Consider the following 144,179-nt stretch of genomic DNA (forward strand, 5'->3'; position numbering starts at 1 on the left):
TATTTCATCCATTCCGTTCATCCATTTTTAAATATCATTTTAGGTTTTAATCCCAAAAATGAGAGGGATATAAATCTCAGGTGGACCACACCACAAGAAAACAATAGTGATTGGAAATCCATCATTTAAGTCCTCCTAAGGCCCACTGTACTGTTTGTTTGACATCCAATATGTTGATTAGGTCATAAATATCCAGATGAAGGGAAAAAAACAAAGGTCAACTTGATCCAATACTTTTATGGCCCCAGAAAGTTTTTAATGGTCGAAGTTCATTTAACATTGTTTCCTGTAATGTGGTCCCCTTGAGACTGATATATATCTCATTTTTTGTTCATTACTATAAATTGATCTTGAAAAATAGATGGACGGAATGGATGAAAAACATACATTATTATGGGGCCCACAGAGCACCGACGCTGGTGGCAGGGGGAGTAGCCAATCCATTTCCATATAAAAGGTGGGGTCCTTACTCTTGCTTGGGTGGTAACCTCTCAGTAGTTTCATCCCGGTCAGGAGTTCGAGTGCCATAGGTGGTGAAATTCCACCGGCGTGAGTGTGCGCGGTGTGTGTGCGGCGTGAGTGTGTGCGGTGTGTGTCTTGTCCGTGTGTAATAATAATAAAATAATATATATATACCTGTCTTGTGGCTTTCTTCACTGGACCCACCATTTCAAGAAGAAAAGATGAAATTGATAAGGGGCCGACAAAAAGGGTGTTTTTGGGTCTTTCTACGGGAAATGCAGTGGGAAAATGGGGGTGACAGCAACGGCAGAGTGACAGCAGAAGGGAGAGGAAAAGCAAAGAGAGGAAACGGAGAGGAAGAGCCGTTACGTGAGAGGAGGGGTATTTTCGTCTCGATATTCCGACTCCGTTACGAGGAGGTCCAAATGCGTATTCTAAGTTTGTATGGCTTAAAAACCGGTGGATAAAAGGTGGGGTCCACAGTCGTAAATTTCTCCTTTGTTTCCTTATTTACTAGGAAATCATCTTCTCCTTACTATAACCAGAAGAGGAATGCTGCTTTGATGCATGTTTCATGGAATCTGTGGAGTGCACGTGATAATATCTTCACCCCACATGGACACTTTTGATCAGTGATATATATACGATGGAATTCACCCCATAATATCTCTTATGACTCCTCTTTTCAACTATAAACGATGGAATTCTCTATTGCGATATATATAAAACGATCACTTTGAGAAAACATTGAGTGGGGCAAATTAGAAATTTGATCGGGGGAAACATGAAATTTAGTAGGGGAAACATGAACACATACCCCCACACACTCACACTAGTGGAATTTCATCACCTATGGATACTCGAACGCTTGACTGGGTGTTGAAAGTCCTAAGAGTCTACCACCAGAGGGGTGCAAACTGAAATATGAGCGGGGCAAATTAGAAAAGCAGCGGGGCAAACTGTCATATGAGCGAGGCAAACTTAAAAAACAGCGGGGCAAATTGAAATATGAGCGATGCAAACTTAAAAAGCAACAGGGCAAACTGAAATATGAGCGGGGCAAACTATAAAACCAGCGGGGCAAACTGAATTATGAGCGAGGCAGACTTAAAAAACAGCGGGGCAAACTGAAATATGAGCGGGGCAAACATGAAAATGAGTGTGGTCCATTTGAACATTGGATATGTTTAGATTTATCGGCTTAAGCCATAAAATTATCTGTTAAGTTTGCCCCGCTGAATTTCATGTTTGCACCGCCGATCTCCTAGTTTGCCCAGGTGATTTTCGGGTTGGGCTATACAAACACCAACCCGAGAAAACTTAGGCTGGGCTTAGGTTGAGGTCCCAGGTTGCTCGACCCAACACAAACCCGATTGTTATATTAGTTACTTATAAATTATAATTGAGTGTGGATTGTTTATGTAGAAGGTACACTAATGATGTCGGGTCTCATTTGTCCACGTCATTTCCAAGAACTCACGTGTGTTCTCCCATCGTCTATTAAATGTTTGCAACTCATCCACCGTGCATGTAATTTAAGTCAATTTAGGCATATGCAGTCATGTGGCCCATTTTGGATGGAGAATCAAAAGTCACTCCTCATTGGATTATCTTAACCATCTAGTTGGTGGCCACTAGAGGCTGGTTTGCAGTCCAAATTCTGCAGCAGATCTCAGGTGGATGTAATTCACCTCATTGGTGTGACTATTTGCATGTGCTCCAATCCTTAGTTGCATAATCCTTCTATTCCCGGTGCCACTTCCACCTCCGATCGTGCTTTGGAACTGTGGTCCAGCCCTACTTTATAGCCATTTAAACTTGAGCGGGCCAAAATAGAAACGCAGTGGGGGAAACATGAAATTGAGGGGGGCAAACTAGGAATTCAGTGAATTTCTCATGAAAATGAGCGGGCCAAGGGGTTTCCCTTCTATGCATGTGAAGTTCTTGTCTATCAGCCATTAGTTTTTGGTTTTGCTCATTCTAGTATCTTGGCAATTGCCTTGCATATACTATTCATGTGCATTTTCCTTTTCGACGAGCTTAGCGGGACAAATTGAAAATACAGTGGGACAAAGTAGAAAGTTCATTCATCATCCACCAAGTTTACAAAGTATGCTATACATCAAAACACTAAAGAATTTATAAAGTTTGCTATTTTTCAGATATGGGAAACTTGCACCTCCGGCGATTATGCCCAGTTTGTTTGCATCGCCCACATTGTGTTGTTTTCGATTCTTCTCCACGCGATGGAATTCTAAGCTTTTTGGGTCTGCCAGCTGACCTCCTTTACCCTGGGGGTTTAATTTGCGCATAATACTCCTTGAAGCCCACCGAAATTTCTTCCCACTCACTCTTGTCACGTACTGGGTACACCGATTCGCTATACGTGGCTTTGTAATTTTGCACCGTGTAGAATGGGGAACAGTATGAGTAATGAGGGAGATTGTAGTTTATACATGCTGACAAGACATGCATACAGGGATACCCCTTCACGCTAAACTCGCGACATGTACACGAAAACTTGCTGAGATTGACTGTATCATTATAATCTCCCATAGCATAGTACTCGTCTCGAGAAATAGGATGACAGCGAACATCTCGCGCTTTCTGCACAAGATCCTTTAACTGCTGCTCCGCCCATGGTGTCAATGGCCCTATAAACGATGCCGCAGATTCTCTTCTCTTATAAAACAATTCCTGTATCTTCAATCTAACCCCTTCTATCAATTTCGTAACGGGGTATTCGCGTGCTTCTTTGAAGAGGGCATTGACACACTCGGAAATGTTTGTAGTAACCAAGTTGAATCTTTTTCCTGGAAAGTGTGAAGATGCCCATCTCTCGTATTCGATTTCTGTCAGCCATGCATGTACTGCGGGGTTGGCCATTTCGATATCATGCATTAATTTTTCGAATTCAGCCACCCTACATGTCTTCACTGCCCGCCAGTAGTACATCTCCAATGACTTGTCTTTAAAGGTGTCCACCAAGTTTCTGTAGATATGATATGCGCAGTAGCCATGAATTGCACGTGGGAAGACATGGGGTACCTCTTTCAGTAAACCTTTATGTCTATCGGATATAATCACAAGATCCTCCAGAGACCCTATCGCATCGCCAAGGTAAGTAAGGAACCAATTTCAACTGCTACCGTTCTCCGATTCCCCGATGCCAAACGCAATTGGAAATATATGATTGTCCCCATCTAAGGCCGTGGCGATGAATAAAACACCCTTGTATTTTCCCTTTAAGTGTGTCCCGTCAATGGCTAATACCCTCTATAATGATTTCTGAAAACTTCTAACGCATTGTCCGAGCGCAACAAAACATCTTTCGAACCTGAAAGTCTCTTTGTTAACATGTAGGGCAGTCACTGTCCCTGGGTTAACCGTCCTCAATTCATGTAAATACAAGGAGAGTTGATTGTAGGAGTCTTCATAAGACCCCATCACCTGATTGATTGCAAGCTCCTTGGCTGCCCATGCCTTCCTATAACTGATAACAATATTATACTTCTCTTGCATGGCGAAGATAATATCACGTGGCCTCAACCCTAGGCGTTGCTCTATGCGGCTAACAACCAAATCACATGCTAACTTACTGCTTGCTTGCCGGTGATCACTCCTCATCCATGACATGCCACACGTGAGATTTGGCGTATAAGTCCGTATCTTGAAAATTCCTGAATCACCCACGCGTGATGCATGAACCCTCCATTCGCATCTTTCTTCGAAGCATACAACCGTAAATCTCCTAGAATTTGAGTACAGTACCCTGTACTGAAATTTATTTTGAAGGGCAAATTGGCTCAAAACATGCTGACACCGACTCTTGTCCTTAAATGTTTGCCCAACGGCTATCTCGATCGATTCACTCAACGAATCCGTATATTCCAGCATTGCTGCATTAGTGAATGCAGCATCATCAAACGGCACAGGAACTTGACGGGTGTTGAAGTTTGTTGTTTCGGGAAGGTTTGGAGGTGGGATGTTGCTTTCAGGACTGATGTATCTTCGGGCTGTAGATGATGATGGCAGATCTGTTGTTGTTGCTAGAGGCGGTGTCATGCAATCACAAATGAGGTCAATGTCATGTGCACCGCAAGCTTGGGTACTCACAAATTTTGATGTTTGGGGCGGCTCGGACAGTTGATCATTTGTTCCTACTACTTGTAATGGATTTGGCTTATATTCAAATTCCACGCCATGCTCTTCTGCCACACTGTCAACGTGTGATGTCATATTAATGTGTTTGATTGTCTCGATGACTAAAGGGATGAACTTTTTCGAATGCTCCAACTGTGTTGCCAGGAACACTTTGACATCATCATCGTCCTCAAGTACGGTTGGAGGGATTGATTTATTGGAGCAGGGATACAAAACTTTCATCTGAATATCACAATCTGTTGGTGTTCTCTTAATAATCCTATACATTCTGGATAGAAGTTCCTCGTACGTAGTATCAACATCTAGTGAAATAGTTTTCGTACTTCCACTCGTGTACGTCCATTGCTTGTTTTCACATTCTAACTCCCCGCCATAATAACAGATGATTCTCGTAGCCATTATCTGCAAGATTCAATACAATGACAAATTATCAATAAATCGTTAAACAACGGAAGCTTCCCATAAGACAAAACTCAATAAAATAATAAAAGACCGAAAACTCGCTTTCCCTTATAGATGAGAATGATACAAAACTTAAGGAAATAAAGAATAAGCAACGCGTTAAATTTTCATGTAAACAACCAGAGCTTATATGGATTAGGCCTTCTACGAATGATTTCGTATCGTATTTTATTAAATTGAGTAAGGCAATCTAACATGACATTGAGCGGGGCAAACTGGAAAAATGGGCAAGACAACGTACAAATTGAGCAGGGCAAATATGAAATTCAGCGGGGGGGTAAGCATGAGATTCAACAGGGCAAATATGAAATTGAGCGAAATGGAATTCAACGAGCATAGCATAGAATTATGTGGGGCAAACTATTAATTAAGCTATGCAAGCAAACATTAAATCGAGTGTATGTAATCCCCATCAACGCATCAAATTCAATAAGCCTAACGCATAAATTTGATTAAGTCTAACACATGCGCATCAACTTGCATTAAATTGACCATAGCTAGCATCAAATAAGTACATCAATAAATTCATTGAGCTAGCATCAAATATACAACCAAAGCTCATACATTGGATATATGAGCGGGGCAAACTAGAAATTGAGCTGGGGAAACATGGAATTGAGCGGGGCCAACATGAAACTCAGCAGGGTAAACTAGATAATCAGCGGGGCAAACTAAAATTGAGCAAAGCAAACATGAAAATTGAGCGGGACAAACTAGAAATGGAGGGGGGCAAACTACAAAATTCAACAGGAAAATCCAAAAAATCAGCCGGGCAAACTAGATATTGATCAGGGCAAATAGAAAATTGAGCGGGACAAACCATAAATTCAGCTATGCAAGCAAACATTAAATCGAGCGAGCGTCGCATGATATTGAGCTGGGCAAATGATATTTCGAGCGAGCATAGCATGATATTGAGCTGGGCAAACATTGAATCGAGTGAGCATAGTATGATATTCAGTGGGGCAAAAATTGAATCGAGCGAGCTTAACATCATATTCAGCGGGGCAAACATTAAATCGAGCCGGCATAGCATGATATTGAGCGGGGCAAAAATTAAATCGAGCGAGCATAGCATGATATTGAGCTAGGCAAACATTAAATTGAGCAATCCTAGCATGAAATTTATCGAGGCAAACATTAAATTGACCTTATCTATCATGAAATTGAGCTGGGCAAATATTAAATTGAGCGATACTAGCATGAAATTTATCGAGGCAAACATTAAATTGAACTTATCTTATCTAGGCATGAAATTAAGCTGGGCAAACATTAAGGGCCCGTTTGACCGGTCGGATTGGAAGGGATTGGATGGCACTGGAAGGGATTGGAAGTTAAATCCCGGGATTGGCCGGGCGTGCCAAACAGGGTCGGTAATCTGATCCCAATCCCATGGATCTTAAGACAATCCACTGACTACACCATCATTACCTTTAAATCCCATCCAATCCACCCTAGTCCGTTCATTGCCCCTGACGTGTTTGGTTGGAGGGATTGGAAGGGATGGGAAGGTTTAATCCGGATTGGTCGGGCGTGCCAAACAGACTGGATATAGCAATCCAGGGATAGAGGAATCCCATGGATCTCAAGACAATCCACTGACAACACCATCATTACCTAGAAATCCATGTCATCCACCTTAGTACCATTCAATCCCTTCCAATCCGCCCGGCCAAACGGGCCCTAAATTGACTGATCCTGGCATGAAATTTATCGAAGCAAACATTAAATTGACCTTATCTTACCTACCATGAAATTATGTTGGGCTAACATTAAATTGAGCGATGCTAGCATGAAATTGAGCAGGATAAACATGAAATTCAGCGAGCATAGCATGAGATCAAGTGACCTCTAACATGGAATTGAGTGAGCTTCAAATGGAATTGAGCGAGTTCCACATGGATTGGACCGATCAACACATAAAATTAACTAAGCCTAACACATGAAATTGAGTAAGCCTAATACATGGAATTGACCGAACTTCGCATGCAATGCAATTGTACGAGCCGATCATTTTTTAAAAATATTTGTACCACCGACTACCGTAGTACAGGTCAAATGTAGGTTGAAGAGAGGTGCTTTAGAGTGAGGGAATATTTTCAACCTTCTCAAGGATTGCAAATGCAACCACTTCATGGGATTTCACGTAACCCCAGCCAAGAAAGAAAATGGCAAATGTAGAATGATGATATCTACATGATTCACTAAGATTCGACGAGGAAAATGAGAAGAATAACCTCCGTGCGTCGGTTTATCGTTGAAAAGGAGTGAAAGACTATTATTTTGAGAAGGGAGTGAAAGCAACAGGGGTTTAAAGGAAAGGAAACGGATTGGCTACTCACCCTGCCACCACCCAATGGCTGTGGTCGGTGGTCTGTGAGCCCCACCATGATGTATGTGTTTCATCCATTCCGTTCATCCATTTTTTCAGTTCATTTTAATCCTTCGTCCAAAAAATGAGAGGGATATAAATCTCAGGTGGACCACACAACAAGAAGATAATATTGATTGGATATTGACAATTAAATTTCTCCTAAGGCCCAATGAACTGTTTAATTGACATCTAATCTGTTGATTAGTTCATACAGGCATAGGTGAAGGGAAAAAACAAAAATCAAGTTCATCCTATATTTTTATGGCCCTCTAATGGTTTCTAGTGGTTGACGCTCATTCAACACTGTTTCCTGTAACGTGGTACACTTGAGATTTGGATGTACCTCATTTTTGGTCTCATACCATAAAATGATGTGGAAAAATGTATGGACGGCATGGATGAAAAGCATACATCATGGTGGGGCTCGCAGAACGCCGACAGTCCGCCATTAGCTGGTGGCAAGGGGAGTACCGAATCCGTTTCCGTCAGGAGGAGGGGTATTTTCGTCCTGAAATTCCGACTCCGTACGAGGAGGTCCAACTGCGTATTCTAAGTTTGTATTGCTTACAAAAAACCGCTGGATAAAAGGTGGGGTCCACAGTCGTAAATTTCTCTCCGAGCATTGCAGCGGCGGAGTGGGTTTGCACGTGGGAGTGAAATTATAGTCCTGATGTGCATCAGAACGTAGATAACGTCTTGATGTATCCATTTTGTTGTGGGGACAATTTTAGTTGATCTAGACCGTTCATCTTGTTGGACCACCTCCGATGGTAGATGAACCAAAAAAATTTAAAACTTAAAAATCCTAACCATCAAATGTTTTGTCCTTTTTATGGAACCTTGCTTTATTTTTCTCATAACCGTCTATTTCGAGAACATTGATCGAAGCTTAGGAACATCTAATCTGGGAGTGTTTTTTTTTAACGAAGCTTCCATCCATGGTGGACCCCACGAAATGACGGTTCGGATCACCAGACTAATGACCCCGTTTGTACAAATCGGTGCCTCAGGACTTTATTCACGTTCCTGTGCATGCACGTACCTATTGTACACCAGAAATGCATGTACCTCAATCCAAGATGTGGGCCCACTTTCAGTTATTTCCAAACCAAGAATCAAGGTGGGCCCAAGATCATGACCGTCTAATCCATGGCTTAACGACCATTGTTAGGCCATAAGATCAACTAAGACCATGAGATGTTTGAGATTTTTTATTTTTTTTTCCATATGATCCATCTTTAGCGGGAACTTCCAGATGAACGGTCTCGATCATCAAATGGTGGAAAGTGAGGGGACAGCCTTGCTATCAAACCTCAGGAATGTTGATCTTGTGGGCCCAACATGATTGCACGCACATGATACATCGTAGTCCTGAAGAGTACAGAATAACTCTATGCGTTTTTAGTGGGATAATATGATTCCTCTTCAAACATTCCACCAGCCAAGGTTTGGTGAGAATCGGAATCTTCTACAAGCAACGCCCGTTGCCCGCAGTGGGATAAAAATACACGAGTTCTGTGGGGCCCACCTTATTCATCATGAAAATCCACTCCGTCCATCAGTTGAGCCTTCTGCCTTTACCATGTACCCAAAAATCGTATCGGATGAAAAACTCAGGTATGCCATAGAACGGTGAATAATGTAAAATCATGGCTAAAACATCTAAGTTCAGGAGGTGTGGTACACCTAAGTTTTGTTATCAGTTTTAATTTTTATTTTATATTAAAAAGAGTGTTTCACACCTGATGAACCGATTGGATGGAATAAAAAACCATGTTGCACTCTATATACAAGGTAAGGTTGTCGGCTCCTGTACATTTTTCCTGATGGTGTGGTCCATTAAATCAGTAGATCAGATTTATTTTTATTAAAAGGTCTAATATAAGTGGGGCTCATCTTATTTACAGAATGGATTTTACAAAAACTACAATAAGATGGACCTATGATGATTGATTGTTACATGCGCGCTGCGTACCGTATATGTTGCTTTGGAACAGGGTGCGTTTGGTGGAGTGTTTTGCTGTCGTGTAGATTGCTTTTGGGTTTTGTTTCAGTGAGGTAGTTCACTACATTGAAATGGTAGTCCTCCAGGTGGGCCATGGGGATCAGTGTAAAACCCACTTAAGAAGGTAAGCCCCACCATTGATAACCGATGGAAGCTACTCTTTGCCTACAAAGATGATCCTCACCGTTCGATCAAATGGACCCGAATGCAAAATGGTGATTATGCTGTGCTTTCATCTGTCCATAGATCAAGTGACTAGGATCATTTATGTCAACCCATTGATGTACTTATGGCCTGATTATAGTGGGACCTACATCTCAAACGGTTTACCTCATCCATGCGCATTGCGCAGCCAGCGGGCAAAGAATTTGCTTCAGTAGTCCGCGGACCACGAGACCGTGCCTCTCTGTTTAAAAATTTCAAGATGGTGGTGACGGCACACGTGGGAGCGGATTAGGTGAGTCGGGTAACAGCTAAGTAGAGCTGTGCATGAACCGAGTTAGCTCGGTTGACCCGCTCTACTCAGAAAAAGCTCAATTTGACTCGAAACTGAGTTCAAGCTGAGTCGAGCTGATTGTTTGAGTTTGAAAAAATTTCGAGTCGAGTTTAAACTTGCCTAAGCTCGACTTGACTCGGATCAAACCTCAACTCGGATCGAATCAGCTCGATGACTCGGTTATGTTGATATTGATGTTGCTCGATGAAATGACTCAATGAAGTATTGTTTCGAGTGCATACATTATCCGCGAGATTAATTAATGGCGAATAATGAATGGATAAAAACAAATTACTAAAAAAAAAAAGTATTTTATATTATAAAACTGCGCTTGAATCATTATTTTGATGTTCTTTACCCAATGTTTGATGAAATACATGTATATTGTTGTTACTATCCTGTATTATGTTAAAATTTGAAGATGTCATCTATGTGCTTGAGAAAATGTCACATAGGCTCGAACTGGCTCGAGCTGTTGATTGAATTGAGCCGAGCTGGCCAGTTAGGCTCGAGGACGAATCCGAGCCGAGTTTAAGCTAAGGTTAGTAGTTGGCCAATCATGATCGAGGACTGAGCCTAGTTCGAGCTGGGGTTAACTACTGGCCTACCTGAGTCGAGTTGGGCCAAGCTCGACTCGATTCGACTCCTATACAGCTCTACAGCTGCACCTGTAAGGCCCATCTAGATATAGTTTTTGCATATCCACACAGTCCATCCATTTGACACATCATTTTAGGGCATCCCCGCGAAAAGAAGCGGATCCAAATCTCAGGTGGACCACACCACAGGAAACATTGGTGATTGACCGTTAAAAACATTTTATGGGCCACATAGTTGTGTTTTCCCTTCATTCAATTTTGTGTGACCTTATCAATAGGTTCGATGGAGACATTACAGTGGACCTTAGGAAGTTTTTCGTAATGGGCGTTCAACAACAACTGTTTCCAGTAGCGTGGTCCACCTAAGATTTTTATCTAATTCATTTTAGGGACCATGCCCTAAAATGATCCGGCAAAAGGGACGGATGGCATGGATATATATAAAACATTCATTAAGGTGGGCCCCACGGTCAGGGACTCACCCACTACTATTACCTCGACTCAGCACCCCCACACAAATGCCATTCTTGCTGTGTCAATGGCCACAAGGCCCTCTTGATCCTAACCGTTCGTGGTTGATATCCCAATATCTGGTTGTTAATCAAGCTTCCAAACTTCTTTAATATTATAATGATTGGTACACACATGGGACGCGCCTTAGATGACTTATACACCATCATGTGCAAGTGGGCCATAATGTACAAAGTAAACTAACGGTTGAAAGGTTTTATTGAAACATTTGTTTGATATGCTGTGTACGGTTTGATGTCATGATTTTTCTCCCAAAGGAGCTAGACAGTGGTAGGTGAATTGCATGTGGGAGCATAAGACAGGCATAGAAAATCAGGCAAATCCAGAACTCGTGGACCACACAATAGGAAACAAAATGGGGATTATTGTAGTTATTCCAATGGTAATAGACCTTTTTTTTAACACTATCATACTTATATAGATATCTGAACCCTTGAGCTCAGTATTGAAACTCGCAGAGTCTACCACCAAAGCATGAGTAAGACCCGGAATAATAATTATAAGAAGGTTTTCGACCATGGATGTTTCTATTCTCACTTTTTCCCAACCAATGTGGGGCATTTTTGTGAGCCCCGCATAGTTTCCGACCACAGAAGCTTCGCCCCGCGTGGTTTCCGACCACAGAAACTTCCCATGATCAGGGGCATAGGCAATTTGCATCCTAAACTAAGTGACGGAACTAATAGAAAACTTAGATCTCATGTATGCATCGTATATTTACTCATGTGCCCTGGAATTAAAGTTTAAAAATACCAGCCAAATATAAAAGGTTGGAATTTCAATTGCTACAAGCAGGCATATATATGAGTTATTAGATAGTTGTCATGGATGAGGAAATCACCTCCATGGAGAAAATTTGTTTAAAAATTTATACATTTATCACTCAATCATGACGTGATAGAAAATAAATAGATATTCAAAATTAAATAAAATACAAATACAAATGATACAGTGGATAAGTAAAGAGCATGATTAGTTGCTAAGAGTCTATTTGGCATATGGTATTAGGTGGGATTAGGTGGTATGGAATTGCATTTGATCCTATACAAATTTCATCTGGCATTTGAAAACGAAGAGAAGGTTTAGATCAATCCCCATATCATATCATCCGGCGCAAATAGTAAATACTGGGGATTTCTAGTGGATTTCTACATCCACTACATCTGTGAACCCCACATTGATTTATGCATTTTATCAAGACCATCTACCCATATATATACCATTTACATGTGACATTTGAGTTGCATATGCATGCAGGTGGCCGATATAAGTTGTGAAAGCTAGTTCTTTGATTGCAATTCTATGTTCACCAAACATAGGCTTCATTAAATATTGTGTTTTCCCCAAAAGAAAGAATTAAATCCTCAACATGGGATCAAACGATCAAAATACCATGGTATTTTCATACATGCAATCATTGTGTAATAATAGTGTTAATTTCATTTAATGCAATTCCATACCATTTAATCATACATATCAAAGAGGCCCTAAGGGCTTGTTTAATTTTATTATTTAGGGTAAATACTCGGTGAATGAGTCATTATTGTAATCCACAATTGTTTGAATTTGGAAGAAAATATGTATTCGAAAATAGTATAAAATTAAATAGAATTGTCTGTGTTTCTATACATGTAAAAATTGCAAGGCCCATCATGATGAATGTGTTATATCCATACGATTCATTCACTGCCTTAAAAACAGCCATGAAGTTGTTTTGAGGCAACTATAAAGCAGTAAGTGGGGCACACCATGAAAAGCAGTGGAGATGCAAACTCATCTATTTGTGACCATCCAAACACCTTGCGGGATATCCCATGGGCTATCCCAAACCCATGGGATCAACCGGCAAACACTGACACTACCATCATTACCTTAAAAACCATTCCAGCCCACCTAATACCATTTAATCATACATATCAAAGAGGCCCTAAGGGCTTGTTTAATTTTCTTATTTAGGGTAAATACTCGGTGAATGAGTCATTATTGTAATCCACAATTGTTTGAATTTGGAAGAAAATATGTATTCGAAAATAGTATAAAATTAAATAGAATTGTCTGTGTTTCTATACATGTAAAAATTGCAAGGCCCATCATGATGAATGTGTTATATCCATACGATTCATTCACTGCCTTAAAAAATGAGACAAATCCACTGCTCAAATGGACCACACTACATGAAATAGTGGTTGGAACGAGCCTTAACCATTGAAAGTTAATGCCTTACTAGGGTCCACATTGATGTTTATTTCTCATCAATAGACAATCATTCCTTTTGTCATGCACTGCGCACTATTTCTTACTAAGGATGTACATTTGTGTTGAGATTTTAGGATATTTTTATTTTTGTTGGCATGCCAATCACCTTCTTGCATAGGTAAACCAACCCTAAATGTACAATTAGACTGATATTTTCAAACATTAAGGCGTGAACCACTATTTATTATTATTTTTTTTTTTTTTAGGGATGAGGATATGAGTCATGAGACATATCTGCCTTGGATTCTTTAAAAAATTGAAGATGAAACTCAAAGTTGAAATAACATATTCACTTAATTATTTTTTAATGCAATTAATATTATGGCCCGATTAAAAAGCTAAGTCGTAAGGATATGAGATGAGTCATATTTGTATGTATATTGTCCAACGTATTATGGATCCAACATATGCCTACTATTATCTACTTTATAATATTTACGTTCGTGACCTATTACCTACATGATGTTTTAATTCAATCAAATCCTTACATTATGTGAGTAACCAGTTCTGTAGGTGACACTTTATATCCTTAGTTATCCTCATCTTATGTATAGGAGGATAAGATCAAGTGTCATTACATTAGTCTATGATGAAGAAAGTCTTTAAATTGGGCACACATTGGTTATACTAAAAAAGTGGCTTGATCCATTCTGAAGTACTTAGCTGCATTAAAAAAAATCCCACAATGACTACATCAAGTTTCTAAAATTATTAGTGCACACTTAAAGACTTGCTCATACGGTAGTATCAAGTTTTGATAAGGTTTTGCCAACAACATTCTTTCAAAAAAGTATATAAAGCATACTAAAAAAAATGTTTTAAATTGATGTTTGCGAAAAAATTAATTTTCTATATAAGCATGATAAGTTGGATAAGTACGTATGTTTGTTGAGTACTCTAAATTGAAAATTAACTCCATTCGATATGGTTATGTGTATAAGGACAAAACATAATAAAGCTTGGGTTAATGAGCACTAGTCAAGTGGTCATTTGATACTTAAACATCCATAAAATAACAATGATGTTCCAGCATGTCCCACGCCTATGATTCTTTTGATCGCATTCTTTTAGTTTTGATTGTTATGAAACAAGCAAGCTGGGCAATCTAAATTGGACCCCTCACATAAAGTGATTGAGTGGGAGATGTTGGATATGGGATTGCAGGCTTACCTGTAGATAACCACTAGTAAAAGGGTAATATATGGTTTTACCTTAGAATATCTCCATATGGATATTCTTTTTTCCACTTCCTTAAAGCTCAAATTTAAATTCAAAATCAAACATATGATAGTGATAAGAAGAGAGTTCAGATGTAATGGGGACAAGCCATGTTATATCTGACATCCTACTAATCCTCTCGGCTCCTCCCTTATGAAAAGGAGGCATTTATTTTATAAAATCACACATATGAGTAATTCTCATAGAGAATCAAGAAAATTAATGAGAAAATATTCATTGTCCATTAGACTGCCTCTAAACAATCTAAATCATTGATCGTGCCCGGTGGCCACCCTAACTATATAATCAAAGGGGTGGTTAGCTCTTTTTGCTCTCATCAGTACTTACGCAATTCGTTGTATGTGGGTTGTCTACTTTGAGCTTGTGTGAAGGTCCCTAAAATCATATAGATATCGTCTATTCCTATGGGCTCACTCAACCAGGCCACTTACCTATGAGGTCCTTTAAACTCACGGATCAACAATGTTAGTTGTCACTAAATCACCTGAAGTGTGATCACATGAGTGATCGCAATGGAAATATGATATGCCATCTAATCTATTTGACTGATGCGCCCCACCAAGATTAAGGGGCATCCAACAAATTAGGGCATTCTAAGACTCATGTCAGCGATGCTTCTCCTTGCTGGAACTCCTATTTGAGCCAAACCCCCTTCTGTCATAAGTATACATCCAAACAGGCCTTTAATGTCTCCAAGATAAAATGCCCTCATAATTTTGGAAACTCTAATCCCTTTCTCATTATCTCTAAAACTCTCTCTCATGAAAAGTATAACCTTCATGTTTTCCTTTCTAAAGGTCTCCTTCAGGTGTTGTATACTTCTCCATTACATCCTAGTGTCATAAACCAATCATTCATATATGGCTAAAATAAGGACTTTGCCATTTTTCGCAATGGTCTTATACTAAGAGCGATGTACAGTGTATGAAATTGCTGTAGAAGCTTTTAAATAGGCAGGTGAAAAATCATAGTGATTTTTAAAGTTACACAGAGTCACATAGATTAGTGTGGAGACCTCAAGAATATTTTGAATTCACTAGGAAAGTCTTGTAGAGAGAGTAGTTTAAAAGAGTTTAGAGAGTTTTTAGAGTCTTCTTGGCCATTGGATGATTGCCACTTTGCACCATCTTAGCCATCTATATAAAGTAGCTAGAACATCCATATATCTATATGGAGAAGGCATCCTCATTTGTAACCAACCTTGAAGAGTTGTCAGCTTGGGATCTTTGGTGTAATAGAAAAATTCCTCCACATCTCGTCTTTCTTGTACTGGTATTTGTACTTAGAGGATAGGCCGACTTGTTCATAACAGGACTTATGAGTCAAGTTCCACAGGATCTATGCTTAGAGGAAGCACGTGGACCACCACGACACTAGTCTCTAATTATAAGGCTCATTTCTTTCACATTTTGAATTGTGTTGCTGCACAAATGAGTTCAAAATTCTGAGAGATTTTACCATTATTGTACTTAGAAAATTTTCTCATTCGCGCGTTGAAATGTGTATTTTTTATATATAAAAGAGGAAATAAGTCATTATATCTTGAAGGTGAATTTCTCAAAAAACCCTCTTGCAAACTGATCAAATAGATTAATATCGAGTGAATAATATAACTAGAATTGCCATGGGCAAAAGTGTCACACACAATCATTTATACCAATTAGATCATGTAATATGGAAGAACATGAGAAGGGGTTTTAAGCAACTGAAAAGGCATTACAGAAATTTAGGATGAAGCTATGTCACAATACTCTTTCCACCAAAAGAGACATACTTTTTACAGCTTTTTTCTCACTGCATGCAAGTGACATGGCACCGAGCTTCTAGAATTCTTTATTCGTTTCATCGAGTTTCAATGGAGATGACCCTACTGAATCATTTTTGAGTCCTCCATTGGCTGTTGAGAGAGGACTGCTAAGGGAAGATGGGCTACAGTAGCTAGCCACAATCACATGGGATGTGTACTGCAGATCAGCCTGCATCGTGTCCCCCATGACCTTAAAACGGTCTTGATCAGATGATCCTAACCATCTGATCAAGAGCCCGACACTTAATGAGTAAGTATGTCACCTTCCACATTGAGTGGCCAAAATCTAGTGATCAGATGAGCAGGTCAGGATGGTTCATGTCAGTAGACCATGGATTTCCTTTGAAAGCAAGGCTGCAACTTGGGTTGGGTCAACCTGAACCCGATTGACCCAACCAGAGTTCATGTCAGATTGTCAAGGTCCTCGGGTTGGGTATGAGTTGGATAACACCAACCTAATTTGGATTCGAATTCGATTCAAGTTGAGCAAATTTGGATCAGGTTGGGTTGGGTTGGGAATAATCACATATATTTGGGTCGGTTTGGTTTTTTTTCTTTTTTCACACACCCGCGCGCCCCACATGGGCACTTGAACACAACCTCAATGTTGAAATGCACTCTGTCTGCCACTGAGCCATGGGTCAAGTTGGGATGAGTTGAGTATAGAGGACTTTGGGTTGGACACCTCAGGTTGGAATTTGAGTCAGGTTGGTTGCGGATTTGGTCTTCTTGATGTCGGGTTGGGCTTGGGTTGACCCTCAACCCAACCCTACATACCCAAGTTGCACCCTTGGAAATAAGCCGCGTCTGCCAATCTCTGCATCCTTCAGTTGAATGAGGACTGTTGCTTCATCACACATCTTAACCATCAATTTAACAGGCCAAAAGCCACATTGCCACATTGAGAACATTTTTGAGTCCAAAAAACAATGATCTAGATGACTAATCAATAGGCCCCACCTGCACAAACTGAAAATCCAAGAAGAATGAGGACTGTTGCTTCATCACACATCTTAACCATCAATTTAACAGGCCAAAAGCCACATTGCCACATTGAGAACATTTTTGAGTCCAAAAAACAATGATCTAGATGACTAATCAATAGGCCCCACCTGCACAAACTGAAAATCCAAGAATACTATCTACAACAACAGGGGAAGAGGATCATATAATTCCTCATGTTGACTATAAAAAAATTTCTACAAAAACAAAGAAATTGAGGAACAATACTAACCAGTGGTATTTTTTTTTACTTCAGCCTGTTAATTCAGCAGAAAAGACAGTCTTTGCTTCTTTATGCATTGTTCTAATTACCGTCGTAACCTGCTCGATCTGATCCTCATTCGAACATGCCGATAGCAGCACTTTAGCAGTTCCACCATCCGGATAACAACCCGCATCGACCATCTCTTCGAATATCTCCAAACATTTTTTGTACTGCTTTTTTCTGGAGTATGCACCAATCCTGGACGTCCATGTCACCACGTCCGGTTCTAGATTTCTGCTGGGGAGCGATCTGAACAGTTCTTCCATTCTGTCCCAGAATCCCGCCCGGCCATATACGTTTATCAAGATGTTGTAGGTGCTGATATCAGCTTCAATTGGGCCATCTTCCATTGTGCTTAAAACCTCTTCCATTTTCTCAAAGTGGCCCATCCGCCCATACATGTTGATCATGCTGTTCAGAACGAATGTGTCCAGTTTAAGCCCTGATTTTTGCATCTGCTTCACGATTTCTTCACATTTTGAAACATTTCTGTTTTTTGAGTAGGCTGACAAGAGTAGCATGTGCGACTTCATTGTCGGAATCAGCCCCTTCCGTTTTTGTTCCTCAAACATGGCCTCAGCATCTGTATAAACTAACAAAAAAGGTGAATATAAGAAATGAAATACATTCCCTTCCATACATCATAATTTAAAAACCAGAAAGCTCTAACAGTACTCAAATGTCCAACTGGGTTGAGTTGGCTCGAAAACTCTATCGAGTTGTTATTTGATGCAACTCGGTATTTAATGATTAAATTAAAGGTGTTTGTAGTAGTACTAAATATTTAAAGGGTTTTGCTGACATCCCCACCTTCATGGGGAGGTTAGCAACATCTCAAAAGAATTTAATTGACAGATGGGACGACATACCGTGGATTTGAACTATACATTCATTCATAAAACTAGGAGCAAGCCAAGGTGCAAAAACAACACTGATCATATGATCCTAAACATCCAGTCAACAGCATGGGAAATGGAAGTTCAAGGTAGAGCAGAGAAACAAAAATAGGTCAAATCATCATCTCGAACCATCTATCTTGTAGATCTCACTTTGTCTTGTTTATGATTCCAAAGTAGAACTTTGGTTGGAAGATTCTAACCATGTAATCTATGGCTCATTAAAATAATAATAATAAATTTTTTTTAAAAAAAAAAAACGGCTGTTACAAATTGGCCTCACTCATAGTGTTTGGATCATCTAATCGATGTTATTCTTGAACCATGGTTTGCTCCCAATGGTACTAATGAATGAACCCTCCCGATTGATGATTCAGAGTCCCGAGTGTCATTCAAACACTTTGGGGATATTGCTAACCTCCCCATGAAGGTGGGGATCACTAGCAAAACCCATATTTAAAAATGTTTATCTAAAATATATCAAGTTGCTAAAACATATAGCTAAACAGCTGGTGATGTGTTTGCTACGGACCTTCACTTCCTTGGCAAAGGTTGTGTGTTTAGAACTCTTTGGACTCTTTTAAATTTTATTTAGAAAAAAAAAAAGAAAAAAAGAGGGTTCCCAAGTGAGTGACTCGGCTCTACTCACTGTGAGTCACGTCGAGTCAACCGAGTCAGCAAGCAGACTCGACAGGTCTTTTCAATTTGGGACCAAGTCAAACACAGAAAAGAGTTCCCATTGACTCGGTGTCCTCAGTTGACTGGATTTGGCCAGGATTTGAGTCGACTCGCCAAGTTATTGAACCATGCCATGCATATCTTTATGATGCACAGACATTCTCAGGGTAAATTTTTAAGATCAAAAGCCTCCCATGTACATAGGGAAAGTGAGGAACTATGCGGTCCTTGAGCCTTAGCAAATGCAAAGTTTTTGTGAGGATCCTCGTTCCATGCATGCGGCCCCATGATGCACTTGATCAGGTAGGCCCACCATGGATGGGGGACACCCCAAAAATCTTCCAAATCGAGTAGATTAACTGCCTTCGCAAAAAATCAATGGTCTAGATCACTACACATTGGCCCCACTTGTATGGACTGAGACCATCACAACATTGTACACATCTTAATATGGCGGACACTATGGGCTTGTTTGGATACCACCAAATAAGTTACTTTTTCTACTTACAGACTTACAGCAGTAGATAAGTAACTTATTTTAGATAAGTTTGGTTTATGATTAGTTATAACTAATTTTTTACTTAAAGTTACTTAATCACTTCAGTTATTTTTTTTTTAGCTTTTCTACTTTTCATAAGTTGCTGAAGAGAAGCATCGGGAAAAACAAAAGAGAGGAGAAGCTGATATGTATGTTGTTTACCAAAAATACTTATTTGCTTAATAAGTAGAAATCAAGATAAGCTACTTGAGGCATAAGTGGCTTATCTTAAGTAACTTAAGATCTAAATGCCACTATAAGGAAGGAAAAATACAAAGTCAACTTGAAATATCTGTGAGGGTTTGTACAATGCTTGACCCGAGATATCTGCAGCACACAAGTTTTCAGTTTGTATGAGTGAGGCCCATTAGTTTGGAGACGTGCCCCACTCTGGATGGACCAAGCAACCAAAATCTGTGAGATGAGAAAACCCTAACCCTTCAATTGGTCGACCACCAAAAAGAGGACTTACATCAACAATCCAGAGGTGAAAATTACAATGTCTAGGATCTCACAATCTAGGAAATTTAGGTGCATGGGGCATCAAAGGTGGACCCAAATCCGTAGGCCCCACTTCTACAAAATGGAAAACTCGAATGTACCAGAGAAGTTTTCAGGTTGATTATTGTAAAATACCTTCAGATTTTATTACCTTCATGAAGACCGGCTCTCCCATACGCGTCGACCATGATGTTATATGAAGCCCTGTCTGGTTCACATCCCATATGCTGCATGAGAGAGAATATCTCAGCAGATCCATTTGGAAAACCTGCACGGCTGTTACGTGCAGAGAATTATAGGACCACAATTTCTACATGGGATAGACTATTAGACACTTTTTCCATCACAGACTAAATGGGAGTGACTCATCTGCTGTACACATGGCATACCCAAACATGAATCCAAAATTAACAATTTGTTGGCGGCCCATTTAATTTGGATTGCTGACCATTTTCTTTCTAACCATCCATTTGATAGTTAAGATCATTGAATTCTATGCTTGATGTACCTGGGTGGACTAGAATTGATGTATGTGTACGCCATGTGTGGAGTAAATCAATCATCACCATTCAAGAAATGATGGAGCCATGGAAAAATAATCACTAGTCTATTCATTTCCTTGTAAAAGTATCAGAGCTTTGCTAGGCCCACACATGTGCAATAAAGCTCTTGTACATGCTACACATGTGACAGTATGGCACGATAGATCCAAGATTCAATCCATCTAAAAAAAAGGCATCCAACCCAAGAATTGATTGATCCATTGGTCAGGTGGGACACAATTTGCAAAAAAAAAAAAGAAAAAAAAAGAGGTACGATTATTGGGGCCCCTATGCTAAGTGGACCAGATAATTTTGGGAAAAAATGTAGAAGATCAGACCAACCTGATGAATGGATTGGATCTCGTACCTATGTCCCATGCTGGCACATGCATAGTGTTTACATGAGCTTTATTTCACATATGTGTGCTTAGCAAAGTTCAAAGTATCATATGGTGAAAGCTCACCTGTAAGCTTCCATGAGAGCATTATAAGCATACACATCAGGCTCGTACCCTGCTTCCTGTAATTCCTCAAAGATTTCCTCAGCTTTCGCACAAAGCCCTCCCCTTGCAAATGCATTGATCAAAGCAGTGTAAGTACAGATATTAGCCTCGCACCTCTCATTCTTCATTTCATTGAATAGCTTCAACGCCATATAAGATTGATTCACCTGCAATGGAGATAGTCAAAAAGGTGAAAAGCAGCACGTTTGACGCAAGGTACTGAACTGTGTCAAGTCATCCACGGCACATGTGGCACACATGCATGAAAATTCATAGCATCAAGATTGTGGGCATGTTGTGGATGGAGCAATGACTCAATTGGATGATCTGCCTGATTGGTGGTTCAAAAGAAAATGATCAGGGGGTCTGAATTCAAATGGTCAAGTATCTTAGATAGTCCAATATGATTTTTGAGCTATGATCCACTCAAAAAGGGGACCATGGTTTTCATTGTCTGAATCAGCATGCACATATACCATGTCCAATGTGGATGAGTTGCCACAGTTTTGTAATGTTGTGAAATCCATATTGGAGCCTTTGCTAAGTCGCTAACATAATAATATTTAAGAACTTCAGTTGGCTGGGATGTAGGAATCAAAACTTGGTTTTACAGTGTGATGTGCCCAGAGCCTGAAATCATTACACTGCTTCCAACTCGATCGAAACCAACAGACATTGTTTCAACACTGAGATCATGGGATGGAGTGCTCATGTGGTGTGTGTGTGTTGGGGGGGGGGGGGGGGGGGGGTTGTGGGTGTGTGTGTAAAATAAAATTAAAGGCAATACCACACCTTCCCATATAAATTGATCAACATTGTATATGTGTCAGCAGATGGCTGGCATTGATCTTTCTTCATCTTCTGAAAAATCTCCACTGCCTTCTGAGTTTTTCCTCCCTTCATTAACCCATCAATGTAAGCATTGTATACAACCACACCTGAGTAAGATTGAGTCTCTTTCTAGATAAATTCATGATTTGATTTGATGAGGCCCATGATATTCTATGTGAAGTAATCGAAATCCTAACCAAAAGGATAGAAATGCTACTATGATACCCATGCTTCATGTATTTCCATAACGTGCAGAACAAAAAATCCACACTGCACAGGCAGCACTTGTGCTCGGTGATCAAGACCATTTATTTTGTGAGGCACGGACCATGGTGGCCATATGATCCCCCAAAAAAAAGAAGTGTGAGCAAGAAAAAGAGGTAGATGTCCACATTCAGCTTGCAAGACTCGCACCAATCAGATGGTCAGAGTCGTTGAATCACTACGATTGTCAATCTATGACCCATCATGTAGTGGCCCACCAGATAAGTGGTCCTAATCACTGGGGACAGCACTTAGGAGAATTTTATATTGTCAGAGCCATAATAGCACTTTGAAGGCCAAATGATCAAGTGCTTCAAACTAAGGACAAGAATTCAATGTGAATCATCAAAAGTCCATGAATTTCATATGATAGTAACAAATAAAGAGACATACTCGGACGAACACCATGTTTTCGCATCTCAGCAAAGATGGCCTCCGCCTTCTGTAGCAACCCAGAAATGCAATAGGCACGCAAGAGAAGTGCGTAAGTATCTTCGGTAGGGACGTAGCGAGTTTCCAAAAGCTTCAAGTAAACCGACTCTGCCTTACTGTGCTGGGACATCTGGCCATAAGCATCTATGAGCAAATTGTAGCAGATGATATCAGGCCGGAAGGAGCTCTTGTACAATATCCACTGACAGACCTGGAGTGATATGTCTAACATGTTACGAGCATTCGGATTTAAGAGTAGAAAACATCATGAAGATATGGATATAGGTAGTAAAGGCATGAATGTCCCCTTGGGAAGGGTGCATTTGTTTATTGGAATGTAATGTAGAAATTCAAGCAAATATTAAGGGTTTGGATGCATTGAGTGACCTGAATTGTGAACATTCAGTCCAATCAAGAGAAGATGACACACATGCACGTGCATGCATGGGTTGGCACACAGATTGTGATGTTTCCTCATATTCATGACAAGGAAGTAATCCTCAAATTGTAGTTATGATCCTGTTAGTTCCCTTTAGCAATTCCAACCCATTTGATTGTGCATCCAAACGCACCCTAGATCAAATTATCAAAATAATGCAGGGGCACTTTCACACCGGGCTCGAGTGGGGTGGCATGTGGGATGCAGGGGCACACTCGGGGTGGGCAGCCCGTGTGAGGCAAGTGGCTCGTGTGAGGCGGGCCCCATCCATGTGAGGCGGGTGGCTCGTGTCAAGTGGAACCCATGTGAAGTGGGGCTCACAAGGGGGGTTCGGCCAAGGTCCTAGCCCATGCGTTGTAGGGCTTGAGCTATGAGATAAAGGGATTGATTCGCCATGATCTATCAGTTCGAGCTTTTAGAGCAAGTGGTTAATTATCCTGCATCAAAGTGGTATCAGAGCGCGAGGTCCCGTGTTTGAGACTCCTCACCTGGTGTAATTAATGCAGGGGCATTTTCCCACCAGGCTCGAGTAGGGTGGCTCATGTGAGGCGGGCCCCATCCATGTGAGGCGGGTGGCTCGTGTGAAACAGAACCCATGTGAAGTGGAGCCCACGAGGGGGGTTTCAGACGAGGTCCTAACCCATGCGATGTGGCACCTGGGCTATGAGATAAAGGGATCAATTCGCCATGATCTATCAGTTCGAGCTTTTAGAGCAGGTGGTTAATTGTCCTACATCACAAAATGGAGGTGGGATGATTTTAATTCACACTGACAATAGATCATCTTGCCCAACGAGGTTTTCTGCCATTACATGCTAGAGACCTTATTTTTTTGCAAATTTCTCTTTCTGGGTAATGGGAAATAGTTAAGTTAAAGTGCAATCTTGGGCATGATTTTGTTGGCATGTGAATGTTGTTTGACGAACATTGTATTGGTGGGCTCCCTGCTATTCTGTGTAGCCAAAAACTTGAGCATGCAATTTCCACTTTTGGTCCGATGTGGTAGATCTGCATGCCTTTGCGGTTAGCAGCTTGCCTAGCCTAGCAATTGGTCCCCAATAACCTCCATTGTTTGCTAACCCTGTGGGTTGGGTGGGGCCGTGCTGGCGTGTGAGTGGTGTTAAAGCTAGTTTCTACCAAGGCCAGTTCCAAGTGTCGGTCAGCCACTTGCTCTAAAAGCTTACATTTTCCATGGAGAATCTCAAGAACAAAGCCTCATACAAGCCTTAGGTTGATGGGTTTCTCTACAACCCTCAAAGAAAATAATCATATAAATATATGAGACCAATTACAAGAATACCCCTTTACAAGAATAACAGCCCAACATAGGCCAGGGACAAAGGGGAAAAAAAGATAAAATAACACAAACATACACATAAGCATACATGAGTTAACACCAAGAGCCCGGGTAAAAGAGGAAGTTTGATATAAAAACTGGTGGGAAGCCAATCTTAAAACTTTTGCACGTCTATCATTTAAAAGCCACCTCCAAATTACTGGAAGAACGTCTAAGATGATGATGACAATGACTGGAAACCAACCCTAATTGCTATTACATGCATTCCAAGTTGGACTTGAAACAGTTCAAATTGCTATTCGGGAGCTATTCCCTCATTCTGAATGAGTGGAGCTGACATCATTTCGACCTTTAGGGCCTGGTTGGATTGAAGGTATACTAGGGGAATCAAGCGAAAGCAAAATACATAAACAAGAGGTATACTGATATGAGCTCTAGGGGAAAGAAACCCTTTGCCGCTGCTTGTTTTGCTAAACAAAAGTCCTAGAAAATGCTTTTCCTTTGCATTTGCAAGTGTTTGGATTGCAATCCTACAAAGGGGAAACCTTTTTCCCTCCAAAATTGTCATTTAAAATATCACATCAGAGGCAAACTCTTTTCTCTCCAGCCGACTTTTTGGCGTGGGGGGGTGGGGGGTGTTGTACCCTCTTGTTTAGGTGGGGAAAGCAATTGCAAACACTCTTCTGCACCATCCATTGCTTACCAAACAGGTGCATGTCTTCTCAATGCAAACTGGTTACATTCCCCAGTTTGCATTCTATCCAAACAGGCCTTTCATGAATTGAGTTATCGCCATTCCATTCAACTGAGCATCTAACACAGCCTAAGTGTGCACTGAACATGGGAGGGAAAAATGAGCCTCTAATTGTTTTTTTTTTTTAAAAAAAAAAAACAGTGTGCTTCTAATCACTCTCATGAGTCACGACATGCTTTCAAGGATGCCAAGAAGTTTTTCAGGTCCACTACTAGCCAGCGAAAAGCTGTACTTTTGGTACAATTACCAAGTGAATAAGAGAGAGCAATGAGTAGCTGTCTAACATATGCATGTAGTTGAGGGGTCAAGCCAGAGAAAAATCAATTAAAAAAATAGCACAAACTAGAATGTAAAGAGAGAGCAATGAGTAGCTGTCTAACATATGCATGTAGTTGAGGGGTCATCCAAGATCCAACACATGCAAAAAACTGATTTCTTTTCCAACACATGCGCTCATCGCTACATAGAGAATGGAGAGTTGCCCTGAAGGCTCACCCAATGAGTTCACAGCCATTGGATGCAACCATCATCATCATCTAAGCCTTTTCCAATTAATTGGGGCCAACTACATGAATCCTGCTCTGCCAACATTGGATGCAACCCATTAAGGCCACTTAGTGATGACCTTCTAGAGCACTTATTATGATGGGTTAACCTCCTTAAAAATCAAATACCCTTTTTTGAGTAAGAATAAGCAAACTCCCCAATTATATGTGAGCATTGACATACAAATGATATTCAATGTTCTAGCATCAAGGTTTCAATCCTCATAGGCACATTGAAATTGTGAGTTATGTTCAAACACCGGTCTAAAGAGCAATTCACTTTGGGCTATGACACCCAGATAGCTCAAAATATGTAACATATTCATATTGTATCATGTCCAATACATCAAATTCATGTGTAAAATGCACACAGAATCCAAATCCATGCTGCATCCAATGGAGGTAAACCACTTGAGCTGTTAGACAGGCCACATGCCTTGCCTTGTATAGCCGATTCCATAGATAGACGATGTATAAAGAGAAGATTTTGTATTTATCATTTTACCTTGTATAGTCGTTTTAGAACTCTATATATAAAACCCTTCAGGGTTGTCTCAAATACACAGAAAAGCAAAGGAGAATCATTTTCCTCAAAGCCTTCATTGTTTTTGCTTTGTTTACATGGTGTCAGAGCAATACCGATCCTAATCCAGCATCTTCTTCATCACCAGCACCACCGTCTGTCAGATCCGACACTCCCCTGTCAGATCCGGCCCTCACGAAGCTCGTCCAATCGTCCCAAGCTCTGTCCGCACTAAGCTCTATCCGATCGTCCCCTGTGCACTAAGCTCATCCGATCGTCCCAGGCCTGTCCGCACACCCCTGCTACACGTCCCCTGCGCACGACCCTGTGCAAGCACCTGCTACGCGTCCCTGCGTACGCACCTGCGCACGCATATCCCTGCTGCATCATCTCCTGCTACATCCGATCCCTACTCCTTCTTCTTCTCCTGCTGCATCTGCATCCAATCCCTGCTACATCTACTCTCTACAGCATCTCCTGCTACACCTACTGTTGCACGTCCTGATCTGTTGGTATGTTGCTCTTTTGCTGGTTGTTGTTCTGATTTGTGGCTGCAATGTACTTTCTTCCTTAGCATCGTTTTTATCTCGTCCTATCTATGGATAAAGACTCTCGTATAGAGGCCCCACGATGTAGTTTCGATGCCACTAACTACAATCTATGGGTCATCCACTTTCAAAGTTTTCTCAAGGGTCGAGGTTTGTGGGGACTAATTGATGGATCTGTTACTATCCCCGCTTCCACCGATGCCGACAAAATGGCTGATTGGGAAATGAAAAATGGATGGATTATTACCTGGATTCTTGATTCGGTTGATCAATCAATAGCTGTAGGCCTCACGCCACATCGCACTGCTAAGGCTATGTAGGATCATCTCCAGACAATATATCAACAGAGTAATGCGGCTTGGTTATACCGCCTGGAACAAGATCTAGTTCACCTTACTCAGGGTGACAAAAGTATTCAAACTTTCTACTCTACAATGGTTACAATTTGGACAGAGATGGCTATGATGGATCCAGAATTCCCAAATGACTTTAAAATATTCCACGCAATGCACGAGAGTGCGCAAGTTAGACATTTTCTTATGAAACTGCGTCTGGAATTTAAGCATTGCAGGGCTGTTCTTCTGAACCGTAGCCCAACTCCTTTAATGAATTCGGTTATTAATGATTTATTAGTCGAGGAACAACGACTACAGGTCCTCTCTCAGGGGATATCTCATGGACCATCTGACCTGGCACTTACTGTATCCACCTCTGCACCAAACCATGGTTCCATTACTTTAACTTGTCGCGGTTGTAACAAAATAGGACATGTCGTTGCTTAGTGCAAAGATTGGTGCGCGTATTATCGAAGGACTGGTCATGGTATTCAGGACTGTTGTTCACGTGCCTATGCATCCTCATTCTGCCGTGGACATGGTGGTCGAGGTCGTGGCCGTGGTCGTGCTCTTTCTGCTACTTTTGCGACTACTTCTTCTGAGCCTTCTGTTAGTGATACTGCATCCACTAGTTCTGTTAAAGGTCTTTCCTCACCTTTGACTCCTGCGATGCTCCAGCAGATCGTGCAGGCCCTTTCTGCGGCCGGTATGTCAGGTATCACCTCATCTTCTCCATGGTTCTTCGATTCCGATGTTTTAAATCATATGACTGGTGATGTATCACATCTCCGCAATACTCGTCCCTACATTAGCAATCAAGCTATTTCTACTGCAGATGGCACTAAACTACCCATACAGTCCGTTGGTTCCTTAACCTTCTCTCCTTTTAACCATCGCCAGTTTACCCTTCGTGATGTGTTTCATAACCCTAAACTCCCCTCAAATTTAATTTCTGTTGGTCAACTTACATCTAATAACTGCTTGGTCATCTTTCTTCCAAATTGTTGTTTTGTGCAGGATCTGGCAACGGGGAAGGCACTTGGGAAGGGTACGCGGCATGGATGTTTGTACGTGCTAGACTTTCACCCATCCGTTACTCCAGCTCGTTGTTTCTTCTCTCCCTCTTCCTCGGATATTTGTTCGGCAAATAAAATGTGGAAACTCTGGCACTTTCGCCTGGGTCATCCACATTCTGATCGTTTGATTCAGCTCTTTTCTTCTGGCATGTTAGGAAATATTTATCTTAATAAAAGTGATTTCGATTATTCTTGTTCTTCCTGTTGCCTTTCAAAAAGTAAGTGTATTCCCTTTCCTCTAAGTACTACAAATTCATCATCTATGTTTGAACCAGTGCATACAGATGTCTGGGGTCCTTCCTCAATAATGTCTCTCTCTGGACTACGATATTATGTTATATTCATTGATGATTTCACCTGTTACACCTAGATTTATTTTTTGCACTCTAAGTCACAAGCGTTTGAAAAATTCAAAATATTTCATTCTATGGTGGACACTCAACTTCGAGTAAAAATTCAAACTATCCGCTCTGACTTAGGGGGGAGAGTATCTCTCCACAAATTTTCGTACATATCTTCAAGGTCATGGGATTACTCATCAGACCACATGTTTGGATACTCCACAACAGAATAGGGTGGCTGAACGAAAAATTCGTCATATTGTTAAAACTGTCAATACTTTAATGACAGCTATGAGTATTCCTCGTTCCTTCTGGGCGGAAGCTATGATACATTCAGTCTACTTGATTAATCGGTTGCCAACCACAGTCCTGAATAGTAAATCTCTCTACTTTGTTCTCACCGGTTCTCTTCCTACATATTCACATTTCGTGTTTTTGGTTGTGTATGTTATGTTCATCTGGCATCACGTGAACGTAACAAACTTTCTCCAAAATCAATAAAATATATGTACTTGGGATTTGAAGAAACTTAGAAGGCTTTTCGTTGCTATGACCCGGTCTCTCGTCGTGTACGAGTATTGCGACATGTTGTTTTTCTTGAGCATATTGTCTTCCATTTATCTGTTTCTCCTTCGCCCACACCAGTCTCTCCTGGTCTTACTATTTTTCCTGACATTCCGGTTACGTCGAGTATACCTCCTTGTCCATTACAGGTTTATTCCCGACGACCACATACAGATCCATCACCTACTACTCTCCCTACTGTACCTATAACCGATCCAGATCCTATCTTGGTACGTCATTCCACTCGTGAACATCGACAGCCTGATCGCTTGATATACTCTATGTTTGCCATGCATATTACCCTACTGTATCTATTCCTACTTCATACCATCAGGCAGTCAGTCATGATTGTTGAAAGAAGGCTATGACAGAAGAACTTGCAGTATTGGATGATAACATACGTGGGACATTGTTACTCAACCTCCTGACCACTAATTGATTGGCAGTAAATGGATTTATTCTGTGAGGCTCAAGTCTGACGGATCATTGGATCGATACAAAGCTCGGCTTGTCGATTAGGGATACAAACAGGAACATGGAATTGATTATGATGAGACCTTCGCTTCTGTGGCTAAGATGAAAACTATTCGCACTCTTCTGGCAGTATCATCAATTCGCTCTTGGCCGCTCACTCAGATGGACGTGAAAAATGCTTTTCTTCATGGAGACCTCCAAGAAACAGTATATTTGAAACCTCCTCCTGGATCTATCCCTACCAATAAAGTCTGTTGCATGATCCATCCTTATTCGTACGCACCTCTGAGTATAGAATTGTCATTGTTCTCGTTTATATTGATGACCTACTTCTAACTGGTAGCGATGATACTGGCATCTCGGCATTAAAAGAAGTTCTAAAGTCATCCTTCAAGATAAAGGACCTGGGTCATCTAACATACTTTTTTGGACTTAAATTTTCGCATTTTATACATGGAATCCTAGTCAGCCAGCATAAATATACCAAGGATCTTCTCGTCTTGGCTTCCTTAATGGATCAAAAGACAGTTCAGACTCCTTGGAACTTAACGTTCAATATGGTCATGACGATAGTGAACTCCTTGCAGATCCCACTTTATACCGCCGTTTAGTTGGGAGTCTAGTTTAATTAACAATGACTCGTCCTGATATTGTCTACGCGGTCCAAGTTGTCAGCCAATTTGTTTCTGCTCCTCAAACTCTTCATATGACTGTAGTATTGCGCATCTTACGGTACCTACGTGGAACACTGGATCAATCTTTGTTCTTCTCCTCCACGGCCTTATCTTCGTGCTTATTCAGATGCTGACTAGGCCGATTGTACTCTCACCCGCAGATCTACCACTAGCTACTATGTTTTTCTTGGCACTTCTCTCATCTCTTGGAAGTGTAAGAAGCAGGCCACTATTTCCAAACCAAGCACGGAAGCGGAGTATAGAGCAATGTCAACAGCTTGTAGTGAGATTATCTGGTTACGTGGACTTCTTTCTAACTTGGGCGTTCATATACAAGATCCTACTCCACTCCATGTAGATAATCTGAGTGTCATTCAGATTGTCTCTAATCCGGTTTTCCATGAACGGACAAAGCATATTGAAGTTGATTGTCACTTCATCCGCGAGAAGTTTCAGTTTTGGCTCATTTCGCTACCACACGTCGCTTCCCATGATCAAATTGCCGACATTCTCACGAAGTCCCTCACTTCTGCACGACACTCATTTCTAGTTAGCAAACTATTACTTGTCAATGATCCGCATTAGTTTGAGGGGGGATGTTAGACAGGCCACATTCCTTGCCTTGTATAGCCGATTCTATAGATAGACGATGTATAAATAGAAGATTTTGTATTTATCATTTTACCTTATATAGTCGTTGTAGAACTCTATATATTCAACCCTTCAGGGTTGTCTCAAATACACAGAAAAGCAAAAGAGAATCATTTTCCTCAAAGCCTTCATTGTTTTTGCTTTGTTTACAGAGCATGCCTTGGGGACAATACCTAACAATCTATGTAAGGACAGACAAATGGGTTGGAAAAACATCTTCCAAGTTCTTTCTCTTCCCCTAAGCAATCACGAAGTGTTTTTCTTAACACTAGTCTATGTTGCCACTTCTAAGCATTTATATGTTCGGAATTTTTAGAAGGGGTATAGACCAGATTTCCTAGGGATTTCTTATTTACACCATTGCACTGTTTCGACGAGCTAACTAGCTTATCTATTTCATTAGACTTTATGAAGAAAAATGATTTGAAATACAGATCAAATTCGCATTTATAGTCAATATGAAGCCTGTTATTTAAAGAAGTTTGTTTCTTAAAGGTAATTGATGTTTTATCATGAGTAAAAGAAATCATACTTTTGTAGGAAGAACTAAATAAAGGTTTCTCAACTGAGATTTGGTATTTTCTAAACATGTTTCTTTCTTAATGTTTGCGGCCATTTTTGTTTGAGGAGAAACTAAGAACAGATAAGGCAGCAGCTGGCTTGTAAAGGGTTTGGATAGATAATGGAATTATATATGACCAATTTAAAATCCTTGGGCCTAGTTGGAAATGATTTTCAATGCTCTATACAGCCTCTGAAAATATAAATTTGAGAAGAAAAAGAGAACTTCTCTTCTGTTTTTCAAAAGAAGGGTCTAATTTTTTATAGAACATTAAGGGTGTGTTTGGTTGCACCAAATTTCATGATGTACCATGAAAATTTTAACCAAATTAAACTGATTAATCATGAAATTTGATGATATTTGGAGCAAACAAACACACCCTAATCCAAAATGACATACCCTTAGCTGTTTGCATAAACAACTGTAGAACTTTGCACAGGCCGTGGTAATCGAGTAAACAGAAAGAACTGCAAACTAAGTCGATAGAAAATTCAACTGTAATGTAAGACCATGCATTTCAACCACAAAATTCTAACACCTATAGAGAATTAGTAAATCAGAATTCCAAACCATAAGCCAAAACTCCATTTAAGAAAAGCTCACTGGAAGAATATCCACCCATGCTGATGCCACATGCATTGAAGATTGCTGTAAACAATCTATTCATGGCCTTCCAATATTGAGGCTAGAGTCTATTTCATTGGTTGCTCGTCCTATTTATTTGAATGATTGTTACAGAATGCCACGACATAATCTTAAGTAGGAGACATGAACTTTCTGAAAGTTAAGGATCAGCTAATCTCAGCAGGGCCCACCAGATGGACAGCTCAGGTTTCGATACAAACATATATGGCAATATTGAGGCTAGCTATCCATTTCCATATGCATTATAACAAGGCTCCTCTGTGGACCACTACATGTGCAAACATGTACGAGAATCTAAGCCATCGATTAGGTGGTTCCGCCTTGCATGCACTAGTTCGAACCAGAAGCGTCCACTCATCAGGTGCAAGTTTACAAAACAAATGGATAGCTTACACTGTTATCCACCGAATAAGAGGACCAGCTAATCTCAGCAGGGCCCACCAGATGGACAGCTCAGGTTTCGACATACACATGTGGCAGAGGCAGATGGAGGGGAGTGATAAACCCATGTGAAACTAAGATGTAGGGCTGCCAATGGGTAGCCAATGGACCCAACCCGATTTTAATGGGTCTAGGTCCAATTTTTTTGACCCATCCAGTAAAAGGGTCAGGTTCAAATCTCAGATTTTGGAAACAGGTTAAATTCGGGGTCTGTCGGGTATGGGTCTGGTCCATCAACTAGGACCCAGTTAAAATCAGGTCGGACCAGGTCTAGTTAATTTAATGGTGAGACACACACACACACTGTTTATTCTAGCCATGGAATAAGGTTTTCCAAGCCAGTTTTCCAAGCCACGGGCACATAAGGGATCCTGTTACACACCAAGCATGTGACAAAGCGGCACATGCATTTGAGATCTAAAGTCATCCATCAAGCAGGATGGGCCATGCAAAAGCTCTTTTTTGGCCCAAACCAACTAGAAAACTAAATCTCAAGACCTAATGGGTACCAACAGGTACCCTCGATCCAGGTCTTCAAGAATGAGACTTGGACCGGAAAGGACCCAGACCTGGTAAGACCCAAAGCCGGTAAGCCTGGGTATGGGTACTCTAGGACCCAGCCCATTGACAGCCCTACTACGACAGCAGAGCATTTCAGCACTAAAAATGAGAAATCCATGACAAAAAAAAATTAAAAAATAGAAGTTGCAAATTCTTCTTACGGACACAATTGGATCCCATTGTTTGTTGAGACGAAGTTGAACGGCTACATTGATGAGGTCATCCCAGATACTGTGAGTGGGTGAAAGAGTGTCAAGCGAATGCCAGATCTTGTTCACATCCCTTTCCTTCTGCAAATATTTCAAAAGTTCCTGAGCCATAGGGCTCATTACAGGAAAGATGCCGTCGACGAATCCAGAGCCATACTTCCATCCCCGTCCCCTTAAAGAACCGCCTATTGCATACATGATGAATAAAACAATTATCAACAAGCTGCTTCAGCAGGTTGGTAATAGACCATTACCTTAACAACCACAACAAAAACACACTGTCAGAAATTATATGAACATCAAATACATGCATCATCATCAAGACTGATTTTGGAGAAGAGGGAGTGGATCGGTGATCCAAACCGTTGGTCTGATGGGTCCCACCACTGAAAGGGGATTCCCACAAAACTAACTACTTGAAGAGTGAAACATGACTATTCATGACCTTAAACAGATGGTTAGGAAGAAAATACATCAATGGTCCACACTCAACCAAAAAAAAAGTAAGTATCAAATATCAGATGGTTAAGTGCGCCCTATCTAGGGGACTTTGCAGTTATCCCCCAGCTGCATTAGTCTCCATCACACCAACGGTCTGGATCACTGATCCAAACTCAACGCTTGATGATATTTTGAATATCCTTGCTTGAGATTCACCTAACAACAAGAAGGGAGCTACATTTGCAAACATCTCATTGATTGGTACACCCTGATGCAGGATAATTAACCAATTGCTCTAAAAGCTTGAACTGTTAGAGTATGGCGAATTAATCCATTTATCTCATAGCCCAGGCGCCACATCTCATGGGATTAGGACCTTGGCCGAACCCCCTTCGTGGGCCCCAAATCGCATGGGTCACCCACCCCGAGTGTGCCCCTGCATCCCACAGGGGACCCCACTCGAGCCCAATATGAAAATGCCCCTGCATTAATCACCCCCGGTGAGGAGTCTCGAACACGAGACCTCCCGCTCTGATACCAGTTTGATGCAAGACAATTAACCAGTTGCTCTAAAAGCTCGAACTATTATAGTACGGCGAATTAATCCATTTATCTCATAGCCCAGGCCCCACATCTCATGGGATTAGGGCCTCGGCCGAACCCCCTTCATGGGCCCCAAATCACATGGGCAGCCCACCCAGAGTGTGTCCCCGCATCCCACGGGCTACCCCACCCGAGCCTAGTGTGAAATGCGCATTAATCACCCCTGGTAAGGAGTCTCGAATACAAGACCTCCCCCGTGGACCCCAAATCGCATGGGTCACCCACCCTGAGTGTGCCCCTGCATCCCACAACCGACCCCATTCGAGCCCAGTGTGAAAATGCCCCTGCATTACACCCATTCTTTCTACTCTTAGCAATATAATAGTACAAAACTCATACTATAGTAATCACAGAAGTAGAAACAAAAAAGCATATTCACATAACCATGTTAACCAGCATGAGAACAAACATACAAAAGAGGAGCTATATTCAGCTATGAATTCTTTGTACCTTATGACAGTGTGGATTCCTACGTGGCGGGTCCAAGCAGGCCCACCTATGATCAACAAAGACCATTAGAGAGGAGGAATCCGCCGTAGATTGCATGAGACTGAAAAATAACCAGGATTGGATCACCACAACCACCTAAATCAGGGCATGCAAAATGGATCTTAAGATTAACAATGGTCTTACCATCCATTTTCAGGCCTTTAATTGAATAGTTGTGGTTACCCAATCAGGATTGGGACCATATGCAATCCATGGTTAGGGCCTCCTACAATGATCATGAACAGGCCCACTTGGGACCCACATACAAATTCACACCTTAATAAGATTTATTTTATTTTTTATTTTAAAAAAAAAAAAGAACATGTACTGTATAATACCGCTAAAAAAGAGTATTCCCTAAATAATCTACTTCCACCCAAAATATTAGGTCAGAAACGCAATGTACAGTGCCATCGATGCTAGAAATAACATGAGATTGAACAATAGAACTTTTCAATAGAGAAAAAAAAATCCATTGGCATGATGGAACATGTGAACAACGTATTACCCTTTTTCCTAGATAGCTTTTTGGGATCAATGCTTCTCAATCTTCCACGTTTGTCAATGAAAATTTTCTCACGGTTGTTCTTCTCAAAAGTCCCATGAGAATTTTTGGCTCTCATGCTCAAACAATTCTCACAACCAGAAAGAGCAAATCTGCATCTTGATTCCACAAAGGGATAATGTAAGGCGGATTCAACCATCAACCTACAAATATCCAATCAAGTTAATATCAATAATTGTTTTCCATCCAAATCATCATCATTATCACCATCACCTTAGCTGTATTCCTAGAAATTTGAAGTTAGCTTTTAAATGGTAGATTAGCAAAAGTTCAATAATCGGCTACCACCAGACAACAACCTTTCCTCATTTGCCGGGCTCTTGGAACCAATGATGGCAGAGGATCTCATGATCCCAAGACCAAGCGTTAAACATAGATACATAGATACATAGATCCATACATATATACATGGGTGTATAGAATATATGTATATCCTGGCAGTTATGGCAGTTATCAACCAATATTTTTGGAAAAAATAACAAATATTTATGAAATATCATTGATGATGATGATGATACATGTAATACCATATTGATTTGTGCAGTAATAATTTCTGAAATATGAGTTCATTAAAATATTTATGTTCTATTGCATGACTCGGCGTTTGCAAAGGTAACATGAACAAATGTAGCGTACTTCACATATTTCTGTCAAATTCATCATTAGTGTATGATATTGTAACTCGATGAATTATAAAGAAACTGAGCAAATGAATAGTTTATTTAGGCGCTGAATTCTTCCCGTATAAGGCCCGTGATTTTCTGATCAGGAGTGCAGATCTAATGTACCCCAGATGGAGGATGCCACCCAGTCTCCCAGATTGGATGGACTTAACCTTTGATCGGAGGACTATGCCTACAGGTAGGTGGTTGAGGAAAATAAATAAATAAAGCAACAGCCCACAATCAATGGAAAATAGGTGCAAGATGAATGAGACATAGGAGAATATCAGCACATCCTGCATTCAAGGTGGCACCGATCAAATCAATTGTCTAGATTGCCAAACCACAGACCTCTGATATTGCAGTTATACAAGATGATCAACGAATTTCAATAGCTAGCATTAGAAAATGGTTTTCATCAGTCGCTCGTCGTGGATCACTAGCAAAACTAGAAGCTTACTAGAATCAGCGTTTGCTGTGAGTTTAACTCCCAACCATAATATTCAAGAGGGATTATAAATGCTAAGCTGGAGAGCTTGGTTTTCAGCTTGTACAAGCAAGGCCCATGGTTCAGCTATCCAAACCATTGATGTGATAGGGCCCATTGTGGGTGCACTGAAGACGAACCAAATTGGAATATCCTAGCCATGGGAATCTGGAATTTTCTGGTTGAATGGGGATTGTTGCTGTATTTTCTTTCTTAGTGGCCTATCCTCTGGCTGCCAATTGACAGACAGGCTAGAATTCTCTCATCTGGGAGTTTTTTGGCGCATGGAACATCCACAGTACAGATAAACTATGAACGATTTTGATCATTGAACCATGGGCCCCACTTTTTCAAACTGAAAAGCCAAGCGTACTGTAGATAAATTCTATACTACAATTTTGAAAAAAAAAATCCACTTCAAATACGATAAATTCTACAAGTTCGATGGAAACACTGCATCCTAAGCCAAATTAATGGGAGGTGATGCTTGGCCCGAAATAATGGTGTGTTAGCTAGTTCCATCATTCTGTTAAAGTGGGGCCCATCTTCTAGTGGTCAATATTGTTCCTCAAATGGGACCCACTTACATCAAATCAGCATAACATAAAATCCGGCACAAATGCACGATAGCAGAAGAAAAGAAAATTACTGGGCTGAATGATTAGGCACGTGCTTGGTAAAGGAATTACATGATCCTTGATCTAAGGATGTGTATTGTGTATAGTATCCTAAAGTCCTTCATTTGTAAATGCAGAGCCCGTGGTTTACTCATCTAGACAAATGATCTAATGGGCCATAGAGTGGATGGCCCATGACCCAAAAATTTTGCCGATGTGGCAATCCTAACCATCGAACTTTGTGCTGCAGATATTCAGCTAAAAAAAGGATTAAACTGATAGTCCACATAAAACTGAAAGAAGGACAAAGATCAGACAGCTAGGATATTCCAATCTAGGAATTTTAGAGGCATTTTCTATCCACATTGGGGACAACTATATACATGGTCCACTCCTCTGAAACTGCCCGCACTTCTACAAATTGAGAAGTAGAAGGTATTATGCATATCATTGAGCTGAGACCAATGTGATTCCTTATCTCCAGTGTTCGAAATATCGGTATCGCATTACATATCGCACCCTTGGGATACAGATACGTATTGGTTATAACACGGGATATATCGTTTGTATCGGTTAATTGATCACACTTTTTGGGAAACATGGGAAAACATTAGGAAAATGGTTGAATTTTAAATGAAAACTTCAGGAATTGTTTAAAAAAAAAACCTTAATACACACTTTTAGATCATAACATCTCAAAAAAGAAGTGTACATTATAGGTTTCTTTTGTATACAGTCTTAAGTTGTGCGTTGTCTAACTAATGCAACTATATTCAAATTGAATACGTAGCATTTAGAGTGTATGTGATTATCATTTCATCAAACATTCCTAAATACTTCAAAATTAGTCTCAATTGACAACTGGTTGAAGGGAAATTTTGAAAAAATAAAATAAAATTTAATAATTTTTAATTAAAAATGATTTTTATGTTTCACAAATTAACGAGGACTTAAAAAATTAGTAGATCAACCATCATACATGCTTGATTTCATGTTTGGAGTGCAACATTGCAAGCAATTTGGGAGAAATTGGGGAAATTTTGAATTTTCTCTATTTTTTCCCAAATCAAACCACCTACACTCCAATTTCGAATTTAGAGTGTATGTGATGATCATTTCATTAAATACTCCTAAATACTTCACAATTAGTCTCAATTGACAACTATTTGAAGGAATTTAAAAAAACAAAAAAACAAAAAAACATGGAGAACATGAAGAACCAATGGATATTGAAATCAAAGCTCCAACTCCATGATTTTTCATTGAAAACATGAAGAACCAATGGATTTGTAACCATTTGACACTTATTTAACATAACTTTAACAAAAATAAAAATAAAAAGATCGAAAATTAAAAATACTCATCGGATCGAACATGTGGGATATGTCGGCACTACTTGTGCATTTCATATCGCACGGGTGGGATACAAGATATATCGTGGGATATATCGGCCGATATCGTTGATATTTAAAACAATACTTAGCTTAATGAAAGAGAAAGATAACAATTAAAAACTAAAATAAAAATAGAAATGCATATCTTGTGTGGAGGGATCTACAGATGAGGAACTATAGGATATTCACACCTAAGGATATGCAAGTAATCAAGTTTGAATTTCTCCAAGTGGGCCCATGTTTCAATGATCCAGACCATCGTTCACCGATCCAGACCATTGGCACGTTGTTCCACGATCATGATCCAAAAATCTCCTCAATACGACCATCGGCCACTTGTGCCAAACTATGCGTGTCCTCAATTCAAGAATCACATCAGTTCCTATCTCCAAAATCCAATTCAAGCATTGAGTTTTTAAGAGTGGATTCCACAGGTTGGTGATCCAAACCATTTCTATAACAGGCCACACCCACACATAGGGGATTCCTCATGAATTCTACTGATGGAACAACCTAACCATTGATTGGTGACCTATAAATAGATGGTTGAGAAGAAAATTCATCAACGGTCCACATTCAACAGGGAGGAAAAGACCATAGATTAATTAGATACTAGGATCATCCGATCTGGGAGGCTTTTTGGGGTATTCTCTATCTACATTGGGTCGAAGCAGATCCACAATCTGCATCACCAATTCATGGACCCCACTTGTACAAACTGGAAAAACTGAGTCTATTGTGCATATCCTCAGCTTTTGAGGATTCTATAATTCCCCTCAGCAAACATACTTCAAATAGAAGAAATGCATTAGTTTTTATGATAACAGACTACCTAAATCGAATCGATGTACTCAAAACAGAGGAATTACGGGATCCATGACCTTAAGCTTTGCACGATGCGCATGGATTTTCAGTTCTATTAAGTGGGATCCATCGTTCGGTAATCCATATCACCATCACGGATGGACCATGCCCAAATAATCTCCATGATAGTACAATTGTAGCTTTTTTATTTGTGGCCCACAAATAGATGGTTAAGGAGAGAACTAAAGTTACTGTCAACATTCGGCGGGGGGAAAACTAAATATAGCATCTAGAATCTTCCAGTCTATGAGATTTACTGAGAGCAGTTGATCCCTGGTGGGACACAACACATCAATGGTATGGATTACTGAATCATCTGCCCTGCCTCATTTCCTACAATTCCTCCAAATCCAATAAATTCCTGTACTTTTGATGATAACCCACTTCCTAAATCCAATCAATCTACCATGCGAACCGACAAATTTTATAGAGAGATTGAGAGGCTAGACTCTTATGATAGTTTACCGCCGTTTTAAAAATGGTAATTTCCTGGCAATCCAGACCGTGCAAATCGATTAACCAATTGGCCATGCATCACAAACCAAAAATTACAGTTAGAAGATGATACGAACCTTGTGATTTTGGACCACTCGCTATTTTACTTTCAACCATCCATTTGATAGCCTTGAATTAGATGGTTAGAAATGATGGGTCAGTGTGAGTTTGGAGGTATGGCCCATCCACAATGTGCATTACAATTTGGATGGTGTGGATAGCCACACATAAGTATGTGTGAAGAGGATGAGTCACCAACATTTTGAAAAATGGTGGTGAGATGGATAGTATTGTAGCCATAGAAGTAGTTGAAGAAACAGCATGGATGCACAGAGAGAGGGATTTACATATTCAGTTGGAGAGAGAGCGAGAGAGAGAGAGAGAGAGAGAGAGAGAGAGAGAGAGAGAGAGAGAGAGACTTACATATTCAGTTGGAGAAGGAATGGAAGAGCAGATGAGGATTTTGAGATTGTGAGGAATGTGGAGAAATGAAAGTATCTTTTTCCATATCTTCTTGAGATTTTAGATTTTTTAGAGAGTGGATGGCGGATACAGCACGACTGCAAATAGGAAACAGACAAACCCGTTTTTTGTTTTTTGTTTTTTTTGTTGTTTGATTTGCAGGGGAACCTTCCCATGCACCTAATTGCATTTTGGATACGTACGTATGGCTTGAATCCACCTACCTATATGGCCCACCTAATAGGTATTTTAAGTGGATGGATCGCTAATTGTGGGGCCCACCGTGATATATATGCCTTATTTCCTGGCCCTTCATCCGTTTTGACAGATCATAGTAAGGCATGATCCAGCCGTTCATCCGTTTTGACAGATATTTTTTAAGGCATAATCCCAAAAATGAAGCAGGTCTAAATCTTAGGGGCATCACGTCACAGGAAACAATGGTGATTGAATCCTAGTCATTAAAACTTCGTTCCGACCCGAATGTTTATTTACCATCCAAACCTATTGATAAGATCACAAAGATTTGGATGAAGGGACCACACAAATATCAGCTTGATCCAAAACTTTTGTGGCCCACTGAAAGTTTTCAAAGGGTGATTACCACTGTTTCCAGTGTTATGGTCCACCTGAGATTTAGATCTTCTTAATTTTTGGGATCATGCCGTACAAATATTTTTCAAAATGGATGGACGGCATGGATGTAAGACCACCTCAATGTATTTTCATTACATCCACGCCATCCATCCGTTTTAAAAGCTCATATTAGGTTATCATACATAAAATAAAGTAGATCTAAGTCTTAGACGGACCACACTTTAGGAAACAGTAGTGATTAAATATTCACCATTAAAAACTTATTGTGGGCCAACAGATTTCTTAATTTCCATCCAATCTGTAGATAAGGTCAAAAATATCTGAATGAATGGATCATATGAATATCAGATTGATCCAAAACTTTTGTGGCCCACAATAAGTTTTTAATGGTCAATCACCACCGTTTCTTGTGGTGTGTTCATCTGAAATTTGGATCTACTTCATTTTTACCATCGTGCTATGAAATATACTTTTGAAACTGATGGACGGCATGGATTTAACACAAATGCATCAAGGTGGGCTCCACTGTAAGGGATCCACATAAGCTTCGCCCATTTGGGACTGTGGACCCCACCTTTTATCCAACTGTTTTTACGAAACAATACAAACTTAGTTTAGGAACTTAGACCTGCACGTGCGGAGACTGCATTTTAGGACGAAAATACCCCTCCATTCCTTTCGAAGACGAGCGCTGACACTCCTCCAACCAGGAATTGTACAAACGGCTCAAAAGAGATCAAAGTTACATGGCCCCATAGCTATGTATTTATTATATCCACAACGTTCATCCATATTTCGAGATCATTTCAGAGCATTATCCAAAAAATAAATATCATATTGAAAGATCAACTGGACTACACCACAAAGAGCAGCGGGAAAATTGATTTTCACCGTTAAAAATTTTTTAAGGCCCACCATAACATTTATTTTCCATCCAATCTATTTATAAGGTCACAAAGGCCTGGATGAAGAAAAAAAAATTTCATAATGATCCAAAACTTCCGTAAACCCTAAAAGGGTTTCAATGGTAGACCTTCAATTCTCCACTGCCTTTTACAGTGTGATCCACTTGATAGTTAGATCTGTCTTATTTTTTGACTCAAGTTTAATATGAGGTCGCCAAATAGATGGACGGTTTGGATATAACACAGACCTCATGATGGGAACCACAAAAGGCGGTGGGGATTACAATAGCAGATAAGAAAGTAAAAAAGTTACGGTGTTCTCTATGGCTACATATATAGCCGTAGCCATAGCCGTAGCCCCTGCTTTTTAGATATGTCCTTTAATGTGTATCGAAGGTCTTTCGATATGTATTTCCATATATCGAAAGTCTTTTGATATGATCGAAAAAGGTCCGGAACTATCCAACGAGTTTGCCGAAAAAAATCTGCAATTTTCGATACATATCAAAGAGTATTCGATATGTATCGAAGATATTTTACCTGTAGCTACGAATTATAATCGTAGCCATAATGGTAGTCCATGCATTTTATTTTTTTTATTTTTTTATTTTTTTACATGGAGAACTTTATTCAACCTACAATTTTTCTCTAATACATAATTATATAAATATTTATATATAAGCATATAAAAATAATTTCTCTCTTTTAATTCAATTCTTTGTCTATTTATTCAACAAACATATCTCCTAAATTAAAATGATTTACTCAACATACCACATGTGATTTTAGGGTAGGAGAAGCTAATTTAGCCAACAAACCTAGTTATTTTCCAAGATTCCATCGGGTCGATGGTCGACAATCCATTTCAGTCACTTCATAGTCAATTTTAATCACTTCACGGTCAAACTGGAAATTAAGCGGGGCAAAAATGAAATTGAGCGGGGCAAACTAGAAATTGAGCAGGGCAAACATGAAATTCAGCAAGGCAAACATTAAATTAAGCGGGGCAAACTACAAATTTAGCGAGGCAAACATGAAATTAAATAGGGCAAACTAGAAATTCAGCGGGGCAAACATGAAATTGAGCAAGACAAACTAGAAATTGAGGGGGCAAATATGAAATTCAACAAGGCAAACATTAAATTGAGCGGGGCAAACTAGAAATGGAGCGGGGCAAACATGAAATTGAGCCGGGCAAATATGAAATTCAACAAGGCAAACATGAAATTGAGCGGGGCAAACATGAAATTGAGCGAGGCAAACATGAGGTCTTACTTACATGATAGCTCTCATTTTAATTTATAGTTCACATTATGACCTATTGTGATTATTATGCTTAGAGCTAGGCAGAAAGGGACCGATCCGGCGGATCCGACCCGATCCACCCCAATCCATCCCAAACAGATCCGAACCGAAGGCCATGATCGGCCCGGATCGAGGTGGGCCAGCAAGATCCGACCGTTAATCGGATCGATTTCGGATCAATGGTCAACCCAGACAGACCCGATCCGAAATTCGATCCGATCATATTCAATTTGATCCGCACAATGTTTGTTTACAATTGTTTCCTGTAATGTTGTCCACTTGAGATTGGGATATACCTCTTATTTTTTAAAAAATACCATCAAATGATTTAGAAAAATAGATGGACAGCATAGATGAAGTAAATACATCATAATGAGGCCCACATAGCACTGACTTACCATCATTTAAGTAGTGTGATGCGGGAGTACCCAATTTACTTCTCTCACACATCTCGAGGTTCCTCGAGCAGAGCTCCTTGACGACGAGGGAGCCCATCACATACTTGCTTAGGATGTTAGGTGGGTCCCACCGTGATGTTTATGATAAATCCATACCGTCCATCCGTTTTGGGAGCTCATTTTAATACATGCTGCCAAAAATGAAGTATAATCCAAGATTCAAGTGGCCCCTATGAGAGGAAACAATGTAGATTCAATGACTACCTTCCTTTGTTTTCTCTCTCGTCCAGCACACTTGAACTTTGGATCCACCTATTTTTTGATATCATGGCCTAAAATGAGCTCTCATAACTAATGGACGGTGTGGATTTCTTACAAATATCACTGTGGGCCCACATAGCATAAAATCCACATCCCAAGGTTGGATCGGCAGGTGTACAACGTAACAGCGGACATGGTTCGGCGGGTTGCCATTAGCAAGTTCTGTGGGTCCCATCATGAGGTATTTGTTATATCTAAACCGTCCATCCACTCGGCAGGCTTGTCTTAAGGCTTGACCTGAAAAATAAGATAGATCTAAAGATCTAGTGGACCACACTGCAAAAAGTAGTGGGATTGAATGTCTACCATTGAAACTTTTAATGTCAAGAATATTTAATCTGAACCTTATATAACCAGATCTGACTCGTTTTTTCAGACCAACTCGAACTCGGTTCAGATCAGGACAACACTACAACAGTTCGGATCGAGTAAATGGACCCGAACTTGGTCTCGGATCGGCTCGAGTCTGGGTAAGGTGTTAAAAACTTCAAACCTGGTCGAGTTGGCCCAATCCGGTCCGACTCGACTCGTTGCCCACCTCTACTCTACGCACTATTTGATAAAACACCTGTAAAACCATTGTAGTTCAGGTGTTTATGAAAATGCCTCATGGTAAGGGCTACATCACTCTGGGTGAGGCTGGGGTGCACCTAATATACTCTTGAAAATTGGGTGGCTTTTCACTTATAGGACAGGACGTAGCAAATCGTTTGCATTCTCTCTGCTTGTGCAATCGTTTGCATTCAGCGGGGCAAACTGCCATTATTAGCAAGGAATGTATGTTTAATTGACCTATAAGTGAGGGAATAGAAACTTTACAGACATCATTTTTCGATCGTCAATAGAAGAACCAATTTTATGAACTAAACATCTCTCTTATGTTAGAAAGTTATCAGATGTGCGACAAACAAATTGTTTCTTTTTAGTGTTCAAATTGAAGGGAAAAAGCGAAATAACATGGAGTTATAAGAAATCAAAACAATAATAAAGAAACCTGAATTAACAAAGAGGAGAGGGAGACCCCCAGGGCCATCTGTAAGGTCTTGACCTCGGCACAGGTTGTCGCAGCCACTTCCGGCTCCGTAGTTTGGGCCTGGATCTCGGCCTTAGCTATCTCGAGCCTCTGACCAGCCTGCTCGACGTGACCCCTCATCTCGAGGAAAGCTTGGGGAGAGGTGAGAACTCCAATGACACCCTACAAAGAGAGAACAACAAGAAGTTAGCTGACCAACAAGAAAAAATGCATACAAGAAAAAAAAAGAGACACACGCCTCTATCTTGATCAACGTCGACACCACCCCACTCAGCAAGGGTTCAGGTTACAGGGCAAGCATGGAGCCGATCTCCTCTTTACTCACATGGTGGCTACTCCATTATTAACAATGAATCTATATTCTTGTATGTGTCTTATTCTTCAATTTTCAGTTTGCCCCGCTCAATTTCCGGTTTGCCCCACTTAATTTCTAGTTTGCCCTGCTCAATTTTCAGTTTGCCCCGCTCAATTTCATGTTTGCCCCGCTCAATTTCGATTTTTCTTAATATGCATTTAATCGGGTTAAATGCGCAGCCTGGAGTTCTTGGAACATGAAGCACAAATGCACCTGTCGACTGAAATGAAAGAGAACTAGCATATGCATATATATATATATATACACATATACATGACCAAAAAAAATAAAGGGTCGCACATGGTGTCACCCAACATAATCACAAAAGAATAATATGTCCAAAAAGAGTAGAGTTGAGCCCTCTGCGCAGCAGTCCAACACGCCATTTATAGGTCCGATGAGGGCCGGTTCATCAGCTGGAAGTAAGAGATCTCGTCCTCCTCCTCGAGACTCGCATCGCTAGGCTCCGCGAAATCTGTATCACCTGCATCTATGAATAGGTTTGGTTGGTGTTTTAAAACACCGTCTCAGAGTGGGAGTGAGTGATCAACTCAGTGGGTGCTATTAGTCTTAAGTTGCAACAAGCATCAATTATAATAAGAATTTAATGAAAAACAATCAATCATAAACATCTATCTAGTCTTGTTAATGTGCATGCATGCAAGATGATATGATGTATGCCCTCGCCATAACACTCCCTCGAGTGACTCCATCTAACGATCGCGTATGACAACACTCCCTTAGTGCGACCTCGACTGCCGAGTCGCCAACCTAGCTAATGCCATGTAATGATGATGTTAACCGGGTTCTTAGTTAAGTCCATTCATCCAGAAGATTTGGAAATCTGATACACCCCACGTATCAAATGCCCTGAACTAGTTACGAGGCCAAGACCCCCCAATGTGTGAGGCCGAGACCCCGCGATCCTTGACCTCGTCGGGTTTCCCCCATCCCCGACTTCAAGCACATAGGGGGTGCTGAATGTGGGGTCGCTCGCAATCACTACGGGGAGGCGCGTCACCCCAGCGTAGGCCGACAGCTCGGACATAGTGTCCTATTCCACCATGCCCGGCTCACGAGACTGTGGATCAATATTCCATCCGGTATCGATGGGCTACAATGGTGGTGGGGTGTTCCAGCTTCCATACATATGTGAGTAAACAAGGTTAACAAACTAGGTGGGTCAGCCAGTGGACTAAACCGCATAAGCTCAGACAAGTATGTGGCGGAACGACATTAGGTACAAGCGACCTATGTAGCCTAACTACTGCCACCCACACGTACTCGTCCAAACCCATGGGTTTAGCCTCCAGGTGGTCCTACCAACGGAACCACCTTCGCTCTCCTCATGTTCCTGACCAACCCAAGGGTAGGAATAGTGATTCATAGCATGCCAACTATCAATTTAACATCAAACATATTCAACACCATATTCTCATATTGCTTAACATACAGTTCAAATTTCTCTAGCAAGCAAACTATTAATATCATGAATAAAGTGTATGTGTGTGGTGTGGGTTGGTGAGGAAATTAAGCACTTCCTACACCTTAAGGGATCAAATACATAAGAGCAAATGAATCATACATAATATGAAGCAACACATATGAGAAAAATAAATCAACCAAACATGAGCATGTAATCATCCATACACTAGATCATAAGAGAGGCAAGATTAACATAAAAAAGAAATGAACATGCAATTCAAACAATTTCAGCAACATATCATCCTCAGGTTTCCTCTAGATTCTTCAATACATCATACATAACAAACAAAATCATTAAACTCCTAATATAATCGGTGTTAGGCCACCTAAGGATAATAGTCCGCACCTTAAGAAGAGATTTCCATTCTTTGAGATCTTAGGGTTTGGGGATTTGGGTAAAACCACCTTTCCTAAATCAAAATCAAGAAAGACAACATTAATGCCTACAAATCTACACTAAGTTGCTCTATTGAAGGGAAATATACCATTCTTACCTCCGCTTCTTGCCATGGGTGGGTTTGGTGGAGGTTTCCTTGGAGAATGGATAGAGAGTTACAAGGTTGAGCTTCATTAGGCCCCACCTCCTACCACATACTCCTTTCCTTTCTTCTTCCTCTCTCTTTCTCCTCCTTTCTCCTCCTTCTCTTCTCCCTTTTCTCTCTTCTCTCCTTCCTTCTCTAGGGCAAATTCGTATGGGGAGAGGGGTGCCCCAAATGAGGCCCTTTTATAATGCCAGATTTGATGCAAATGGCCCCAAGTGCTAGGTTTTTACTATACTAGACCTATGAGAGGGTTTTTCTAAGCTCTAAGGCCCACTATGAGGTGTACAAGTCAATATACACCGTAGGATAGCTAGCCCTAATGATGATCTACGTATGGATATGATCGGCCCGCCATTTGGATGCGCCGATCGACAGATATGATAAGAAGTCTGTTCAACGGTCACCGATAGTCGATCAGGGCCGCGGCTATACGGATATGAGTAGGAAAATATCCTTACTCCATGGGTAAAGTTTGGTCGCAAACCGACGGTCCGAAATCCTCAACTTTGCATAAGAGTGGACGACTCAATTCACTTAAGTTCCAACTCCTTCCTTTAGGGTATTTACACTTCTCATGCACTCGTCCTTCAGCTCAAGTTGACCGGTTCTGGACCGTACCCAGGTTCGATTCCCGCGATGGACGTCAAGCCCAATGAGACGGACATTATTCTATAGTTTTGGAACTAGTGGTCCACCAACGAGCGGTCTAGAGCTTGTTTGGATAATCGGAGCAGTTCTGGTGGCCCTCTGACCATGAAACTTATAGGATAGGTGCTCCATGGCCCGATGAAGGGCCATGCAAAATTTGAGAATGATCAGATATGAGGTTTGGTCGCACGGGTCTGATTTGCGATCAACGGTCACCGTTCCACGATCGGGTCCCAGAGTTTGTGGACGGGCGTAGAAAAATACATTAGACCCTCATTGTAAATTATGAAGAAATCCGACGGCTGAAATATCTTGCATTTTAGTTTTATTTACACGTACCAGATTCCAATTCTGACATTGGTGGGGCGCATCTGGCAAGTGTTAGATTCCACTTCTGGGTGTCCACTAGGTCCATGGTCCGCGATGGTCCCCAAGCCCAGTGAGATCTATGCTCCCCTAAATTTATATAAATTTCTGACCTTCTCGTGTCACGGTATAACCCGCACGGGCTGTCGCTAGGTGTAAACGGCCATCTGGCTTGGAGACCTACACCAGGTTCTATCAGGACCCATCTGGTCTATTCAATTGGGTTAATCTTGGTCTAATTTATTTATGATATCTCACTACGAGTGGCTTAAATGAACAGTCCTATGACAAATCCTACGTGGACGCCCCAGGACACTGTTCTGGGCGAGGTTAAGCCCGATGTTTAAGTGATCGAGCGGATTCATTAGCTTCCTACTACGGATTAATCGTGACCGTGCGCTCTTTCTGGTACCACCCCCGTACACACCGACATTCGAGTGTTAATGGTTATTAAGTAATATTTAGGTTAATTAAATAAAAATTGATGGATTTTTAAAAATCCAAAACATGGACCAAACCTCATGTTTAGCCCGCTCAATTTCTAGTTTGCTCTACTCAATTTTCGGTTTGCCCCGCTCAATTTCATGCTTGCCCGCTCAATTTCTAGTTTGCCCCACTCAATATTCAGTTTGCCCCGCTCAATTTCATGTTTGCCCCGCTCAATTTCTAGTTTGCCTCGCTCAATTTCGAGTTTGCCTGCTCAATTTCATGTTTGCCCTGCTAAATTTCATGTTTGCCTCACTCAAATTCGAGTTTGCCCCCCTCAATATTCAGTTTGTCGCGAGCAATTATAGTTTACCGCCACTTTCGAGCTGGGCTCTGCTCAATTTCTAGTTTTTCCCGCTTAGAATTTTAAGTTTGCCTCGCTTCATTTGCGGTCAAACTAGAAATCGAGCGGGCAAACTAGAAAATGAGTGGGGCAAACTGAAAATTAAGCAGGACAACCATGAAATTGAACGGGACAAACATGAAATTCAACAGTGCAAACTGGAAATTCAGTGGGGCAAACTTGAAATTTAGCGGGGCAAACTAGAAATTGAGCAGGATAAACATGAAATTCAACAAGGGAAACATGAAATTCAGCGGGGTAAGGTATTTGGCTTTTAGGGCCTGTTTAGATACCCTGAAATAAGTTACTTTGTATACCTACAGCAGTAGATAAGTAGCTTATTCGAGATAAGTAAGCTCGGTTTAAGATCAATTATAAGTAAATTTTTTACTTAAAGTTACTTAATCACTTCAGCTTAAGAAGTAGAAACCAAGATAAGCTACTTAATCCATGGGTAGATTTTATTAAGTTACTTACAATCCAAACTACTTCGTATCGACACTATTTTCCCAACTTTTATCTCATATTAAGGCTAAAGTAGTTGACCTGATGGAATATTGGAAAATATATAGGTTGGTTGGCTAAAGTTGCTTCTCCTACCACAAAATCATATATGGTACGTCAAGTAACTAATTTTGGTTTAAAAGATATTCTTGTTAAATGAATAAAGAAAGAAATGAAAAAAAGAGACAAAAAAATTTATATGCTTATATATACATATTTATGTAAATATGGATTAGAGAAAATTGCAGGTAGAATAAACTTCTCCATGTAAATAAATAAATTAAAAAAAATAAATAAATAAATAATTATGGACTTTTATGAACTACAGTTATGGCTACGGCTATAATCCGTAGCTATAGCTTCGATACATATTGAAAACACTTCAATATGTATTAAAAATTGCAGGATTTTTTAGGCAAACTCGCTGGATAGTTATAGACCTTTTTCAATTATATCGAAGTATGTATCGAAAGACCTTCAATACATAGAAAAGGACGTATCGAAAAAGCATGGGCTGCAGTTATGGCTACGGCTATAATCCGTAGCTATAGGTTCCTGGTTTTTTTTTTTCCTATTGTAATCTCCACCACTTTTTATGGGTCCTTTTACGAGGTATTTGTTATATCCAAACCGTCCATCTATTTGGCGAACTCATATTAAGGCTTGAGACGAAAAATGAGATAGATCTAACAATCAAGTGGACCACACTGTAAAAAGGCAGTGGGGAATTGAATGTCTACCATTGAAACCCTTTTAAGGGTTACAAAAGTTTTGGATCGTTATGGAATTTGTTTTTCCTCTTCATCCAGGTCTTTGTGAGCTTATGAATGAACTTAGACAGGGAGGATTTCTCACAAACATCACAATGGGCCCCCAAAAGGTTTTTAATGGTCGACGCTCATTCAACACTGTTTCCTGTAATGTGTTACACTTGAGATTTGGATATACCTCATTTTTGGTCTCATACCATAAAATGATCTGGAAAAATATATGAACGGCATGGATGAAAATCATACATCATGGTGGGGCCCACAGACTACCGACCGTCCACCGTTGGCCAGTGGCAGGGGGAGTACCCAATCCGTTTCCGTGAAAGGAGAGGTATTTTCATCCTCAAATTCGCTGTCCGTACAAGCAGGTCCAAGTTCCCCAACAAAGTTTGTACTTTGTTTGTACTGCTTAATAAAAACTGCTGGATAAAAGGTGGGGTTCACAGTCCCAAATTTCTCCCTGAAATACCGGACGTGACTTGCTGCGAACCGTCAACCAGCCAGGTGCGTGGGAACCCCACAGTTGGGCCGACCTCGATGTATTCATTATGTATCCATACCGTCCATCCGTTTTTCCATCTTACTTAACGGTGTCGCCCCAAAAATAGAGTACATAAAAATCTCAGATGGACCGCACCACAGGAAAACAGTGTTGATTGAATGTTCACAGTTAAAAACTTTCTTCGGTCCATTGCAATGTTTATTTTTCATCCAACCTATTGATAAGGTCACACAAACGTGTTTGAAATGAAACAGATATATCATGAAAGGACCCACAGAGCTTTGACATCAGCTAGGTGGCTGGTGTTGGGGTCATTGGCCAAACTACCCTTCTCTCTCCATGCATATGAACTTAACACAGCCTCATCCTTTCTCTTCCTCTCTCCTTTCTCTGTTCTGGCACGTGGCATTCTTCTCTCTTTAATTCTCCACATGTGACGCCTGAGGGTGGTAGTGGATTATGTATTCAGTCGACTTAGATTCCGACTTGACTTTAGGCCGAGCTTTGGCTTTGCATGCATGGCCTGATCCAACTTATGCCTATGTTATTTTTGTTGGGCGCCAAAAAAGTAAACCCCGAGTTGAATCACATAAATGAATGATAGACGCCAACAAAATAAATTAGAGAACATATAATTTTATGTGGAAAATTTATTGCAGGAAAAAATTACGATACAAACCGACGAACAATGTATTATGAAAACAAAAGTATAAGAGATTAGATAAACTTATAAATACGAAAACTCTAGTTTCCCCCCTTTAAATCATATAAACGATTTAGCTCTCATTTAATCTACCATAATCCACACCAATATATATAGCATTACACCTGGAATAAAAAACAAATCGCGCAATTACGCAAAACCACACGCGTCGTTAATATAAGCATCGATTGATCGAGCCCCCGGGTTTGATTTATCGAACGTGCTCAAAAGTGTTTAGAGAGTTAACATAAATTTTTTTATCACTTAAAATTTCAAGGTCGATCGATCAAACCTGTGCAAAACTATTCAGAGACCAATTTATACAATATGGGGTTCTCTTGATTGATCGAAGAGACTGTTCGGTCGATCAAAACCTCATATTTCTGCACAAATTTAAGACATTCAAATAATAGTCTCCATCATGGCTTTAATCATCATGAACCACATCTCCAAGCTCCGCCTCCAACTATCTGCATCATATTAAATCGTCATCACTTCTCGTGCACACTTCGTCTTTATCAAATCTTTGTCAAGGCCAAAAACGTCGAACATAATTTGAACTTCTCTGTATGAACCACATTTGTAAATATATGTATCGGATTCACGCTCATGTGGATCTTCTTAAAAGTAACACCGCTTTCCTCAAGCATATATCGAATAAAATGATGACAAAACATCAATATATTTAGTACATAAATGATATATCAAATTATTTACTAAATTGATCATACTTTCATTGTCACAATTAACCGGCATAACCTCCTACTGAAAACCCAACTCATTCATCATTCCTCTCAACCGAGAACCTTCTTTGAATGTTCCCATCACCGTCGTATATTCAACTTTCATTTTGTAAAAAGCAATCACAAACTAAAGCTTCGACATCCAATTGATCGATCTAGCCGCTAGCAACAATGAGTAATCAGAAGTCGACTTTTTATTGTTCATGTTTTATGCATGATTAGAATCCACGTAGCATAAAAGTTTTCTCTCTGATTTTTTAAACGTCAATACGTAGTCTGCTATACGTTGTAGATATTGAAGTAGTCATTTCACTGCCTTCCAATACTGTTTGTCAGGGTTTGACATGCATGTGCTTACAACACCCACTGCGTGTAAAATATTCAGTCTCGTATAAACTATGATATACATCAAACCGTCAACAACACTTGAATAAGGCATGGGAGACACAAACTATTTTTCTTCATATGTAGCAGGACATTGCTTTGAGAAAAACCAAAATTGAGTAGCATGGTGTGTGCTAACCGATTTAGTCTTGTCCATTTCAAGCTTAAGCAACACATTCTCAATGTATTATACCTGATACTAAAATTACATAGATTGTCTACCACGACGTGTGTGAAAGCTTGGCAAATGTATAGAATTATGGCTAAGTCCCGAGGGAGGTGATTAGACCTAATTTAAAATTTTTACAACTAAAATACAATTGCCTACTTAAATAATATACCAATTAAGGCAAAATAACACTACGACTTTCAAGCCAAAATAAGTCTAATCACATAAACTACAAATGATGTTTCAACTAAACAACTAATCTATAGAAATTGTGAACTTGGTGTGCTTTGCAAATTAAGTGCCTGGCAAACAATCCAATTCAAGCATCCATATAATGTAACCAATTAACCATATGAGCATGAATAAAATTGTGCTCGAATAATAATCGTAAACACGAGCATATATAGTGACCTGGTTTCCCTACCTTATTATCGGCGGACGCACTCTCCTCAAGTGTACCGATATCCATTGTCTTAGAAATTTTTAATAAGTTCACCTCCAACCTTTACAAGCATATACTCCCTTCAGAGGCCTATACACTCCCGTTAAAAGACTACACAGGGACTTACACATACTCACCTATGTTGGCGGCAATGCGGTCCTACATAAGAATCTATGCGATTTTGGATCATAAACTCTATACTCAATCCTACATAATGAAAGATTATATGAACTTTTATAATTGACAACTTACTTGTCGAATTGAGCCTCTTTTGTAGCTTGATCAATACTCTCCCGTGCTCCAATCAGCTTCTCTTGTGCTCCCCCGATCTTTGATGCAGATGCTTTTACTCCTTCGATCGGCTACCTTGCATACGGTGCTCCAATGTGGCTATTGATGTAATGGAAGTGGTTTGGTTGAATCTCCTACAACTAAAGGTTTAGTTGGTTTCCAAATGTGGATTCACCTAGATGAGTATTCTAAATGTTTGAAAAATAAATGATTTTCTATTGGAATAGTGTTCATCCTGTAAATAATGGAAAGAAACTGATATATTTGATGCCTTAAATCTAATTAGATTCTGCGCTGATTTTTTCGCGAAACTATCAAGGTGCAGGATCTGTTTTTTATTTTGTTTAGGATTCTTTTCGGTTTTATTTTGGATTCTTTTTACAACTATATATATAGGTGTAAACGGGATTGAGAGGTATTATGAGGGATTTTACGGCTTTCTGAAATGGTTATAGGGTTTATAAAAGGGTGGAGCAAGGGAGAGATTTGAAGATTACTCACGTTTGATAAGTCCTTTCTCTTTGTAATATTTGTTTTCATAGTGAAGATTTGTTGCTTTGTGCCGTGGCCTTTTTCTGAAAGGGTTTTCCATGTTAAATAATTGTGTTTTATCGTGTTTGTTTGGTACTCTTGGATTACTATTTTAGATCCATTTGTGTGTGATTCCACAATACAATCCCCAAAAGAAACAATATCATCTTCATGAGGTGCTTGGAATGCTCACGATTATATGAATGTTATTATTTGAATAATTAACGCATGCCATACATATATATATTATCAATTATAGACTAGTTGTATAATTGGCACATCCTTGGTAGTCTATATGTTCTGAGCTCTATTGACTTAGAAGCATTTGAGTTAATCACCTTAGTTTAAATTGGTATATTAGTTTAAGTAAGCTATTGTCTATTAGAATACATAAATTTTATTTGATTTAGGACATGGCTATTCACTATATATCTCTATCAAGCTTCCGCATATACCCGTAGTATCTTATTCCACGCAATATCAATTCGTACCTACATTAGATTTTGTTAAATTTGCCTTCCTTATCACTCTTCTGATTTCTCATCATTTTGGGTTTTAAGGTTCCGACAATCCTTCTCCATGTGTCCCAACCTCCCACAATTCCAACACTTCATCTTCCCATCACCCTTCGACTAAGACCTGATTCATGAATTTCCTTTCTCCCACTCAGAAGCTCTTCCCTTAGGGGGTGTTTGACGCATGGTATTGGGAAGGATTAGGTGGGATGAGATTCAAAAAACGTAATTTTTACATGTGATAGGGATTGTCCTTGTTACCATGGGATAAGCTTAATTCCATGCTATGTTTGTAATATGGTGGTACATTGAATGGATATACCCACCACCTTTTGAAACTATTGAGAGTAACACATATGTGTTATATCCAAACCGTTCATCTGTTTTGTAACCTCAATTTATGGCGTGGGCCTAAAAATGAGGCAGGTCCAAAACTTATGTGGCCTCAAAGAAGTTTTCAACGGTAGGTATTCAATCCCCGCCGCTTTCTATGGTGGGGTCCACTCGAGCTTTGGATCTACCTGATTTTTTGCCCATGCTCTAAAATGATTTGAAAAATGGGTGGGCGGTGTAGACATAGTCCACACATCATGGTGGGACCTACACAACTTGCTAAGATTGAGTGGAATTAGCATGAGACCCAATGCAATTCCATCTAATTTAATTCCAAGCTTTTCCATTCCTCCCAAACACTGAGTGGAATTGGCACGGACTAAATGCAATTCCATCCCACCTAATCCCATCTAGTACCATGCACCAAACCACTCCCCCCCCCCCAAACCAACGAATCCGTGGAGTTGTTAATGTTTGACACACATCATGGCGGGGTCCACGCAGCTAGACCTCATGGGAACTTCCCATGAGGTTGACTGCATGATAGAACCATTTCCCACGCGCGCGCGCGCACACACACATATATATATTAAGTATATTACACCGGTATACATGAAATACGGGCTATTGTCTTAATATGTGACTGGTTAAAGTAGGTCCCATTATAATGTTTTAGTGAAATCCATATCAATCACCAAGTGAATCATTACATTTTAACTGTAATGTATAAAAATCAATTGCATTCATGATTCAGGCAAGCCATTTAGTTGGAAACAATTTAAATGAGACTTTTACCCACAAAATACTTAGAGGAGATCATTCGCTCTTGATTTATTTTAGAGACCACTATGGTAATTATATAAAATGCACGACTCATATTTAGCTGTATTTATAACGTAAACTGTCTACACAAAGAAAAACAATTTAGACAGTAGGACTTACCTTGTACATTGTTTCTAATTTTGTGATCCACGTGAATCAAATTGTCCTGAGTTACTCATAATACTCTTACCGTACTTAGTAAACTTTATTGAGTGCACCAAGAACGAACGTGGTTTATCGATGCTATCCATCTATTTTTCTAGCTCATTTTAAGGGTTGATTCCAAATTTGTAGCATATGTAAAGCTCAAGTGGACCACACCACAGGAAACAGAGGAAATATTAATTTTCATCATTAGGCCCACATTTTTATTTGTCACCTAAATTATTCATAAGATCGGGTAGACATGGATGAAGGGAAAATGCAAATATCAGCTTGATCTAAAACTTTTGTTGCTCTTAAGAAATTTTATACGGTAGGTAGACGTTCAATTCATATTGTTTGCTTGATCTTTGGATGCGATTCATTTTTGTGCTAGAGTCTTAAAATTACTTGGTAAAATGAATGGACATGGTGGATAAAATACATAAATCATGGTGGGCTCCATAGAGTTTAAAGCATACAGTGATGATTTCCTAGCTTCCTGGTGGGCCCCATCTAGCTTCATAATGCAATAACTTCGAGCGAAATGTTTTAGATTTATTTGGAGGAAGATCACATTCTTGTTATTTCAACTTCCGATGAGGAAGATAAGATTTAAAGAAAGTTGGGGAAATGAGTCAGAAATCCCAACTTCTTCCTACAAGAAAGCCTTCTCCTTCTCTTGAAATCGCCGAATTCTCATTTTCCAGACCCATGTACGCCTCTCTCTACACCGTCCATCTAGTGGGATGGACACTAGATCCGTCACAGTTAAAGAGAGCACAAAGGTGCATTTCCCCCCTTCCCTCCTTTTTTTTAAAAATTAGAACGTTAGCCTATAAATCACTTAGGCTACGTTTGGATACCTATAAATTTTTTTAAGTTATAAGTAAGTTATAGATGACCTACTTATGGGTGAAAAAAAGTTACATGTAATTTTATTTGGGTAGCTTGTAATTTACTTATAGGTAATTTAGTTTATGTGTTTGGATAATATGTAAGTTAGTTACAGTTGAGATGTTGTCTGTTCACACAAACTTGAATTTGGAGTTTGAAATTGTGTAAAAATCAAATTGACACATAAAAAATTTAAATAAAAATATGTAAATTTATTGAACCGATTTAGATGAATAGTTGGGCCAATTTTTACGCTAAACTAATCATTAGGTGGGTTTTAAAAGTAGGCCAACGTATTAAAAAACATGTACAAGTGATTCCACTTATATGTAACTTTAAAACTTCTCGAGGGTTAAAGGTTTAAAATCAAATTAATAAATTTTTTTCCTCTTAATTTAGGTCTTTGTTCTAATGTTGAGGTAAGACATCAAATAAACATTATAGTAAGCACTAGGAAGTTTTTAATCATGAACACATAAGATTGATATATGCCTTTGTTTGCTAATTTTGGGATCAAGACCTAAAACGATATAAAAAAATTTAATGAATAACATAGATAAAACACGTATAACATGGCGAGGCCTACAAAGCATCAACTAGTAGTGATTTAGTTATTGACCAACATTGCTAGTCAAATTGGAGTAAATCCATCTAGGTGTGTGAGATATTAAATTATAAAGTCCATTGTGATGTATGTTTCTCACATTCACATTGTTCATCCGTGTTGAAAACTCATTTTAGGACATGATCTAAAAAATAAGAAGATTTGAATCTCGTGTGAACCATAGTATAGGAAACAATAGTAATTAACCGTTAAAAACTTCTAGTGGGCATAATTTGTTTTTGGATATATTTGTTTGGTATATTTGTCTAAGCCCTTGTTACCTTATCAATAGAAGATTGCGTTACGAGTAAACTTTTTAAAGGCTTACCATGATTTATGTATTGTATCCATTCCTTCTATCCATTTTAACATATAATTTCAAGTATTGATCTTAAAATTAAAGAATATCCAAAGATCAAATGGACCACACTATAGGAAACAATGTGAATTGAACTTTTATCGTTGAAAAATTCATGGGGGCCACGTGAGTTTTGGATCAAGCTTATATTTGATTTTTAATTTCATCTATAATTGTATGATCTTATGAACAGGTTTGATGACAAATAAACATTATTGTGGAGCTGAGCAAGGTTTCAATGGTATAAATCATTATTCCCACCGTTTCCTGTGGTATGATACACTTGAGCTCTTTATTCACTTCCATTTTGGTCTCAACCCCTTAAATGAGCTGAAAAAAAAGATGCATGGTGTGGATAAACCATATACATTCAGCGTGGGCCACCGTGGCCCAACTGAATTTACTCGGTAAGATAAGAGCGTGAGTAACTCAGCACGCACTCCGATTTCCTAGTCAACACCGCGGAGAAAACGGATTGCGTACAGTCACTCGGTAATCTCTTATCGGGCCCACTGTGAATTCATGTGGTTTATCCACGCCGTCCATCCATTTTTTTTCTATCATTCCAGGGGTTGATCCCAAAATTTAAGTATATCAAAAACTCAAGTAGACCGTACCAATAGAAACAGTGAAAGTATTGATTTCCATTGTTAAAACCTTTTTAATGCCCCTAGTGACGTTTATTTGTCATCTAAACTGTTTATAAGATCACACGGATATAGATGAATGGAAAAAACAAATATCATCTTAATCTAAAACTTCTGTGAGCCCCAAGAACTTTTCAATGGTATACTTCAATTCACACTGTTTCAGGTGGTGTGGTCCACTTAAGCTCTGGATATGATTAAATTTTTATTTAAAGCTCTAAAATTATATGATAAAATGGATGGACAGAATTGATACAACGGATTAACGACGGTGGGCTCCACAGAGTTTAATTACTCAGTACGCAATCCGCTTCCCAGGATGGATGGCAAATAAATAATTCAGTGGACCCGTGATGTTTTTAATGGTAGGAATTTAGTTAAGATTGTTTCTTGTGGTGTGGCCAACTTGGGATTTAGATCAGCTTCATTTTTTGGATCGTACCTTAAAATGAGCTTTCAATACGGATGGACAGTGTGGATGTAAGGAAAGTACATGACCGTGGGCCCCGCAGTTAGGCATCCGAAACCGCCCCTGCCCAACAGCGCCGTTCCGCACTTACGCTGTTATGCAAAAATAAAAATAAAAAATGAAGGAGACGAAAAAGGAAAAAAGAAAAAAGAAAAAAAGAAAAACGAGTGTGGGTTAGGGCTTACCTTGCCAGAGCAGAGAGAAGGAAGGAGGTGCTGAGAGAGAGAGAGAGAGAGAGAGAGAGAGAGGGAAGGGGACGCTGCGAGAGGGAGAAGGAGACGCTGACAGAGAGAGAGAGAGAGATGGGGGAAGGAGACGCTGGGTCAGAGCAGGTAGGTGCACTTTCAATGCTAGTCATCTTAGAAAACCTGTCAACCACAATGTAAATAGAGTCATAACCACATCGAGTCTTAGGCAATCCCAGGACAAAATCCATGATAATGTCTTTCCATGGAGCATCTGGCACAAGCAACAGAGTATAAAGATCAGTATCTGCTTGCCAACTTTGCCTAATTGCCACACTCAACATTGATGAACAATGACTTCAACATCTTTCTTCAAACTCGATTAATAGAAACGGTCCCGGACCAGGGTTGTTTTTTCGATACCAAAGTGACCACTGAGGCTACCTGAATGAAGCTCTCTCAAGGAGCTTTTAGGAAAGACACAGCCTTGTTTCATACAATAAATACCCATTGTGCAAACTGTATCGTGGATACTCGATGCCCGAGCCGACAGTAAGTGTTGAAAATACCTTCCCAAAATCATTATTTGCTGTATAGCCTCTTTTAAGTTCATCGAACTCAACAATAGAGACTAATAAGGTAGATAATAGATGCAATTTTCAGCTAAGGGCATTTGCTACCTTATTTTCTATGCCGGCCTGATGCTTTAGATTAAATGTGAATTCTTGAATATAAGCATTCCACTTAGCGTGCCGTATGCTCAACTTCTTTTGAGAATTCAAATAACATTATAACACAACGGTTTGTAATAAAGCACAAACTCTTGATGAATGAGTATGAGTTACTAACGCCAATGTTTCAAAGCTTGTACAAAAATGTAAAACTTCATGTCATGTGGAATACTTCTTTCCTGCCTCATTGATTTTTTCGCTGAAGGCCACCAGATGTCCTTCTTGACCGAGGATGCCTCCTACACCTATGTGGGATGCATCACAAGCAACTTTGAATACCTTTTCAAAATCAGAAAGCCTAAGAACTGAAGCTTCCGTCAAGTTCACTTGATTTCTTGAAATGCATTTGTTGCTGCTTTGGTCCACTAAAATGGAATGGCCTTCATATATTTGGTAATAGGCACCATGACGGAAATGAAGTTCTGGATAAATCTTCGATAAGACATCTCTAGCTCGTGAAAACCGTGAATCTCGTGAATATTTGTGGTAGTAGGCTGGTCGACAATACCTCTTATCTTTTCGGAATTAGACTTTAAACCATATGCTGAAACGGCGAATCCAAAAAAGAACACACTGGAACTCATGAAGGTACACTTTTTCAAATTGATGTATAGTTTCTTGTGGCGCACCTTGATCTTCTCATGAATGGCTATAGATGAGGATGTCATCGAAGTACTCAACGACAAACTTGCCTAAGAATGGTTGTAAAATTTGCACCATCATCCACATGAATGTACTTGGTGCGTTTGTCTAACCAAATGTATGAATAGTTACTCATATAATCCATCATTTGTCTTAAAAGTGGTTTTCCATTCATCTCCAAGATGAATTCTTATCTAGTGGTACCCACTTCATAAATCGATCTTTGAAAAGATTGTAGCATCCACCATCATGTCCAACATGTCATCTAGGCATGGAATGGATAAATGGTACTTAATCATTATCTTGTTGATGGTGTGACTGTTAACACGCATCCTCCAATTGCCATCCTTCTTTGGTGTCAACAGTGTTGGCACGACACATGGGTTGAGGCTATCACAAGGAAACCCTTAACTAGCAATTCCTCCACCTATTGACGAAGCTTTGTATGATATATCGAGCTCATTCAGTATGCTGGAAGACTTGGTAATGACGCTCTGGGTATCAAATCAATTGCATGCTGAATGTCACACATGGGTGGAAGCTCACTAAGTAGTTCATCAGGGATGAAATCCTGAAATTGGGACAAAAAGACCCATTTTTGTAGATTAAACACCTAGAGTATATGACACCCATCCTGTACTCATCATAATCAGTTCGGAGAACGATTTGAAATAAGTCCTCATTACACACCCACATCAATACATGCATGCATTGATGCATATATAACAAAAGTAGTTGTGGGTATTGAAAAGAATTGGCTATGAAATGGGTGCATGATGAAACATGATGCATATGGAAATAGGTTCACATTGCATAAGTACATAATACAATTGGAGGTGAAATGGATGCAGTAATGGAAATGGAGTTTGTATTGGTAATTGTTAAGGGCATTTTTGCATAAAATTCTGATTTTGCAAATCATATTATCTTTGGATTTGAAAACCCAACTATGTTTACTCGAAAAACCAATTTCTTAGTTTCAAAGAATGGCCCATTTCTCAGTTTCCACTAAAACCTGTAAGAAAGTTAGCTAATATGCTGTTGGAGCTTAAAAACCCATATAAAATCTCTCTGGAAAAAGACTTTTAAGAGCTTGGAATACTTATGTTAAAACCTCTGCCAAAGTTGGCTAAGACAAACCAATTTAAGAGCTTAAAAAACATTGGCCAAATGCGCTCTCACGTGTTTGACTCAAAAGGTGAAAAAGCTCATGAAAACCAACGAGCTTGCTCTTGTAAAGCTACCAAGTTGAAGGATGGCAAAGCTTTTGCTAAATTCTCTTCCAAAAACCCATCAAACTCTCTGCCACTTCCCATGATTTAAATTGATGCAATGGATGAAATAATTAAACCTTTTTCTTGTGTCCTGTTTGGAATTTGATTAATATAGGTCTATGTCCCATAGTTTGAAAAAAAAGTGGGTCCCATGTGTGTTGATGTGGTGGGACAGGGGGTCCATTATGCAGCCAATTCTCTATTTGTTGGTCATAGGTTGGACAGTTAAGATTTTCATGATCAGTAATATTTTTTTTGCTATCTTGATTGATCCATTGTGGACCTACATAATAAACAAATTGGACGTAGGAATGTTGTACCACGTGTCCAATTTGGGTGTACCCGCCCACTTATCAGATGGAGGCCACTGATAATATGCCCTTAACAAAGGTCAGGCCACCAGGGAAGTTTACTCATCAGTTGGGCCATATTCAATGTATTCGTGATGACGGCTGAAAGGTCCTTATTTGATGTACATGTGATGATGAGTAACCTGATTTTTTGGCCCGAAATGCTCCTGGGATACCCCAACTGAATAATGGCCAATATTGGCCGGGTCTCATACAATTGTGCTGAGAATTACATCTAGAGTCTCTCTCCTCAAACAAATGGATTAGCATTTCTCATATGTAAATCCCAAATCAATGAATGGAAGGCGGATCGTCCACACGAGGGTGATGTTGACAAGTCTGGGTTTTAACGCACAGAGAACAAAAATAGTAGTGTTACATACACTATGACTCAAGTTGGGCATTCTACCTTACGTACTGATGGATCAGGAGTGTCAGTAGGCCACTTTTTTTGCCTCACATGTGTCAACATGTGTGTGTGTGTGTGTGTGTGTGTGTGTAATATCTGAGCCATTCATCAGCTAGAGCCCCTTTGTGTCGATGCCATGTGCAGGGCAATGAAAAGAACGATATCCCGATTGCCCACATCTAAAGCACATGAAATGAGTGTTATTTTGCCCCATCTTGGGCGCACTAGCCCCTTGTCCGTAACCACCTTTCCTTTGTTGGGTTTTGATTTTATTATTGGATGTTGGCCTGTAGTCCCTTGACCTATGGGATGCTCTCTATGGTTTACATAGGAAGTCAGCATGTTGCTCTATCGTTGATGATGGCCTTTGTGGGCACCAAATCGTATCCCAAGTCCCTAATTAATCATCTCCTTGGCTTTTAATGCAAGTATGTATGCATCGGACATCTTAGAAGCTTCTTTGAATGACAATTTATTTTTGATGTCCAATTAAGTCTATTAAAATATGTTGAAATCTTTTGGTCTTGATACTTGAGAAATTTTCCCACCTTGGTGTATTCATTTACTGATTTATTTGTGTGATGTAGATTGTGACATTTTTTATAGAGGTCACAGGCATAAATCGTGGGTCAGAACTTCTTTTTCATCTTTTTCCAAGAATTTACTTTTAATTTTTTCCTAATAATTTACTCTCCTTTAATGGATTCGTTTGGCCTGGAGATTGTTGTACCATACCATGTGTGACCAGAAAACTTCATAGCTTTCCGATTGTTTGCAATTTCCTTATACTTGATGCTTTTTCCGCATTGCTTAGCAAATCGATGAAGTTGTCAATATGCAACCGACAATGGAATTTTGGAATTTTTACCTTAATTTTGAGCTTTCTATCACGTTACAACAATCAACGGATTCGATAATTGGCATTTTCGCAACCTGAGGCTGCCTGCTGTTGGTTACGACCTTGGTGGGACCTTCCTCATACACATGCTCCAACTTCAGTTTCCTGATTCCCTCTATGCTAGAGCTCTCCCACTTGATTAGTAAGATTGCTTACCTTATGCGTGAGTTGATCCACCCGCTTTGAGTGCAGATCAATTGGGTTACTTGCACAAACTCTTCCCGTGTCACCCCCTACGAAGCCATTAGGAGATGATGCTGCCACTTGATTAGTGAGATTGCTTACCTTATGCGTGAGTTGATCTACTCGTCTGTGAGTGCGGATCGATTGGGGTAATTGCACACTGTTCTTGTGTCACCCCTTACAAAGCCATTAGGAGATGATGCTATTACGTAACGATAATAGTGACAATGGTGGTGTCAACTGTTACATGTCACGGGGCTGTAACTGCTGTTATGGGGCCAATAAGAGAGAAAAGAAAAAGAGAAAAAAAGAGAGGCCTTGCAGAGTTGAAAATCCCCCAACAATCACCTGCTCTCATTCCAAAATGGTTCAACTGGTTATCGAGTCATTGAGATCACGACACCCATATTGCAAAGAAATGGACAAGAGTGCACCCACAAGAATATTTTAGCAGAGAGGGAGGAATAACTTTATTATTGTTTACTTTCTTCTTCTTCTTCCATTATCTTTGTTGTTGTTTTTTTTTTTTTTTTTAAATGGTTTAAGTGCTAAATTTTCTTTTTTGTGATTCATTAAAAAGCATGGCAACTTATGCTTGTTGTTTGATTCTCCCTTAGCAGCCAATTACAATAACAATGGAGGACAACGAAGAAATAACAACATTCAAGGGCTTGGGTGTATGTAATGAATTGGTTGAAGCGTGTGAGAGATTGGGATGGAAAAACCCATCAATGATTCAAGCAAAAGCCATTCCTCATGCTTTAGAAGGTTTTTAAATTATATATATATATATAATTCGACATTTTTTAAAAAACCTATTTGCTTTTTCTCTATCTAACTGATTGTTTCTTGTTCCATGGATTCAATGTGTTAGGAAAAGATTTGATTGGGCTTGCACAAACAGGTTCTGGGAAGACTGGAGCATTTGCTCTCCCTATTCTCCAATCTCTTTTACAAACCCCACAGGCATTCTTTGCCTGTATCCTCTCTCCGACGAGGTTTCTTTTCTGCTAAATTATCTGAATTTCCTTAGCAATTTGCTCCCATTAACTTGGTGCCCTCTTTGATGAAATGAATTTGGTTTCATGCTCTTCATTTGATTTATCTTCTTGTTTCAGGGAATTAGCTATTCAAATTGCTGAACAATTTGAAGCTCTGGGATCTGATATTGGCGTGAAATGTGCTGTGGTGAGTATCTAGGATCTCTAGCTTTAATTTCACTTTGCTGCATTAGTACATGTGCGTACAGAATTGGTTGAATAAAGTTTACTTGAGGTTTCTAGTTCTACTATACTAGTCAACCATTTGGCATCTCTTGATGATCCATAGTCTTTACTTTCTTATCAATCGCATAGCTGTATTGACAAAATCCATACTTACAGCTGTATTTGTATCCTTTGTAAATGAATCCTTATTAAATAAAGGAGCCAAGGCTTGAACCATAGTGGTTCTTAACGCAATTTAACTATAGCCTTAGTTGCATAAAAAGTGGTAATAAACAAGGAGAACTAACGGACTGGAGCTATGATCAAAATAAAGAGTATTCAAATCAAAATTGCCCAACTGAAATGCTTTTATTAAGTTGTACAGTTGTTTAAATCCCTAGCATAAGGGGCTATGGTTTGCTCAAGAAAACCCTAAAAGAGTTTGTCATTGTTTGCGCAAGAAAACCCTAGCATGTTTGTCATTGTTTGGCTCCACAGTCCAACCCACTGTCCTGCGTTTTCCTTTCCGGACTGAGCCTTCCAGATAATGGGTCATATCCAATCCAAATCACTATTGCTAGTGACCCGAATTATTGCTCTTTGTTCTCAAGTTAATGCAAATTTATATTTACAATGTAGATACCCTTATTTATTTATAATATGACACTGTAGGGTCTATAACAATATCATTCACCATTTCACGTATAAATTGCAATATGAGTACACATATAAAACTATACTTCATCAATAGTGTATGCATTGGAGTGATGCACATGATCCTACCCTTAGTGTACCACTTATTGGAGGAGGTAGCATACCGCATACCTGTTCCCATACCATGTATTCAAAACAAAACATGATCTGGGTAACCTTGGTCCAACCAGTCACTAGTTTGGGTCATCTGATTGGATATGCATGCCCTACAGTCCATTAAGATTATTGATATGGTTCAGAGTGCCCATTAGGACTGCTGCTAAGGTCTTGATCTTCCTAGCTAAATCTGGACCTTTGATATGGTTGAGATTTGAACCTGGATGGTTGGATGGTCCACATCTTCAATCTTGGTGGTGGATTTTTAACCAGGACCATTGGATGTGCCTAATCTTGAATTGATCAATGATAGGACTGCATGTGCTCTCCCATTGGATGATTAGCCCTTAGTTGCAGGATTCTTCTAACTAGGTGTTACTCCCGCTTTGAATAACGGTTTGGACTCGCCCTCTAGTGCAACCTAGTTATTGAGTCAATGAAATCTCGACTCCCGAATCGCAAAGAAATGGACACGAGCACACCTACAAGAATATTTGAGTAGAGATTAGAGAGGGAGAATATGTTCGCGATATGTGTAGCATATATTGTTCGTGCATGGAATGAAGTGAGCCATTTAAAAAAAAATGGTGGTCCACCATGAAAATTCAATTGACTCCCTCCATAATGAAGTCCACGAAAGTATCCACCCATGGTGCATTTGGAAAGGGAAGTGGTATATAGAAGCCAGTGTTTTGCACACGACCTTTGGAGACTTGGCATTGACGACATCGTGCTACGAACCGTTCAACGTCACGGCGCATAATAGACTATTGGTATTTTTTTCCTCTGGCATGGCCAATATTTTATCTCTTCCAAAGTGTCCACCTAGTCTTCTTCCATGCTGCTTAGATAGGATCTTCTCTCATAATGATCCTTTGGGAATGCATCAGCAAGAACCTTTCAATCTTGAATAAATATACACTGTGTGAGATGAATTCACACTTTGGATCTCGATCATCCACACATCTGTCGAGCACCTTGATAAATTGGCATCCTCCTTGTATTGTTCTTTTAATGCCTCAAATCCCACAACCTTCATGGCCAGTGTTCCTAATAGAACCACCTTCCTACTTACCGTTTGCCGCTTTGTTTTAATTTCCCGCTTTGTAATGCAAAAGAAAAGTATACTCTTGTAGAAATGTCATCCACTTTGCATGACGAGCATTCATCTTCTTCTGGGAGTTAAGATATCTTAATGCCTCAGGGTTTGAGCATAGAATGAATTCTTGAATCAGGTAACTAAATCAAGTAATGCCTCCAATGTCGTAGTGTCTAGACCACTATATAAAACTCGAGATTATATGTGGAGTAGTTCTTTATTGCGTTTTTAACATTCTTGCTAAAGAAAGTGATTAACTTGCCTTCCTAACTTAGCACTACGTCAATGCCAACATTTGAAGCATTGCTTTCCATTTCAAAGACCTCGTTGAAGTTTGGAAGTGCAAGTAATGGTGTCCTTGTCATCTTTTTTATTATTTTAATTTTTTGATGGTACTAAAGTTTCAGTCTGCCACTTTAGTTTGGTCGAACTTCCCTCCATGCAATCGATGACTGGTATGATCATGGCACTGAAATTCTAGATAAATTTTCAGTAAAATGTCACCAATCCATTGAAAAAAGAACCTCCAAAAGGGTTCCAGGGGTGGGTCACTTTGCAGTGGCCATGATTTTCTGATGGTTAACCTTGATCCCTTTTGCAGAACAATATACTCCAAAAACATTACATTATTGACAAGGAAGGAATACTTTTTCAAGATAACTTATAGTGATTCCCTTTATAGTGCATCAAATATTTGTTGTAAGTAGTCAAGGTGAATAGATGAATTGAGACTAAAAATAAGAATATATCAAAATAAACAACTAAGAACTTCCCTATGAAGGAGCAGATTACCTCTGCCATCAACCTCATGAAAGTACTTTGCGCATTTGAAAGGCAGAATGGCATTACAAGTCACTCATACAACACATCTCGATTCTTAAACGTGGTCTTCAACCTATCTTCGTGCCGGATATGAATATGATGATACCCGCTCCTGAGGTTAATCTTCGAAAAGATCATCTCTCTGTGCATCATGTTCATCATATTATCTAGTTGTGGTATAGGAAATTGGTACTTTACAGTAATTCGGTTGATCAGATGATTGTCCACGCATATCCTCCAAGATTCATCTTTCTTAGATGTTAATAATGCAGGAACAACACGTTATGGCATGCTTCCTTGAATTGAACCCTTATATGTAGCAACTCAGTAACTTGCCGATGGAGCTCGACTTGTTCCACTAGACTCTGTAGTGTGCAAGGATTGGGAGGCTCTAACTTGGCACTAAATCAATATGGTGCTGAATGTTCCTCATAGGAGGAAATCTATTTGGTAGTTCTTTGGCACGAAGCTTTCATATTCATGAAGGAGCTCTCATGTCGGAGGCGGAACATCTTGACTATTTTGGGTCTTCTACCAATGCATAAATGATTCCGGACTCCTTGCTTTCCTCTTTAAACTTCTACCAAGTGATTTTTGACCCTCGCCTTCATTAGATTTGGGTGTTTTATTGGGTGCAATGCGATATTAACAGATGACGTTTTATTGGGTGCAATGCGATATTAACACTCTGCTTGAAGAAGGAATATGTGTTAGTCCGAGTCAAATGCACCATATCTTTGTCCCACAATCATAAGTCTCCCCAAAAAATGTGGCATGCATCCATGGGGATCATGTCACATCACACCTCATCCTTGTACTTAAATATAATAGAGAATGAAACTAAGCACTTGGAGTTCACCAAAGCTTCTCTCCCTTTCTTGAACTAATGAATTTGGCATGGACGTGGATGCTTATGTTCTTTAAGTTTTAATTTATTCACCATTTTTTGTGAGGCAATGTTCTTATTGCTCCCATGTCTACCAAAATTGTGTGTATCTTCCCACCATAAGTGCAAGTGGTGCGGAAGCTATTGTGTTGCAACCATCACCCTCCCATTAATCACATGAGGTGTTGATAGCATAGTCTATTAGATAACCAGTGACTTACCCTTATCATCATATGCATTTGTTACATCTTTCCTAACACGCACCCCATCCTCATATGCATGTTCTTCATATTCTGTTTCATCCATGACTTTCATTTGGTTGGGAGTGTCTTCAACATACTTTCCTTCCTCGGCCCATTTCACTTCAATTGTGGATTGATGTTCAAGACATTGAAAAGAGTGAATTGTTTTGCCCTGTCTTGGGTGGACTAACCCCTCGTTCATAAACATGTACCCTTGGTTGGAGTTTAGTTTCATTGTTGGACGTTGGCCCATCCTCCCTAATCTATGGGAGGCCTTGTGATTGCCCTACGTGGGAAGTTAGTATGCTGCCCTGTTGTTGATGTCGTCTCTCAAGTTCCCAATTAATTATCTCTTCAACTTTCAACTTTCAACTTTCAATGCAATTGTATATGCAAGTTTTGATGCAAGTGTACATCTTTGATAAAGGTCACGTGTATAAGTTACGAGTATGAACTTTCTTTTTAACTTCTTTTTCATATTTTTTCAAGAATTTACTTTCTCCTTTCCTTGATTAATATGTTTGGCTTGGAGATCGATCCACCGTACCAACATGTGATCAGAAAATTTCATAGCTACTAACTTACATTTGGATTGTCCACAAGTTTTTGACTGCAGCACCTTTTCCACCTGCTTAGTTAATCGATAAAGTCATCAACATGCAAACGACGAAGGAATTTCAGAATTTCCAGTTTAATTCTAGGCTATCTATCATGTTCCAACGATTGATTCAATTATTTGTGTCTTCACAAGCCTGGGCTGCTTTTTGGTGGTTAGGACCTTGGTGGGGACCTTCCTCAACTTGTCCATGTGCTCTACCTTCAGTCTTTGGATTTGCCACTTGATTAGTAAAATTGCCTATTGCATGTGTGAGTTGATCTACTCGCTCTATGAGTATGTGGATCAATTGGGTTACTTGCACAAGCTCTTCCCATGTTACCCTTTTCGAAGATATTAGCAGATGGTACAAAAATAAATCGAAAATCCCCAATGTTGACTCGCTCTGATACCAAAATTGTGCAATCTGGTTGTTGAGTCGACGAGATCTCAATGCCCAATTCATAAACAAATGGGTAATAATATACCCACAAGAATATTTGAGTAGAGAAGGAGAAACAATTGATATCAAACTTCTTCTCTTACAATACTAAAGAAAACTTGCAACCTCAGAAAATGTGGAATGCCTCTCTCCTACACTGCCCTCTTATAGACCTAAAAGACAATCTCTATGAATCTCTAATGAAAATCCCTCAACTATTACCTTTTTGTTTGGAGCCCCCCCCCCCCCCAAAAAAAAAAAAAAAAAAAAACTATTAGATTGATTTCAAATTAATCTCAAATTTATTTAAGATAATAAATAAATAATTTTATTTATTTAAGATGATAAGAATCCCATCAACAAAGATTTGGCCTAAAATAGCAAAAGAAAATCTATTAAATACTCCCAAAATCTTCAGTCATATTTCCCACATCTGCCCCCTATCTTCAACAAATGGCAAATGTGACCTTTGACATTTAGGCCCCAAAATTTGCAACAATCAGCCCAAAATTAGCACCTGCTCGGCCCTATGGTGGACCATGGGCGTACATCACCTTCCTGCTTTGGCCTCCTAGCCATTTATCCTGCACCAAATCTGTTGTACACTTAATGCATTATATATTAGCCAATGACTGTGACTCGATTCTTTATGGATTGAGGAGATCCCCCCACCCCGGGCCCCTCTCTCTACTCTCTAGTCTCTACAAAGTTTCAACACCATATAATGTGAAAATGTTTTTTAAATGTGTGATCCTTTAGTTGTGTAAACAATCTATGCATAAGTGAATGATTCTTAAAATATGCATGCTGTCCCATTTAACTATTTGAAAACCAGTGTTTATGGTATTTCTATATTTTTGTTTCATTGTTGTCTTTTATTCTGGATAAATAGTATAACTTTGTGCAGGTTGTTGGAGGAGTGGACATGATGCAACAAGCAATCGCCCTGGCAAAGCGACCACATGTTGTGGTAATTTTCTTTCAGGGTACTATGTCTTAGGTCATTCCTTGTCAAAACCGTGTAATATTTTTGTTCTAGCTTGCCTGTTTTGGACTTAAAAAGTTTTTTCTTTGTGGAGGTTGTTTAACTGAGATTATGAAATAGCCTGATACTTGATCTTTTACTTGCGTATCCATATCATGTTTGAAAGAGAACAGTGACATCTTTACTGCCTGGTTGTATTTGTACAGTAATTTGTTGCCGCCTTGGTGTTTTCACTTTCTCTGAGACATCTTAATTGTTGCAATTTTAAGTTTCAAAATTATATGCAATGAAGCAGTATCACTGTGCTGTGTATGTGGTGGGTGTCTTTATTATATTTTCAATAACCATATACCTTTCAATTTTTATTTTTATTTTTTCAATAACCATAAATAGTTGCATATTTTACCATATTAGTCGGAAGAAGGGCTGGTTTTGGATCATGAATTGCTCGGCCCACGTCCCATTTACAGCCAACTGGCATTACCATTATATAAGGACAAGGATTGTTATGAAATGGAAAGAAGGAAATGGCAACATGCTGCCTATGGGAAGTACTGGCCTTTTTTTATACTGCAAAATGGTGTTTGTAATCTATAATATAATGCCACAGTGGTTAAGAAAAATGGTTTTGCTGCTTTTAGTGGTGTTAAACGACTACATGGTGCTAATCTTGAGGGGCTATGAGAAGCTATAATAGAGAGAGAGAGAGAGAGAGAGAGAGAGAGAGAGAGAGAGAGAGAGAGAGAGAGCCATCATCTTTTTATTTATAAATAGTCAAAACATGAGAGAGAGAGAGAGAGAGAGAGAGAGAGAGAGAGAGAGAGAGAGAGAGTAGCCATCTACTTTTATTTATAATAATCAAAACATGAATTGGTCCTATGGGCCTTATTCAATGGACTTGTGAATGGTTCCTATTGGCGTTATTCAACTTTCAACCTTCAATACTCCCTCAAGCTGACAAGGACTAACATAATCAAAACCTAAGTAAGAAATTTTTCTCTAAGATCCCCCCTCAAACTCAAGGTGCTTTGAAAAGAGGAACTTGACTTTGGAGTGGCACATAAATGATTTCTCAAAAGCAGAAAAATAAAAAAAAAACTAGCACGATTGCGGAGATGAGTAGTGCTGGCTGTGACGAGAGGCGGGCAAGCGGATGAGAAGTATAGGCGATGGGATGACCAATGACATGATGTGAGCCACTAGAACAAATAAGAATGGATTGGCCAATATAAATGACTTTGAGGTAACTGCTTAGAGTAAACAAGCCCAGTACAATCATAAGTCTGAGTCAATGTTGGGATAATCACCCAATCCAAACAAGCCCGAACCAACTGTCGGGTACATAAACGGGTCTAGGCTAACTACCTAGTATAAATACTGGTTACATCACACATGTTGACAATGAGAGACTGAAACAAAAAATCTGCTAAGTCATCAAAGGAGGTGGTGGAGAAGAGGCGAGCACACATCACATAGAAAGAGACAATCCAGTCAAATACCTCCAACCTGGACGTCCAGTAATACCTCCAATCATTTAGCAAATAACAACAAATCCCTCCTAAAAATGCTTCAAAAAAGGAATAGAAAAAGAATTTTCAGCAACATCTTCAACTGGAAAGTAGAAAAATCAGCAAGAGCTTCAACCGCATATCAAAGAGGCTCCAAATCCAACAAGACATGATGCAAAACCTTAAAAAAGAAAAAGAAAAAAAAAATCCAGCCATAAGCCACCCCCCTCGCACGAATCACAACGAGTTGGTGAGGTAAAGGCCGCATGACTCTTGAATTGTAAAAAGAATGAAAAAGAAGAATGAGGGTGAAGGAAAAGGGATTAATAAGTTGTGTAGGGAAGGAAGGGAACCACCACTTATTGAAGAATGAAGGGTGAAGGGAATAGGTTTAATAAGAATATGTTGTTAACTTGTTGTGTAGGGAAGGAAAGAGGGAAAGATGAAATAAATGAAAAAAGATTAGGAAGGGAAGGAAGGAACCGTCCAAGATTATAAAGGGAAGGAAGGGAAACACTACTTACTGAGAAAGATTAGAAGAATAAAACTCATAGAGCTAAGAGGAAGAAGATGGAAGGAAAGAAGAAGAAAAAGAAACAAATAAGGAAAATAAGGGAACCACCGAGGAAGGGAAATACAAAAAAAAATAAAAATAAAAATAAAAATAAAAATCTTCCCTAATAGAAAAAATCAGCAAGCCCATATAAAGCAACACAAAAACCTGCATCAACGGGAAAAAACCCAGCAGACCCTAGCCAAGGCAACACAAAAATTTGCTTCAATGGGAAAAACCCACTAAACCCTGGCCAAGGCAACACAAAAATCTGCTTTAAGAAAAAAAATTTCAGCGAATCCTAGCCAAGGCAACAAAAAAATCAATTAGTCCGGAAAAAATCTTCAAAAAAAAGAAGAACAGGAAAAAAAGGTGAAGGGAAAAAGAAGAAAAGAGAGAAAAACAAAAAGAAGTAGAAACCCTATGAGCACTTAGGCTCTGATACCATGTTAAACGCCTACATGGTGCTAATCTTGAGGGCTTATGAGAAGCTACAATGAGAAGAAAAAGAAGTAAAAGAAAGACGGAAGAGAGAAACAATGAGATAGAGAGGAGAGACAGCAAGAACATGAGATGATTAGGATGTATTGAAATCCTAGCCCTCTACTTTTATTTATAATAGTAGAAACGTGAATGGGCTCTATGGGCCTTATTCAATTATCAACCTTTCAAACACCACCCCCCCAACTTGGAGCATCTTAATGAGGCCCAACTTGGAACAAGGGCTAACATGATCAATCCCAAGAAAGAAAAAAAATTATTCTCTAACAAATGGTTTCTTTGAGATAGAATAAACAGACTAGAAGAACTAAATTGTGGACTTTCCACCTAGAAGGTAAGTTTGCAAGCAATTTACAGGGTAACAAGTGGTTTGAACAAATTCAAGCTAGAAATGTTGTATCTTCATCTCTATGAGTAGAATTTCATGATCCGGCATATAAGACATGTACCCCTATTTGTTTTCTTATGAGAATTAGAATGTTTGTTTTGAAACATGTACCCTCATCTGTTTTGTTATGAGAATTAGAATGTTTGTTTTGAACTAATTTGAAGCTAGTTGTGAAAAGTCCTGAAAATGTGAAACACTTTGTCTTAACTCTTCATCAAGTGTATCCATGCGATGTGAGATGCATCAGTGATAAATAGAACAAAATAACCAAAAGCCATAAGATATAATGGGAGCTAGTTCTTCCCTACACCTCATAATGAACTGAAGAGAACATATCATTTCTTATCAACATGACTTGGATAAACAATACGATTAGAGTCGTACACGAGTCGAGTTAGCTCGTTCAGCTCGCCTGACTCGACTCGGAAAAGCTCGATTTGCCTTGGCTTGAAACTGAATTCGGACCGAGTCGAGCTGGTTTTTTGGAGCTTGGAAAAAATTTCGAGCTGAGTTCGAGCTTGCCCGAGCTCGACTCAACTCGGCTCGAACCCCAACTCGAATCGAATCTACTCGGTGACTCGGTCATTTTGATCTTAATGTTGCTCGCCGGGTGTTTGATGAAATGCCTCAACAAAGTGTTGTTTCTTGGATTGCCCTTATGTTAGGGTATTCTCGAAATGGGTATTCGAGGGAAGAATGAAGAAACAAATCTCCACAAAAAAAAAAAAAAACAAACTTTCTATTGTATGATTGCCCTCATATCTTGATCTTGATGCTGCTCGCCAAGTGTTTGATGAAATGCCTGCAAAGTGCTCTTACTGATTTGCATTTGAAGTGTAGGAGATTGACCTATGTGTTTGAGAAAATGTCACTCAGGTTGGAACTCGGCTCAAGCTGCTGACCAAATTGAGCCGAGCTGGCCGGTCAGGTTGGAGGACTGAGCCGAGTCGGGTTCGAGCTGGGGTTGGTAGCTGGCCGAGCCGAGCCGAGCCGAGCAATGCCAAGCTTGACTCGGTTCGACTTGTGTACAAGTCTAAGTATGATGATGTTTAGAGAGTTAACATTTTTCACATTGAATCTCAATGTCATTGCAAGAATCAACGAGAGATTGAAATGAAGGCTTCATAATTGACATGGATGCATGGCTAAATTGTCATTGCTACCCATGGCGATCCTCATAAATTTTCTCGCTTTGTGGCGGGTCTTTTGATAACTTTTATAAATTGGACTACTAATTAGACGCAGAGACATTCCATGTTTGGTAGTGTGAACAATTCTCATATTTTTGTTTCTCTGTAAATGGAATGAGCTTTTGAATGGTTCTTTCTATGGAATTGGAGGCAAACAATACTTGCTGTCTCATTAGCTTTTTCATCACGGAGTTTATACTTCATAAAATTGTGTCTTTTCGCAAAAGTAATGAGCTTTTCTTTCGTTCTTTCTATGGGAGCATACACTCTTGCACACTTTCTTGGTAATCATATTTATGGCGTGGAATTTGTGCTTCATAAACTTTTGGGTTGAAATGAGCTTTCGAGTGAGTGAGGGAGGGAAGGAGGGGATGGAGATGAGATTAAGATTACATTCAGTGATTTTCACGGCGAAGCCCACTGTTGCTTGGCATTAATGTCCAACACGTTTAAAGATGTTGGCATAATGGGGATGCATGCGATCAATTTTCTCTCTCTCTCTCTCTCTCTCTCACACACACACACACACACACACATGTATGCATCTCTTCCATCTTGCATTTTATTCCAGCTGGTTATATTTTCTCTTGTTTTATACCTAATTTTCTAGTTCTGCATGATGAGCCACTTAGATTTAAGGTTTTGCTTAGAACAACTTTTCTGCGAAGCCATCATCTCTATGTCCAATGATACGATCTTATTTCAAATGTAACATACAATTTCCATGGTGATGTTATAGGTTGGAACTCCAGGGCGCCTTTTGGATCATCTATCCAATACAAAAGGTTTTAGCCTTCGTACGTTGAAATACTTGGTATGAACTACTTATTTATTTTCACATCAGGTCGCATACATTATATGTAAATTTTAGCTTCATTGATTCTAATTGGAGAGTCATCGTTGGAGGATTATATGATTTTTCACTGAGGATAGGCATAACATTCTCAGGTTTTTAGTTCATGAAGTGGGTTTTCAATTATCCAGGCTTCCGGATTGTTGATCTGATGGTCCCGGGTGGACCCTGCCACAATAATCTTCCAGAAGCAGTCCCAGCTATCCAATGTTTGACCTTTTCCTAGTCGAAATGCAGACCATCTTGTATTTCAAGGGTTAGGACTTCCCACCAATGGAATCTTGGGGCATGGTCCATCCACATCAGGGCCCATCTGATCAATGATCTCGATTATTGAACCATTAGCTCTAGTTGTTCAAGCTGAAAAATCTGAGGATCACGTATTCTTCTTCATTGTAGTAACACCAGAAAATCATAAATTCCAAGTTTTGATTGTTATGAAACATCTGTTTTGGTACTAGTTGCCTTGTAATATATCAATCACTAAAGTGTTTCTGGTATAGCTCCTTGAATTTATAAATGCTTTCCCTTGATTATGTGTTCTAGTGCCATTTAGCTGATTCATGGAAGAAGAGTCAACCTCAAGTTTGCTGGCTCTATAAAAAATAGTGTACCATATTTGGTTTCCTTTTCTTTATTACCTTGTTTATTCTTTTTCGATAAGGACAAAAAACATTTTTGGAAAGAACATACATATAAAAGCAAGTACATCCCCTTTATGCAGAGCTTGTCTTGCTACTTCAAAAACATTGTTGGAAAGAACATACATATCAAAGCGAGTACATCCCTTTTATGCGGAGCTTGTCTCGCCACTTCTTCTTTGGCTTAGATATAGCTGTCAATGGGCCAAGCCTGGGACTGGGCCATGACAACTCAAAATTTTGAACAGGGCCAGCCCAACCAGTTCAAAATCTGTGCAAAAGGAAACCCTAGACCGGGCTGGTTAACAGCACAAGGTTTAGGTGCCTGCCAATCTCAATAGCTTCTTCAAGTACATGAGCAAACATAATGTTTAGTGAGCCAATGTTTGAACCTAATGTCACATTATACACACACAAAAAGGTTCAGGCCTCGTTGAAAAAAAGGATAACATCTAAGCATCTGATTTGGCAATTGCTAGCCACGAAGAAACATTTCTGTAGTCACTCACATCAAGATTTCTGGAGAAGGCTGAGGGAGAACATGTGCAAGCCTTCCTTAAGAGCCTAACATGATCATGTTATCCCAACGACATCCCATTTTGTATGGGGCAAATTGAATGAAGAACAATTGGAATTGAACTTTCAAGCAGTTCTTCATGCGTACCTTGTGAATGAAATAATAAAAAAAAGGCTATGCAAAGAAAGTAAATATTGCCTTGTGAAAGGATGGAAAAACAGGCTATTGTGGCTGATTTAGACTTCATGCCTAAAAAACTTCAGTCTTATCTATGTTCACTGTAGCTTCTTGTTGTTGTTGCTCTTCTTCTTCTTCATCTTTTTTTTTTTTGGGGTCTTTTCTTTCTTTTTAGAGTTTCGTTCCTTTGACATATGGCCATTCTAAACCCTAACTTCAGTTTGGTTGTGGTTCTGGTGTCACATTTCCCTTTCTCGAATGTAGAAGTGATACTCCACAAATATGACTTTATTTTCAATTAACTATCATATGATCTGTCTGTATGTTGGGCAGGTCTTGGATGAGGCAGATAGGTTGTTGAACATGGATTTTGAGAGAGAAATTGACGAAATATTAAAGGTTATCCCCCGGGAGAGGAAGACCTACTTATTTTCAGCGACAATGTCCAAAAAGGTAGACTTGCATTCTTTGTAATTTGTTTCCTAATGTCAAAAATACATTAGTTGATATTCTGTTAATTTTTAGTTGATATTCTGTTAATTTTTATACAATGTTTTCAAACCCAGACCAGAGGCTGACCCATTTTTGTGCTGGTCTGTTAAACCAGTTCTACCACCTATCCAACTGGGTAAACACCTGGTGTCATCATGATGTCAAAACAAATTAATTAAAAATACTACGAAAAAAATTTGAAGGCTGACGGTTCCAGTCTAAGCAGTCTGGGTTGAAAGGTTCAATGGATGGTCAGGGAACCCATGTGATTCGAGTTGTTTGATTCCAAAAAGGAGTCCTATGGCAACGACACTTAGGAAGGCCATGGGTTCTGGTCAAAACCATTCTGGGTTTTAAAATGTTACTTTCCTGTGGACCTTGAGTTTGTGTTCAAATATGAAAGGCATTCACCTTAAAATTTTTTTTTTTTAAAAATAAAATAAAATAAAAAATAAGAAAAAATAAAAAATTACAAGACTTTATTGAAAAACACCAAAAAGGTGCACCCACCATAATCCACACAAAAACAAAAGCAAACAACCCAGCTCAAAGAAGAGGAAAATCTCTATGAGCCTCTCTATACAAGAAATCCAACCCACCAAGCAATCCTTAGCCCTTTTGATGATCAAAGACAAGGAAGAGTGAAACATCTCCCATTCTTTACCCCCCAAATAGACCAAAGACCAGCTAACAAAGATAATTTCCACACTGCCCGCTTTTGCTTGACAAGCATTTCCCGATGCCATGAAGAAAACAACACCTCCACTGAACCCAGAATCGACCATGCAGCAACTCCACTGAACCCAGCATCAACCATGTCATGCCAAAGTTTTCAAGGGAACTAGCCCAAATCTTGTGAGCACACTGGCAACGAATAAACAAATGATCCACTCAGAGTCTCTCATGCACATTCATACACACATTTGGAATTATCATTGCCCCTTTTTGAAGATTCTCGATTGTCAATACTCTTTTCCTCCCAACCAAATAAGCAAAAGCCGCCACTTTCAGGGGGGAGGATCCATAGTTCCAGATGAAAGAAGTTTTGGCAATCCCACTCTCCTCTTGACAATTGGAAAACATCTTGTAAAAAGATCACATCGAGAAGTTTCCTGAAGCCTCCTTAAGCCATCTTAAACGATCTCTCTCCATCTGTAGGAGTGATAAGATGGATACTTTCTAGGAGCAACAGCAAGTCATTGATCTCCACACTAGAAAGGTTCCTATGACATGGAGGAAGCCATGCCAACCCGCCCTCATTGATCGGGAAGCACCTAGCATCGGGATGAAAGATTTAAGTTTTGACATTAATGAACTGAATGGATTGAATGATTTAAGTTTTGAACTGCATCCTAAAGTTGATGAGATGCATTGGCCTCAGACTTGTGACTTGAGGATGCTGAGGAAGGCTTTCTTCTTGTAAGATGGACTGAGGCACATTTCGAGTTATTGGCAGGTAGTCCTTTGGATAGAGATTTGAGGATGGTTCAAGACGGGAAGGCAAACCTTAGGGTGAGATCTTTGTGGTGGCAATTTTGGAATATATAGGCAAAATTTGTCTTCAGTAATTAATGTATACCAACATTTGACAAAAGTTTTGTTAGACGGGAAATTGCTAGGCAGAGATTTGAGATGATAAGCTGTTGCTTATTATTGTGTAAGAGTCATTCTTGAAATGAAATCTGTGGTTTGTAAGGAGGCTTGTTGTGGGTGTGTAATAGACTGTAAATATGAAAAGTTCAAGTGGCGGTTGGGAAGCTAAAATGCTACTAGCAGTTGAGGGCATGGGGCTTGGGGAGGGCAATAGTTAGTGCAGGTGATGAATTTACAAAAGTGATGATACTAAGTGGGATATGCGAAGAAATAATCTTTCAGTGGGTGTGGTTTACGAGGCTTTCCTCCATTTAGCCCCCCCATAGTCACAGGAAAACTTGTGGAAGGATTTGAGTTGTTGATGCCTTCAGCCTTTGCTGAGTTGCTTAGAGATCCATGTTTCAAGATTGGGTGTTAATGGGTGGTTGTGGAGTAGATCATTGGCTTCTTAATACTAGAAGGTTCCCTTGGTGTCAAGGATGTCCCATCTAATACCAAGATGGTTCCCTTGGTGTCAAGGACGTCCCATCTGATACTAAGAAGGTTCCCTTGGTGTCAAGGACGTCCCATCTGATACTAAGAAGGTTGCTGCTTTCAAGGGAACCTTCTTAGTATCAGATGGGCAAATTTCAAAGCTTTAGTACATCAGAAACTAGTGGATATCATTGATGAGATTCTGTCTCATTATTAGATGTTGAGTATTTCCTTTCATTTCACTTTTAGGGCTCGATTGGGAGCTTGTAAATGGAAGAAAACGGGAAATGGATTTGGAAGTAAATGAATTGGGAATAAATGGCTTACGCATTTGCATTTGGATGGGAGTAACCGAAAAGCATTTGAAATCAAAATATTCTGTTTGGATTGGGAGTAAATGGGAGGAATTGTAATGCATTTGAATTTTTCAATATATTCACAAGAATATATGTGATATCCCAAATCAGCTTGAATATCCCAACTTAGTGTACATATGTGATATTTAATAGAATGATTGTAATAAGCCCATTGAAATATACACTTACGCCGAAAATGAGGAAATTTCAAGTGTTGGGTAGGCCACAAACATAAGGATCACGAACAAGCAACTTGCCAACGTTTTCTAACCATCTATTTAGATGGTCATCCTTTAGACGGTTTGGATCATTCTTTTGGTGTGATTTTAGTGGTGTAGCCGATATTTGCTTTGTTTCGGAGTATCATTAGTGCGATACATGTACGGTGGACATGTGCATAGCTGCATCTTTGTTTACACGTGCGACTCTCCAAGGAAGCTCAAAAAGACATTTCACCCCATTTACTTCCAAATCCTCTCTTGTAGAGAGGATTTCATTTACATGCACCTTTACTCCCATTTCATTTCATTTACATGCATTAACTTCCATCCAAACACACCTCAAATACCATTTACCTCCATTTACTCCCATCCAAACGGCCCCTTAAGGAGGCAAGTGATTTGGTGGACTCCTTGGCAAAATAACGAAATGTCAAGACCCAAGTCTTAGGAATTCTTCTTCCTTCTTCTTCTTCTTCTGTTTTTTTGTTTTTTTTGTTTTTTGTTTTTTTTTTTGTTTGTTTGTTTGTTTGTTTTTTTTTTTTTGTTTTTGTTTTTGTTTTTTTTGTTTTTTACCATCAACAGGGATTAACGGTGGCAATGGGCTGGGTAGCTCCCACCTCGATGAGACTGACTTGGCTTTGGGCCGGGCTTGGGCCTCGCATACGTGGCCCGATCAATTTTCGGGTTGGGCTTGTGCTCAAGTCATTTTAGCCTGATCTGACCTAACTTGGGCTGACCCTACTTTATATGTACGCATGTTAAATCTTACAAATATGCCATTCCGATCCTAGAATAGACAAGCCATCCATCTCGAATGTAGTCCGTTGCTTCATTTATCTAAAATATCTATTTCTATTTGAATGGATGGATTCATAACATTCAAGCGAGAAATAGGGATTTTATCAAATTTCATGCTGGCTTTAGCCAGGCCTGCGCCCAACAAATTTTTTCGGGCTTGAGCCTGGGCTTGCTATGCTTAGCTTGTGTCAGGCTTGGGTTGGCCTAAGGGCCTTAGGTCTTGTGTTGTGCTAGACGGGCCTAATGTGGCCTGGCTTGGCCCAAACCCAGCCCATTGCTACTCCTAATGAAGATCTTATCTTATACCAATATATTAACTCAGGTCTATTTTTATTATTTTGTTTTTATCTTTTTAAATATGTTCGTAACCAAGTTTGCTGAGCATGGCTTTGCAAGGTTTTGAGTAATGGTATCAATTGCTGTGTTGGCTGGGCCCAGAAATGATATGATGCCGGGCATACCAGATCTGTGTTGGCCGAAATATTTTCTTTGGCCAAAAAAAAAAAAGAAGAAGAAATTTTATCAGGAAAATAGGAAAAACTATAAAACACTGGAATATATCAATTTTTAAAATTGTTTTAACATGTTCTTGGATAAGAATGTTGTATGTCAGTTTAACCTTGTGAAAGTCAACCAAATCGGCCCTAATTCATTCCCCTTTAGCTTTTCCCAAAATGGTTCATTTCACTTTATTCATCAAATATCACTTAAATCTAGTGTCCTGAATCTTCTGATCCCCAAAATAAACCTAGATCTAGAATAAGAATGTGTTTTTAAGCTTCCTCCACAATTGAAATGAAGAAACATAAAAATAAAAAAAATAAAAAAAATGAAATGGGCCCTTTATGGCTGTATTGACTGTATACATGGTTTAAGGAATAGTCCAAAACCAGTATGTATCGCCCAATATGTATTGGGATGGCTTGAAATCGCTCGATACATGTCACGCTCTGTAATTCGGAATACATAGTGTGCACCCTCAGACCCGAGTTATGGACTATGACTCATATACAATGTGTACTTAAATCAAGTATTCATACTGTTTTCCCATAGGCATAATTAAAATGTACTTAAGTTTATAAACTCAAGCACTCATCAGGACATTTCACCTTCAATTATTCCAACCTTTCACCCTATACTAAGCATTCATACACACCAACCAATTAAAGAATTCAATATCATTCATTTCATATATAGTGTATCTTTATAAGGTTCGAATCATTGTACTACAACCCACCCATTTGGGGCTTTATTAAATTGTAGCCAACTCAAAATAAAATAAAACAATCACTATTGAATCAGTCTTGAATTACAAAGCATGACTAGAAGAAATAATGTTAGTTCCATCCCACAAGGTACTGATTCAATGCATTCAGTTCTTTTTCTTCAAGATAGGGCCACTGCCCTCGAGGATCATCCACTGGTTCAGCCTCCTACCCTAGAAATTGGGTGACTGTTTCATCTTCAACATGACCTGTACGGTTTTTCCATCAATATTCGTCAGCTGGTTAGGCCCAGTGAATGAACCCATCATGGTTCACGCACGTCATAAATAAAATAGAAAATGTATGAATGTCATGTGATGCATGGTGCATGAATGCATTAAGTGGGTTGATCAGTCCACTTGCTTGAGTTGGATTCCATCAACCCATATCCACTTCTCTCTTGGTATGCCTCCACTATCTTGGTTGGCTTCCACACATTGTGGGCATCCGGGAATTGTTCTACAAGAGGCTTCTCTCGAATCCTTATTATAGGAGAGAAAAACCTAGATAAGGCAATCTTAACAAAAACTTATTTTTTTTTGAAAAAATTAGCAAAAACTTAGTGTGGTTGTAGAAATCAATCCTCTGACCTCACCCTCAACCGAGAGTCGCGGTGGCGATAGTTGATCCCTTGACGTCTCTCTCAACTAAGAGTGTCTCCACCCACTAGTTAGGTGATTTCTTTTTGCTCTCATTCAAAAAATTAAATTTATAACTATTAATTATGATTTTAAAGTGTACTGAAATTCAGGGTCTTTACAATACAGGGGGATGCAGGGCTGCATTGCGGGTGAACGATACAATACCCGATGTACCGACTTTGAACCTTGGCTATATCAGTCCTGATTGGACCTCAGTTCTTAATAAACTTTCATTCTCTCTCAAAAAAAAAATCAGTCCTGATTGGTGCTGATACGTGGTGTATCAGCTTGTGTCAACCGATATAGGCTGAATGCCTTTTTTTTTAAAAAAAAAATGTACTGGTTCACCCTCGTATTGCGTAAGGAGGTAGCCAATAACCTATTTTCAGAACCATGCTGCTGCCAAGGAATTGTGCTTTTGTTTTGCTGGGACACGAGCCTAATGTGCAGATCGTCACTGTTAAATAAGTTTGGATGGGCACAGCTTATTTATCAGTCCTTATGGTAGATGGAAGCCCAAGCCCATGGGTCAACCCCATTAGTTTCGGGATCTAAAACTCATGCATGGGCCCATAACCAAGGGCCTCGAGAGTCGAGACCCAGCCCAAAGTTTGGTTCAAATAAAGCAGGACTTACGTAAGGCCCAGGACATCCAGGCTATTTCCAACCCTATTGATTCTTGTCTACTCTATGTAATTCTAGAAAATCTCTCTGGTTGGGTGATTTTAGTCTGCGGAGACTCTGGTTATTGAATGGTCTGAAAGGAATTATCTCACTAAGACCCTTATCTGATTGTTACAGGTGGACAAGCTTAAGCGGGCATGCCTGAAAAATCCTGCGAAGGTATGGCTGAAAATACTCTCTGATAAATGTACTCGTGGATTTGTTATGACCTAAAACCTGATTCGCATATATCAGAACATGAATCTTGTACAGGGTCTGTAAATGCGTTGACACTGTAACCGAGATGACTTGTGATTCTTTCAGGTTGAGGTATCATCAAAGTATTCCACTGTCGATACACTGAAGCAACAGTTTTGCTTGGTTCCTGCAAAACATAAGGTTCTTTCCCTCCTCTTCTACTGCATCTCTGCTGTAATTCAGAGTGTTTTACAATAAAGTGCAACTTGGGAACAGATTTGTGTCGGTAATGGGCACTGACACAGGGTGTTAGACATTCCGGACTCTGAAAACTCAACATGCTGGCACATCTATATGGATACATGACGATATTGAAAACTTATACAAGCCTAGAAATACATTAGAAATATATAAAGCCTTTAAAAAAAAAAAAAAAAAAAAATTTTACACGCACACACACCCCCACACATACGCCGTAGTGGGATTTCACTACCTATGGATACTCAAACCTTGACTGGGTGTTGAAACTCCTGAGAGTCCACCACCAGAGCAAGAGTAAGGATCCTAGAAATATATAAAGCCTAATATCTTTTTGGAAAGACACAAAAGCAAAAGTTGGATTAAGCCTTTACGTAACGAGAAAACCTAGAATGTTTCAGTCTTTTTATTTTTGTAATTTTTATTATTTTATTTGTCTGTGGTTTGATTTTCATGACATAGGACCAATCTCAGGTAGGCCTTAACTTGATGTTCATGTCCTGTGAAAGCGGAAAAACAGAAAACAAGAAAAAGAAAAAAAAAACAACAGACTAAATTTTTTCCAAGAATGATGTTGCCTTCTTCTTTGCACAGAGACGAAAGAAAAGCCTCCAGAGATTCTGGTTCTCAACCACAGGAGGGAAGAGAACCCTAAACACACTCAGATTGCTAGATTTAGTGGACTAGAGTTTCTAGGAGATGAGAGATTTCTCTTAAGGCTAGGGATTTTAGAGAAATCCTAGCCTTTATTTATAGCCCTCTTCCCTTTTTCTTTCTATGGGCCATAACTTACACCATTCAGTGACATATCTGGGCCATCCCCATCATAATACTTATGCCATTTAGTGACTTGTCTTGTTTCTCATTATGTTATCTTCACATTCATGTTCTTTATATTTTCCCCAGGACTGCTACCTTGTTTACATTTTGAGCGAGATGTCAGGAAGCACATCCATGGTTTTTACCCGTACATGTGAATCAACAAGGCTTCTTGCTTTGCTTCTGCGAAACCTTGGATTAAAAGCCATCCCCATCAGCGGTCAAATGAGCCAGGTATTAGTTTTTTCCTTTATAGCTTGTAACCGGTGCTGTGAAAACTCTGATTCCCATTTTTATTGTTTTTTGCTTTTGTCCTATATTAGCTTCAAATGGTAAGGTGCACTGTTTGTGTTATGGTGTATTCATCTTCTGTTGAATTAATGTGACAGGACAAGAGATTGGGGGCCTTAAACAAGTTCAAGGCTGGAGAGTGCAACATTCTCCTCTGCACTGACGTGGCCAGTAGAGGGCTTGATATTCCTTCAGTGGATATGGTTATCAATTATGATATTCCCTCCAATTCTAAGGTAAGCTCCACTGTATGAATGCCTGTTCTTTTTTACATATTTTGCTGCGAGGGATGTGATTAGTGTCCTATGCCCCATTCTTTATGTGTGGGCCCCGTGGTTGGAGATCCAGGCCCTTTTATCAGATTGGCTCCACCATGGATGGGAGATGGCCTAGATATGTCCCTGATTGGAAGATCATAACCTTTTGATCAATTGGCCTGAAATAGACGATTAAGAAAAAAAATACTTTAGCCATCCCTCCAGTATTAGAAGCCCATTCCATCAAGCGGATGGATGGGCTTCTAATCCTGGATATTCTTTGGGCATTCTCCATCTATTGAGGGGTCCCTCAGATCAACGGACTGGATCACCAAAACATGGTTCACATGTATGGTCTAGAAGCATCGTGCCACAATTTATGTGTCGGACGGGCAAATAGCATGCTTCCAGGCCTGGCCTCCATATGGGCCCACCTGTGAGCTACATGTATGGCGGGCCCCACTGTTTAGATAACTAGGCCTATAAATCAGACTGGTCAACTCATCAAGTGAGCTGAACATGCACAAAAGCAATGGACTGTTTAAAATAAATTACCATCAGGCTTCTATGCACTCATGTCGCCCACCTAATCGATGGACTCTGAGTTTTGGCTATAGGCTATCTACTCAGTGGGGCCCACCCGATACGTGGCTTGGATTCCTCTAACTTCCTTTCTGCGCATCTGTGGCAGCATGTGGAGTCTGCCATCTTCTTAAAATTGATCTCTGCATCATCAACAATTCTAGCAAAATTTTCTTTGATTAACAATAAATGAAAAGCTAGAATTTCTTTGGAAACTTCTTACAACCTGACACCGGCTCTTCTTCGGGCTCCCAATTTTTCTTGCATTGGTTGCTAGGTTTCTTGTTCTTCATAGTTCTTATTTCATCAGTGGTTCAAAACTGGGTGCAGGATTACATTCATCGTGTGGGCAGAACTGCACGTGCTGGGCGATCTGGGGTTGCAATTTCCTTGGTCAATCAGTATGAGCTGGAGTGGTACTTGCTAATAGAGAGGCTAATCGGTGAGGAACCCTTTCTTTCTTTCGTCGCCACATAGGAAATCCTGCAGTGCCCCATATACGATATAAAGATTTCTTTTAATTATTTATTATTATTATTGGGTGGCAGGCAAGAAGCTTCCTAAATTTCCTTGCGAAGAAGAGGAAGTTCTGCTACTGCTGGAGCGTGTTGCGGAGGCAAAAAGAATTTCCCTCATGGTATGTTATTGTTGTTCATCGCCTTCATCACCTTCATCATTGTCATAGCTTTGTCTAGGCCTATGGTATTCCCATACGGATATCAGATATGGAAGCAATTGGTAGGTCTCAGCAGTTTCAATGTTCTTCCAACACATGGGAACACTATTATTATGCATGTTGTCTTAAAGATGAGATCATTGGAACAATCATTAGAGTTAGCAGTATCCAAATAAGGGTCCTTACGCCTCAGTGGTAGACACAAGTTTCAACATGAGGTCATGGGTTCAAGCACCCATTGTGGTGAAAACCCACTGGTGTGAGTGCGGGGGTGTGAGTGTGTATAAAAAAAAGGTATCCAAATATAGTAGCATATATGACATTCATCTCTTTACTATTCTAATTATGCTTATATATCTTTATGACATATTTATAATACAACATGTAAAATGTGTATATGTGTGGGTTTTTTTGGCGTCCTCACCTTCATGGGGATGTTAGCAACGTCCCAAGAGCTTTTAATTGACATGTGGAATGCTCAATCATCAATTTGATTTGTCCATTCTTTCATACAACTAGGGACAAGCCATGGTACAAAAATCACGTCAATCAAATGATCCTAAGCATCCAACCAATAGCATGGAAACTGGACAGTCATGATTGATCAGAGAAACAAAATACGTCCAATCATCTTCTTGAACCATTTATCCGAAAGATCCCACTTTCTATTGCTTATGACTCAAAAGTAGCTCTTGGTTTGATGATTCTAACCATGTGATTTATGGCTTGTAAAAACAGACAGTTGAAACAAATTGGCCTCATTCGTAGGGTTAGGATCATCTGATCAGCGTGATTCTTGCACCATGGCACGTACCATTGAATGAACCATTTCTGGTCGACAATTGGGTTTCCACATGTCATTCAAAAGCTATGGGGAATCTCTATATACATATGTTTGTATATAAAACCAGAACACGGTTACCCCTGTACCCATCCTGTATCTTATGGTCCAGGACCCATATCTGTACACGTATCATATATAGCCATGCCGTATCTTATGGTATCCGGTACCCATATCCATATGTGTACAGTACCCTCTGGCATTGTGACAAAAAATTACCGCTTCCTTTGAAGTTCTCATGATATTTTCACGAAAAATTAACCAAATGTTAATATCGTGTAAATATCATGAGATGTTCAAAATCTCAGGATATTTTTGATTTTCTGCAGTTCTATCATAAAAATTATTTAAATTTTTTTGTTATTTCATTATATGTACATACACAAGCTTTGCTAGGCCCAACATGCATGTACAAGGCAGCTAATGCATACACATGTGCCAGTCTCGAACATTGACAGGAGATCTAATCCATTCATCAGAGGCATACCTCCATTTCTCACTTAAAAATCGGATTGGTGCAATCACCAGGTGGCCATATTTACTGCTGAACGGAGTGGATCTATTTTTGGGAGAGAACATCTACATGGTTAGAACCACCTCATGGATGGTTGGATATTTCACCAGTTAGCCATGCTAGCACATGTGGTGGCATGTGCATTAGAACCCTCATACATGAGTTTAGGCTTATATAATTTTAAAATTGTAACAAATAATGTTTAATTTTTTATTTTTATTTCAGCAGGATTTTCCTGATGATATCCCGAGAAAAACCTTAAAATATGAAAATCTCCTGAGAAATGCCTGCACCAAGAAATTGCCAAGAGAGGTTTGTCACCATGCTCTTCGAATGCCGGCACTCTAGGATAGGTATTTGGGTATCACAGGTCCCAACTATTTGGGTCCAACTTTACAAATCTTGTTTTGCCTGTCATTACTAAGGTCCTATTCTCGATAAGTCCCTTTCCTTCCCAGTTCAACAAGCCCCGTCCTTTTAGGTCTTCCTCTCATCCCCCTTTCAGGTTTTTCAACCCCAATCAATATTCCCTATGTTATTGGGGTCATCTCCTGGTTTTGCTGTGTGGCCAAAGCCTTGTTAATAATCTGTCTATCATTTTTACCTCTCGTTGATGGCTGGGCTTCTCTGAGTGTCATTCTTCCTGATTCTACCCTTTGTCTTTCCACCGGCCTGTCTCAATATCATCATGTCCACGACACTTCTCCTCATGCTACTTGTGAATTCCTCTTATATGCCATTAGACAGTAGAATATTTGCCTTTCAAAATCTTCCATAAGTCACTTTCGTGTTGTGAAATTTCTTCCAAAGGGGAAATGTACAACAATTGGCTCCACCTGACAAACTCCAATATAGGGTGTGATGGAAAGGTTTGCATGGTCGTTTCCATCTTGGATGATCGAAATCCCAAAATCTCCCGTTGAACCGATCCTAAACCCAAAACTCTTCCATTGAGTGGATTCCAACCCACCTATTTGGATTCGGGAGCCAACTAAATGTGGGCTAGTGGTTGTTACTCTGCAGTTGCTAGCCCACCTAATGGATTGCTAGGATGATATCATAGAGGGAGATATTGGGTCATGGCCCATCTGATGATGGTGCTGCCCAGATGATTGGCATATGTCACTAGAAGGTGGGCAGTGGGACTCACCTGAACAATTGCGGGGTAGAACCATAGTGACAAATTTTGTTCTCTGGAATTTCTCGAGAGAGATTCAAAAATTGAGGGTTTTCTCAAGGATATTATTGGGAAAAATCTCACTAAAACTAAAAAATTCGAAAATATTATTATAAATTAATAAATAATTTAAAAATTTGTAAATATATAATTAGTAATGAATTAGTTAAAACTTAATTTTCACATTAAATATTGGATATTTCTGCAAAATGCGGGGTGGAACTCTGGGAACATATTGGACTAGGGTGGAGGGACACTCACAACTCACACCATAAACTCCCCCCTGTGAGAGAATATGTTAGGGAGGCATATATATTTACTGCTCCTGGGATTCGAAAACAAGACATTCCTCTCTGATAACAGGTCAAACAACCACTTTCTTTAAAAGCTCGAGCTATCAGAGGGTATCAATGTATGTCGAGGGACTTCAACAAAAATCATGAAAAAAAATTGAAAACTGCTGATATCTTGGAAATCTCACAATATTTACTACTCATTTAATTTTTCATGAGATTTCAAAATCTCATCGACATCTTTCACATTGGGTAGAACCTAAAACAGGTATTAAAAAAAAAAAATTTCTTTTGGTGGGGCATCGTATTATGCCCCCTCTTTTCCTGGCCCTCTGGAACCACCGACATGAGATATTTGGATTTTGATATATTTTGCTGAATCTGTGCAGAAAATCAAGGAGAGCTATAGCAAGAAGAAAAGGAGAGGAGGGGATAACGATGGTGAGGATGAAAGAGATATGAATCATATGATTCACAAGAATGCGAAGGCATCAAAGAAATCAAGGAATCGGTAATGGTTATGCTTTCCTTCACATAGCAGGGAAAATTAAGGAGAAACCAAGCACCAAAAAAGAAAGACAAGGCATGGTAGAATCAAGGGTGCAATTTTGGGAGATTCTACGATTTTTGCAGACAGTTGAGCCTCCCCCCACCCCGAAAAATTATAGATGGTATGCCTTTCTTTTGCTATTTATGAAGTATATGCAAGTTTCACATTTTTCTGGTTGTAATCAAAATCTCTTCTTGGAATTTGTGCTCGATCTTTGCATGATGGGTCCTGCCACCCCTAGCTGTGGCCCGCCAATTGTGAGAATGCATGTTTGAGCGGATCCATTGAAACTAATCACATGCTTGAGCATGAACGGTCATTTAAAGTTGTAAACCAACAGCAAGAAATTTAGAAGAGGAATCCTGTTGTGTTTCACGGCTTTTGTTGCTTGTCCTAAAAACCATGTGGGCTTTCTCCACCCATCTGTAGTCTGTTTTATGGCTCCCATAGCTGGCTCCATGGGACCTGTTCATGGGCCAAAGGACTAGCTGAAATTCATTAGAATCTCTTTGATAATCTTCATTAGAATCTCTTTGATATCATGGTTCACAAAATTGCTGATTCTGTTCAAATGGCCAGGTCTACTCAACCCAGTGTGATTTTGTACCGAGTCACTGGGAGACTTGCTCCTGAAAGCAACTTGACTCAAGTCTGCTCAGTGAGTCGGTCGCCTTGACAAGTGCACTAGTTATTCTGAGTATTTCTTATCACCTGTGGGCCTGTTTGGACTGTGGGATTAAATGGTATGGACTTGCATTAGATGGAATTAACACCATTATTGCACAATGATTACATTTATAGAAGTACCATGGTATTTTCACCGTCTAATCCAATGTTTGGGATCATATTCCTCAATTGGGAAATATATTGTATTAAGTGAAGCCTATGTTTGGTGGACCAAGGAATTGTAATCAATAGACAACATTTCACAAGTCACAATTGATGCTTGTCACCATACACATGCAACTTGAATGTTACATGCAAAGGGCACATATGGATGGACGGCGTGGATAAAACACATGCATCAACGTCTATTCAAGTGCCTGACATTTGTCACAATCCATTTTAAAGCACTATAAACATAATATCATGCATCTGCCATGCTGTCACGTGTACAACCACCCATTGCTAAGTGTCAATGTGCTACATATGCAATATGTATTGCCTTCATCTTTAAGCACCCCACATGTGCAAATGTGTATTATGTGACATTGCAAATGTTATCATATGGGCCAGCATTCATCTACAAGTGCTCCACATGTGCCGCACATGTCAGCATGCTACATGTGCAATCTGTGTCCATGCCTGAAAATATTAAGCCTCACACCCTCTTCAGTACGCGTAAGCATAACCTTTTATTTTTTAGTAAAATTTCATGATTTTTTTTCTTTTTCAAACAAAAAATTCAAAAAATGAACATAATCTTGTTAAAAACAAGTACGAGATTGACTTTTCATTTCTCATTATTTTCTAGAAAGTGTAAAAAAATACCATTTTCCTTGAATTTTTTTTTTTTTTCACAATCCAAGCATGCCAAGCCAGTGATGCAATTGTTCGGCTCACTAAGCATGCTATAAAGCCTATAGAAGCCTGTGTACACACCACACACATACCAGCATGGCATACGATGTGAGATAGATTGGTTGGTCTGGCTTTGTACACGTCTTCCTAAGCCTAAAATCTAGTCCAATAAGCAAGCTGGCCCCAATATTAGAAACAGTTGGATGGGTCAGAAAACTTCAGCCAAGTTTTTTTAGAGCTGTGGCCCACCAGACCTCTGGATCGACCTGATTCTTGGGCTAGGGCATATATATGGCGATGCTGTTTTGATGGATGGATGGATTGATCACGGACCCATTATGCCATTCTGGCACGTGTAGCGTGTAAACAAGCTTTATTGCACATGCCCGTGCCCTTAGTAAAGCTCTGTATTTTTGTTATTTCCTTAAAAAGAAAAGCAAAAAACTACATAGTTTATCACTTTGATGATAATTTCAACTATTCTCAAACATTGTTCTTTTACCCACATGCATTTTTAATTTAATTATTAAATATCGAGTTAAATAAAGACTCGACAGGACCTGGTTGGATATCTAGTCGTCTGGTTTTTAAACCATACTGCATTGTAAGTGGCTCTATCAGTTGGGCAGTCATGCTGGGCTAGACCATGCCAAAACATGTACATACAAAGGTTGGGCCAGACCGTACTAAAATGACTATTGATTAGGCCATGAATTTTAAGCCCAAGCCCCGCACGTGTTAAACTAGTTGGTCTAATTTGGGTCAGACTCATCAGGTCGGGTGTGCTACCTAGAGCTGCGCACGGGATGACTCAACTCGTCCGACTCGTTCAGACCCGACTCGATCCAAACCGAGTGAGTGGGTGAGTCGATCCGAACAGTGTAGACTTCATCAAATCCGAACTCAAATCGAGTCAAGTTCGAGTCACCCATTAACTCGACTCGTACATATATACAAAAAAAACAGAAAAAAAGAAAAAGAACTCAGATATGACGTTTCAGATCTGAGATGCCATGTAGCTGATGGAGAGGCTGCAATTCTGGCAAGGGCACCTAGGTTTTGAGTTGTGAATTCAGCCCGAGGATACCTGATGCACATGACCCGATTTGGTACTTGTGACCGGGTCAGACTCGGTCCGGATTAGTCCAGGCCAGACCCAGACTCGGATCGGGTCAGGCATGCTGGACTCAGTACCAAGTCGGGTCGAGTTCGGGCCAAGTCTATTTCAAAAACATATCGAGTCAGGTCAGCCCTAACTCGGTCCAACTCGACTCGATGCCCAGCACTAGTGCTAGCCAGCCCATTGCTATCCTTGCAATGGAACAAAGAAACACAACACAATACCCCAACTACAAGCTACAATATACAACTGAGGAAATAGATCCCAATGCTCTGCCATCTACGCAAGCGAGTTCATAAGAAAGAGCCGTAAATTTCATAAGAGCAAGGTGTGATCCAACAATCCAACAGCAAAACCAGTAAAGAATGAAAACACAAGTGGCAACAGAAAGTACATATCATGTCCACAACAACATCACACCCCATTTCTAAAGTATGAATTCACATCTAGAAATTAAGAAGCATATCAAAGGATCAGGATTGTATGGATAATGTAGCAACGGTTGGGGCACAACAGCAAGATTTGAACTAACTATATCTTCAACTTTAAACCAAGTACTTTGATTGAATCTGTTCACCTGAGAGAACACCTACAAAGAAAATAGGACTTTAGATAAATTGTTGAAATATTTAAAAATTCAGACCAACAACCTGAAACATGAAAATTCAAAGCTAAAATAGAGTAAGAGACCTGAATAGAAGTTAAATCTGTATGAAATGGCATGGAAGGACAATGCAAAGAACATGAAAATTGTTCTTTGAAAAGAAAAAAAATATAAACATGTAAGATGTTAAGGATTTGCATTACACATCCAATTCACATTTATTTCATTTCACTGCTAATGAATGTTACATTCTATTAAGCAAACATCAATTTCACTGCTACACAGTTGACATTTAGTTAACGACCCAATCCTACATTCAATGGGAAATTTAGTCCAAATTTATTGTTGTACATGCTGATATTCATTGCACATTCACTTCACATGCAAGATCACGATGAGTTATATTCGAAATAGAAACTTATTAATAAAATGAAAAGTGAGTAGATAAATAACATTAATTTTAATAAAGGCAAAATTGTTGAAATTAACAAATTTGAGAAATTTTGCAAGGACTTCAAAATAATATGCTATAACAATTGCAATTGACAACCAAATTTCTAGCCACAACATAAGAAATGCGTATTTCAATGGATTAAATGTTTGACCACAACATAAGAAATGTGTATTTCAATGGATTAAATGTTATAAAGAAAAGTTTTCTGATATAGTTTATTATTATGATTATTATTATTTTTACACAAGCACTCACACCCCATACACACCCATGCATTTACACCACAATGGGTACTCGAACCCATGACCTCGTGTTGAAACTCTTGTGAGTCTACTACAATAGGTTTTCTAACGTAGTTTAATTTTCTTACACTGCTTCAATCATTTATCATTGATAGCATTGAATTGTATTTTCTAGCATATTCACGACCTTAGATTTTAAAGATCACAAGTTACTTTATTTCAAAACGCCATATGTAGGTTGATTTATAAGAGTTAATGCCAGTTCCGAGCAGCATATTTAAATAATTAATTCTTCATAATAGGACATATCACTTTTAATAAATCATTATTAGTCTACTTATACCCTAAATGACCTATTTAATAAAAATCAAACTAGATTTATAATAAGCAAGATCTACAATGGATGAGGAAATCTTGTTACATAATACTGCGATGAGAGCATAGTTTGAATCACAACTCAAAACAAAACTATCCTAACAGAAGATTTTTGGAACTATGGACAAATGAAGATGCAATAATCTTATAAAATACATTAAAGTGGAAAGCCCATCAAAATTTCCAAAGCCACATTAACATCCATCAAATATGATATTAGCTTGCATAGATGATAGCCTATGAAGATTGTCAAAGCCACATTAATGTCCATCAAATACAATATTAGCTTGCATAGATGATAGAATGAAAACAAATTGAAAGGACAATGCAATGAAAATTGTCTGTGAAATAATTTTTTTACAAGCTTCTAAATTCTTGTACCAAAATAGAAAAATGATTTTATGAAATGTTGGAAGAATAAAAGAAGCGTGGAAGTAGGTGAAGAAGACATATGGCCTTTTTTGTTTGCTTACAAGAAGTGAAGAGTGAGGTGTATCCTATAAGTTATACAATGTTGCAATGATTGGGCCCCACTTTCATCGGAGCGGATTAAGTGTGATCTAGGTAACAGGTTAGTGGGTGTGGCCCTGACTGTGGGGCCACGTTGATTTATGTGTTGAATATTGATGCCGTCTGTCAATTTTTCTGGGTCATTTTAGAGCATTATCCAAAAAAAGAAGTGGATCCAAATCTCAAGTGGACCACACAGTAGGGATTGAATGTCCGCCATTAGAAAATTCCTGGGGCCAGGAAAGTTTTGGATTAAGCTGATATTTGTGTTTTCCTTTCATCGAAGTCTGTGTGACCTTATCAAAAAGTTGGACAGCAAATAAACGTCATGGTAGACCTTAGGAAGGTTTTAATGGTGCGCGTCTAATGACCACCGTTTCCTGTGGTGCGTTCCAATTAAGTTTTAGATCTGCTTCATTTTTGGGATATGCCCTCAAACGAGTCAGAAAACTGATGGTCAGCTTGGATATACAACACATACAACAAGGTGGGCCCATGGTCAGGGTCACACCCACTCACATTTTACCCAGGTCACACCTATTCCGCTCCCTCATTTCATTATCAATATTTGGAAGCAAATTGCGTGCTGACAAAAACACTAGGGATATCCCTGGTGACCTGAAATGGTGGGAAATGATTGGGCAACGTGTTGCTATCAAAGATAGTACTCAAACAACTTAGACGCATGTCGGCTGATGACCCCCTACACTGGGTAGCTCAGTGGTGTCAGGATTTGTCGGGAATTGATTGGCCACGAGCAGATGTTAGTGTTGGGTTGTAAGCAAAACATGTTTGAAATTTATTAGGTCGTGCCCACCTCTGACAGTGGCACATGGCTAACCGAATTCCACAAAGTCCCAACACCACCGAGCCACGTGGTGTTGAGGTCATGACCCATCCACGTCCCAACACCACCCTTGGGGGGTGTTTGGCGCATGGAATTACATGGTATTAAGTGGGATGGAACTTTATATCCTGAAAAATCATCCCTGTTTTGTTCATCATAGGTTTCCAACATTGGATCTTGCGCATGAAGTAGGGAGGGTTAGGGATGGCTTTCCGCAACTCGACCAGGATTTGTGAAATCTATGGGATTTCCTCCTAAAAGCATGAGTTAAGAAGTTCTTACGCTAGGAAGGGAGGTGGGGCCCACCTTGATATTTGTGAGGAATCCACCCCATCCATCTGTTTTACAAGATCATTTTAGGGTAAGCGACCAAAAAGAGGTAGATTTAAAACTCAAGTGGGCCACACAAGAGAAAACAGTGGGGATTGAGTGACCACCATTGAAACATTCATAGGGCCACAAAAGCTTTGTATCACGATAAAGTTTTCTATGTTGTTAGTTCATCTCGGCAGTAATGAACTTATAAATGGTTGGGATGACATACAAACATCAAGGTGGAGCTCAGGAAGGTTTCAACGGTAGAAAATTATTTCCCCACTCTTTCCTCTTGTATGGCCCACTTGAGTTTTGGATATGCTTAACTTCTGGTAGCATGACCTAAAATGATCTCACAAAACGGATGGACGGGGTGGATTACTCACAAACATCAAGGTGGGCCCCACCTTACTTCTCACTGTAGTTTTCAAACACGGTTTTCGAGATTGATAGTTGTTTTCCATGTACAACCAAACACTACATGAATCGAAACATGTATTTAAGTCATACATCCTACATGATCCAAACACCAAAGTGAATAGGCTCACTCTCATGGCATTAAGAGACAATCCACTGACAAGTGCATTTATTGCAAAAAAGCAATTCCATCCCACTTAATACCATCTAATTCCATACGCCAAACACCCCCTTGAAACCTTCCTATGACCTACCATGATGCTCATTAGCCATCCAATCTCTTTATAAGGTCACAAAGACCTAGATGAAAAGAAGATGCCAATATCAGCTTGATGAAAAACTTTTGTGGCCCCCAAGAAGTTTTCCATAGTAGGCATTCAATCCCCAATGACATGGAAAGATGGATGGAAAGTGTGGATATAACACATACATCATGATGAGGTCCATAGAACTTTGCCAAGTCAACACACCACCAAGGTCGGTGGTGTGTGCCATACTATGCAATCCGAGTCCCTCCCCCAAAAACCCATACTCATGAAATAAGGAAAAAAAATCAACAATTACCTAATACTCATAGTGCTAGTCTTATTTTTGTCATGGATAAAAATAGATAAGAAGTATGCATGTGGGAGAGATGGTTGTTTTCAAGAGAAATACAGACAGGAGAGTGGATTAGGTGAGACCCCGGCCTCACCCAAGGCAGTGCAACCCTTACCATGGGGCCCACACTGATGTATGTATTATGTATCCATTCTGTCCATCAGTTTTTACAGATCATTTTAGGGCATTATCCCCAAAAATGAAGTAGATCAAATTATCAGGTGGACCATACCATAAGAAACAGTGGTGATTGACCATCCTGCCATTAAAAACTTCTTAGGGTGCACCTTAATGTTTCTATAGAGTTTATTTACCATCCAATCTGTTGATAAGGTCACGTAAGCCTGGATTATGGGGTAAAAAAAAATATCAGCTTGATCCATAATTTTTGTGGCCCATTAATGGTCAATCACCACTGTTTCATGTGGTATGGTCCGTCCACCTGATAATTGGACCAGCTTCATTTTTTGAATAATGCCATAAAATGATTTGGAAAAACGGATGGACAAAGTGGATACATAATACATACATCAAGGTGGGCCCCACGGTAACCCCATGGTAAGGGCCGCATCTTGGGTGAGGCCGGGGTCTCCACCTAATCTGCTCTCTACATAGAGTATGTGGCATAGTGAGAGATTTTGAGGGTGAGGTGGAGAGAGGTAGGACTCGTGGTACTAGAGGAGGGGAAGAGAGAATAAAGAGGGAAATGAAAATAAAAAGGTCTTTGAAAGGTTAAATACCTACAGAGAGTATATACACAACAAGTTACAACCGATTTTGCAACTTTAGATAAAGTGCTCGTATCCTCATTGTTCTTTTCAAATCAATGGCTGGTAATATAAATGAATTGGAGCCTGCAATGCATTTGGATGCATGTGATCAAACTCCCTTATAGAAAAAAAAAATGAGACTATATAATATACATTGTTGATCTCTGAACATGCTTTTTGCCTACTTCCAAAACTTGACTATGTGCTGGAGGAAGGCATGGGTGTAGAATATAGGGGTGCACATGGAACCGGTAGAACCGGTAAACTGGACCGGAACTGACCAAACTGCACGGTTTGGTCCGGTTCTGAAGTGCACTGGTTCTGGTTCTGGTTCCAAGAATCAAAGAACCGATTAGTTCGGTTCGGTTCTAGATTTGGGGTCCTGTAGAATTGAACCGAACCTAGAACCGGACCAAGTTTACAATATATTTTAGTTGTATATTTTATTAGTTTACAATATATTTTAGTTGTCTATTTGACTCATGATTTATGGTTTACAATGCGCTCTTTGATTGTTTCTGTAAATGTCTTTTTGCACACCTTACGTAATATCTAGATCATTCATCAAATAGATCGCAACACGAATGGACATGGGCTGGATTATTTAAAAAAAACATGTAATTGGGCTGGATTATAAAAAGCCTAGAACCGTAGAATCGAACCGTAGAATCGAACCGGTTTTCACGGTCTAATTTCGATTCAGTTCTAGGGTGCAAATGGTTCCGGTTCCAGTTCCGATTTTCCTAGAACCATTAGGAACGGTTCGGTTCTGGTTTCACCCCAGAACCGGACCAAACCAACATGTGTGCACCCCTAGTAGAATACATACATCAAGGTGGGTTTGGAGAGGTGGTGGTCGTACTGTAATTTTCATATCGTGAGAGAATTGGATGATTGGTCATGCAGATCTCTTTAATTTTCCATGAAAGTGTAGCCAATTATATTAAGACATGTAGAGGAAAGATTTCATAAGCTTCCTGTTATTTCGATCATACAACATCTGTAGGAAACTTTGTCGGAGTCATAATGTGACTGGACTTACTTTTCCTGAACTCTAGTCCTGATCTTTTCAACACAAATATGTCACTAGCTTTTTGGCTTTGAGGTTTATCCTCACACGTGTGGCATGGGTGCCACATAGCACCTTTTAAACCATCCGATCTGGCCATTATCAGCTAGGTGTAAACACGTCCTACCCGTGGTTTGGATGGATTAGATAATTTAATTAGCGTGATTTTTGCATGGTAGCCCATGAAATATATTCCGAGTTTAATTGACAAATCTAATTAAAGGGTCAAGTCAACATATGCAACTAAGAGCAATATAAGTTATAATGCCATGTTAGCACTGCAGCATCCCTCTATAGTTTGACAATAATAACAATTATTAACAGCACTAACTTACCCAATGTGATAAATAAATAAAAAAAACGATAGGAAAAAACTTACCAAATGAGATTTGCAGTGTATCACTCTTGGAAAGCAAATGTCTCTAAGAGTAGTCCAAAACTTAGAAGCTATAACCAAGAAATGCCTCTTCCTCCCATGTTGTGGTAAAATGGGAGAACGAATGTTGCGATGATTCAATCTCAAAACCTAAAGAGTACAAAAATAATAGCAATCAGTAATAAGTAATGTTTCGGTAATGTTTATTTTCCATCCAACCTATTGACAAGGTGAAATAAAACTGGATGAAGGGGAAAAAAAAAAAACAAATATTAGCTTGATCCAAAACTTTTGTGGCCCACAAGAAGTTTCTAATTGTTAATCACCACTGTTTCATATAGTATGGTCAACCTAAGATTTGGATCTGTTTCATTTTTGGGCTTGTGCCCCTAAAATGATATGAAGAAATGGATGGACGGAGTGGATTTAGAATAAATACATAGAGGTGGGCCCGACAATAAGGGCCACACCATCTTGGTTGAGGCTAGGGCCACACCTAATCTGCTCCCTGTGACGGGCACATAGATATCTCTGTGCCCGAGGTTGTGTGTGATCCACAGAGATGTTCGTGACAAATCCACTCCGTCCATCTTTTTTGAAAGACCACAATAGTACACAATTTTAAAAATCAAGCATATCCAAAACCTAGGTGGGCCTCGCCACCAAAACAGTGGGAACAACAACGTTCACCATTGAAGCTTCCTAGAGCTAACCATGATGTTTATATGCCATCCAAACCGTTTATAGAATTATTGCTACTCAAATAAACTACAAAACTTCTATCATTGTCAGGCATTCAATCTCCACTGTTTCGTGTGGTATGGCCCACATGAGTTTTGGATCTGCCATTTCAAGGGAGCAAGTTAGGTGTGACCCAGAAAACACGTTAGTAGGTGTGGCCCTAATCACGGGCCCACCTTGATGTATGTGTGTGTATCCATGATGTCCATCAGTTTTCCAACTTATTTTAGGGCATGATTAAAAAAATGAACCAGATCCAAATCTCAAGTAGACCACACATTAGGGATTCAATTCCCACCATTAAAAGCTTCTCAGGGGCCACGAAAGTTTTGAATCAAGCTGATATTAGTCTTTTCCTTTCATCCAGGTATATGCGACCTTATAAAAAAGTTGGATGGCAAATAAATATTACGGTGGGCCCTATGAAGTTTTTAATGGTAGGCGTTCAATGACCACTTCATGTGGTGTGGTCCAACTTATCCCTGGTGTCTCTACCACTAGGCAATCCACCTCCCCAAAATATAGACTTTTCTTAGAGGAAAAATCCAAACTTCTGAAGAAGAAAAAGAACGGTTACCTAATATTCGTAGTCCTCGTCTCAATCTTGTCCTCCTTGACAAAAATAGAAAGAAAGTGTTTGTGTGTGAGAGAGAGAGAATTGGTTGCTTTCGTGAGATAGAAATAGAGAGGGTGCGTGGCATAAAGAGAGATTTTAAGAGAGAGGGAGAGGGGTAGGGTAGGTGGTACTAAAAGAGAGGAAGAGAGAATAAGGATGGAAATGAAAATGAAAAGCCCTTTTAGAGGTTAAATACATACAAAGAGTATATGTACATATCAGCTAAATCAGATTCAAAACAGACTAAAACTTTATTCTTCCACTCACAAACGAGCCATTCTTTAAATTATGCACAATCATTTTTTTTTATGACCAGGCTTCGTACAGAAGAAGCAACCATCGTTAGGACCCCGCTTTTTCTTCTTTAATCTTTCCTCAAGAGTTAGGTTAATTGCCATCCGCAGGACCCGAAGAATGATTTCCTAAATTGTGCTTCCTTCTCTTATTTTATTTCCGTCCTTGACCAGATGTCACTAGGTGTGCACTTTGTATTTTGCTTAACCTTCCGAGTCTCTTTTCCTCCTAAACGCACTAAGATATTGGTTCATTCAATGTCCACTTTTCCTTTTGGGTGTTATAGCTAATTTGGAATTGACCAAACTATAGAGGTATGGAGTTCAAAACCAAGAAAACCAGGAGTTCATCCTCAATCTTAAAGCCTAATGTACGAATTTTGGCCACCACATCAGATAACCCACCAATGTACTCCCTGATGTTTCTTTGACCGTTATAGGTGACTTGAGTCAGCTTATGCAGAAGCGAACTCAGCTCAGCTTTATTCGACTTCATGAATCAGTTCCCTATTTCAGTCAGGAACTCTTTGGCTTTCTCATTGTTGGGCATGACACCTTTTATGGTCTCAGAAATCGAGTACTTTATGATCTTGAGACACATCTTGTTCGCCTTTGTCTAGGCCTTATAGTAAGCCTTTTCTGAATCCGTACTAGAGTCAAATGGAATAGGAGACTTGGCTTCCTCCAAGGCCAAATCCAAGTCCATGCAGCCTATGACTATTTCAATGGACAACTTTCATTTTTAATAGTTAGACCCAGTAAGCAAAGGAACCAAATTGAATTGGTTTGGAACATTGGAAACAGTCATAGCTGGACATACAAAGCATAACACTCACATTAATAAATGAACAAGTCCCACATAATACTACATGAATGTTAATCACAAACATTATGCATGTATTAACATTCGATTGATTTGCCCTTCAATCAAATGACCGAGAATGATGATGGGCCATAGTCATCAAATTTTGACAAGTGCCCGACGTATCATTGTGACTCCTCCTTTAGGCGAAATTGCAACATACAGGATGCTCTACTAAACATAAAGCTAACCAGTGCTAGTGAAATAAATATAAGACGTCCACCACCTTTGGGCAAAACGAATCTCTTAAACTTGTATCACAATCTCCAATCACTTCACTCCGCTCATGCCCTGTAAAGCGATGATACCTCTTTGTTCTTATCACCGACTGCAATGGATATGAACGCAACTGAATGCAATCCTATAATGGAAGGTCACTAAATTCTATATATTGTAGTCTAAAAGCAAAGATTTTCACCAATCGAGGTCACTTTGATGGCTAACATAACTAGCTCCAATCCCCACTCCAAGACTCAAGGATTGCTACATGGTCTTTGCCCACAACAGACCATTCTGCAGAAGTTCTAATTTGGCCCAGAATACGGCTAATGTTGACCACCCAAATGCGCAAACATATTCTAAAGTGATGGTTGTACTAAACTCTTAATGGTCAACTACTTCATATCTACCTCAAATATATGGATAATGGCCCTATTTTGGGTCAGATCAAAACTTAATGGTGTATTTAACCATATTTACTAAATTACCAGGGCCGTCTCACAAGTGTAACCTACCAACCATCAAATAATTTATTTAGGTTTCAATTTGTACTAAAATGGCCCAAGTATATTGATTCAATGTTTTAGATCATCATCTTGGACAATGTGCCTAAGTACTCAACTAGGCCCCTAAAGGTCCAAAGAAAGGGCAATGAGACATCAAGATCCATGGGTTGGGCCCAGAATGAGCATGGAGGCCCAGATCTGCGCAAACGAGCCAAAAAATGAGCCGACTATAGTGCGTAGAGAGTTGGGCTGAAGTAGCACAGGTGGCAAAAATTAGAGCTCGTCTCGCGGCCCAATTGAGAGGCCCAATGTCAGTTTCTACAATAAGCAGACGCAGCCCCTCTACCTACTTTACAAATCAGTAAACTCTTATATAGAAAACCTAACTCCTTTCTACACAGCCCCCTTTCCAAAATGGGAAACCAATCTCCAAAACCCTAGATACTATGACATGCATGGCCGAAATTGACATTAACAATGTCGCTGCTGAAAAAACGGCCACCGCTGAATCCCACTGCAAAGATCTGATTGGGGAAAAAAAATCCATCATTGGAACTCCATTCACCATGGCCGCCGCTCCAACACCGTCACTGTCATCACCGGTGATAGCTGGTGTGTTGATCTCATCACCACCACAACGCCTACACCCAAACCTCTAACGATCCTAAACTTCAGTGTCTACACATTGGAATCGATGGTCAGGGTTGTCTATTTAGGTAGCTAAAGTGTCGATTACAACTATCTAGAACGACGACAATGGGTAAAAACCAATTGCAGGTTATTCAGATGCTTGTAGGAGCTTGCAACAGCAGCGGCAATAGTCCACTGTCGAAGATGGTGTGGAAAACCAATAGTTTTGATTTTTTTATGAATGGCAACAAGGATTCGAGGCCAGAACTGCTACAATCTCTGATTGCAGTCGGCAATGGTTGACCAACAATGGCTGCCATGGCCGATCGCAGTTGAGGGTGCAATGGCCAGATGGGCCTTTGGTCCGACTTCAACAACTAGTATCCGACATCGAATGCTACGATTTCATCAGTCGCAAAACTTGATAAATGGTTTTGAAGAAATCTTATTGGAGGGATTCGAGTTCCATGGAGGCACGACCAGCGACGCTCATGACATGGTTGGCATGAATGTCAAGTCCAAAACCGGATTCTTAATGCAATTGGATTTGTTTTGGCCGACCTTAATTTTGTTGGACTCCAACATCTTGTTGGGTTCCAATGGGACTCAGGTTTGGGAAAAGATCGGGTTTTTGAGAACTTCAGAAAATCCCCAAAATTAATGCATAGTTTATCTGATACCAACTATTATTTCTTTATTGCAGAATTGATGGATCGTCTATGCATCAATAATGGAGATTCAACGCTTTAATCTTAAAGGCGTACCTAATTGGGAAGACATTCTCGACGCCTCGATGTCGCCAACGGGAATCTTGATCTTACGCACCTCACACCTTTAAGAGAACCTCTTAATGGGACTAGGATTTTCTCTCATGTATTGGTGAGAGAACTACGACATCTATTTATAAAAAAGAGGGCTAGAGAAGCTTACACATCATACTTCTCTCCTCTAAGGTCTCCACACCGTAGGTTTTTATATCCGGCTTAATAACTGTGTATAAGGAACACAGTTCAAGCGTCCCGCCCCAAACCTATTTTCAATGATCACAACTGTAGTAGGGCCCACTAAATCGCAAAATCTGAATAATACAACAGTCAGTTCTAAACATGTGATCATATGTGGCCCACCAAATAAATCTTATATAAGACATGTACATCATGGCGAGCCCCACAGTTTCAGCCCTTTTCTCCTCGGGCGACATGACTGCCTGCTATAACAGAGGGGGCTGTCAACATCACCTTTTGAAAGGAAGAAAAAAATATAAAGGTAAATAAATATTACCTATTTCCTTTGAATTCCAGGCATAATTAGAAAATCAAACAGCCCATTGGATAAAGTGCACGTATCTCCACTGCCCTTTTCAAATCAATGGCTGGAAATTCAAATGCATTGGATCCTGCAATGCATTTGGATGCATGTGATCAAACCCCAACATAAATTCATCTTATAGAAAACAAAATAAAAGATAGTACCATACACTGTTGATCTTTGAAGTTGCTTTTTGCCTATTTCTAGAACATGAGCATGTGCTGGAGTTATTGTTTGATGGCATCATCTTCCAATAACAATGCTTCCGACCATTCTCTTTCGCATCTTATGTTTCTTAGATTGGGTGCATTGATAATGCCATGAGGAAGAGTCCTCAAATTCGGGCATTTACAAATCCTAATCTCCTCTAAAGAATAAGGATGGCCAAGTCCCTAGTGAAAGCCCTTCACTATAAATGTGAGCTAATTCTAGCATCTAAGAAAGATGATGCAACCACTTCAATTTAGGAAGAATGCTAACACATTTGACAAAGCATGTCTCCTCCACCCCTCTTCATTAGCAATTATTTCTTTCATTGCAAAACAATCTTTAATGCAAAGCCATTCTAAGTTGGAGAGTGGTTGGATGATGCCCCATGGGAAAGTATTCCTCAACTGGGACACTTGTACAAGATTAAATACCTAAGGCTAGTGAGGCATCTTATTCCAAGTGACAAAGGCCCCTTCCAAATGCTCCTTAAATTGAAAAGTTTCCTAAGATGTAGTTCCTCTAGGTTTGGCAACACAAGATTGTCCTTTACCCCATCTCCATCTATAAGGGTCTCGATTCCTTCGTATCCTACCACAACACAGCCTTTTAATGTATTTAAGTTCCTTGCACCGAGTTTTGACAATTGTCGAATAGCAACATGACCCTCCAGCAAAAAGCCATCGGTGCAATTCAGTATCATCTCCATCACATGCGGGATGCTATCATCACCTTTGCATATCAAGATTCCATTGCGTCGTTCAAATATAAAAATTCTGAGGTCAGGATCTTCCCAATTAAATCTTAAGGTCCCTGTAACTTGGCTAGGATAGTAACCAATAAAAAAACCTACGGTGTAAGACTCTTTTTAGGTGGGTCACTCATGATCATCGGTTTATATCTGACCGTTGGATTATTCAGATTGAGTGATTCAGTGGACCCAATTACAGTTGTGATCATTGTAAATAGGTACGGCGCGGGACACTTGAACCGTGGTCCTTATACATGGTTATTAAGCCGGATATGAAAACCTACAGTGTGGATAACCCAGAGGAAAGAAGTGTGATGGGTAAGCTTCTCTGACCCTCTTTCCTATAAATACATGTCTTGATCCCCTCACCCACATATGAGAGAAAACCCTAGGCCCATTGAAAGGTTCTCTTGAGAATGTGAGATGTGGAAGATCAAGATTCTTGTCGGCGACATCCAGGCATCGGAAATGTCTTCCCAATCAAGTACGCCTTTAAGATTATAGTATTGAATCTCCATTATTGATGGATAGACAATCCATTTATTCCGCACTAAATAGATAACAGTTGTTATCAAAGTCAGCTATGCATGAATCAGGTAGATTTCAGATTTTAAGGTCTTCTTAATCAGTTGCCGTTTGGATCCGTGTTTGGATTGTCATGTGCGAATCGACTTTGTGATGATGCACGCTGTTTGGATTGTAGTCTTGGCATTGGCACTGTAAAAATCCTGTTTATGGAAATCGAATTTAAAAATAAATAGTAAAAAATCAAAGGGTCTCTACAGTCGAAATCTGTTGAGCACCACAACCACCAGCGTGCACAATCAGGCAAACCCGAAGCCCAATTTGCATCAAATCCCAAACAGATTATTGAATTCGGAGGCAGTGCCAGTGTCATTCAGCAGGAGAGTCTTTTTTTTTTTTTTTTGGAAACCTATCTTCAAACCTCGTTGCCGACAATCAGCATCCGGCATCTTCTTCCATCTAGCACCGCTGCCACTTTTCTTTCATCGTTACCGATGGAGCGGCAATAGAGTCGTCTTCTCCTCCAATGCGAACGGCAGCGGCCTAAGTCTCGCCATTTAAAAAATAAAAAATAAAAAATAAAAAAATAATTTAAAAAAAAAAAACAGAGACAACCCAATAGGAATCGGAGTCGATTGCAGCCATGGTCGTCGGTGCTTTGGACCCCATCATCGCCCGTCAGACAGCATCGACAAAACCCAACTCCTGTCGGCATCAACATTGACAGCCACTACGGTCGTTTGGATTTAGGAAGTGACGGAGACGATGATGATAATAGATTCTGGCAGGGAGGTCACTGGTTTCCATTGAAGATCGTTCTTCGGTCGCCGATTCTTGATTCTGGCGAACTGTAGTACGATTTTGGGGAGGCGAGAGTGCAGCGGCAAGGTCGGATCGAAGAGATAAGGCAGGGGTGGTGGTGGTGGCGGCCATGGAGGAGGTTAGTGGCGGCTAGGGTTTCGGATAACAGCTTTTGGGATTTGGTTTTGGGTTCCCTGTTTTGGAACGGGCGTTGTGCCTTTGCTTTGTAGAGAGGAGATGCGTGTACCCTCATTTGGGCCTGTTTTAGGCTCGTTTTGGGAGGCGGATTTCCTGCGAAAGCATTTGCCTGGAAACTTAGGTGGAGCCCACCACGATGTTTGTGAGAAATTCACCTCGCCCATCCGTTTTATGAGCTCATTTTAGGACTTAATACGAAAATTGAGCAGATCCAAGATTCAAGTGGTCCGCACTAAGGAAAAGGTGGGTACAGGAAGTCCTACTGTTGAAACCTCCCTGGGGTCGGGGTCGACAGTGATGTTTACATGCCATCCATACCATTCATGACATCATTCATGCGGAAATGAACTGAAAACACAAATATTATCCCACTTCAAAACTTTTGTGGCCCGCAAATATTTCAAATGTGGACGTTCAATCCTCACGCTTTTGGCCCACTTGAGTATTGGATCTGGATAATTTTTGGCCTTGTGTAAAATGAGCTCACAAAACGGATAAATGATGTGGATTTCTCACAAACATCACGGCGGACCCCACCTAGGTTTCCAACGCAGGAACTTCCTGGGCTTTGGCAGGAAATTCCCGTCCGGTTTTGGGCCTATTTCAATCAGGTTTTGGGCCTACTTTTGGGCTTGTTTGGGCAAATCTCATCTCCTACTTCGGGGCCCACTTTGAAGATTTTTTGGGCGTATTGATAGGCTCCTTGAATGGTTGAGGATGAATCATGTTTTTTTAGGTCTACTTTCCGTGTGTGTTAGGCCCGTTTCTATCATATGTCATGCTTATTTTCAATGCTATGGCTCAATTTTAGGTCTTTATCTGAACCTCTTTCATGCCCATCCTAGGCCCGACCATATGGACCGGATGGATCATTATTTTTCAACCTTTGGGGGCCCATTTTGGATACTTGGGCCCATTATCTAAGATGTTGATCTTTTCTCTTAAAATGTTGTTATACTTGGCCATCTCTTTACTTCAAGTAAAACACAAATGAATAAATTGATGGTCGGTGTATTTCATGGAGTAATTTACTAAATATAGTTAAATACATCATTTAGTTATGATGTAACCCAAATAGGGCCTTCCTTATCTATTTGAGGCTTATATTAAATAGTTGACCATTAATAATTTAATCTAACCATTACTTTAGATATATATATATATATATATATATATATATATATATATATATATATATATATATATATATATATATATTTGAGCGTATAGGTGGTCAACGTCAGTCATATTTTGGCTCGAATCAGATCTTTTTTAGAATTTTCCGTTGTGGACGGAATCATGAAGTAATCATTGAGTCTGAAAGAAGGGATTGGAGTTGGTTGTGTTAGCCACCAAAGTGACCTCAATTGGTATTTTTTTTTTCTTGCTTTTAGACTTTTTTATATACAAATCAATGACCATCCATTATAGGATTGCATTCAGTTGCGTCCATATCCATACCAGAAACTATGAAAGAAGAAGAGTGGAATAAGTTGTATCAAAATGCAATGCTAATATTTCAATCCAATTGTGTCTAATGGATGAGGTCTTCTATAATATTTTGAGAGAGAAAATGACAGTGGATACATGAACAAAGTTAAAGAAAAATTATACAAAGAAATCTCTTGAAAACTGTTTGTATCTAAAACTATAATTGTTCAATTCGAAGATGATTGAGAGGGTCGATGTTGAGGCTCATATCAGTAACTTTAATAGGCTCGTTTGTAAATTGTTGGATGTAGATGAAATGATAAACGATGAAGATCAAGCACGTATTCTGTTGAAATTTCTTACGGGATCATACGAGTAATTCAAATACTCACTGTGTATCGATGGGACAAACATTAGCATTGAGACTATTATTTTGACACTTTAGTCAAAGGTAGTGAGAAAGAAAAGCGATGATGTGGGTGCTTATACAGATGCACTGGTTACAATGGGAAGAAATTCTGAGTGGGATAATGGATCTTCGCGATAAATATCCAAATCCAAGGGCAAAGGCAAATGTAAACTGAAGTACTGGAATTGTGACATGTTATGGCATATGAAGAAGAATTGTCAAAATTCTACGTTTATAAAGGAAAAATAAGAGAATTCTTCCAAATAGGCCAAAATTGTGGAATCCAGTGAGGAAGCAAGTGGTAGTGATGTGCTGACCACATCAAAATCTAGGTTCTTCAACAGAAAATGAATTTTGGATACAGAGGTTTCATATCACATGACCCCCTATAGGAGTTGGTTCACTAGTCATAATGAATACGATGGTGGCCATGTGTTTATAAGCAATGATTATGTCTATAATGTGGTTAGTGTTGGATCGATGCGTATCAAAATGTTTGATGAAATGGAGCGTATCTTAACCGATGTAAGACACGTTCTTGAGTTGAGGAAGAGTCTAAATTTCTGGATGCACTCGAGGCACTAAGGTGCAAATTCACCGGGTTTGATCGTGTCTCTAAGGTTTCAAAGGAGGCACTCGTAGTCATGAAAACATAGATGAATGATAACCTTTATAGATTGATTAGGAGTACTTTATCGGGTGGAGTTGCCATGTCAGTAACAGATTCTACGTTTGCATGTATATGGCATACATGCCAAGGACACATGAGCGAGCGAGGTATGAAGGTACTTTATAACTGTTATTTGATCATAGTTTTTAAAAGCATTTATTGTAGTATATGCGAGCATTGTATGTATGGTAAATAGTCAAGTTTATCTTTTAAGTCTGGAAAACATGTTTGTAAGGAGGTTCTGGGTTATATGCATTCTGGTGTATAGGAGCCGTCACCTGTAGTTTTTGGTGAAGGGTCATTACAGTTCATTACGTTCATTGACGACTATTCTAGAAATGTGTTGAGGGTTAAATATTGCATATTATCCCCCATTTATATCTTGGTTTTATGAACATGATAATGCTTAATGTTCAATTTTGCTCATGTTTATGTTGCAAGGTGAATTTAAGAGCTTGGATTGAAAAGGGTGCTAAAAGCATGAATTTGATGCTTAAGAATCACCAAGGCAAGGGATGGATTTTAGGAGACCAAGATTGAAGAATTCACATGCCAAAGATCCAAGAAAACTAAGTGAGGAATGAAGAGAATCAAAGATTTGAAGTGAAGAAAAGGAATCCTGAAATCGTCCTCAAAAAGCATATTTTGAAACTTTGGGTCATTCTGTGAAATTGCGCAGAGTGAAATTTATTTTGAAAAACTATGCAAAGTGAAGTTTATTTTAGCAAACCGCATAAATTTGAAGTGGTTTCTAGAGTTTTCCAACTATGTGCAAAAGTTGGATGTTCCTAGGCATTTTCTACGGTTTAAGGAGTGGAACAAAATGGTGGAGAAGCCATCACCAAGAGTTTTTTTTTCTTCTTCCTTATTTGTTTTCATGTTTTTCTTAAAAGACTTCATTCCTTAGTTGGCTAAACCTCTTAGCTAGGGCTAAGAGGTGAAACTTGTAGCGTGATAGGATATTTCTCTTACTTTGATTCATGTTTATATTGAACCTTCTTTAATTATAATTTGATATTTAAGGAATACTTTCAGTTTTTAATGGTTTATTGTGACTCAAATTACAGTAGATCTGTAACAACTATGAGTATCTTCTTTTCCTAATTTTGAGATTGTGGGATTGACAAATCCTGTTGTTGGCCATCATCCCATGGGCATGGTTTGGTGATGAAATTCCTTCCATTTATCACAATTCCCATCCATTGAGAATTAGTTCAAGGAAAGTTCAGATTTGATCTTAATTGTTATATCTTCCAATTGGATAGGATAGGACTCCAATTCCAATTGTGGTATTTGAATCAAGTAAGAGGGCTCCCTGATCACTACAAGTGTATCCTTGGAGCTCTAGTTCACTTTTGATATTTGATAAATCCTTCACAATTACTCTTTTATTCCATATTTGGATTTAGATCTTTTTCTAGTTCTAGTTCAAGTTCTTTTCAGAATATGTACAAGTTTAGTACATGTGGATTCGACCTCGTTCTTACGAGTTATTACTACATCGAGACCCTATACTTGGGGTTGTGAACAAGTTTTTGGCACCGTTGTCTGGGACTAACAGTTGTGTTTTTCTGAGATTAATTAGTTTTGGAATTAGTTTAAGATTAAGGTTTTTCTACTTTCTATTTTTAAGTTAGGGTTTTTCTGAATTATTTTAGAAATTAACTTAGCTTTCTATTTCTAGGTTTAGAAACTTTCCTTTTTTGTTTTTAAAAACTAATTTACTTTTTAATTCTATGATAGAAACTTTCATAATTTGTTTTTAGAAAGTAATTTTTTAGAAACTTTCTTAATATGTTTTTAAAAACTAATTGCCTTTCCTTTTTTTTTTTTTTAGAAACTAGTATACTTTCCCTTTTCTTTATTAGAAACTAACTTATTTTCTATTTTCAGAAACTTTCCTTTTTCTTTTTTTAGATACTAGGTTACTTTTTTAATTCTTTTTTTAAAAACTAACTCACTTTCCTTTTTTTATTAGAAACTTTCCTTTTTTGTTTTTGGAAACTAGGTTGTTTTTTTTAGAAACTTTTCTAATTTGTAAACTAACTCATCTTTCTATTTTTAGAAACTTTCTATTTAATTTTTTAGAAACTACTTCACTTTGCATTTTCTTTTGCAGCATCCTAACATAGAAACTTCTAATTTGGTAACTTCTTTCTATTTCTCAATTTCTATTTTCCTTTTTCTTTTTAGGTTTATGTTAGATTTTGAAATTGAGGGCTGTGAGTGTTTCATGCCCAAGTGGGTCTGTGACAACACTCGACGTCTCTTGAGTGAAGGAGAATTAGTAAAAGGGTTATCTATCCATCACAGGATTAGACACCACTCAAGATCTACAGAGTTAACCGAAGTTATGACTGCAAATTAACTAGCTAATCAACCTGCAAATCCACCCCAACCTAGGGTGGAGGAAATCCAGGATGAGAATGAGGTGCATCGACCACCCCCACCTCGTACTTTATGAGACTATTTACAACTGACAGGGATGAGCACCCCTTCTTGTATGGTTTTTTCGAAAAATACAGGACATAGACCTCAAGCCAGGAGTGATCCAACTCCTTCCAAGTTCCTTAGGCTTGAATCTGAAAATTCATATTTATACTTGAAAGAGTTTGATGAGATCATAGCCACTTTATACTTTTTTAATGTATCTGAGGACATAATCCGGCTAAAACTCTTTCCTTTTTCCGTGAAAAAAAAGGCTAAGACTTGGTTACATTCACTATGTCCACAATCTATTGACAGATGGAATGTCATGACAAGGGAGTTCATAAAGAAATTCTTTCCATATCATAAAATGAATACCATTAGAAAGTTGATCATGAACTTCACCCAAAGGAAAGATGAAACATTCTTCCAATGTTGGGAGCGGTTCAAGGATCTTGTCAGTTCATGTCCACAATACGGTTTTGAAACGTGGCGCATAACAAATTTCTTCTATGAAGGACTGACATCTTTCATGCGCCAATTTGTCGAGACAATATGTAATGGGGATTCCTGAACAAAGATGTTGATGAAGTGTGAGATTACTTTGATAAACTTGCTAAAGCCGCACAATCATGTGACATCTCCTCAAGAACGAGCATCATGTCTAAGCCTACTCAATAAAAGAAGAGAGGTAGAATATATCTTTTGAAAGAGGTAGATGATATTAACGCTAAAGTGGCTAGTCTCACAAGGAAACTTGAGGCCATGAAACTTAAGAAAGATAAGGATAAAGAAGTTGTCTGCAATATTTGTGCTTGTGACATTCATACAACTGAAAATTTCCCAACAATACCTGTGTTTCAAGAAATATTAAATGAGCAATCAAATATCGTAAACAACTACCAAAGGCCTTTTAAGGGACTCACTTCGTACAGATACAACTCCAGCTGGAGAAATCATCCAAATTTCAGTTGGAGGAATGGACAATCTGTTACACCTCAAGGAATCCCTAATCAATTCTTAAATAAAGGGAAACTTTAAGAGGAATTTGTTCAAAATCCTTAAGAGCTCATCCGGCAAAGTACTCTTCAAGCCTTACAATAACTCACAAAGGTTATACAAAAGATAGACTCACGCATTACGATTATGGAGAAAGAGATGCTTCCAGCCTAACCTCTCCTCTCCCCAATCTTAAATCGCAATACAGAGTTAGTGAACCAAGCTCTTCAAATCCAATGGAACAAGCTAAGTCTATCACTACTCTTAGGAGTTAGAAGATAATTAACAAATCTATTCCGGTAAGGGCTGAGAAGCCTAAGGAACTGAATGTAGATGAGACTAATAGACCTAGCAATGTTCCACATGAGATAGAACTAGAACTTCAAAGTAAACCAATTGCTCCATTTCTCTAACAGTTGATAGCACCAAAACATCTCTCTAACTCTCAAGATATTTTAGAGGTGCTTAAGCAAGTGAAGGTCAACATTCTTCTACTGGATGCCGTAAAACAAATACCTTCATATGTCAAATTTTTGAAAGATTTATGTATGACTAAAAGATGGCAAAACATTCAAAAGAAAATCTTCTTAACAGAAAAAGTGAGTGTCATCCTAAAGCAAGATGTGCCATAGAAGTATAAAGATCCTGGTAGCCTAACCATCGCCTGTGTAATTAGGAATTATCGGATTAAGCATGCACTTCTTCACTTAGGAGCGAGCGTAAATCTGATCCCATACTCGGTCTACGAACAACTGGGTATAGGTGAATTAAAACCCACCCGGATCACATTATAACTAATCAATCGCTCAGTTCTTGTGCCGAGATGGATAATCGAGGATGTGTTGGTCCAGGTTGACAAATTCTACTATCCAATAGATTTTATCATCCTGGATACTCAACCCATCGTGGATATGAGCACTCAAATTCCTGTCATCCTTGGTTGCTCACTCTTTACTACATCAAATGCAATCATCAATTGTAGAAATGAAGTCATAAATTTGTCTTTTGGGAATATGACATTAGAGCTCAATATCTTTTTTAATATGAGCAAACAGGCAGAGGATGATGACGATGTCCACGATGTTAACTTGATTGATTTTTTCTGGAAGATAGAACTCTGATGACCTTATCCTCTGACCTTATAGAGACGTGCTAGGCCTGCTCCCATGATTTAGATGATGATATGATTAGGGAGATGAGTGTCATGCTTGATACTGTGTCGGTACTTAAAGTTAACTAGTGGAGGCCACAATTTGAAGAATTACCCCAAACGAATATAGTGCCTCTACCATCTAACTTCAAAGTACCGAAGCTTGACCTAAAACTTTTGCCCTCTGATTTGAAATATGTCTATTTATGTCAAGATGAAACATACCCGGTGGTGATTTCTTCCCACCTTGAGCGAGAACAGGAGAGTATGCTTATTTCTACTCTCGTTGAGCACAAAGGAACCCCTGAATGGTCGATTGCGGACCTCAAGGGAATTGACCCTCTGATTTGTACTCATCGTATTTATCTAGAGGATAATGCGAACACCTCCCAGCAACCACAACATAGATTAAATCCAAATATGAAGGAAGTGGTTAAGGCCGAGGTTCTTAAGCTATTGGATGTGGGTATTATATACCCTATATCCCTTAGCCAATGGGTGAATCCAACTCAGGTAGTTCCTAAGAAGTCCGGAATCACCATCGTAGCTGATGTTGACAATGAACTCATGCCAACTAGAGTTAGTATTGGTTAGAGAATGTACATTCACTATAGGAAATTGAATACCGTCACAAGTAAGGACTACTTTCCTTTGTCCTTTATTGATCAAATCTTGGAAATGCTAGTTGATCATTCATATTACTGTTTCCTTGATGAATATTCGGGCTACAATCAGATAGAGATAGCCTCTGAAGATCAGGAAAAGACCACATTCACATGTCCCTTCGGCACCTTTGCTTACCGAAGGATGTCATTTAGACTGTGTAATGTCCCCACCACTTTTCAACAATGCATGATGAGTATTTTTCTGACATGTTGGGGCAATATTTAGAGGTCTTCATGGATAACTTCTCTGTCTTTGGTCAATCCTTCAGCGATTGTTTGGAGAATCTTAAATGTGTGCTGAAGTGATGTAAGGAAAAAAATTTGGTACTAAATTGGGAGAAGTGTTATTTCATGGTTCGTAAGGGGTTTGTCGTTGGATATATTATCTCGTCTAAAGGAATTGAGGATTGAGGTAGATAAGGCTAAGATTGATCTTATCTCTAACTTACTTCCACCCAAAAACATACGAGACATGCGATCCTTTTTAGGACACACCGAATTTTACAAGAGATTCATAAAGGACTTTACTCACCTCTCTCACCCTTTATGCAATTTACTTCAGAAGGATGTACCATATGAGTGGACTGAGCAATGCCAGTAAGCTTTTTCTAAACTCAAGGGCATGTTAACCATTGCACCTACGTAATGCCCCGGTTTTCGAGACCCGAGTATACCACTCATTTCTTAAAAACCCGACTGTTAACTGATAAACAAAAGGATAACCAAACCAAATGAAAGTGCGATTAACGGAACCAAGCGTAGTATAAATGAAGCTCAAGCGGTAACAATATCCTGGGCCACTCAACTGGGGCCCACATACAAAACCTTAAATCCCAAAATGAACTGAAATGATAATAAGCAAATAGTCTATTGATTTAATCCAAAATAAGTAGCCGCCTCCTGGTATGTCTCCTTGTTGTAAGGCTCCTCCTCGATCTCAGCCACCTCTGGATCCGCCGCAAGACTATCTGTCCTTGTATCCTCTGTATGGTTGAACATTGATGAATGAGTGGTCAGCTCATTGTCATCTCCCTTCAAGATTATACACCGCCGCCTTAAATAAGGAATAACATAAAGACATACAGATAATTCAAAATACAGTAGATGCAGTCTTTATTAAATGCATAGATATATGAAATGTAATCGTCGGCTCGGGTAAAACATCCAGACGGCCTATGTCTCGGGTAAAACATCTGGACGGACATTGGGGTCGTCACCCAGGGATAAGACTGGTCATTAGCGCAACATTCAGTGTAATTGCATGGGCATGATAATCCAAGTCATTATCACAATCAAATGACTGGTCATAAGCGCAACACTCAGTGTAATCGCATGAGCATAATGATCCAAGCCATTCTAATATGCCATGTATGCATGATTTGCCAGCCAATTATTAATCCAATTGCAACCGGCTGATTTAAGTAAGCTCATGGTCACTACGGGGAGCGCATGGCCTAGCGTAGGCCGACGGCTCAGGCATAGGATCCCATAACTACCATCCCCGGCCCATGAGGCTATAGTCTTAGGGTGTATGTAGTACCCACCAACATGCGGTCAATCAATTCAATATAAAGGGGGCCACCACCAATGCCAACTGGAAATGAAATATTGGAATTACCAAATGTGGTGATTAAAACATGACAGCATGAATGGTGCAAAGACGAGTAAACAGCAGTATTTAGAAAGGTTGTGAAGTTCATTCCAAGTTAGTTAAGTAGAACCACACATGAGTGGTGAACCCTATGATCAAATACCAACAACCAAATACCTCCATGTCAGGGGCCTACCCACATCACAACTCGTTCGATTACACCCTAAGCACGGACTCTCCTAACTAGGATTTCCTATGGAGAGATTCCAACAGTATGTGTGTTATGTCATCATATGGCAATATAGACATAAAAGAAAGGAATAAGGATAATGCATATATTAATACATACTACCGAGTAACATAAGCTACATGACATAAACGGTTAGATTATCCGCCTAGGCAGTCCAGAGAAATCAAGAGCCTAAACAATAGTAAACATGTTGAATAGATAGATTAAATGAATGCAGTCTATTTCCACACACAGTTTATCACTGGTCTAGCTAGTCACTAAATTAAATAAGCTACTCTTTCTGATTTAGCTAGGGATGGAAAGCTTAAGGGGAAGGAAATCATCACTAGATACGTTATAGGGCATCCCTTGGTGCGAGTTCTCTTGAGAAGCTAGCGCCTCCACGTCACTTAAACAGACCCCTAGAGAAATCCCTTGCATTAGTTGATAAGTTCTAATATTCTTAGAACGCCAATGGTTCGTTGAATGGCTCAAATCATGATGGTCCGGCTCTCATTGAGAGGAGTCCGGGCCCAAAGGTGGTCTCCCAGACTGATTGGTGCAGCCCATCAGCTGCATTGGATGCAACCCACTAAGATTTTGTCCAGGGGCCCCATAGTGCTACTGATGTCAAGGCACAGTCATCTAGTCGGTGGGTCCACATAAGTGGCCCACCGCCTAGACTTGGCAGATAAATATTTATCTCATGGTGGGGTCCATATACGTGGCCCACCGCCATATGGACGAGCTCGTCACATAGTTCATATGTATACATTAGATACATTATATATATGTATCACATAGTGTATGTATACATCATACACATTACATATGTATCACATAGCATATATGTATACATTATATATATATATATACACACACAAACATGAGCACCTGATGGGTCCCACGTGGATGTGGGGCCCACCTATAATATTTTATTCCATATTATATGTATTAGAGGGTATTCCCGCTAATCATAACAGGTGGGCGGAGTGGATTTAGAATAACATGAGAGGGTGGCCCATGTCCAGACCTTGGATGGTCTGGATGCAACGCATGCGTTTGGTAGGTTGCGCTAGCACGTGGGTCCCACATAGATGTAATGTGTATTAACATTGAGTCCAGGGACTTAGCTGCCCGCCTGGGATGGCTTTACACGTGCAGTCCATATGATGTATGAGGCCCACCTGCGACCTTTCAGGGCCCACGTTCGCCAGGTGAGGCCCACCAGTTGCACAAGGTGCGGCCCACCAGAGGCTATCGTGGGGCCCACTGTCGTTTGTGGTGTGGCCCATCAGTCGCTGCACCTAGCCCAACAGGGTCTGCTCCCAGTCCAGCTGACACAGCTCGCCCGAGCATGGCCAGTAACCGCGCCCCGAGCTGCTGCTCGAACCGGGCCTGTCTGGGGTCCGATCCCGGCCCCTGATCATGGCCCACCGGAGTTGGTTTCAGTCCATCTCTTGGACCGACTCTCACCTCATGCTGCCGTCCCGGTTCGAGACCGAATCCGGCCCGTTTTTTAGCTCAAAAACAGAGCTCCTGTCAAACCCCACCTTCAGCTGCTATTAGGGACCATTCCCTGCCAGACTTCCAACCCAGGCTTCAGCCATTAATTGGCTTGGCTTAGGCCCGAAACGACATTGTAGACCAGCGACTCCCAGCGCCTAACATGACTCGGTTGGGGTTGGCTTTCACAGCATTCCTGGTCGGGTTGCTGCTGTTCGAAATCTGGCCATCATTTGGCCTTTTGTTAATCTAAAACAGGGCCATTGCTTGACCTACTTCAGATGCCAACCACGGGCCATTAATGGCACTGGATTTAGTTCGAACTATGGCCATTTTTTGGCCTAGTTCGAGCTTACAGCAGGGTCCCTGTTTTCACTAGTGTTTGGCCCGAAAACTAGCCATTGATTGGTATGGTTCCGACCTCTGTTTTGACCCGAAAACATAGCCATCAGTTGGCTTGACTCCGGTTCGCACAGGTGCTTCATCCTAGCCTAACAGAAATCAAAAAGAGAAGATGGTTTACCTGACTGTACCCACGGCTCTAACCTTCTCCTCTGTTTTCTTTCTCTTTCTCTCTCTCTTTCTCTCCTTTCTCACCTTCTTGTGCGAACTCTGAGAGCTACAGGGCTCCCTTTTATAGCCGTGGGCGGGAGGTCTCGTCGGTTGGATCAAACCGACCCCACCTTGCACGGTCATGAAGGAAGGGTGGCTTGCATGGGGCCTATCCACACGCTAGCATGGATAGATGACATCCAGGCCCACCAGAAAAGCAACTTTTTAGGTCTGGTGGGGCCCATCTCGTGGTTGGGTTCGAATGGATTAACGGAGAAGGTGATCCGGCCTCTAATGGCGGATTACTATTTGATATGTATGGACCTGATCCGGTCCGTCTGGTTGGTCCAGATGAGGCCCTAGATCAGTGCAGGGCCCCCTTATTGGGCTGCAAACGTGCATTTCATTTCACACATGAGAAAGTTCGATTCTCGGCAGTTTTTCACGAAATGGCTATTTCTCCTCTGCCATCTCGCATCGCCTCAAGGGGTGGTTGAGATTATCCTACGTGGCCCATTGGACGGTAGGTAATTCATTCCCCAAAAAGGAAATGTTCCCACTCTCCTTTTCCTGCTACATATGGCTGTCCGGCCGTTTTTGGAAAAGGACAAAATATCCTTTCAACAGACGGATGGATTGGATTGAATGATCATTACGATCATGGCCCACTCAGGTGGTCGTGGATGGGCTCACCATCTTAGATCCCTGCCGTACAAAGGACTCCGAGTGATCTCGTCCGATCTCCTTCGTTACTATGCATGTGCCTGAATGCCTATACTGTTTTGGTTGGACGAGGCCCACGAACCAGATGGACGGTCTAGATGGCTTGGAAAGTGGCAATGGTGGGTCACTTTGGGGTTGGATGGCCCTTAGTTTCAAATAGGGAATGGGCGGGAAAAATTCCTGATTTTTTTTTCATATGGGGCGCGGGTCAGCGCTAGTCAACCCAGTCGCTGATGCACGGGCGTGTGTTGTGCACTCGCGGTTCGTGTGGGGCCCACTGTGACGTTGGTGATAGATCCACTTCGTCCATTCACCTCAGGCGTCCTACCCAGGGGGCCCGGCCCAGTTTGGGGTGGAGGTGAGGCCCAGGTGGGCCGTATCACACGTCTAGGGTTTTTATCTGGCCGATGCATGTCGACCTAATGGTTGGATTCGCTCGATATTTGGTCGCAATGGTTAATTGGGGTTCTAGAGTATACTGCTTGTTTGGTTGGACATTCATTCATCCTAGAGAGCCGCTAGTGGGTGCATTATTCCACTATGACTTGATTAATTTATCTATAAGCTTTATTAACTATAGGTGCTTGTTGAGTCTTACTTGATTGTTGTTAGGTTAAACTTGGCTCCTACCAACCCTGAGGGATGGCTTCAATGTTGACTGGAAGTCCCACCTGCACATGTCGAAGTTCAAGTTGCCTAGTAATTAAACCTTGGTCGATGTAGGTTTTGAGATGAGGTAACACCCATGTACCAGAGGTACAGGGGTGTTACAACCTATCATGTAACCACCCGACTGGATCATTCCTTTTGAAATTATGTGTGATGCGTCCGATTATGCTCTTGGGGCAGTATTAGGCCAGAGAAAAGAGAAGAAGACCTATGTTATATACTATGCAAGTAGAACTCTAAATTCTGTCCAAGTGAATTACTCAACTACAGATAATGAACTCTTAATTATAGTATTCACTTTGGACAAATTTAGGTCATACTTGATCGGATCCAAGATCATTATCTATACAGATCATGCGGCTCTCAAGTATCTTCTTTCTAAGAATGATGCTAAGCCCCGCTTGATAAGATGAATCTTCATACTCTAAGAATTTGATTTAAAAATAAAAGATAAGAAATGAGTAGAGAACGTAGTGGTTGACCATTTTTTCCGCCTTGACCTCTCTGGCTCCCTTGAGACGACAAATATAAATGACATATTCCTTGATGAACAACTGTTTAAAGTCTCCCGTTCACCTTGGTTTGCGAATATTGCTAATTATCTTGCTACAGGTTTCGCGCTAACACATTGGACTGCGCAAGATAAGAAGAAATTTTTCGACGAGGTACGCAAATTCTTTTAAGATCATCCGTATTTATATAAATATTGACCAGACCAAATCTTAAGGAGATGTGTGCCAGATAATAAACACCAAAGTGTCATCTCCTTCTGTCATTCTCAAACCTGTGGTGGTCGCTTTTCTACTAAAAAGACCACGGCCAAAATTCTGTAGTGTGGCTTTTATTGGCCTACTATGTTCAAGGACACTCTTGAGTTTTGCAAAGCTTGTGAGCATTGTCAGAAATTGAGAGCATTGTCTCATCGAAATATGATGCCTTTGAACCTCATTCTGATCATTGAAGCATTTGATTGCTTGGGCATCGATTTCATGGACCATTCCCTCAATCTTTTGAAAATTTATATATTTTGCTAGCGGTAGACTATATCACAAAATGGGTTGAAACGATCCCGTGCCGGAACAATGATCCTCAAACGGTCATTAAGTTTTTAAAAGAGAACATCCTTTCCCGGTTCGGAACGCCTCGGGCCATCATTAGTGATAGAGGTCCACATTTCTGTAATAGGGCATTTGTGAACTTAACTAAGAAATATGACATCTCCCACAAAGTGATCACTCCATACCACCTACAAACAAGTGTGCAAGCTGAAATTTTCAATAGGGAAATTAAACATGTTTTGTAAAAAACGGATGACCCTGACCGTAAGGACTAGTCAATCCAATTGACCGATGTTTTATTAGCTTACCGTACTACATTTAAAACTCCTATTGAAATGTCTCCCTTTAGACTTGTCTATGGGAAGGCTTCCCACTTGCCTATGGAGTTGGAACATAGGGCCTATTGGGAGATTAAAAATCTGAACTTCAATTTGGATAACGTCGGGTCGATGCACAAACTTCAGTTGAATGAACTGGAAGAAATCCGGAATGATGCATATGAGAACTTGAGAATTTTCAAGGACAAGATGAAGATGTTTCATGACCAACACATTCTTCGGAAATCATTCACACCAGGTCAGAAAGTCATTTTGTATAATTCTCAGTTACACCTTTTTCTGGGTAAACTCTGATCTCGTTGGACCTGCCCTTTCACTATTACTAAAGTCTATCCTCGTGAGGTTGTTGAGATTCGGAACCCAAACAATGGCAATGAATTCAAAGTAAATGGATATCATTTAAATCCATTTGTTAAATTTTTTTGATTCAGATGACATGTCAATACCTCTGATTGACCCTGTTTACCAGGATTGACCTCCTAGTCTGATGGAGGTATAGGTAGATTTATTTGCTTTCATATGATTTATGATTAGGATAGTTTGTTTTCCGTTGTTTAGGATAGTTTGCTTTACACTGTTTAGGATAGTTTGCTTTTTGTTGGTTTAATTCTTGTACTAACCCATCTTCACACTGAGACCATTCGAAAAGCTTCAAAATTCCTTCTTCAGGTATTCCTTTCCATCACTTCCCTTCTCTTTTCATCGCGTCTTTTGCATTACATGCTTATTTATTTTACATTGAGGACAATGTAGATTTTTCAGTAGGGGATGGAGGATTAGGTGAACTAATAAGTGTTTTCTCAGTTTTGAGTAAAATTTTTGAAAATTTTCAATGTTTCAAGTTGAAATCTGTTTGAGAAGTGATGAATTGTGTACTTAAGAATGCATTGGGTATGATAAAAATAGAGATTAAATTTTAGATTAGTGGATTTGATCAACTAGGTAATCTATTACCTAAGTTCTTGCGCTCAATTAATTAAGAGATAGTTTGAATATCATGTTAATCTAAATCACAAGACACATTCAATTTGTCTTCTATAAGACATGCTAGAAGTTCTGATTGTTAGTATGTGAATCATTGATAGATGATGAGAATCAAGTCTAAAGAATTTTATCCACCTTAAAAGAAGAAAAGAACCAGTTAAAAAACAGGAGATCGACAAAGAGGTCATGAAAAAAAATAAAAAGAATGAAAAATATGAAAAAGAATGTTAAAATAAAAAGAATGAATAAAAAATTAACCGTCGATATAAAATCAAACACTGGAAAAAGAAGGAAAAGGAGATAAGTTCGGAATCAGCACTTGAGTTTCAAACTGATCTTGAAGTGATGAGTATGACTAACATCATGAACTAATAGTATTCGTATAGGAAGTAAGTTGATTTTCACTGAGCACATTGAAAAACTTGATATACAAATTATACTCGATTTAACGGATAAATAATTTACTTAATTGGTTGCTTATATACTTTGACTCTAAGTTTTCAAAACCCCACTTTCGTATCTTAATTCTACTCATTCATACTTGGGTGTACAAAAGATTGTTTTCCTAAAAAGGTTTTGGACATTAAGCATTGAGATTTATTTCATGCATACTTTGCTCAGGACTAGTAACATGTTGCTTGGGAATTGTGTTGAGGGTCAAATGTTGCATATTATTCCCCATTTATATCTTGATTTTATGAACATGATAATGCTTAATGTTTTATTTTACTCCTGTTTGTGTTGCAAGGTGAATTTAAGAGCTTGGATTAAAAATTGTGTTAAAAGCATGGATTTGATGCTCAAGAATTACCAAGGCAAGAGATGAATCTTAGGAGACCAAGATTGAAGAATTCACATACCAAAGATCCAAGAAAACCAAGTGAGGAATAAAGAGAATCAAAGATTTAAAGTGAAGAAAAGGAATCCTGAAATCGTCATGAAAAAACATATTCTGAAACTCTGGGTTATTCTGTGAAATTGTGTAGAGTGAAGTTTATTTTGGGAAACTGCACAGAGTGAAGTTTATTTTAGTAAATTACGTAAATTTGAAGCGGTTTCTAGAGTTTTCTAACTATGTATAAAAGTTGGAGTTCCACAATTGTAAATATGACTCCCTAGGATGTTCTTAGGCATCTTCTAAGGTTTAAGGAGTGGAGCAAAAGGGTCAAGAAGCTGTCCCTAAGAGTTTTACTTCTTCTTCCTTAGTTATTTTCATATTTTTTTTTAGAGACTTCGGTCCAATCATGTCCATGGTTGGCTAAACCTCTTAGCTAGGGCTAAGAGGTGAAGCTTGTAGTGTGATGGGATGTTTCTCTTGCTTTGATCAGGTTTATATTGAACCTTCTTTGATTCGAATTTGATATTTAAGGAATACTTTCAGTTTTTAATGGTTTATTGTGACTCAAATTATAGTAGATCTGTAATAGCTTTGAGTATCTTCTTTTTCTAATTTTGATATTGTGGGATTGATAAATCTTGTTGTTAGTCATCGTCCTATGTTCATGGTTTGGTGATGGAATCCTTTCCAATTATCACAATTCTCCTCCATTGAGAATTAGGTCAAGGAAAGTTCGGATTTGATCTTAATTGTTATATCTTCCAATTGGATAGGATAAGACTCCAATACCAATTGTGATACTTGAAGCAAGTAAGAGGGCTCCCTGATCACTGCAAGTGGATCCTTGGCACTCTAGTTCACTTTTGATATTTGATAAATCCTTCACAACTACTCTCTTTTATTCCATACTTAAATTTAGATTTTTTTTTAGTTCTAGTTCTAATTTTTTGCAAAATACGTACAAGTTTAGTCCGTGTGGATTTAACCTTGTTCTCACAAGTTATTACTATATCGCGACACTGCACTTGGGGTTGTGAACAAAATGTGTGGGTTTATTTTCTAAAAAGTAAATCCGAGGTTTTTGCCAACTTCAAACAGTGAAAGGGGATGATAGAAAAACATACAGAGAAATTTGAAAGTGTTTAGGACTGATAACGACGGGGAATTCACTTCTGGAGAATTTAATATGTTTTTTAAGGAGAAATGAATCGTGATGCACAACAAAGTGCATAACACACTAGAGCAGAATGGTGTGGCTGAGCGGATAATCAGACTCTCTTAGGGAGGGCCCAATGCATGATGAGTAATGCTAGGCTGGATAAAGAAATGTGGACTGGTGCTGTTAACAAATCTTGTTACTTGATGAATTGGTATCCTTCTATAGTTATTAATTATAAAATTCAAGAGGAAGTGTGGAGTGATCAGCAGGTAGACTACTTGGGGCTAAGTATTTGGTTGTGATGCTTACTCTAACATACCGTCAATTAAGAGAGATAAGATGTACCAAATGGCTAAAAAGGACATCTTTGTCGACTATGATAATGGTGTGAAGGGGTACATGCTATATGATCGCGTCACATGAAAAATCATCCTTAGTCGTGACATTAAATTTGACGAAAAATCCTTGTTCTGTAAGTATGATCACGAGGAAGCAGAAAAGTTGGTTGTAGACGTTCAGATAGATAAAGATGATATACGGGTTGATACTGAGACGCAGACAGACGTACAGGAGCAGGTGGAGCAGCCACCTGTGAGAATGAATTCACCAAAGAATCGTACATTACAGGTGAAATACAGGGATGTCTCAAATGTTGCATTTGCCCTCATTACGGATGATGATGATCCATTTACTTTTCAGGAAGCTCTTGACGATATAAATGTTGAAAAGTGAAAAGCGACGATGCATGACGCGATGAACTCTTTATACAAGAAGGAGACGTGGGAGCTCATGGAGCTTCCCATTGGTCGTAAAGTGATTGGGTGCAATCGGATTTTTAAGAAAAAATATGATATGTACAAAGCAAGGTTGGAAGTGAAGGGATATGCTTAGAGAAAGGTGTCGACTTCACTAAGATCTTTGCACCTGTGATGAAGTAGATATCTATCAGATTCGTATTAGCGATAGTTGCCCAATATAATCTCGAGCTAGAACAGATGGATGTGAAGACTGATTTCCTACATGGGGAATTGAAAGAGCATATTTACATAAAGCAGCTAAAAGGTTTCAAAATATAGGGGGTAGAAAACAAGGTCTGCAGGTTGAAGAGATCATTGTATGGCTTGAAACAGTCGCTTAGGCAGTGGTATAAGAAATTTGATTATTTCATGATGAGTCAGAGGTTTGCTAGGAGCGAGTATAATTATTGTTTTTATTACAAAACATTGAGTGATGAGAAGTTCATTATCTTGGTATCGTATGTAGATGATAAGTTTACCACCCATCATAACATATTTGAGATTGAAAAGACGAGCTATAGATGTCCTATAGGGGGTGAATAGGAGAATGTCAATTATTTCGATATAATGTGGAATAATAAATTAATGTAATACAATTTTGCAAACTATTGAATTCTTGATATCAAATAGTTTGTAGGACAACCTTACACCTAAAAGATTTAGGTATGATAACCTTATGTCACGACGTCTTTAAAATCAAAATATCAAACTAATGCAAAGAATAAGAAAAGCACAATAACACAAATAATAATATCCAATCACCACAATGCACAAAAGAATTATAATGGTTTGGTACCTCAATGCAACTTACTCCACTCCTAAAATTACTACCATCACAATTTTGACTTTCACTATTTCAAGGTTTTCCAAGATCACCTTAACAACCTTATACAGTTATTGCGATTTTCATGGGCTATCACAATCAAACTCATTTTGTGATTTTACGGGGTCACCACAAATAAACCTGCTGAGATTTTCGGGCTATTTTAGAAAAATCCAAACTGAAATAAAATAAAAAACAATACTTATCTTCGATTTGGTGAGTCCAAGTCGTAGTTGTAGCTTAAATGCAGCGATCTTCTTCTTAGGATATTGATGAAGTCGTTGTATGAGTTCAACCTAAAAAGATACAAAGGGATCTAATAGATTTTCAATGAAATGAATGAAACTCTATTACTGCAGATTCGGTTATTCCTATTCTCAAAATAGAGTATGAATTACTCTATAAAAAATAGTTTAATCTAACTTTGAGGAGAATAGAATAAACTAATAATAAAATATGAATTATAATATAGATATTTTAAGGAGGCTTAAAGAATCTCTTTTTACAACACAATAAAAGACTATAAATTTTCGTGGTTTAAAGAGTAAGAGAAAGCCTCTATTTATAGCCAATAATCTGTGTAGTTTGGTTGGCCCAAGTTTCAATTCGGCTGGCCAGACTTCAAAGATTACGTTCCAATCGGAATCTGGAAATCGCGGGATAAAATCTTTCAAATCTTCGGCTGGCCGAACAGGAGGTTTGGCTGGCCTAATTGGTCCAAGATCCGATTTTCTTCCATTGCTGGAAACTTGACTGAAGCCACCTTGGGCTGGCCGAACCTACCGCAAAAAAAAATAATCTTTTGAGATGTGAATTTTGTCTGAATTTTGTAGGGTTGGTCCAAGTAGTTAGGCTAGCCGAACTAAACTTTAGGATGGCCTAACTTGAGTACATTTAACATTAAATATGATTCAAAATATGCATGAGTGAAATACATCTAACCTATGATCGAATTTGGTTTATACCTCCAGTAAGTTGACTCATACGAAGTGTTATGAACCTCGAATCATGAAAGTCTTACTTTGAGATGTTGAGCCTTCTTTCCAAATACTTGATCGAGTGGATAGCTTGTCTTCAGTTGAGCTTGCGATCATAACCGGAATACGGAATTTGACAAACTAAAATGTGCTTTAAGTATAAACACTTATAGAGATCGACATACTAAAGGCTCAAATATCAAAGACATTTGAGATGAAAAATCTGAGGGTTGCAAAGGGTTCTCAGCATTAACATACATAGAAATGGGAAGAAGAGCGAGGTTATGGTTATCTCATGTAGAATACCTTGAGAATGTATTGGTGAAGTATAGGATGGACAAGGCAAAGCCAATTAGCGTTCACGCATGGCTCATTTTAGGCTTTCTTACGAGAAATGTCCCGAAACAGATGAAGTAAAACATGTTATGTCTCATGTGCCTTATTCAAGCACAGTTGGCAACTTGATGTATACCATGGTCTGTATGAGACCGGATATTTTACATGCGATGGGTGTTGTTAGCAGATACATGTCTAATTCCGGCAGGCAACATTGAGAGGGTAGTGAAATTGTTACTTCGATATATTCGATGTACACAGAACTATATCTTGACATTCAAAAAATCAGGGGACAAGCTATTAGGCTATGTGGATTTAAATTAAGCAGGCAGTGTGGATAATAAAAGGTCAACTTTCGGTACTCGTTTGTGTTAGCGGGCGTAGCGACCGGTTGAATGTTGAAGCTTCAGTCTATGGTAGCTCTTTCCATAACCGAAGTTGAGTATATGACAGCGACGGAAGCATTGAAGGAAGTAGTTTGGTTAATGGGAATGATAAATTAGTTGGGGCTTCAATAGGATGCCTTACCTGTTTATTGTGACAACGAAAGCACGATCAATTTGGTGAAGAACTCGGTTTCCCATTTTATAACTAAACATATTAATGTATGTCATCATTTTATTGAACAAGTGCTAAAAGAAGGTGGCATGACCCTCGAGAAAATACACACAAGCGTGAATCCGATGGATATACTTACAAAAGTGGTTCCTACAGAGAAGTTTAAATTATGTGCAACTTCTCTAGGTCTGACAAAGATCGAATGAAGATAGAGTGTGTACGAGAAGTGATGATTATGGAGCTATGATAGAAATGAAGTAGAGATGGAAGTTTAAGCGTGGCATGTTGCAGCTGAAGATTAGAGTCATGGTAGAGATTGTTGAAAATCGGATGCCTCAAATATGTGGTGAAACAGGAGCCTTCGACCGATCAACAGTCTGGTCGACCGATCAAAGGATATTGAATTAAATCAATTTTTTGAAGAAAAAAAATCTTTAGACATTTTTTTGGTGTTTTTGACATGTCGAAAATGTTGGTTAATAGGTCAACATGACCGGTCAAAGGATTTTGACCAGTCGACTCGACAAGTCGAAGTGTTGCGTAGTTTGCTCATTTTTGTGCGAATTGTTTCTATTTTCATTTTTTACTTAAATAAGAGGCTGTAAACGGGATTAAGGTTTATGCAAGTCGTGCTAGAATGTTTAAGAGGATTTTGGAGAGAGGAAAAGCTTGGGGCTTTGATATGTAAGATTCCATCTCTTGTAACTTGGTTTTTCATAATGCATTCTCGCTTTGTGCCGTGGTTTTTTTCCGCACGGTGTTTTCGACATAAATTTGGATTGTTCTCTGTTGGATTTGTTTGTGGAATTGTGATTACTTTGCTTGATCCCACTCTGTGTGCTTCCCCAAATCCCAACACCACATTACACTCATATGTCATCCACATGTGCTCATAGTCATTGCCACATGGGCAATGCCATGTTTATACCAAAAAAACCTAAACCTTAATTCGATGTTTAGCCAAGTCAAGTTGTTCGAGAACTCAACCCGACTTGACTCAATATTTAGTAAACGTTTGGCATATGTACTTTAATTTAATAAGAGCTTTTCAAATAAGAGTTACTTTAATAAGCTCTTTTTTTTCTTTTCTTTTTTTTTTTTTTTATTGTAGCTCTTGTTTTAAACAAGTTGGTTTGGTAAAATAAGGTTTTCAAAACCTTAAAAAAGTAGAAACTATCATATGAAATAAGTACATTTGGTAAAATATTTAAATAATAGCTTTTTCTAAGGATAGTTGCCATCATTTTTAAATATTACAATAACTCTATTACAAGAACAATTGAAATGGCCGTTTAGGTGGATCTCATAATAGATTGGTAGTGCTAAGCACTTTGAAGTACAACTCAAGGCCATGAGAAGTGAGCTCCAAAAGCAACATGGATGGATCTCCCATCCACCAAATTCAGGGACCTTTGTCTCTTCCCTGATGCGAGAATACCACCCAATTTTAAGGTGCCTAAGTTCAAAAGGTGTGACGGCATAGGTTGCCCCACTACTCATTTGAAGGCCGTCTACAATGAGGTTAATGTTGTGGCAGGTGATGACGGGACATTAATTTGCTCATTTCAAAAGTCTGTAAAGAGTGATGCTCTTGATTGGTACATGTTACTCGATTACCATTGGATCAAGACATGGGAGCAACTTGCCCAAGCATTTGTAGACTGCTTCGCATACAATATAAATGCAGCATCCAAAAGGGCAGATCTTGCTACCTTAAGACAAAAGAATGACAAGTCCTCATTAGTTTACATTGGCTAATGATAAGCCATAGCTACCAAAATGAAAACGCCCATCGACAAGGAAGAACAAATCTCCATGATTGTCCACTCGGCAAACCCGAGTGTATCTAGATACCTCATCTCATATTCGTACGCTAACTTCATCTAATTGATTTGTGTCGGGGAATAAGTTGAAGCTAAAATCAGGGCTGGAACAATTTTCCCCTTGGCCACATCAGGCCACCTCATAAAAGTGGAATCAAGTGGATGGAGAGCCTATAAAATACAAGAGAGGTGATGATGATGTCCTCGTCTCCTGTCCAACAAAAGATGATAATCTTGTTGCCTGTACCCAAGGAGCACCATTCGCCCCTCAATAGGGACAACAATGACAACAGCAACAACTATAGAGATGGAACCTGCAATACTCTAATCAGAATCGGCAAATAGGTACGGTTCAGAAACCTAGGCATTTCACTCCATTAGCTCCATCTTACAATGACGTACTAGAGATGTTAGTTCAGAGGTAACTTCTTACCCCATTAGAGCCTAGGCCTCCACTAGACCTAATGCCACCAAACTATAACGAAATTGAGTATGACACATTCCATCAGTTTAAGGGGCACATGACGAACCATTGTTTTACATTAAAACACAGTCCAAAATTTGATCAATCAAAGAAAAATTTCAATCACAGCCTCCAACACAGTTTCTGATAGCATGCTACAGAATTCCCTACCACGGCATCAAGTGAGCTCCAACACATCGAGCACCCCTACCATCAACATCATCCATGAGATACCTCTTTCTTATCTAGCCCAATCCATCCAGATTGTCGATTCTCACCCGCTCATCCTGCAAGGGGTACCGTCCAAGCCAATGTCCCCTCTAGTCATATTCCTAGAAGGGAGGGCCCCTAAAAGAGCATGTATTCCACTTCCCAGTCAATCACGAATCGACGCACTGTTGGTCCTCTAGAGGAAGGCCTAGAGCTGCTGTGTTCCTCATATTCTAGTTCCAGCCAAATATGGGTCAATCAGTCATTGGTCCCCCTAGGAAAGATCCCTTAGCTAGCATTCACTATAGCTCCCTGCTACAATCTAAAGTGGTCCAGTCAACCGTTCATCCTCTTAGGAAAGGTATCCGAGCTGAACCTCATGCCACATACCTCGGCCAAGTTGGAATGCCCCACCAACCTGTTGGCTTTCTTCCAGGCTCGAAGTCTGCCTTCCTCCTCGGGTCCCTTAGAATGCAATGAGCCTGTGATCCTCCAAGGAAAGAGCATGGCAAGTCACTTCAACTTGTCGGTGTAACACTCTGTACATTTTCATACTCGGGTGTTACCATTATAATCTAGATTAACACATTGTATGAAGATACACACCTAGTCTATGTTATTCACTATTAAGGGATAAGTGACAATCCGCCCATTTCAATCGTTAACTCCAATGAGAGACCATTACATCATCAGGTAAATCTATTTTTTAGGATTTTAATCATTTTAATAGACAAATCAAACATTCAAACCACTCATCAAGTTTTCAATTTCCCATAGGGCAACTCACCACTTAGTTTCAATGATCAAAACATCGAATTTTCAAACCTAATTATTAATTTGAAATAATCAATAACCGTACATTAAGACCCACAAAAATAATTTAAGGAAGAATAAAATAAATAATTTATATGGAAAAGCCCATAAAACATGTTCTAAAGGAAGAACTAGCAAACATAAACATTTAGTGATTAAAAATATAATAATAATAATAATAATAATAATGTTATTAAAGAATACTATGATAATATTCAATATCATAAATGCATATTAGTTCATTTGATAACTAATCAAACCATTGACTTCCATTTAAGTGGGCCCTAGAATCCTTTTTACCATTGACGTTTGAATTCAGAACGATCTAACCGTCGGACCGATGTAATCGACACCTAAAGACCGCAATTCAGTTGGTATGGCCCACCTCATCTTTGGACTGATGTCTTGTCAAGGTGAGTAGAAACATATTGACGATAGGATTTCACGGAACCTCATTATGGGCCCCATAATCACTTTAGGTGTGCATCAAGGGCGGTACTACTGCAGAGCACCGAAACCTGATCTGGGTCAAACTGGGTTTGACCCGAGTCTGAGGGAGAAAAACTCCTTCTCCCGCATTTTCTACCAGCGGATGGACATCGTCCGTTTGATCACGATGTGAACATATACAAGATCTGAGCCGTCCATCATGCTCATGCAGGAATCCCGACCAAACTCTGATCGATTCCACATGTTGGAACACGTGTGCATGCACACGAATTTTGGCACAAGTCGGCTGTGTGCATGTGGCTTAGTTTCGAAAACGGGTATAGCCTCCGTGCATTGCCCTGCTAGGCTGGCTAACAACATGCGGGATTCTCCCTCAATCCTAACCATCAATGCAGGACAATCCTAGCCATCCATTCCACTCTGCACGAGTTAGGGCTTCCATCGCAATGAAAAAGCGGCTGCAACTCCAATACTCGGAACCCACCGAGATTTGTGGACTGACGTCCAGAATATGGACCCCACGTTGATCAGTGGTCTAATCCATGCCACTCATATGATTCAGATATTAGGATTAGCCATCGAAAGGAGATCCACCGTGCTGGATCATCTTCACCGTTGAGTCGAAAACACCCACCATCGGGTTTGATCACAAATAGCTGATCTGATATGTTTAATGGGTGGGTCAGGGACCCATAAGTGCATCCATGACACCTGATCAAAGCCATGCAAGCTTGATTCAATTCCATGGCCACAAAACATCACGGATTTAACAAAAAATGTAACTAATCCTTTGATTAGTTAAGATTCGAACCCTCTAGAATGTAGTTAGTAGAGCCTTTAAAAAGGCTTCCTTTTAGGGCAACCCTTCCGAAAAATAGAAAGCTTAAGAGAGAAAGAGAAACGACGTCGGTCCACCACATCGGGTTGAGTCAACTTAGTTCGAGTCGCTGCAAGATCGGGCCGAGTCCAAGGCTTTGCCCGGTTGTTTCCAACAGAGAAAGAAGAAGGAGAAGAAGAGAAGAAACAAAAGGAAATGGAGAAAAGAAAGAAGAAGATTAGAAAGGAAAGGAAAGGAAAGGAAAGGAAAGCAAGAAAGAGAGGGAAAGAGCCACACTCTATTTTTGCTGCACCGAGTCTAGACCCAGTTCAGCTGGTTTGAATTATGACTCAGTTCGAGTCACTACGAGTTAGGCCCAGTCCAGGGTTGTCGGCATATCAATTGGCAAAGAATGAAAGGATGAAGAAGAGGAAAAGAGATGGGATCAGAGAGAGAGAGAGAGAGAGAGAGAGAGAGAGAGAGAGAGAGCGAGTTGGGCCTGATTGGGGTCTAGTCTGGTCTAGCAACCTAGCTGGGCAGGTTTGAGGAAGAGAGAGAAATGAAAATGGAAGAAGATAAAGCAGAGAAAGAAGAGGAAATGTGAGTGGGCTCGGCAGGCAGGGACACGGTCTGAGTTGGGACCGAGTCTCTATTGTGGGCCTACTACTGAGTCAAGCTGCTTGACTCGGTTTGAGTCATGTGTTAGGGGCAACTAGATGCAAAAGAAGAAAAGGAAAAGAAACAGAGAAGCAGGAAGAAGAAGGAAAGCAAACAAAAATAAAACTAAGAGGAGGTTGACATGGGGCATTCCTAGTTGATGGCTGAGTTGTACCGAGTCAACTCGGCTCTCGTCCCACCGAGTCAGGGAGAGTTTACTGAGTTTAGCAAACTTGTTGGACATTGGGGTTTTGGAGGAAAAACAAGAAGGAGAGATTGAGAAAAGGAAGAAGTGAGTGTGAGAATGAGGGCTGCGTGAACTCAGTGAGTCAAAGCATTTAATCTACGGGCAAGTTTAGACAATTGCGAGTCAAGACTAGTCGTGTTGGCGGCACTACATCAGGTAAATGACCCTCGTCTATTTCATTTATTCAATGCAAGTTTTGTAGCATTTTCAAGTTAAGGTAATGGCATTTTGTGTTGACTCATTGAGGCATGGTGGGATTTGAATTAAGTTTGGGTTCAACCAACTAGGGACCTTGCCAACATCGAACTTATAGTGCAACACCATGAATTCCTATAGACTCATTTCCAAGTCGCACTATATTGCATCAAGTGGAGCTGAGTCACATAAAATTCATTCCATTTCAACTCGAGTAGTAGACATCTAATAATCTCTATGGGAAGATTTTAATACTATATTAATCCCTAGTACAAGTTTATGTTCAAGATAGAATTAGGTTTTAATTCTAATTCTTATGCAACAATTGTAGGATAATCTAAGATAGTTGGATGGTATTCATGAAGTGAGGATTGGAATTGATATCAAGACCATCTGCAATTTCTACAGAAGGTGAGGATCACCCTTCAAGCTTGTCTACATCTTGATAGTTAGCATAGCTCATTTATTTCAACTATTGCCTAATATAATACTCAGTGAAATTGATGATAAATGTTACTTTCTATTTGAATAATTTTTCATAATGATCGATTGTTAGATTTACATTCAAATATGAACATGTGATAGAACTCAAATATCCCACTTTACATGTGTAAATACTATTGACATTGTGCGTAGCTTGTTTTACCCCTCGCGATTATTTAATAGTGTTTGTGGAAGTCCTTGAACTAGTGGACATTAGATTAAATTGAATTTCTTTGTCGTGGACTTTCCATCTTGTGGATCATTTGTGTCTATGTGGAATTTGGAGATAATCCCATTTTTATCACATCCTTGGGATGGACTGTTTGCCTTATGCAGCTTAATGGGATATTTACCCTATATGGCTTTAATGGATCATCTTCGTATAGCCTTGCGATGGTAAGTTCTACTTGTAAAACTATAATTGATAGTTGATGAGGTTACATTTAAACATTATATTCGTTAGAGTCTTATGAGTTGAGGCCCGGGAATTGTGGTATGGGACAATATGTCCGAGCTATCGGCCTATACTAGGTGATGAGCCCCCCATAATGACCTTTGAGCTTTCTAAAAATGGTTGTCTAAAATTGAAATAATAATGGTTGGGCTAATCATGCATTTTCATGGCATGCGGACTTTACCAGGTGGTCGATGTAAGATACGAAGTTTTTTAAGTCACTATGGGTTGTACCATAGAGTATTTTACCTAGTGATCCTAAGATAATATCATGTGCATTCTTACCATTATAGGCTGTCCCTTTTGTATGGACTTTTTTGGGTGTTTAGTCCTCCTTAGAGCATACCCATGTGTACTTTTTCGGGAGATTAATTAACCTTAGGTGTCCTCGTTGCATAGTCTTTTCTGGGTGATTAGTTCTCCTTAGGGTGTACTTTTGAGTACTTTTCCAGATGATTAGTTCTCCTTGGGCGACTTTTTGCCAGCTGGATGTGCATCCCCAGGTTTGTGAGCATGTGCATGCATCCATACATTTAGACATGAATATCTTGGTAGAATTTATTCAATATATGCGTATCTGATGAACTTTGTCTTATTATTATGATGATCATTGTGAAATATTCATTATATACTGTCCTTAATAACTATGCTTAATTATCTTGATGATACGATAAATCTTGGGGGTTGTACCTCACTGTAATTGCCATTAATGCTATCAAACCATAATTAGTGTGTTGGAGATGCAGAGGATGCACATGCTGGTGTTCATGTGGAATAGGAGGAGCCAAATGATCTTGCAACTTTCTATTCCTGATTTCATTTATATTTAATTTGTACTGTTATGTATTGTAAAAACTTAAGACATTGATTTGTACAAGTTTTCGGGCAACCACTCGAATATTTAATTTTGTATATTTAGACTCCCTCTTATACTTAATTTGTTTCTATTCTGCTAAATTGCTAACTCTGATAAAGAAAAAAAAAAATGTACCTGAAATTTGGGATATCTTTAAAAGTTAACACTCGGCTTTTTGGAAAACAAGTAATGTACTCGGGTTTTGAGAACCGGGGTGTTATAGTTGGCCCCCACCTCTTATGGTCCATGGTCCCCGGCATCTCAACCATTGGTCATAGATATACAACAATCCGAAAAAGACACACCATACCACAACTTCAAATCTAAAACTTTAAATTGCATTCCAACTGTGTGTCTTATCGGATCAAATTATATCTTCTCTCTTAACAAGCACCAAACTTTATATTATCAGCTTGAATATGAGGACTCGACCCAATTCGTCGATGTTCAACAAAATTTAAGCAAGATCGGACTAAGATATCAACCTATTTCAAATGTGAGGTAGGAGAAGCAAGGTCCCAGAAAAGAACGAGGCCAGGAAGAGAAAGACAATCCCTTCATCTACACAAAAATCAAATGCACTAGTGCAATGACCGTCCCAATGACAAGACAGACTTCATCCCAAAAAACCAACTGCAAGGGCTGACCTTAACTAAGTTGATCAACGAGGACCTGAGCAAAAGATAGAAATTGTCTTTCATTGATTGGACCATAGTCCAGATCCCATACAAGTTGTAAGAACCTGAGGAACTCCAATGCCTCGGAGACGACCCCAAGCCACCATATCAGACACTTATTTAAAGCCCAATCGTCGCTTCATCATGATGCTTGGGCTCAATAATGAGAATTTGCCTATCGTATTCTTTGGCCTTGCCTGAGGGGTAGAAACGTAGGGTATCAATTAATTCATTGTCCCCATGACTACAGAATAAGAGGACCATTCTTTTAAAGATGTCGATCGTAATAAAGGCAGATCTTGGTTAGTGATGCAATCCTACTCAAGGTCTTAAAAAAAATATTTCAAAAGCTATAAAAATTAGAAGAATGTACAAAATCTTAAAATTACAATTTACCAAAAAAAACAAAAAAAGAAAAAAAGAAAAAAAGAAAGAACGAAAATTTGCAAAAACTCTAAAAACATAAAATTTTCAAAATCCAAAATACCATAAAATTTTCAAAAAGCCTAAAAATTCTAAAATCCTCAAAATTCCAAACATCCAAAAAATTTTCAAAACCTCGTAACATCAAAATAATAATAATAATAATAATTTTTTAAAAATCAAAATCCCAAAAAAAAAAAAAAAACCCTTCAAAATCCAGCAATAAAACTAGGGGTGTACATCGAGTCGAACCGAGTCGAGCTGACCTCAACTTGAATCGGCTCGAACAATGGCTAACCTCAGCTGGAACTCGGCTTGGCTCGGTCCTCGAGCCTGACTAGCCAACTCGGCTCAGTTTGGTTAGCAGTTCGGGCCGAGTTCGCCATCGAGGCATTTCCACGAATACCTTAACTGCAACTTCAAAATCTCACTGTTTTACAAACAGAGAATGTTTTACAGGTATTTTCTCAAACACCTTCTAAATAACATAAAAACCAAAAAAAAATTAGAAAGAGAAAAAATGGATTTTTTTCATGTACATACCTTCCTTGCCACCTTGCCACCAGCCAAACCTTCCTTGACACCAGCCACATTTCGTTGAGTCATTTTATCAAACAGTTGGTGAGCAACATTAATGGCAAAGTAACCGAGTCACCGAACTAGTTCGATGCAAGTTGAGTCAAGCTGGGGCCTGCTCGAACTCATTTTTGAGCTCAAAAAATCAGCCCGACTCGGCTCGAACTCAGCTTCAAACCAAGTTGATCGAGCTTTTTTGAGTCGAGTCGAGCGAGCTAACCGAGCTAGCTCGGTTCGTGTACACCCCCAAATAAAACGCTAAGCCCCATCTAATGAGAAGAAGAGGGTTTGGTGGGTAACGAGGCTACAGTAAGTCTCCATCAAAGTCATAAATTTGTAGTCTAGTTACGCTTTTTCACCTCTCTTAACTTCCAATTTAATGCACAGAAAACTAGAAATTTTGAAATATTACCATTTACACAAACTAAAAACAGGGCAGAGAAACAGGCACTGCTGGGAGTCGATCCACTCCCTCCATGTTTGTCATTTTGGGTCCACTGGATTGTGAATCATACATTTGGCACATGCATGTGACATTCCAAATGTCGCCCACATCAACTCAAATAAAGCGTCAAAACTGTGGGGAGCCACACACCGTAGCAAATTCAGGGTAAGAAGATAAAATGGTTGAAAAACCATGGGCAGTAATCTGCATACACTTGTTTAAAGACAACCATTAGATTTTTATTGGTTCTAGTTGTTCAATAAATGTCCACCAATTGCCCTGATAATCAAACCAACCTAATTTTTGGTACATGATAGGTCTAAGCTTAGGCCCATATTTTGGATATTTCAATTTGAGTGGCTTGTATACTATGCATGCAATTTCTAAGCTCATGCATGTTATCCATCTCACCCTGGAGTACCAATGCTGGATGAATGCTGCAATGCTATTAAGACCATTCCATACGGGTAAGCGGATTGGCTGGCGTACCAGCCACCACCGATGTGATTGGTGTGTGGATGTCACCAAGTTCTGTGGGTCCCATCATGAGGTATGAGTTATATTTAAACCGTCCGTCTATTTGCTGAGCTCATCCTCAGGCTTAAGCCGAAAAATAAGACATATCCAAAATCAAATGGACCACACTGTAACAGGCAGGAGAGGATTGAACGGCTGCCATTGAAACCCTTCTGGGGTCACAGAAATTTTGGATTAATATAATATTTGTTCTCTTCATCCAGGTTTGTGGGACCTTATGGACAGATTCATGGAAAGTGAAATCGGATTGAGTACTGAGTTACTCAGATAGCTTTGATGGGACTGAGTAAACTCAATAAAGCCTAATGTGAATGTATGTGGGTTATCCACGCCGTCCATCTGTTTTTCCATCTCATTTTATTAGTTGAATCCAAAATTTAAGTACAAGGAAAGCTCAAGTGGACCACACCATAGGAAAAAGTGGGAATAATGAGTTCCACCGTTGAAACCTTTTTAGGGACCACAGTGATGTTTATTTGTCATCCAACCTATTCACAAGATCACACAGACATGGATGAAGGTAAAACATAAATAAAAGCTTGATCCAAAACTCTGTGGGCCCCCGAGAAACTTTCAATAATATAATTTCAATTCACACTGTTTCCTGTGGTGAGTTCCACTTGAGATTTGGATACAGTTACTTTTTGGGCTAAAGCCCTAAAATTTAAAATGGATGGAAGGAGTGGATAAAATATGTAAATCACAATACACTTAGCAAGTTACTCGGTGGGCAATCCGCTTCCATCCCCAAGGCTATTTGTGGTGTGGTCCACTTGAGTTTTGGAAATTAATCATTTTTGGGATCAAGATCTAAAATGATCTCACCAAATGGATGAACGGTGTAGATATGATAAATACATCATTGTGGGGCCCATGTAACTTTGATCTTCTTTGAACCGTTTGTACAACTCGAGCTCGAGGAGCGTTAGCGCTGACACGTGCCCACACCAGCTAGGTTGCTGGTGTGTAGTACACCAGCCAATCCCCTTCCGTCCATCATCAAGCATGAAACACGGCATTTGTGGTGATCAGAGGCATCAATTTCGGGCCATCATGCAGACAATCAAACCACCACGATTTTTAGGCCATGAGCAATCCCTTGTAGCTCACAAAATCAACAGTCGGGGCTGAATTGGTCTGACTCACCTACGATCGGGTGCTTTTCAGACGAATCCAAATTTTAGGTGGGCCCCGCCAAGTGCTTTTACATGTTTTAGGCATGTCTTCACATGATTTTAGATGGTATGGCCCACCTGAGTTCCGTATACGGCTGATTTTTTGGGATAACCCATAATTTAAAGGGGACCCATCAAATGCACGGTGTTGATGTTCGACATGCATCATGGTGGGGCCCACACAGCTCGACCTCACGTGAAGTTCCCATATGGGAAATGGTTCTATGCGGTCGACCTCATGGGAACTTCCCATGAGGTCGAGCTGTGTGGCCCCACCGTGATGCGTGTGGAACATCTATCCCATCAGTCAGATGCACTATTCCATGGTGGGCCTCTTGGGGCGGACTAGGTCCTACTCAATCCCAGTCGACTTAGACGAGTCTGACGAGTCTCATCCTCATCAAATGCATACACCAGACCATCAGATTCATCAGGGTCTTAAAACATATGTACCAGACCATAATAGCATCCATTTGAACTGCTTCCACAAGCACAATAAAGCATAGGTCCCATACAAAATTTACAATATCGGCATTTTGTTGTCACCTAGGCAGACTTGCAAAGGGGGAAAAAAACAGATTAGATACAGCAACAGTGTCGACGCAGCCGTTTCCAATCCAATGCGTGCAACATGTCACACTTGTAGAATATCTGACCCGTGCAAACGATGGGCCACACCATGATGGTCGGTACAAAATCAGGCCGATTCACTCAGTGGGACACAAGTACAATGAATCATTCCATCAGATGTCCATAAATTTGTATTTCAGGCCTAGCTAATGAGTGGATTGGCCAGACTTTCATACCAGGTGATGATCAGGGTGTGTCCCACCTTTTGCAAAGATCTGATACTCTATATGTAACCTGTTGGTAGACAAATATGGGCCGTACTGGATCATTTCTACAAAAAGGACCATCAACGTCCAACCTTGGCTCACGAAAGGAAGGAGTAGGAAGGGAGGGGAAGGGAAAAAAAGAGCCGGATCGCCCATATCAGAGCAAAACTCGGATAGCTGCTTCAGCAATTACCCATGAACAGGTGGGAGTCTGACAACTCATCACACCCACTGCTTCATCTCGGTTAGTCACAACAGGAGCCGTTCTGATTGTCGTCTTGCTGAGTTTTTGACCTTTCATTTCTGAAAATCCGACCACAAATAGGTGGGACAAGGCTATGATGATGATGATGATGATGACAGCTGACATTTTCCACAAAAACAAAAGCATGCGCATTTGGTAAATTTTCAAAGAGGAATATAATCCTCTGACCCACCTTGGTCCACAGCTTCATCAACTTGCATGACTTCATTCTCTCTACCGAAATCTTCATTGTCTTTGCCTAAAATGTTGTGAAGCAGCAACTTGGCACTTGCATTCCCAACTTCAGAAGACCCATTTTCATCTTCTCCTTCAACATTTCTAACCAACACCTGATTATTGTTGACTGACTGACCCTGGCCCACAGACAGAAGTGTGCTCTTTTCACCTAGTTCTTCAAATGCTTCACCTTTGCCTTCACCATTCTCATTACTAACTCCTCCATTCAATAAACCCTCTGCATTTCCTTTGCCTTTGAAATTTCCAACTCCTCCATTCAATAAACCTTCCGCATTTCCTTTCCCTTTGAAATTTCCCACCAATGCCGCCTCATCGTCGACTGCCATTTTTGAAATCTCATTGCTGTCAGATGCCTCTTCGGTATTGCGTTCCCCTATAACATTTCTGACCGATGCATCATCAGCTGTCACTATTGCATTCTCATCGCCGTCGGGTGACCCTCCCGTGTTTCCTTCACTTGTAACATTTCCAACTGATGGCTGATCACTCTGAGATTCTAGAGATGGCCCACCTGCATTTCTTTCAACGTCTACATCTGATTTCTGGCAATTACTGAGCTCTTGGGGTTGCCCTTCAGCATTGCGATCATTAGTTATGTGGTTGCTTGAGCCTTCTAATCTTCCACTGTCATCATCGCCACTGAGGTCTACCTTTCTGGGTAAACCTCTTTCATTACACTCATCCCTCTCATCATTTTTTACTGGAGCTCTGATGATTCTGCCATTTATTTTTTCACCTTCACTGGTTTGAACTGAGGCCAGGCCTGTAGCAACTCCTTGAGACGACCCATCCATGTTGAGACACTCATTACTGCCTTTATCAAAAGGCTCTTTGGCCATTAAAGGTGGCCTAATCAGTTTTCTTCTCTTTTGCTTACCTGAAGAGCCCTTGCTTGTCTCAACCACAACATGGCCTCCCATTTCAGTTTCATTGCCTACCTTCCGGACTTCACTCCTTCGTTTAAAGTTCAAAAATGGGCTTTTACAGCTCACTTCTGCAGTTCCGTAGCCAACCCACAGATCCTCTTCATTGATCTGAACATCGGCTCTCATCAAGTCCATGTCAGTTCGGTCATCATGATTTTGTGCATTCAATTGTTTATATTTTTTCATCAGCTTCCTCCAGTCTTTTCTCCTCCGATGCAATATTTTCACGAGCTCACTCATCGAGACATCTGCATCAGATTCATGACTCTCACCATCTTCGAAACTGGCATCTGTAGCTGCAGACAAGCGAGAAAATACACTGGGTCTCCTGTCATAGCATTTTGAGTTGAGGCTGGAGTCAGGGTAGTATTCTTCATGATGCGTTGAATTATGATGCCCCATCCTACCATAGCCAGCAGCAAACCAAGATTCCAAGGGACAGTCATACTCGTTCACACCTGTTGGATCCTTGTCGGGGCCCAAAAAGTTTGAAGGCTCTACAGCCCTGACAATGAAATTTCCATCTCCTGACAAGTGCATGGTGGCTGTGGAAGGTTCAAAGCACACATCTGGCGGTCCTACATGACCCTCTTCATGCTGTTGAAATGCAGCATAGCCATGCACATTTGACTCACACACACTTGAAAGATTCTTGCTTGGACTGCGTATGAAGGATGAGTCTATGCTCTTCTTCCCAAAATTTGCAGCTTGCAAGAGAGGAATAGCAGGCATGCTGGGCTCGTGACTGTCATTGAAGGATAGGCCTCTACAACCATCATCATCTCTGGAGTCTATGTTCATGTTTTCAAAATGTCTAGCCCCTAAGAAAGGAATGCTAGCACTGGAGGCCTCATGACGGTTGGTGAAGGATAAGTCTCTACAGTCCTCAGCACTCTTAGAGTCTATTCTCCTAGTTTCCAAATATCCAGTTCCTGAGGATGGAATGCTTACACCAGAGGGCCCATAACAGTCAGGGACAGACGGGACTTTATAACCGCCATTCTTAGTAGAGATACCTAGGCTTCCATGCCTGGTAGAAGATGGGTCTAAGGCATCCGAATCCATGTGAGATTGATGCAAGTGGCTTTTGGAAGAAGATAAGAGACTTTCTATTGAACTCCTAGAAAAAGGGTCATGAGCCAAATGTGGAGAAAAAGATGATTGACTGTAGTGAAATCTAGGGTCCATTGTATAGTGACAATGACTATGGAGAGGGCTGTTATGGAAGTTGCCCATAGCACTACCATCTCCACGAGGTGTTGGAGGCATGAAATCCAATTCTAGGTGCTCTGATGAGCGAGAAATGGGCAAAGATAATGCCTGCCCATCTATAGAATCTTCTTTTTTTGGAACGGGTTTGTTATAGTAACTATGATGGTTTAGATCAGCACTGGAAAAATCAGGGTACCTGCCCATGTTAACTATTTCTGTATCATTGTCCATGGCAAGTTCATTGCCTACACTGTCGGCTGTTACAGTTACTCTAATACTACTACGACCATGTTTCCGAGACTGTTTTAGGGATTTATTGCCTGTCTCTATACTTGGAGACCCTTGTATCTTAATCTTCTTTGAAGAAAACAACAATAAAAGCTTCAAAACCTACATATCCAAGAAAACAACAAACCAATTTCAATTGCTAACGTGTGAGCTGGTGATAGATAGGCAATTAGAAATTTATTTCCTGAAACTTCTTATATGAGGGAAGGAGCAAACCTGCTCTTGAGACAGGTACATGTGGAATTTTTTAGTTGTGTAGTAGTTATCCTTGATAGCATCACAGAATTCAGGTTCGGATAGTGGATGACAAGACCAGATCCTCTGGAAACGAATCTGGATAAAAGAACAGAGCAAAAGGGGGAAAAATGGAAATGAACATTGTAAAAACATGTATTGCATGGTTGAAATCCTTTAATTGGAGCAGGTAAGGCACTTAAGAGCAAGAACAAATCATGAAATTCATAGATCCTTACCTGTGCAGTAAATGGCTTCCCTAATGAATTGAATGCACGAGGCTCAATATTCAGAGCACCATCAGATGCTGCTTCAAACACACCATAAAGCTTTCGCTCCTCATACTCAAATAGAAAGAGTATCGTGCCAGTTTTCACTTGCTTCACAAAGGGAGCCTGAGAAGGTGGAAGGCCAAAAAGCTTCCGCTTGAGGCATTCTTTCTTTGTTGCACGGTTAGACATGAAAATCGCACCCTCAATCATGGAATTGCTTGATGCAACATTCTTGTCCTTATGCAGCTCCATGGATGTCCTTGCAAACAAGTCATCAAATTCAATATTGACAAATGCAGCCACGGTGCAACCGGGTAGTCTGGGGCACGCTACTATGTAAGGTCAATTGGAACTTCTTCTTTTTCTCAAAAGATGATGCAATATTATTAAAAGGTCAAAGAAAAACAAAACAGCAAACAAACAAAACAAAACAAAGAAAAGTATTAAAAAAAAAATAAAAGATGAAAGATACAACGTCCACCCAAAACAACCCAGCCCACAACCAAACTCAGGGCAGCCAGGCAGACAGGTACAACAGGACCCTATTAAGAACTATACATGTAGAGCTACTTTGATTCCCAAAAGCTTGATTATTCCTCCCCAACTAGATCGACCACAAATTA

At 39.6% G+C, this 144,179-nt stretch overlaps 4 protein-coding genes and 1 long non-coding RNA gene across 15 annotated transcripts in view; 2 read left to right on the top strand and 3 right to left on the bottom strand.

The window, feature by feature from the left end:
• Positions 1-17,538: 17,538 nt before the first annotated feature.
• Positions 17,539-40,696, bottom strand: LOC131221016 (pentatricopeptide repeat-containing protein At2g35130). Of its 5 annotated transcripts, none has more exons than XM_058216084.1 (8): positions 40,527-40,696; positions 35,528-35,727; positions 33,439-33,671; positions 22,809-23,058; positions 22,113-22,258; positions 21,282-21,487; positions 20,427-20,551; positions 17,539-18,245 (listed from the first exon to the last, which is right to left on the bottom strand). In XM_058216084.1, coding segments are annotated over exons 1-8 (1,758 nt in total). In that variant the 5' UTR covers positions 40,529-40,696; the 3' UTR covers positions 17,539-17,649. The 5 variants fall into 5 exon arrangements, with proteins under 5 accessions (XP_058072067.1, XP_058072064.1, XP_058072066.1 ...); XM_058216081.1 differs by having other exon boundaries at positions 17,539-18,254; XM_058216083.1 differs by having other exon boundaries at positions 17,539-18,254; positions 35,528-36,439; positions 40,527-40,659.
• LOC131221017 (uncharacterized) lies at positions 23,065-24,205 on the top strand. Its single transcript, XR_009158943.1, has 2 exons — positions 23,065-23,829; positions 24,004-24,205. It is a non-coding gene; the product is annotated as an uncharacterized LOC131221017 (long non-coding RNA).
• An 18,765-nt stretch (positions 40,697-59,461) lies between the features above and the next one.
• On the top strand, positions 59,462-90,594 carry LOC131221018 (DEAD-box ATP-dependent RNA helicase 10). 4 transcript variants are annotated; one of them, XM_058216086.1, is made up of 14 exons: positions 59,462-59,506; positions 64,467-64,614; positions 64,721-64,844; positions 64,965-65,034; positions 70,855-70,917; positions 75,812-75,886; positions 77,594-77,713; positions 83,902-83,943; positions 84,088-84,162; positions 85,126-85,272; positions 85,428-85,565; positions 86,499-86,610; positions 86,717-86,805; positions 90,059-90,594. In XM_058216086.1, the coding sequence occupies exons 1-14, from the start codon at positions 59,477-59,479 to the stop codon at positions 90,182-90,184; spliced, it is 1,359 nt and encodes a 452-aa protein (XP_058072069.1). In that variant the 5' UTR covers positions 59,462-59,476; the 3' UTR covers positions 90,185-90,594. The 4 variants fall into 4 exon arrangements, with proteins under 4 accessions (XP_058072069.1, XP_058072073.1, XP_058072071.1 ...); XM_058216090.1 differs by having other exon boundaries at positions 59,485-59,506; positions 64,464-64,614; XM_058216088.1 differs by lacking the exon at positions 59,462-59,506 and adding an exon at positions 59,536-59,911 and having other exon boundaries at positions 64,464-64,614.
• Positions 90,595-93,110: 2,516 nt separating this feature from the next.
• LOC131221020 (uncharacterized) lies at positions 93,111-106,658 on the bottom strand. Of its 2 annotated transcripts, none has more exons than XR_009158944.1 (3): positions 100,758-106,374; positions 99,443-99,589; positions 93,111-93,449 (listed from the first exon to the last, which is right to left on the bottom strand). XR_009158944.1 is itself a non-coding variant. In XM_058216094.1 (3 exons), the coding sequence occupies exons 1-3, from the start codon at positions 106,537-106,539 to the stop codon at positions 93,288-93,290; spliced, it is 330 nt and encodes a 109-aa protein (XP_058072077.1). In that variant the 5' UTR covers positions 106,540-106,658; the 3' UTR covers positions 93,111-93,287. The 2 variants fall into 2 exon arrangements, 1 of the variants encoding a protein (XP_058072077.1); XM_058216094.1 differs by lacking the exon at positions 100,758-106,374 and adding an exon at positions 106,519-106,658.
• A 33,054-nt stretch (positions 106,659-139,712) lies between these two features.
• The window catches only part of LOC131221019 (uncharacterized), a 24,451-nt gene continuing 19,984 nt past the window's right edge, over positions 139,713-144,179 (bottom strand). The window contains exons 2-4 of one of the 3 annotated variants that reach the window (XM_058216093.1): positions 143,524-143,815; positions 143,267-143,383; positions 139,713-143,152 (exon numbers count right to left, since the gene is read on the bottom strand). In XM_058216093.1, the coding sequence (XP_058072076.1) occupies positions 140,531-143,152; positions 143,267-143,383; positions 143,524-143,808 (3,024 nt within the window). In that variant the 5' untranslated portion in view covers positions 143,809-143,815 and the 3' untranslated portion in view covers positions 139,713-140,530. Of the gene's footprint in view, positions 143,153-143,266; positions 143,384-143,523 lie in introns of all 3 variants that reach the window. The other 2 variants (XM_058216092.1, XM_058216091.1) reach the window with 2 other exon arrangements.

This window comes from Magnolia sinica, chromosome 12 (assembly GCF_029962835.1).
Source record: "Magnolia sinica isolate HGM2019 chromosome 12, MsV1, whole genome shotgun sequence".
NCBI lineage: Eukaryota > Viridiplantae > Streptophyta > Magnoliopsida > Magnoliales > Magnoliaceae > Magnolia > Magnolia sinica.

What these genes read in the sequence shown, in the direction of transcription:
- LOC131221016 (XM_058216081.1), bottom strand. An exon ending in AAAACATGGTGTTCGTCCGA is followed by an intron (nt 22,259 to 22,808) that starts GTATGTCTCTTT and finishes AATCTTACTCAG; the next exon opens with GTGTGGTTGTATACAATGCT. An exon ending in GCTCTCATGGAAGCTTACAG is followed by an intron (nt 20,552 to 21,281) that starts GTGAGCTTTCAC and finishes TGCACGTAACAG; the next exon opens with CCGTGCAGGTTTTCCAAATG.
- LOC131221018 (XM_058216086.1), top strand. Translation starts at nt 59,477, where the DNA reads ATGGGGGAAGGAGACGCTGGGTCAGAGCAG. An exon ending in GAGACGCTGGGTCAGAGCAG is followed by an intron (nt 59,507 to 64,466) that starts GTAGGTGCACTT and finishes CTCCCTTAGCAG; the next exon opens with CCAATTACAATAACAATGGA. An exon ending in TCAGCGGTCAAATGAGCCAG is followed by an intron (nt 85,273 to 85,427) that starts GTATTAGTTTTT and finishes TTAATGTGACAG; the next exon opens with GACAAGAGATTGGGGGCCTT.
- LOC131221020 (XM_058216094.1), bottom strand. Translation starts at nt 106,539, where the DNA reads ATGCTGATTGTCGGCAACGAG. An exon ending in TGCTGATTGTCGGCAACGAG is followed by an intron (nt 99,590 to 106,518) that starts GTTTGAAGATAG and finishes TGTACTCTTTAG; the next exon opens with GTTTTGAGATTGAATCATCG. An exon ending in TACACTGCAAATCTCATTTG is followed by an intron (nt 93,450 to 99,442) that starts GTAAGTTTTTTC and finishes TTTTCTTTGTAG; the next exon opens with GTGTTCTCTCAGGTGAACAG.